The sequence below is a fragment of the Trachemys scripta genome, chromosome 12 (genome assembly GCF_013100865.1).
Source record: "Trachemys scripta elegans isolate TJP31775 chromosome 12, CAS_Tse_1.0, whole genome shotgun sequence".
Lineage (NCBI taxonomy): Eukaryota > Metazoa > Chordata > Testudines > Emydidae > Trachemys > Trachemys scripta.
The window spans coordinates 2,919,107-3,061,549 of NC_048309.1; the positions used below are offsets into that span (position 1 = coordinate 2,919,107).

Below are 142,443 nucleotides of genomic sequence, written 5' to 3' on the forward strand. Positions count from 1 at the left end.
GCCTCCATCTCATGATATAGGCAGAGGGGCTACGGAGGGTCCAGGGAGCGTGGGCCTGTCTCCCCTCCCGTCTTTTTGGGGTAGCAAAGCTGCCCTTTGGCTTCAGAACATTATTGCTCGGAAGCACTTGCCCTCCCACGTACGCTCAGCAGGTCCCAGGCTTCCCAACGAGCCGGAACTCGCCCAATCCATGGACTCAAAGGGGTGCAGACGAAAAGAAACCCTAGTGCCTTTCCGTGTCCCGTCCTCTCCCCACCCTGCCGGGGGGCTCGGGAGGGATGGAGCAGAGGCGGGAATAGGGTTGATCTGAGTCCTTACAGCTGCTTGATTAGAAATGACACTCCCTGAAAAGACACAGAGGCTGAAACAAAATAAACAGCCCTGGTAATGTAATAGTTGTAACCTTTAAAACTCAATTAGCCAAGGGGAGTGTTTGTGTGTGTGTGGGGGGGGAGGGTGAAGTGGAGGGGAAATGCCTTGATCGCTGAAATAGGACTGAGTTCGAGGGGACAAGCAAACTTGCTGCCTTCATCCCGTGGCTCACTCTGCTGACTGGGCTTGTTTAGGGCCAGATTTTGATGCCGGTGCTGCGGGTTTTCTCCTGGAAGGACCCTGCTGCAGTGGTTTGAAGAGCCCATTTCTTGCCCTTTCTCACTCTCCAGTTTCTTCCTTTTCTGACAGGAGGAATCATCTGAGAAGTCAAGGGCCAAATTTGCCACTGCAATCGCCCGAGCTGGGTCTGCAGAAAACGTACCTGCCGCTGTTGTGAGCACATGCCTGGCATTTGTTTGTGCAAATGGGAATTTGCTCAGGCAAACCAGGTAACTGTGAATAAGTCCCAGTGTTTCACGTGGAGGGTCCCAGGCTGCATGCACAGCTGTGAGGCTGGCAAGCCCAGATGGGTGCAGGAGCATATTTTATGGGGCATCTTAGTCCCTGGGTTTGAACATCTCAGCCCAAGAGTGGGCTTTGCACCCGTTTCTCAAGGGCAGTTTAAACGTCTGGCTCTGAAATGGGTCTGGCTAAACGGGGGGGAAATGAAACAACATCCACCAAAACATCCCCCAGAATCGGTACGTCGAGCTGGGGTGGGATTCCAGTTACCGGCCACTCTCCTCAAGACAACTGATGGAGCGGCATCCCTGGCGCCCTCTGGGAGAGTCACTTGCCATTGGAACTATTGTCATGGGGATTCAAATGGAGATTTTCAACGCCACCTCTGGGATTACTATACCAGTTTCCCATTTGCTCTAATGGGAATTAGGCGTCCAGTTCTCTTAGCAGCTTTGGAAAACAACCAGTCTAACAGGATCGGAGGGTCAGATGCCGGTTTAGCAAGAGACCACGTTTTCCTTATACCCACTTCATCCTTGGGATGGGATCCGCCTTCCTTGGAGTAAGATGGGATCTACTCATTCAACACGAAGCGTCTTCTTGCTGCTTCCTTGCTCAGACTGTAACTTCGAGCTTGGACCCAGATTAGTCTGAGCGGCGCGGGGAACTCAGCGACCATTCCGCTATCACCCACTTTTCCAGAGACCTGTCGGAGACATGGAGCCTCCTACGGAGGGATGGGGAGTAAGGGAATAAGCAGGGCTTGTACTGCTGCTGGAGACAACGCTGATCATAGTAAAACAGGACAACCGGGACAGTGGGTAATTCACCCAAAGAAGAGCAAGAGGGTTATTGATGGTTACTATAAAATCCTTTATGTGGCGTTCAAACATACTACGTGCATTAGAATCCAGAGGCAAACCACCTCTCCACTCGCATGTCAGCTCTTTAAACACCGTCAGCCCTTCGAATAAATCGGAATGTTACACCATGCTCTGGACTGCTCCCAAACCTTTTTTTTTTTTTTTTAATAACTTGTTAAACTGCTTATTGTATAATCAAAACCCGGATCTAAAAAGCCCAGCCCAGATACATGTACAAACTGTGCACTGCAACGGGCTGGCTGGAATGTCAGACCACTTGTCACCGGGGTGATTCAGCGGTCAGACTGAGACGGGGGACAGGGCTCGGGTGCTATTAATATGAGAATGTCTGCATGTGAACTCAAGGAATTCTGCTTGCCCAGAGCGAGAGGGCCTGGGGTGGATTCATCATCCATGCGGTGGGCTGGCGTCACGCTCAAGAGCAGCACAGCTTTCTGGGTTTAACACGCCGTGTGCAGAAAGCCAGGAAGCTTTTGATGCTTGTTGAACATCAAGATGCGTGGAAGGGGAGGGAGAGATCTGGGGCAGGGAGGAGTGGGGGGCACTGTGACTAACAGGGAAACTGCTTCTGGCTTTCGAATGGAAGAGGTTTCCCTGAAAACAGAGAGGGGAACAAAACCTTAGCTCTGAATAGCCCTGAACGCCGATGTGCGGCTTCGACCTGGCCCTGGTTGTGCAAACCCATCTGTGCCTGAAATCTTCCACGGCCCCTCTGTACCAGAAAGGGGCAGGCCAGGTCACAGGTCTCCTGTAGCGGCTGGGCAGGTAATCTAGGGACAACCTCCCTGCCTGGCTCCCTGTTAGCGCTGCAGCAGTGCTGGGGGAGCGGAGCTACTGCAAGCAGATGCAGAGACCGACCCTGGGCCACGCAGCTGCTAACCAGGCCAGGAGTGTGGGGGTCATGGGGGAGGGAGCGGGACGTGGCTGGAGGGGATTTTGTGATGGTTTGGGGCGGGGGAGGGGATGGGCCCTCCCGCACTCTGCGGCCGGCTGTGGGGAAGGAGTGCCGGGGGGGCTGTCCGTCCTGGCGGTGTCGAGCCCTGGGTGGCTGTCTCAGCCTGACAGAAACTCACACAGTGGGGCTTCCGAATGCCACATTTGTTAATAGAAAAAGACAGTGTTTCCATTCGAACCAGGGGGGAAAGATGCTTGTTAATGCCCCCTCCCCTTGGGTGAGCCAATAACCGCGCACAAGACAAGCCAGGCCTAGGGCAGCTTGTCACGCCAGCAGTGACCCCCTCCCCGGCCCAGCGCCCTCTGTTCCTCAGCATGGGAGGAGGGGAGCGAAGGGGTGGGCAGCGTCCCTGTGAGGCCAGGCTGCTGGTGTGAAATAACGCTGTAGCAAGACTTGGTTCTAAACAACGCAACGGGCCCCATGGGCAAATCCCCCAAAGGCGCCGTCAGTCATGGACGCCGAGAGTGAAACTGCTGGAGAGCTGTGGGTCCAGAGCTCTGCCAGCTAGTGCAGGGAATGGGCGAGATGCCTTGATAGGACTTGGCTGTCTCTGATTTGGGGATCCTGCTGCATTTCGGTCTGTTTTCCTTACGCTGGGTGAGCCGCTCTGTCCTGTCCTATTCCAGCCCTCCTGGGGAGCATGCTCCAGGTTTGACCTCTAACCTCTTGCTTTGTTTAAAAATGTATCATGGAATTTTTTGTTATTTTTCATCAAAACAATGTGGTGGTGTTCTGGGTTTCTTTAGAGAAAGGGGGGCAGCGATTAAAAGGAAAACGGAAAATGTTTTGTTTCAGTTTGGAACAGAACTCCGAATCTTCTCGCCAGCCCCACCCGCTCCCTCTTTCCTCAGTCACTTGCTCCACCCCTCCGTTCTCCCCATCACTCAGGCCCATAGCCGGGGTGTCATTGGTGTTGACTCTGGGCTCTCTCTAGATCCTCATAGGCAGGTTTGCTGATTCTTTCCACAGAGCATCTCTAGGATACGGCCTTTCCTAGCCATCCACACAACTGAAACCCTCGTCCAGGCTCTCGGCATCTCACCCGTCACTCACTGCAACGTCCTCCTCTCTGATACGGACAGATCCCAGCTTGCCCCGCTCATACCAGTTCTGAACACTTGGGCAAGGATCGCTTTCCTAGCCCTTCATTTCGCCCATGCCGTCCCTCTCCGTGAATCCTTCCGCTGGCTCCCCCTTCTCTAGCACATCAGACGCAAACTACTTGGCTTCACTTTCCAGGCCTTTCTCAGTCCAGCCCTACCCACCTGGCCTGTCTCACACACCACTGAGATGGCAGCTCCACCTCCGAATGGCCCCCGCCGCCACCCTCCAGCGGTACGTCTTCAAACAACCCCCCGGGTGCTTTCTCCGGTGCTGCCCCCAGCCGAGGAGCAGCTCTCGTAACCACCACCAAAGCTACCTCATCGTCCGCCTCTTCTGCCATGGTGCCTCAGGGTTGGAAGGGACCTCAGGAGGTCATCTAGTCCAACCCCTTGCTCAAAGCAGGACCAATTCCCAACTAAATCATCCCAGCCAGGGCTTTGTCAAGCCTGACCTTAAAAACCTCTAAGGAAGGAGATTCCACCACCTCCCTAGGGAACCCATTCCAGTGCTTCACCACCCTCCTAGTGACATAGTGTTTCCTAATATCCAGATGCTGACAGGGCTATCTCACCAGCCGGCTTTCTCCTTGTCAGCCAGCTTCTGCAGACAAGCGCCTGCCTTCAGGAGCCGGGTGGCCATGTGGCAGTTCAGAAGCAGGGGAAAACAAGGAAGGAAAAGGGTGGAGTGTTTCCTAGAAACATGCTAAAACCAATGAAAACCAGACCCCACTGCAATAACTCTGCATGCTCCGCACTATTCCCAGCTGCCGCTCGGAAGGTCCCACTGGCCCTGGGTGCAGCAGGCTCCCTTTGTGGTCTAGAGACGATTTCCCTGAAGATGATACAACATAGGAAAGAATCACACTGGTCCGGAACAAAAGCCCAATACTTGTAATTCACACCAATGGGACAGTTTAGTTTTTAGATTTTGTTTTTCTGATTGTTCTTTCTTCTCCTCCTCCTTGGAGGCCCAAGAGTCCAGGCCCAGAGTCATCTCTCCGCTTAGCTCCAGGTCTTCCTCCTTTCCCCTGCTCTGGAGCCCCAGGCATTGGGTTACAAGAGCCTGCTCCTGCTAGGATGTGTCCCTGTTCCTTTGCCATCTGTGGCTGGTCTAATGGTCCTACCAGTTCCATGATGGACTGTTGCCTGCCAGTTCGGAGGCCTGGAGCCTGGCTTGCCCTCTGCCCCACCACGCTCTGGGACGCTAGAAGTCTGAAGGTCTTATCATCATGCGTGTGCCTTTTAGAGAGTAGCTGGGTCCCTGGAAATAGTGCCACCTGATCCCGTTGAGCTTCCGGACATTGTGCTTGGCGGGATAATAGATGCCGTTCAGGTTCGACAGACCACAGGCATCAAACCACCAACCTGAGTGGGGGACATAGAAGAGAAAGGTTAGAGAACTCACCAGACCGAGTCTGGACTTCGGACAGAGCGTGAAACTTCTGGGCTCTGAGTTCAGATTGGTTCTAGCCAAAGGCTTGTTCTTGGGAGCGTGTCTGGTCGTCATTTCCCCGGTAGGCCTAGCCGCGAGGCATGAACAGTGTAAAACAAAATGCACAGGCTTCCGCCTGGTTAGAAATACACAGCCCTGGGGACTTTTCAAATTCAATTTGTCAAAAAGAACTGGGTGATTTTAGGAAAAAAATGTTTCTTGATATTGGACAGAGTTTTTCAAAAATCAAACCATAAGAAAGTGGAAAAAAAGAAACCCAGCCCTGAGTTCTCCTGCCTGCAGCCAAGCTATCTTTGCCATTCCTCAGGCCAGGTGATCGGCAACTCGACCCTTCTCACGCTGGTGTCAGTGGGGAAGGGGGAAGCGCTGTGTGAATTACAGCTGTGCTGAGAGGCCGTGGCTAAGATCACAACACCCTGGACGTAGGTGCTGTACACACACGGACAGCAGCAATGCAAATACGAGAACCCCAGGTATCAGGAGCTACTGTGCAAAAAGAAAGTCTTAGGCACTGGAAGGACAGGGTTGTCCCTGACAGTATCCTATCACTGGCAGAGTGTGGTAACCTCGCCCTGTGGATGCCAACCCCTGGGGTATCCCGGACCATGTTCCAGCCGTTAAAGGGTGTAGTAATCAGCACATTTTTCCTGGCCCGGGAAGGTTATGCCTCATGGTTGTGATTATGCATGTTCTTGCATCATAAGGGCAATGGCCTTCAGAGAACCGCCTGGCACCAGACAGTACAATCCTGGTGGGATTATTCTGGCTTTGAGATTGTCCAGACATGGGCTCTTCTCGTGCTGTCGCTGTGCCAGGGCAAGTCTGGTTGGAGTGGGTGGTCCGGGTTCTGGCCCATCTCCATCGTCCTCAGAGAATTCAGTGCCCGCACGAGAGAGCAGCGGGAGACAAAGGGCCAGATCTGCCGCTGCTGTAAGTCTAATGCAGCCAGTGGGGTTCTGCTGATTTACTCCAGCTCAGGATCTGGCCCATGGGGATTTTCAGTGCCTCTGCATCCCGCCTGGTGAGGATCCCAGGCTCTGCCATTGGACGGGTACGTACGTATCCATCCAAACGAATTCCTGGGGCTCATGTCAAGGGCCCCGGCTCTGCTCATGGCTTTAGTAACAGCCCCTGACAAACTAACCCAGATCAAGGCAATTGGACCCCTGGCTGAAACAATCGGAGCTCATTCCCTGATCCAGGATCCCCGCCCCGTCCCAGCACCGACGGCTGCCTTGAGCCCGGCACTCATTTGCTTGAAGAGTTGCCAGTTGGCCAGAAGTATCGGGCCCCTCTCTCTCCCGATTCCTAGTCCCAGAGTCGCCCTGGCATGTGTCTGATACACAGATCTGCTGGCCCAAGGCCACAGGGATTTGCCGCTGCAACGTGGGGGAGATCTGGTTGTACGGAGCGGGGGACCAGGTGGGACAGAAGGATGCAGATGAAGTTCCCAGCCCTTCTCAGACAGAGCCCTGGTGATCTGCAGCAAATGAACTTTCTTCAGGCTGTTTGGCTATTCCTCTCCCCCTGTCGTGTCATGCCCTCCTTGCTCGCCACCCTTCTGTCCCGGTCTCTCCCCGTTCTGATCTTTCCCCCCTTATTTCTCTCCCCTCTGCTTCCTCGCCATTTCTGCTCCTGAAAGCAATCTTGGGACAGGGCTGCCCTGGCACCTAGGGGGATGGCAGCATTTTGGAGGATAGTTGGGTGACAGGGAGTTTGTGGGTGTCTCTCTCCAAATGCGGGTGACTTGGCAGCCCTGCATAAAGCCAGGTGGGGAATGCTAACAACTACAGCCTTCGACTGCCTGCAGAAAGCACAAGCCCAAAGCTAGGGCTCCACTGCTGGGAGGGGAGAGAGACGGACACTAGTCACGTCTCGTAAGGCACCTCTGGAGGGTTCTCAGATACTACGGGGATGGCCCAGCGTAAGAACCTGACTAGAACAGAGCGTGACAACAATTCGACCCTTGGCTGCAGCAGGCGATCAGACTCTTGGGCTCTGTGCATGTCTAGGAAAATTGGGTGAAGAGTGACGAGGGAGAGATCTCACTCCGACGTCCGGCTGTCTGTCTACATCCCTCCCTCCCTCATCACTACGGTGTATTTCTGAGACACTGAATGAAGAGATTCAATAAGAATGGAGCATTCCCAAGAACCCAGCCTCAGTTGCTCCACACACTCTGCCCCCACCAGTCCTCCACAGCACACAGGGCACGTGGGGAAGGCTGGTCCCAGCCCCCCCCTGCACCCAGGGCCCGCTCACCTCCCGACAGCATCTGGGCGCACTTGCAGAGGCAGTTGTCATTATCCGAGTCGCGGGTGCTGAAGTTGGTTCCCTGGAGGACCAGGCCGCTCTGCTGCCCAGCGGTGCCGCTGTAGCCCTTCAGGGAGATCCTGGAGGACCAAAGCAGAGAGAGGGCGAGGCAGGAGGCAGAACGAGGAGAGGAGGCGGAAGAGGAGAAAACGAGGCAGAGGACGAGAATTACTTTTCAAACTCCTGTCAACGTTTCCTGGGATTTATTTAAGAAAACGGTCCCCTGTGTCCTTGCAAATAAAAACAAGCAGAGGCAGATACGGCAGCAGCTCCACCCCAGAGTTTATCAGCAGTGCGCAGCGGTCCAAATGTTCGAAACCCCCACAGGCTCCAGCCGGCTGCCAGATCGGGAGGTGCTGTCAGAGCTCACAAGCTAAGCGGGGGCGGGCTGGCTGGAACTTACGGCAAGGGTGCTGTCTGCAGCAGCGCTAAGGACTTGGTACCCAGCACTCGCCTTAGCGGGCATTGTGCCTCTGGAGGGGCTGGCACAGAGAGGGCCTCCCCACTTGTGGTCCTTCTGTCCTATACAGAGTCCCATGAGTTCTTCAGGGCTCAGTCCCACAAGGTATCACGTGCTCTGGCCCCAGGCCAGCCAAACACTGAAGCACAGGAGAGGCTCCAACGGGACCAGACACTTTTTAAAGTGAAGCGTGTATTTTAGTGTCTTGCTGGGGCAAGGCCAGAGAGCCAAGCGCCTGGCAGGACTGAGGCCTGAAGATACTATGATACTTTTAATGGTGCTTTTAATACTGGTCTCCTGGCCGAGGTTCAGCCTAGATTGTTGTGCTCTGCCTTGTGACTCCCTGCTCCGGCAGCTTCAGCTGGCTAGTTTGTACCTGTGATGCTAATGAACCATTGGAGCACTTGACCGAAGGGGTGGGGGGTGGAGGTGAGGATTCTCTGTCCCTGGCAGATTGGATGTTTTTCTGCAAGCTCTGCGATGGGAGCGATTGTGGGGACGTTGCCTGGCCTGTGTTATGCAGGAGGGCAGAGGAGATGATCACAGTGTCCCCTTCTGGCCTTGGATTTAGGAATCGTCGTCTTCACTCCCGGTCCTAACCTGCTGCGCAGGGTTTCAGGGGGTGGGGTTTGATGGTGGGCAAAGCAATCGCTCTGCATCCTACATCACTCAGCTGCCTTGCCACCTGCCTTTGACTCCCCTCTGGTGACAGGCGTTCCAGAATCGCAAAGTACTGCTGTTCTAATGGGCAAGCTCAGGTGAGTATTCTCTGCTGCTGCTGTTTGCAGAAGTGGAGACAGCGTCAGTCACAAGGGAAGAGAGCTGATGGGCACATACGATCCCCCCGAGCTGCCCCCCCCATTCTGTATCTTTAGTCGATTGTGTTTGGAATGCGCCTGCACTGTGATCCAGGTACCCCGATGGACCCACCCATGACCAGAGCTGCATAGCCCAGGGCAACCTCTATCCCTCATTGCAGCTGGGTAGTATTGGGACAATTAAAGGCTTAGGAGTTACGCTAGGTAGGGTCACATTTTGAGGGAGGTTAGGATCCAGTCAGCGCTCAGCTCTGAAGCAGGGATCCCCAGAAACAAACCACAGACCTGGAGACCCTCTTCAGCAGGGGCTGGGCTAGCTGGATTTGTGTCTCATCTTCACACTTACTAAAACTTTACTGTTCTGCTGGGGCCATTTTCATAATAGGGGGTTTGGAGAGAGGCAGCCAGGGGCTTGTCCTCAGTTTCCCCTAGACAGGGGGGGAACTATGAGACTCCCAGAGTTGGTCAGCTCCCCACCAGGACCGTCAAAGGGCACCTGCTCTCTTTCTCACTTTGCTTTCCCCACAACGCTTCAGTGAAAACCCACAAAGCCTCAGCACTGTATTGATTTATAAGCTGAGCGTTAAAGGTTGCCATTGTTCATGACTTGATAGTGGTTCTGGAGCAGCACGTCAGTTGTATTTGCTTTCTTGCTTTCGTTAGATTTTCTTGCAGTGAGGCTTTTATTTTCGCACACACATTTGTTCTCTTTTGCAAGCGCAGTTACAACAATTGTGTGCCCAAAACTGGCAGCTGCTTATGCAAACAGTCGCTTATTGCTTGATCCTGTGAGGTGCTCCGAGCACTTGGACTTCCGTTGAAGGCCCTGGGAGTTTCAGGTACTCAGCACCTTGCAGGATTGAACTCTAAAACGCAGCTGTGCGAGTAGTGACCACAATTACACCTGGAAAAGTACATGTGCAACTAACTGCACACGTGGCTCAGGCCTCGGGGTATGCAAATGTGGCTTTTTGCAAAAAAGCAAGAAAAAGAAATTTTTTCCTAATGCAATTTTATGCATTTTTTTTCCTTCAAGAAAATTTATTTTGTTTTTAAAAAGGAGAAAAAATGACAATGTAGCAACATTTCTGACCACAAAGTTCACACAGAAAAATCACTGCAAAATTGCCACAAACTGGCAAAATAACAGCGAATGCACAAAATTTCATTCTGCAGCCACTTCGATTCAGAGGCTATGGAGATGAACAGCTTGGTAAAGCAGGTGGAATACAAAACCCTAGAAACGTCACTCCCAATGTACTGGTTCCTTGCCCAGCTGTGCTCTCTAGCCCCGCCTCTTCCACGAACGTTGGGGGACCACCAGCTGGTGCTGTGATTTCGGCTTGAGTAGGATTCACATCGATCCCGGGATGGCACTGGGGGAGTTTCCTTGTCTAAGTGGGGTTTGAAGAGAGACCCAAGGGAACGTTTCATTGGTCAAGGTCCATATCCCACCTGTAAAGATGACGCTCGCTGCCCAGCTGGAACGTCTCATAATGGGCGTAGGCCTGGTTTCCTTCCCAGTCCAGGAGCTCCACTCTCAGCGAGTAGGAAGCCTGGCTTGTCAGGAGATGCACAGCTTCGTTCCCCAGCCAGTACTCCCCGGCAGGGTCTCCAAAGCCCTGGGGAAGAGGAGAGCCAACAGTGGGGAGGATTTAGACTGTGTCCCTGGGCTATGCAATGTCCGTTGTGGTCAGCAAAGGGAGGAGGCAAAACTCCATCAGCTTTAGAAATACCAGAGTAAATTCTGCCGTCAGTTACAGCCCTGCGTCCCCAGTGAAGTCACAGGGCTGCATGGGAGTAACTGGCCCGTTTATCGACCCTTGCTAATCCAGCATGGAGCTGGGAGAAATGTTTCAAACTTCAACGTTTTGATGAAATTTCCGAATTCAGGGGGGAAATGGGGAAATGTTGACATGTTTGCAAAATTCCCCTCTGTCATCCTGTCTAGAGCTGGTGTCTTCTCTCTCCTTTTACCCTGGCAGCCAGGTCTTTCCATTCACTTCTGCCCACCAGCTCTTCTCTGCCTGGCCCTGGGACTCCTATCTCCAAACCCGCCCCCCAGAGGTCTGTGGTCTTTTCCTGCTACAGCTCTCTGGACTCTAGATGGCAGAGCCGCGAGACCTGACGTGGGTCATGGAGCTTGCCCCCCTGCCACATCCGTCTCAACGACTGTCTTGTGTCCTCTCTTTGTGCCTGTGCTCAGGGGTGAGGCCGCCTTCCCGGGAGTTGATTGCATTGCCTATTGGTTACACGGTTAGGTTTTCTTCCCACTGGGTCTGTTCTTGCCTAAACGGAAGGGAGCTCTTTAGTTCCACCCAGTGCACGCCTGACGTCCAAGTGTCCCATCACTGCACGACCACCCCCTCCCTCGCCCCCGGGGTTGTCAGTGGGTCAGTGATTGAACAAGCCGGGGAGGTGGGGGGGGGGGCAGGATGAGGTCAGACCTGTTTGTATTCTTTCCACTTCCTCTGGAAATTCACGCTGCCATTGGCTCGGCGCTGTATCACCGTCCACCCGCCTCTGTCTGTCTCCATATCACAGAACACCTGCAAAGGACGCAAACCACCAGTGCTGCAGGGGAGGGAGCCTGGGGTGGAGCGGCACAGACGGGTTGTACTGTGCAGGGAGGGAGTCAGGCCAACACAGGTCTTGTGGCTACGGCGTGGTGGGGCCACGTTCCCGCTGACAGGGTGTTTTGCGAGTCAGGACTGAGATGCATTGAGCAGACTTCCCAAGGACCAAGAAGTGGCCTTGCTTTGGAGAGCCCCAGTACTGACACACGAGGGCTGGCGTGGGAGAGGACTGAGGAGCAATGGCATAGCGGCAGGTAGGGAAGATTGGCAGACTTGCCTTTGACAGGGCCCATCTCGCTCGTTCTTGGGCGCTAAGGTCCATTTCAGTGCAAGGCCTGAGCCTGTCAGTCACTCACCTTCCTGGGTTCCGTCATGTTGGCGACGTGGAGGGTGTAAACCCCGCTGGCGTTAAACCCGGCTCGGCGGGTCTGAGCACAGTCCTGAGACACCTGCTCTTCCTTCGCGAGTGGAGCTGGCAAGGCAAAGAAAAGCAGCAGCGAGTGAGCTGCAAGTGTCTGTGATGGGTTCTGATCTCCTGGGCTTAGGGAACAGAGCGAGAGGGATTCTCCGTCTATTTCATGCCCTGAGCACAAGCCCGGGAGCCAGGAACACCCCAGATTGTTCTTTTATTTGTATGTTAATAATTTGTCATCAATATTCTCTATCAATCGCCCCTTCAAAGCCTCCCGGGCCCCTCACAGTTGCAACCCAAACCTTCTTAGTCACCAAACAGCTGCTACAAGAGTAAAAACACCTTTAAAAGAACCAAGATCCGATACAGGGGAAGGACAGGGGCTAGGAGGGTGTCTGTATAATACACAAGGAGCCGATGGCTTCATCCCTCACAGCATTGTACCCCGGGGGCCATTTGCACTAGGAGAAAGATGCTTCCAAATCCGACTGGCGGCATTTGACATTCCACGTCACCTCCGTGTGCGTGACAGCGCAGGGGGCAATGGGGAATCAGGCCTCAGCCAGGTGCAGACTAAAAACCAGCTTCAGGAAGAACCATTCAAAGGTGCTGTCTACATGCAGGGAGGTCGAAGGTCAAGAGAATGACCCTCCGCCCTAGGTTCCATTGCAGCTAAGGTGCTATCCCCTGCTGCCCTACGATGCATCAGTGGGGTCTGGCTGGGTGGCATCTGAGCTACAAGCAGATGCTGCCTTCCTAGCGTCCGTCTCCGTGCTCGCAGCAGGCAGACTCCGAGCTGCGTTCCTCTGCCGCACTGACTCCCCGGCCAAGACAAGGGCTGGAGTCAGACTCGGTTCACTTAGAGCGTTAGGAGCCAACGATCCCTCCCGGGGGAGCCAAGATAACGTGAAGTTATTTCTTTTGTAATGACTGGAAAATAGAAAGTGTCGTTTGATTGCCTGGCTCCATCTCAGGAAAAGCCAGCGTGCTTCAAAAATAAATAGGATGAAATCTTAACAGCCCGTTCCCCATAAAACCATCTTATGGCATTAGCGTCTTGGCTGCGACTCTGTCAAAACACTGAAGCCCATTGGTGCAATTTTTACTGCCTCGCTGCAAAGGGGGCAGGAGCTACAAGCATCGATCCTGCAAGATGCAGAGTGCTCCCGCCCAGGGCAACGGGTGCTGAGTGCAGGCAGGATCTCCTGCATCGTGCAGGAGCAGGCTCTTGGAGACCAGATAAAAGAAGCATGAAAGCAAGTGTGTTAGAAGGAACGTTCATGGCCTTAACGTGCACATGCTTCCTTGAATGCCCCTTTGCACTGCCAGAGGGACTGGAGGGACAGGAGCCCCAGTGTAAGTGAGAATTGGGCCCCCTGTAGCACTGTGGATTTGCTCTGAATGGTTGGTTGTTGCTCTTTTCTCCTTGGGTTAGATGTTTGTGGGTCTAATTGAATCTCTTTCTTTCTTTCGTGTCTCTTTGTACATCTGGGGTCACAGATCCCCAGACTAAGCTTGAGGATTTAACGTGGGTGCGGAAAGGGACGACACAGAACAACGTGGATTAGTGCAAAAACTTTTCGCTGTTGGACTCTTGGGCACTGGATTGCTCTGTGCCACTTGTGGACATATTTAAAGCAAACCCTGATGGTTCAGAGCAGTTTTCTGTCTGTCCGATTGATCGATCGATTGATTGATTGAAATCTATGGCACTTCTAATATAACCCTACAGTAATTATTAGAAAGGGCCCCTAACTCCACAGAAGTTGGGATCTAGATTCAGGTTTAAATCTGAGCATCTCAGCTTGCTTGCCCTGCTGTCATGGGATGAGCCAAAACCTTGGTCCATCAGCCGCTGCCTGGGGTGCATTGTTCTGAGACCAGGCGGAAGGTGGTGCTGGACAGACAGAATGTCGAGCAAGGCAAGGGCAGGGGTAGCAGAGAGAGGACATTTTCCAGGTTTCTAACCCAGCTTCTCTGAACACCTACCGTCACTAAGCAGTTTGAATTGAGCGGTCTAGCCATCAGTTCTACTGGCACTGCTGTGGGGAAGCTCCCCCTGCTGCATGAACGGGGCGCTGGTCAGAGGAACATCACAGGGCGGGGTCCCAGCTAACACAGGACGCTAGTGTGGGGAAGTTTGCACTCCGTGTTCTAGCTCCTACTGACCGGGAACGGGGCCGGTATCAGCGGGGAGTTCCAAGGAGCGTTAGTTGCCCACAGAATCCGGGACGGGCTCTCTTCTCCAGCCAGTGACACCCTGGCTGAAGGCCAGGAGGTCTATGCCGCTCTGGCAAGCCCAGCGCACTCCTGTGGGATGAGCTCACCTTTGCTCTGCGAGACCAGCTGGACCAGGCTCTGGACTGACTCGAGGAGCTGCAGCTGCTGCCGCTGGAGCAGGCTGGTGTTGCTGTTGGCAGCGTGGAGGGACTTCTCCAGGTCCTCAATCGTGTGGCTCTGGTGGCTCACTAAGCGCTGCAGCTTCTCCTTCTCTGTGCGGATCCCTTCCAGCTCTGTCTGGTGCTTGGTCTCCATCTCCAGCACCCGCGTCTCTAGGACACTGCAAAGGGACAGGCCGAGAGAGGCAGGGTGAGGTGCTTGCCTGGGGGACCGCACGAGCCACACAACACCCAGGGTAATCGTCAGACAGCTGCTAGGGCCTGAGACGAAGCCCACTGACATTCATTGGAGGCTTTTTTCATTGACTTCAAATGGTTTTGGCTCAAGCTGTTACTGAGGTTCTCTGTGTGGTTTGTGGGGCACCCCAGAGGCTATGATGGTCTTTCATGAGCATGACCATGGGGGGGGGGGGGGGGCTTTTTCATGGGAGCTGGAGACAGTTCTTCATCCCACTAAACCATTCCCGATCTCCCGCTGAACTCAGCCAAGTGCCTCCCTCTTCCTAGAAACAAATCTTTCCCCTGTAAACCAGCGGAGAGAGGATATTGGGGGGGGAGGGATAGCTCAGTGGTTTGAGCATTGGCCTGCTAAACCCAGGGTTGTGAGTTCAATCCTTGAGGGGGCCACTTGGGGATCTGGGGCAAAATCAGTACTTGGTCCTGCTAGTGAAGGCAGGGGGCTGGACTTGATGACCTTTCAAGGTCCCTTCCAGTTCTAGGAGATGGGATATCTCCATTATTTGTTTGTTTTTGTTTTGTTTTGTTTTTGAGCTTGTGCTACTAAAGAGAACTCCCGATCTCCGTGGGTTGGGTGGACATGCAAATAGCTGCTGAACTTTCGGCTAGCCAAGGCAGAAGCTCCAAGGTTGCATTTGTAAAATAGTGCATCTGGGAGTTAGTGCTCTGGGTTCCCACAAACAGGTTGTCTGTGCAAATAGATACGTGCACCCTCCGAATGTGGTAGATGAGTGTCCAGCTAGCTAATATGCCTGGCTAGAGGTCCACTTGTGGGTGCATTTTTTGCTGGTCCTGTCAAAAAATGTGTCTCTAATCCTTGTTCATTAGCCTGTGCAGAGAACGATCACGCATCATCCGATCTCACATCATGTTACCTGACCTGAGCCGGCGTTGGAAAGGCACAAAGCGGCGGCAGGAAGTGAGCAGCCTTGAGAATGCCAGCGAGTGAAAGGGCTGATATTTGGCCTGGGAGTTGCTGCTGTAGCCCCAAATCATGGTCTTATTCCCAGGGCTCCCGCCCAGAAATCTCTGCCTCCTGCTTTGCCCATGGAAATGTACCACCGAGGAGTAGTGACCGGACTAGCTCACCTGGATTAATCAGTCTTGGTGACTCATTTCATTGATCTGGATTCAAACTATTCAGACCAACCTGCCAGAGGTGATGAACGAAGTACAAAAACCTGGCCCCCTAGGTCATTTTCCATGGGCTGTAATTTTCCGCAGGGTTTAAAACGGACAGCAGTACACCGAGGGAGCTGGCCAGCATTTGGCTTGTTTGATAACATGCGCAGTGGGTGCATTTAAAAAGTTCATTCCGGTTTTAAAGCTATTCCCCATCCCAGTGATATTTGCTGTCTTTAAAGCCGGGAATATGGCTAGAACCCACCCAGGCTGCCTCTGGGAATCTGTAGGGAGCTTCTGCCCTTCTGCCTGGCTTCGCCCCGCCCGCTCTGGGATAGCTGTTCTGCTGGGGGCAGGTTTTCAAAGGCCCAAAGGGCAGTGGGGCCCGATTCCCATTGGAAGTGCCTGGGAAATGGGTGCCTAATGCTCACGTAGCTTGCAAATCTCCCCTCTAGTGACCTTGTTAGTGCCACCAGCCCCCAGTTCTCACCCTTGTTCCTTGATGATTCGGGCTGCGGGGACAATAGGCCCACCGACCCACGGCTCCACAACAGGGCTAAAGTCCTGACAACAGCTGGGCCTTTCTCACACGGAAAGGAGACAGCAGAGAGCCCCAGCTCCGTTAGCATGAACCGACCCTCGCTCTGGAGCTCGGTGGTTCTGGCAGGGACTCGGCGGTGGCGGCAGCAGCAGATGAAGATGAGACGGCTCCACCAGCGACTGCAGCCCCCCTTCTGCAGCAGCCCTGGCGCCCAGCCCACCCTGAGAGACTGTCCGGGAGTGAGCCAAGAGCAAACAATCCAAAGCCGAGAGAAGGGAGCGAGGCACCTAACACGGGTAACCATTGCGGTTTCCAGCCCACCGTGTGCATCAGCTGGGCGCTCAGAGCCCCGGGGAAGCAAAGAAGCAGTGACATCAATCAGGAGTCAGCACCTGGGAGCATGTGGAGCACACAAGGGGCCATGGTGGGGCGTGACCCTGAGCAGGGGAAGAGAGAGACAAACCAACAGGAGCTGCATGAGGTACTGGGACACGGTAGCCGCCTGGGGCAGGTTCCCACACGGTCCTGAAAATAATTGTACCCTGACAGAGGTCACCATAAAAAGTCAGCGTTTACCCCTGGGGCCAGGAGAGCTGCTGCTGATTAAAAGACCCTCCCTCCTCACCGTCCTTTTAAACATCTTAAAGAGACAAGAATCAGGCAAGCGAACCAAAGGGACGCCTCAGCGGGGCCGAGGCTGAGCACCATACTTGTTCATGTTCTGCAGCTTGCGAATTTCAGTCGTCTGCAGCAGCAGCTGCTTCTCCAGCTTGTTGGTGGACAGGGAATTCTCCAGCAGTTGGATCTCGATGCGTGCGGTTTGGTTCAGAACCTGTCCGAGGAGCAGTTGGGAAGAATAATGAGTGGGCTCCCCCTTCGGTCTCCCAAATGCTCCCTCCTTCCCCCCCCTTTAACCTGCCCTGATTTTTCAGCAGCATTACCAGCCCCGGTATGATATTTCCCCACTGATGCACTACACCAGCTCCAAGGGAAACCAGTTTAGATGGAGCATCTATTCAAGCCAATAGAATGTCCTACCATCCATACTGGCCACACTGGAGGAGAGCGTATCCTGGTCTTTCCAACACAACAGGCCATAGGAGTAATAGGGAGCGGAGATTGATTGGACAAATTATGTGATCCCTGTTGGTCATGCTAGCCTAAAAACTTCGCACTCAAAATCCATGGTCTCTGCTTCTTTTACATGGACCACATCAACTCCATGAGTGAGACTGTCAGAACCCTGTGGGAGGCGTTGGGTGTCCCCTTCTCATTCATTTTCATAGGGATTGAGCAGCCAAATCCCTTCAGAAATCTCAGCCCACCCCTAAGGCATGTGAGCCAGGAGTTCTTTGCGACTGAGCTGCCCTGTTGGCCATTTGAGTCCTGCAGGCTGCAGCCATGCGAGCCACACGTCATGGCTTGCACTTCACCCCCACCCTTTATCTAAGCAGCCCAAAGCTCTTTACAAATGTGACTGAACTAAGACGGGAGAAATAGCACCTCCCTTTTACAAGTAGGGAAAGTGAGGCAGGAGGTGACGTGATCTGCCCAAGGCCAATCACGCAGGGAGTCAGTGGGAGAGCTGGATTAGAACCCAGGCCTCCTGGCTCCCAGCCCCGTGTCTCCCTCAGGGCAGCCATGTGTGTATCTATTATGAGCCATTTCCCAGAATGCTCCTGCTGTACCTGCGCTTCCACAACCGTCAGTTTCCTGCTCTGCTCCGCCGTTTGGTTCAAGAGGTTGGTACCAATCTCCAGCATGGTGGCTGTTTGGTTCTGAGCGACGTTCTGCTGGATCCGGACCATCTCCGACTTCACGTTCATCTGCACGTAGCTCTCCAGCTAGACCGGGGGCGTGGGGGGGAAGCAGTCTGTTATTATTACATGGTATCAGAGCTCTCCTTATCCCCAGCCCAGCTTGACACAGACACTCCCTCTCTTCATTCCATGGCAGCAACGTTTCCCTCCCTCTGGTGAAATCACTCCCAGGCCCGTGAAACACCTTCGACTCCCTGCCATCCAGCTGGTGTTAAGCCAGCCCTGGTGCTACCCGTCAGAATGGTGCCTTGGGGAGGAGAGAACATGGGGCTGTCACAAGCATTTCACCCTGGCATAAACTCGCTTTGCCCTGTGATGTTTATCAGGAGGACAGTGTGTCCTGGCCGCAGCCTGGCCTACTGGCATGAGGAGGTCCCCTTGGAAAAATTAATCTCACCAAGATACTTTGGCTCAGGAATTGTTGGAGACTTGCTGTGTCCTTAAGATCTCTCTCTCCCACGCTCCCCTCACTACTCTGAGTGATGAAGAACGGCCCCTTCTCTGTGCTAAGGAGGGAATGTGCACTTGTGATCACAGATCTACCCTCCCCCGTGCTCGCATTCTGCAATAGCCAGGTGACACACTGGAAGTCTCGGCTCTTCCATGACTTTGGAACATTGGTAACAGGTTTCGATGGATGCAGGATCAGACGTGCTGAGGGTCTGGGGCCGTCCTCGGCTTCAGCTGGCAGGGTGGGCACTCGGCACGTCTGTAGCTCAGGCCCCCACAAACCAACGTCAGGCGTGTGAAACTCACATAGGGCAGCCCCTCCGCAGCACAGCTCCACTGAAATCCATACAGCTTACGCTGATTTTCACTAGCTGAGGGCCCGGCCCAGGGCCGACCAGCCTGTGGAAAACTGGAAGCACAAGAGCGATGGCATTCTCCGGGAGATGTCAGATTCCCTGTGCTCGCCCTTGCCCCATCCAGGCCTCGCATGATGGTGGTGCAGAGTCCTGCCTCTACTGCGGCCTCACGCCATGTCAGCCCTGCTTCTCGGAGTGCAAGTTGGGCAATACGGAAACGTGAGTTGAAAACAAAAGTCCACTTATGCAAATGCATCCCCAGGGGTTCTTGGAAAGAAAGCTGGATACATGTTCACGAGGCGTTTAGACCCAGGCCTGGGTAGCCACCTACAGTGATTCCAGGCTCTCCGAAGCGGTTCATATTTGGCCTCCATGTAAATGGTAGGCTTGCTTGGCCATGCTGGAACCCTGAGAGAGAAGCTGGAAAACAGGAACCCTAGCGCCACAAAGCCCTGAAGACGGACAATGCTCGCAACATGGATTATGTTTTAACTCTCATGATTGGGGGCGGGGAGGGGCTGACTCACCATATTGGAACATTTGGGGTTGGCAATACGGAGCGACCACTTCACCAACCCTACCGAGGAAGGGCTGCTGTCTCTGTAGGGCTGGGTGGGGATTTCAGCCCTCAAAGCTCCCACGCTGCTCCATCAGCAGTCTCCACACCAGGATTGTCCAACACCGTGAATGTATGGCCTTACCCTACACAGGTCTTGTTTGTTTCATTATTTTATCTTTCCAACACGGCCACTGGGAGAAGGGTTTATTTCCAGGCTGTCTAACGATATTTCACTGGTTCCCCTTCCTGTCCCACCACCAAGTTTTTTAAAAAAATGCAGCGTGGGTGTGTGTGTGTGTGTGTGAGAGAGGGAGAGAAAAAAAAGAGAGAGATCCAATTTTAAAGCATTGCATCCGGCTGCATGGGAATGGGGCTGGCTCACAGCAGGACTGCACTGATCCCTCGGGAATAGCATGGACTGGCCTCCCGGCATGCCTCTGCGTGTGTGTGTTAAACGCAGCGTCTGCAGGTAGAGGGGGTTCCTGAAGAGAGCTGGGAAAACAGGGGGTCACCCAGCATACAAAGAAAAGGCCGGTTTCCCAGGGCACAGATGAGCAGAAGCTCTGGAATTTCACCCCCTCCCCCTTTTGTTTTTGTCTTTTGCTGACTGTGCCCAGCTCCGAGAGGACCAACTCTGCTGGCTTAGTTCTGCGGCGATGCCCCCGCCGGTGTTCACGTGTGTGGACAGAGAAGCAGCGTGGGCTAGTGGCTCCAGCACTGGCGTGGGACTCAGATCCCACTGGTCTATCCTGGTTGACCTTGGACAAGTCTCTTCCCCTGTAGGCAGGTCTACACAGCCAGCAGTAAGCCGGGCCGACAGGCTCGGGCGACTGCAGTAAAGACGGCGGTGTAGATGTTGCAGCTCAGGGCCTGGAGTCCCGCTCCCTCCCCGGGCTTCAGAGCCGTAACATTTACACAGCTGGTGGTAGTGCGGGAGCCCAGTCTGTCGACCCAGGCTCTGAGATTGTCACTTGCTGTGTAGACGTATTGAATGGGTCCCTGCTGCACCACCCACACGTTGTCCGTCTCGTGTATGCCGGGTCTGAGCTCTTTGCCGGCGAGGACTTCTCTTACTCTGTGTATGCACAGCACCAGGGCTTAAATTCTCACCGAGTATTTCCCGGCGTGTCGGGGCTTCAGCCCGCGGGAGGCGCCGGGACTCAGGCCTTCAGCCCCATGGGAGGCACCAGGGTTTGGGGTTTCAGCCCCGAGGGAGGCGCCGAGGCTCTGGGCTTCTGCCCCACAGGGCACGCGGGAGCTCCGCGGGTTTGAAAATATTTCCCGGGGCTCTGCTTCGGACAGCTCCGGCTGAATTTAAGCCCTAGACAGCACCTAGCAGAGTGGGGCGCAGATCTTGGCTGGGGCTGCGAGCCACTCCCGTGATACAAATGCTAATAATGGGGGAGGATCGGTGAGACGCCAGCCTAAGGGCTCCCTGTGGCTAACCTGGCACCCAAGGGCCTCAATGACCTTTGCTGAAACACGGCGCCTGGTAGACATGTGGAAGAGACGGGCTTACTGAGACATTGGCTTTTGCCCCCACTCTGGGCCCTGCTCCCTGGATCACCACGGTTTAAATTACCAGCAAACCAGGGCTGGACACACACTTTATTTAGCTGGGGCGAGGAGGTTGGTATATTTTATTTTTGTCTCCCTGCCAACGGAGCGTGGAATGTTTTGTTTATATTGCTCGTTCTCCTCCACTGACGGGCTGAGAACAAGAGAAGACAATTGTACAGCTGGAGCTCGGAGATGCGGTTCAGACTGTTCCCGCTGCCGTTCACCCTTTCGTTTCCAGTTTGAGCTGAAGTGCTGGATTTTGCCTTAAATAACCAAGGAGATTTTGGGGCTTTTTTCAAGGAGATTCTCTGTAGGTGTTTGGAAGTGCGAGGGAGTTACCCAGCTGGGCCACCTTGCACTTATTTACATTTGCAAGAGTGTAAGAAATGGGATTGACCCTCGGCTTTCCCATCTTCATAGCGCAATGTACCAGCCACCTCTTCCCTGATCACTCTGCTCTGGGCGATGAAGAAGAAGACAGGAGAAGAAGTGGAAATGAGAAAAGGACACCTATGAAATCAAAGTGCTGGGAGCTGAGCTGACAGGCAGGGGATGGTAGAATCTCTCCCTGTCTAGCGTTTAGTGATTCTTGGCTCTTAGATACCTGTGACGGGGTGGTGTTGGCAGCTATAAATAGACCCCTCTGGGGATCCTGCAGCCTGGTCCCTTATAACCCGCAGAACACAGGGGCTGGCTAGAGTCGAAGGGAGCTGGGCCGTCTGATTGGGGATCACTGTCACCAGCAGGGAGTTAAGGAGGTAATCAGCTCACCAGCTGGGATAAAAGGCTGAGCGGGGCCGGGGGGAGTGGGGGGGAGTGGGGGGAAGGCCCCTTCTAACTGCTGCACTGTGCTTGGATCACCAGGCAGGACATAATAGTAAAGACGCTTAGTGAGGGTGCCCTGGTGGAGTGTGTGCTGGGAAATCACCAGGGGGACCGACCAGGCAGGGTTTCCAGGGCTGGAGGGGAGTACTACACCCAGGGGTGCATTCGACATGCTGGTCACTGGGGGTTTCAAAGTCGTCTAAGGGGATTAGGTAGCCACGTTCCATTGAAATCCAATGAGATTTGGGGACCCAACTCCCTTGGGTTCCTTTAAAAATCCCACTGATGTAGATACAGCAGATGTGGGAGGTCAATAGATAATAGACCATTAGAACTGATCTAGGAGGTCAAGAGATAACGCACCGTTAGAACCAGCTGCTATGCAACAAGCGCCAGCACTATTAGGAATTATTTGTTATTTGTATTACGGTAGCATCTAGTGTCCTGAGTCAGGGATCAGGGCCCCATTTTGCTGGGTGCTGTTAAGTCTAAAGAGAGAAGCCAGACAAACCGATATAGACGGGCTCTAGAAATGACCAGGTGCAATCTGTGCTACATCTCAACGGGGAGAAGCTGCCGGTTACATTTCCCCAACCCACTTGTCCTGTTCTTTAATCAAGCCAGCCCCATTCTTCTCCTCCCTCCTCCCGGAGCATGTGCCCCAAGCAGGCCAAAGTGCCCTCCATTCACCCGCCCCCCAAGGCTGGAGTTTTTCTGTCCCCGGCTCCCCACCGTCTGTGCTCCGTGGGTTAAGCAGATGCAGAGTGGCAGACCCTCGCTATTGCACTCGGCTCCAGTGACACGCCCTAGCGAGCCAGACTGAGCCAAGTCCCCGATGGCGTCGCTGTTTTGCAGCGTGTACCCTGCAGCCCCGGTTCTGGTGCAGGGGGGAACAGCGACTCTCCAGGAGGGGAGCCGCTGTGCTTGCATCTCACTGGTGACTGATCTATTTGGGGAAAATCAAACAAACGGAAATCACTCTGGGAACAGCTGGGAAATGTCTCTTTTTAGCCACTCAAGATCAGGTGACACCAGCCCCGCAGGCATTGGATGGTCTTTGCCAATGTAAAATAAATATGTCGGTTCTCTAAAGGGACCCCTTGGCCTCACTGGATAGAAGATACTAAACACTTGCTGTGAAATCCTGGCCCCACTGAAGTCAATGGCAACCCTCCCCCACATTGAATCAATGGGGCCAGGGTTTCACCCAGGATGGTTTGCTTTGTGTCTCAGTGAGGTGGGAGCAGAGGCAGGATTCACAGTTGGCCGGGGGCTGGGAACATGGAAGGCAGAAATGGAAAAGCCCTGATTGGGCCAACGTCACAGAAGAGGACACTAAATCTGGGCACCTGAATCCTCACCGAACAATGGCAGCTGGGCGGAGAGACACAGAACTGAGCGGGCGGCCTCTGAGCCAAGTTCATTTATTATCTGCATATGCAAATCAAGCAGCTAGCCACCTCACACTCTGTTTTGGAAACACGAACTCCGGGCTGTTTTGTCAGCTATCTCACTTCTCGATAGTGCAGGACGTTCCCTACAGAATGTCTCCTCTTGCTTTTTCAAATCAACTTCCACCCCCTTCCCCGGGAGACCATTCTACGAGCCAAGGGCTTGTCTAGACCAGGGAAGTTGGCACTGGTGTTAACAGCGTTGTTATATTTGGGCCAACCCCTAATGGGGAGACCCTGCCCAGGGGCAATTGGAGCGTTTGCTGGTGTGACTTGTAACTAGATTGGTGTCCCTAGCCCAGTGTGAGTAAACCCAAGCTAGACAGGGCTAATGCACCTCATTCCAGTTCATTTCACTCTAGTTCAGTCCTGTATAAACCACTGGAGCTCGTCATACTAAGCACACACATGCGTATGTGTGTCATCCTATGAATGGATGAAATATACATGTCTCCATGCATGTTTGACGTGTTTCCATACATGTTCATTTCCATGTGAGTTTCGGAGTCATTCCCAGCTCTTTAGCTGGCTATGGGCCGAGGAAGGGAGTGTGGAAAATTCATATGCAGAATATTTGCCCTGCTGGCTGTCTGCTGGCCAGCACTGTCACAGATCTCTTAATCCCCTTGTAAAGAAGCTCATTTATCCTGAACAGCTGTACACGATCCAGCCAGGAACGAGGGTGCAGCCACATCTCTGATGCCTGCACAATTCCTTTGTGGGGATCTTTTTAAAGCTGGGAAGAAGCGTGGAGTTTGCGCTACAAATAAAAATCAGATGCTACTTCCTCTTTCCTAATCCATTGGGGAAATGCCTCTCCCGAATGCTTTCTATTCTTAGGAGGATTTCACATGAGGTTTCCGTTCAAATGAATTCCAGGGTGCACGTTTTGAGCAGGGACGTGATCAGAAACGGCACATCAAACATAAAGTTGCTAGGCCAAAGGGAAGGCGAAATCGGAAATGTGTTTGACCCAGCTGTGGTCACAGAGCTGGAAATTTTACCCTGGTGTGAAAGGAATCCAAGCTCATGAAAAAGGCAAAGGGAATTCTCTTGGGAGAGAGCCAGATTTGCAAAGTCACACAGACAGGATAGCCTGGGGGACTAGCAGGCTATGGGTATTGTGAAGGAATCTCCCATTGGTTCTGTAGAGCAGAGCTGCTGAAGACAGTCAAGGCTCTGGAAGGTGGGCTGGCCCTTTAGGTATCCTGAGCCCAGTCCCTGGATGGCTTTGAAAATCAGGCCCGAGCACTGAAACCTGACTTGGAATTTAATAGGGAACCAGCCGAGTGAGCCCCCTCCAAGGGTGAGAGAAGTTCCGGAGCCCAGTCGTATTGTCAAGGATACGACCAGCGGGGCACATTCTGCAGCAGATGCAGATCTGTCCGGGCGGCTGCTTTCAAGCCAAGTCGCACAGCATTGCAATACCTAAGCCTGGCGGTAATGAACATGTGTATGACTGAGACCCTGTCATCATCCCACAGGCCAGCGTGCAAGCTCCCAGCTAGCCACAGATGGCACAAAGCGCCTGGCAGCCAATGCTATGGGAGAGTCCTGAGCCTAAAGGGACCCCTACGCTGCAGGATTCTTTGAAAACTTGGGGACAGATGACCGAGGCTGGAGGAGATCTGGTGGCAGCAAACTCTTTGAAATATTCCCCTCTGCCTATTAGCATAAGCCTCCATCGTGCTTGGGTTTAGCTTCATCCAGCTCCTCCTCCTCCTCATCCATGGGGGATGTCTGCTGGGCATGGGGAAAACTGGGTGCTGGCGGATCAGCCCCACTTCCTCCTGTTCATGCGTCTCGTGGCAGAGCAAGGGCAGAGAGAAATTGAAAGTCGATGGGATTTATTTTGATCGTCAGCCCCGTGTTTGTGCAGCGCCTGGCGCCGCGGGCCCCAGAGCACTACGACAATGCAAACAATAAAGAAGAAGAATCCTGGGAGCTAGGTGCCAAACTCCCACCTGTGCTTTAGAAAATGTCCCCTGGACTCGTTGAATGGGAGTTTCCCCGGGACGCTGATCCTGCCTGGGTTGTTGCAGTTTGATGGGTGAAGCGCAGCATGTGTAGACCACAAGCCCTGCAGCGTAGTCAGCAGTCCCCTCCATCCTGGTGGAGTCTGAGCCAGGTTTTAGAACCGCTCCTCCCTGCTGACTCTTGGAGGCAAAGGCTATGTTAACTAGTTTTCCAGCTGGATAGCTAGGAAGAATAAAAGTAAAAACTATTTCCCCTACTGTTACTCACACCTTCTTGTCAACTACTACAAATCTTTTTTTTCTGCTGCTGATAATAGCCCACCTTAACTGATTAGTCTCGTTAGAGTTGGTATGGCAACACCCATTTCTTCATGTCCTCTGGGTATATCTATCTTCCTACTGTATTTTCCACTGCATGCAGCTATTGAAGTGGGCTGTAGCCCACGAAAGCTTATGCCCAAATAAATGTGTTAGTCTCTAAGGTGCCCCAAGGACTCCTCGTTGTTTTTGCTGATACAGACTCACACTTGCTGAAGAATACATGGTGAAGAATACATAACCGAGATCTGTCCTTTCTCTGCAGGGAGAGACTCCCTATGGTAGGTGGAGTTCAGGTGCTCAAATAAACTCTCTGGACTTCCTGAGTCCTCCAAACTGGCCTGGGAATGACCATGAGAACGGGCCCTGGTGAGTCGCCCGGCGCCAGTGAGAGAGTATCCTTCCTCGCAGTATTTCAACACTTCCACCTCTAGCCGTGGCTGCAACCCGGGAGTGAAATCCCAGAACTTTAATAGAGCGGGATTGTTTCTAGTTCAGGTCTGGAAATGGCCAAAATGTGGGTGGGAGAAGAGGGGGTCTTATTCCCCCGAATCAGCCCTCCTGTCCATACCACTGACTCATTGTGTGATCTTGGGCAAAGTCACCCGGCCATCTCCTGGCCCTGTCCACCCAGTGGGAAAAGGGAGGGATGCTAAGTGAACTCAGCTCTGCTGGGGAAGGATTACCCCAAAGGAATAGATGGGACTGGTAAGGAGTTGGTAACAGGCGCTACACTGGCGCTTGCTGGACGGGAGAGGACAGGGCAGCTGCAGTGAGGGGAATATTCCTCTGTTTTGAGCCCTCTGCACTTGTTTTTACGTGAAGAAATATTGCTGGCAGCCACTCCAGCTCTTGGCTTTGTGAGCTGATATATCCCTCTGCAGATATTCATGATGGGGCTTTGGAATCCCGGGGCGGGGAAGCCTGGGGACACGAGCAAAGGGGTGTTTTGTTTTTGCAAAGGCTATTGAAATCCCAGAGCAATGTTAACTCGGGCCACTGGGATGCCCTCTCGGACCACTGCTTTTGGACAGGCGTCCCCAGGCTGCATACGTGCTAAGGGGGAAGAAGCTTCCTATAGCCAGGAAGCAAAGAGAAGCCGGAGAGCCATGTCTGGAAAACATTTAATGAAACTGAATGATTTCTGGAGAGAGTCCCTTCAACCACATCGTTAATCTTGTTGCTTCACAGGGCTAGGGAGTTTTTGGTTTGGGGTTTTGAATAAACAGCTATCTTAGCTGAAGTACAATACGTCCACATGGGGAAAGCCAGTGGGGCAGAAACAATGGCCGATTTCAGAGTGGGAAGTTGCGGGAGACCCTTGGCGTCTGCCCCGGCGCGATTTTGGGGGAGATGGCAGCACACGTACTGGCTGGTGTCTATTTCAGGAATCTGGGGAACACTCACTCAGTGAAGAGCCAACCGCCCAGGGGGATAAACTCTGACCCTGGGCCCAGTTTGAAGCTTCGCTCCAGGGAGGAGCTGGGGAACCAGAAATGGGTGTATGCTACCACTCCAGGGAGGAGCTGGGGAACCAGAAATGGGTGTATGCCACCACTCCAGGGAGGAATGCCAACGTGCAGAACCAGCCCACATGCTTTGGCAGAGGATGGAAGCGACCCCTTGCTCTAAGCAGGCAGCGTAGCAGTGACTGGCTAACGCAGTACGAGGCTTGACTCAGTCTCATTCAGATCTGGCTAGCTGCAGTTTTTCCCCTACAAAGAAATCTCGAGTAAAACCACAGAAGCAACATGTTCCTGTCTGCCCCCACTTTGCTGCTGAGTGCCTGTTGCAAGGGGTGTGGGTGGTAGTCAGGAACTGCATGGTGCAATGCATGAAAAGGCTCTTCCGCGCACAGGCCAGAGGCGAGAAGACAGGAGAGAAACTGAGCGTGGAGAGTGACTGGCCCCACAGGCTGAGATCCCTGCCTTTGAAAGCAGCTGGGGCATGCTGGCGGGTCCATGCACCAAAGCTCAGGGTTTTACACCGAGTTCCTCTCTCCCCCAGTGGGAGGAGCTGGGCCCTTTAGCTCAGGGCTGAGGTCTGCCGGGGAGATGGTGTTAAGAAGGCGCGCACCGGGGTTCCCACAGCAACCAAACACTCTTGTGGTTTTTGTAAAGCAGTCTCTCTTGGAAGCAGAAATGTTATACCAATAGAATAAAAACCAGCAGGATCCAGTGGGCCGGGGAGGGAGGAAAACTGTTGGACACTAGAGGTTGTACCGAATGGACTCCTCAAAAGTGGGTGTGCCTCACCTGGGCAGTGTAATTCCTTCCGGAGAGAGACGGAGCGGCTGCCCTTGAGCACTGCCAAGCACTTCCCAAGCCACCGGAGCGGGAGAGGCTCAGCTGCATCAGAATTTCAGACCCTCTCACTGATTTACAGCTGGCTGGAGAGAAGCCAGGGAGAGTGCAAAAGCGTAGGAGTGCGTTATCAGAACCTCCCTGGAGGCTCTGTCCACCCGAGCCAAAAAGATCTACTGTGCTCTGCCTGGAAGTCAGGCACTGTTTGTGCTGAGCTGGGCAGCAAGAAATTCTCACCAAAATACTCTTTGATAAGTAGGAGAGACACGAACCCCTTCCCGTAATGCTGCCTGTCAACTGTGTGACTGCTCAAGAAGCAAGGCAGTGGCCCAGGAATTCATTTCAAAGGAATTACTTGTGGGGTAAGATGCAATTCAGTGTAAGAGGAGCTAGATCTGACCTATAGATGATATTGTACCAGTTCTGCTGGTCTTGGAAGAGGCCAGACGATGCGTGTGTGTATTGTCCATGACTGGCTACCTACCTTTCTATCACTTTCCACTCTAGGATAAGAAGCAATCTGTGGTCTCTAAGCTCCTTACTGCTAGTGGAACAATCACATTGCAAGAGCAGATTATAATGCACCTCTGTCCAAATGGTTGGACTTAGCCTGTGTGCATAAATCCCACCAACCGGGAACGCCTATCTGAACCCCCCCGCCCCCAAACAAGCCAATGGAGTTTGAGTTCTACTACGAGGGTCATCTAGTCATGTAGTCTAACCTTCTGATTGCATCAGAGCCTTCTCTTCTCTTCTCTTCTCTTCTCTTCTCTTCTCTTCTCTTCTCTTCTCTTCTCTTGCTCCAGCCTCACTTCGTTTAGGCTGCGGTGAGTTAACGCGCAGTGTCGTTGCCAATCACAGCTGGCTGAGGTGGGTGGGCACCAGCTGAAGAGTGCAGAGAAGTCTCATATGGCGAAGCTTCTGTCTATTTTCAGCAAGCTGCTCTGATGTGAGTAATGGCAGCTCTGCTGTCCCCAGTGCTCCATGTGGCATGGTTCCTGGCGCAGAGGGAATATTTCCTTCACTTTCCATAGATTCCCTGTAAGAGAATCTTTCATAGAAAATTCCCTTTTCCTGTGAAGGGCTCCCTTCCTTCCCGTAACACACCACAAATGGATCATGTGTTGGCATGTCAAACTGCTTTCCCTCTGCATGTGAGAAGGGTCAGAGGCAAGCTTAGTGACCAAGGGACCAGCAGTGATGGAGAAAGGAGCAGAGAAGAAAAAGGGAAAATAGTGAATGAATCCAAGAGTCTCATGTGCATGACAGCAGGATCTTTGTGTCTTAGGTCATCTCCTATTGATCCGTCCCAAGTGAGGTCATCACAGCTGGTTATGGTCGGAATAATTTTGATGTCACAAGCCAAGGGTTATGAATGTAGGATCTGAAGCCGATTCTGGAACATCACTATCACTCCCGGTGAAAGAGTAGAGCAAACGGTGTAACGGAACTGACCAGGGCGGAAGGAAACAATGTGTGCAGCAAATGGTCTAGATTGGAAAGGGAAGTAGCGTCCCAGACAACCTTAATGGCGTAGCTGCCTCAGATACAAGACCAAGTGGGTGGGCAAAGGAAATGATTCAAAGGGCCCAGATCCAGGCTGTTTTTCCCCAACCCAGGGTAAACATCAGCACGGAACTGCCATGCTATAACAATGAAACACACTGATCACAATGAGTTGGAAAAGCCAAAGGATGGAGCCCAAACTGCGAAGACCATCAGAAGGCAGGTCTGAGCATTACGATAACTGCAGGGTTTATGGTGCAAGCCAAACAACACGGGGGTGGGGGTGGGGCGCCACCCAGCTCAGGAAGGCTTCACAGAGGAAGTGGTCTTGCAGGTGGGGAGTGGAAGGGGAACGAAGATGGGTGCTTGGCAGGTGGGGAGTGGAAGGGGACGTTAGAGAAAACTGGCTTTTGATAACCACGATTATTACTTATCAATGCTATGAGTTAGGTTCATGGAGGGTAGGTCCATCAATAGCTATTAGCCAAGATGGTCAGGGATGAACCCTACCGCTCTGGGTGTCCCTAAACCTCCAAATGCCAGAAGTTGGGACTGGACAACAAGGGATAGATCACTTTTAGATTCACCTGGTCTGTTCATTCCCTTCGAAGCATTTGGCACTGGTCTATTGGGCTAGGTGGACAATTGGTTTGCCCCAGTGTGGCTGCTCTTATGTTTTTATGTTCTTGTGAACGTGCTTGGTGCTTAATTTTCCAGATTGCAACTTAGATGGATACTTCAGAAGTCGTGCCTGTGGCACCCAAAGAGTTACAGGAGTCGGGTTCATGTAGCTGAACAAAACAATCCCCACCACGAGAAAGTGTGACTCAGAGTTAGTTGTATGCTGGCAGGTTGCTGCGTGTGCACTGGGGACAGGACCTAGAAGTTGTTGTTTACTCTTTTTAGAGCTCGGATTGGCGCCACGGTTGCGGAAGCCGAGCTACTGGTTCCTCTAGCCCTTCTTGTGTAAATCAGGAGTAACTCCTCCCAACGTCCATGGGCGCACAGGACACCAGAATCTGCCCTTAGGCTTGAGGGTTGGGCTGCAGACAAGGCAGACTTTGGAGTCCAAGCACACACTCTGCCAAGATTCAGAACCTCAGAGAGAATTGCTGCTGGCCAGCCAAGAAACCAGACAATAAGCAGGGAAGGTCAAGCGGGAATGTGGGACAATGACGTTCTCCACCAGGATTCAGCGGAGCTGAAAGGGCTGAGGCAGCTGTGGGGTCAGAGACAGGGCACAGCCGAACTGGAAATGCCCAAAAGCTGCAAAGATGGGACAGGATGGCGCTGAGTGAGTTCCCTGGCTTGGCTGCTCTCGGGCCCCATTTTCCAGCCTGTTGCCTGAGTGGAGAACCAGGCACGGTTTGTTTTTCACTTGCCTTGAAGCAGCAAACGAGGCTGAGATGTTGTGGCTGGTGCCTCTGCAAATGCTCCCACGTCCTTTGCTGAAATGTACTTGGCCATTTTGTACAGCAAGTGACTGGAGCCCAGAGTACCAGGATGGTTCCCCTCCGCCAGGGTGAAATGACATTCGGGCTGTATTGGCCCTAAGGAGCCCAGTACTCAAGGCCTAACTGTGAGCTAGCAGGGGCGGGGGGTGCAGGGAAGAGCATCCATGCTGTAGCCTGGACCCTGAGTCTGAACCCAGGACTGTCCACAGTACAAGTGTGGGGCGGGGCAGGGGAGAACCGACTCTTCTGCACTGATGAACAGAGCTGGGGTAAGAAGAGGGAAGGAGGTGCTGGGAATCCCTGGCTTCTTGATTAAACTAGACTGTCCCCCCCCCACACACACACACTTCCTTTTCTTGTGCACTACATTGATCCTGTTTCTAGCAGAGAAATGGAAGAGGCAGAGGGGCTCATTCAATCCCCCTGGCAGGGCTGAGCCGGAGCGGTGCATAGAGGGCAAAAAGCTCTGTAGGACCATCAGTGTGTGTCCCGCAGGGCAGGGCAAGGCCTCGCTGTAGGAATTTCTCTCTTTCTTTCCCTTAAATTGCCTTTACACGGTGGCTGTTTCTCTCGGTCCTCTAAGAAGCAGCTGGAAATCGAGCCTGGTGCCAAGTCCCTTCTGTGAAGACACCAGATGTGCCTGGGCCCAGCACCTGGAAACGTTCTGCTGCTTCTTCCGCCCAGTGTGCCTGGGAGCTCCTGCCCGCTCCGGGCACCAGGCCAGGCTTTAGCCCCCAGGCTGCAAGGCTCCCGGTTCGAATCCCCCCCGTGGTATGACCCAGCACACTCACACAAGTCCAGCCGCTGAGTGAGCTAATCGGTTACATCTGCTCCAGTGTCTGGCCACCAACGGAGAGACGCAGCCGGTGGTGACCAGCCTGGGAGCGGCTCCCACGTGCTGTTCCCAGAAGGGGAGGAAATGAGAAGACAAGCAAAGTGTGGCTCCCACTGCACCAGGCCCAGTGCTGCTCCTCCAGGCCTAGCCAGCTCCGCAGTGGCCGGGAAGCAGCCCTGTGCCTCTGGCCATCACTCACGCGGTTGTGCTGAGGGGATGAGACAGCCCTCCACTGGCCAGTAGGGGACACCCAACAGCCCGGACATGGCTCTGGGCTGGGAGCTTTGCTTCTGAGTCGCTTCGGGCCTCGGTTCAGTGTCACGCTCCAGACCTAGCAGCTGAGAGGCCTGCTCTGAGCACCCTGCTGTTGCCGGCACAGAGGCCCGAGGACAGCAACAGTGGGGTTCGTTGCCCGGTGTGCTTCGTGTCAATAAACATACCGGGGTGGAGAAACAATCAAAGTTTAGTTGAGATCTCAAAGTGATGCAAGGAGACAGGCAAGTCTCAAATCAAGCACACCAGCAAAAACAGTTTCTCTCTTCTTTATACATTTTACAACTAAGCCCCCCCTCTCTACCACCCACCCCTCTATCTCTCCCTTTACTTCCCCTCCCCTCTTTACCGAAGGCATGTTTATACCTTTAAGCAATTAAATCATTCTAGGGCTATAAATCTAGCTTGTTAGTAACACTCCTCTAAACAGTTATTTGGTTCGGTTTACTCTTAGTTTATTACCCCTTCCCCAGCTAGAAACATGCAAACCTCATCATTATCGTTTGGTACCTGGGATGAGCAAGGTCGTAATTGCTAACTGGCTGTTTACCCATTCCAATTCCTGTCCTTGGCTTTTGAGGTCGATTAGAGTTTAAACATGGAAGAACTTTGGCTCAGGCAGGCCTAGTAACCCCAACACTGCTGCTGGCCCTGGAGCCCAGCCCTCTCCCACGAAAGCTAGTTATGCACCAGAGAAGCTCATTCTGGCCGAGTCCCCTTCCTGCTCCTCTCCCACCCACTCTGGCTGATGGACGCTGTGCAGGAACCGCATGCACCCAAGCTGGGCAAGCTGCAGGCTTTTCTCCCTGTCTCTGGGAATTGGCCCTGCTTTGAGCAGGGGGTTGGACTAGATGACCTCCTGAGGTCCCTTCCAACCCTGATATTCTATGATTCTGCGGTGCCCCAATAGCCATTAATCACTCAGCCTCCTGTTGGCGAGCACGCCCCGTCCTAGCCCCAATCCCCCCACTCGTTCCACGCACAGGCTCCACTACATGTTTTTGTTTGAACTAAAATTAATTTCTCCCGCACTGAAAATAGCCAGATGGGAAGGAGGGCCCAGCTGCTCCGACGGCAGATAAAGCAAGAATAACAAACCCAGCACATCCAGCACCGTTGAAAGAGCAGTGGTGTGTTATTCCTGGTGATGTCCAGCATTCCTGGGGATCTCAGAGCAGGGCCGGGACCCGGTGAAGTTAACCTTGCAGGAGAAGGTACGGTTGTTTAAAGGAGATGCTATAGCTAAATGCCCATGAAGAAGGATGCAGAGGCTCTAATGAGGAGACAGTGTCTGGGGTTTGATTCAAAAGAGAGAACAAGGGAGAAGGTAAATCCAGCAGTGGAAGAGAGGAAGGGGGATGGGCTTTCTCTCAGCCATCCATTCATTCCCAGGACCTCCTCCTCTCACCTGTTCTTGTCTCTTCCTATTTCCCCTTATCGTGGGCACCTGCACCATCCCTTTCTCCCTCCATTAGTAGCAGCCGTGGGACCGGACAACTTTCAGACGTGGCAAGAGCTGAGGTTTGCCCCAGTGTCCTTTGCCAAAATGGCCTCTTTCTGTGCTGTGGTGCTGTGTGCTGGCTGGCAATCTCCACCCCAGAGGTGGTCGCATGGCACTTAAGCATCTACGTAAAAAAGCCAAGAAAGATTATCAAAAATGGTAGGCTGCTGGGTCCTTGTTTAGGCATCTAAGTAGGTGCCCTGATTTGAAGCGTGCTGAGTGCACCCAGTAGCACCGCAGGACTCAGCACTTACGAAAATTACGCCTCAGTATGGACGGAGGAGTCTAATGTTAGACATTGATTTTTGAAAATCCTGCTCAAAATGTGAGGCACACACTTACGTGCCTAGGCTGAGATCTGCAAGGCTGACCAGAGTCCCACAAAACCCATTAATGTCCATGGGAGTTGTATGGCTGAAACTCTGAGTTTTGAAAATCTCACCCTTGGTCCCGCTACATGCAAGTGTTGTACGTGTACACGCAGTCAGGAAGTTGCACACGCATGTTTAGTTAGGTGTCTTTTCGTGTGCAATTCCCCAGTTGGTGCATACAGTCACAGTAACTGTGTATGTGCAGATTAGGTCACGTGCATGCATTCTGCACCTGCCTGCCGAACGTTTTTGAGAATCTGCACTTAAAATACAAAGAGCTCTGAAATCTCATTTTGCCTTTAGAAAATGTTGTGTCTTTTGCTTTTTACACACCACCACCACCACCGAGGTACTGCAAGGGGTCCCAATAACTGTGTTTACTAAATACACACAACACACAACTGCTGCTCTAGCTGGTCTTTGGCCTGCAGAACACAGTGAGCGCCACCAGAGGGGTGTCACACTAGTTAAAAGAACACAACTCTATTCCTACACACTGTAAATAACAAACAATAAATAAAGTGATCCTTCTTCCCATGCCGTGCACCGTTGAGTGTGTCTTGAATCTCGTGGTTTGGGCACTCCCTCATCCACACTAAGGGTATCCGTCACTAGTGCCTTTACACACAGTTGCAGGCACAGAGCGCCAGATCCCCCCTCCTGCGAACTGAGCCCTCGTGACAGCAGCTGAAGGGACCTACGAGCCAAAGCACGCCTTGAACTTTCTGGGTAACTGGCAGACGCAGTGTGTGTTTTGTTTTCAAAACCCAGTGCCGCCTTCTACCCCCAGTTTGTTTATTCAGGCCTCGGATCCAATCAAAACAGGTTCCAGTTAAATTAGAGAGGAAAAAAACAACCCCAAAACCCAGACCCTTTCCGGGAATTGCTGTGCTGGGACGAGGTTATACGGGCACCGGCCTTTGCAGTTCCTTGCTCAGGCCCTGCCACCCTCCCCTCCGTGGCTAGGTCATTTCTGCAAAGCGACCTGGGAGGTCACGGAGATCTGCAGGCCCCTCCCCTCTGTCCCCCACTACTATTAGCAGTTCTTAGCATTACACGAGAGCCAGAGACCCCGGCTAAGATCGAGGCTTGCTGTGCTAGATACCACGCAGCCGCGGAATGGGAGAGAATCCCCTGCCCCCAAAGCCTCTCAAAGACTGTCGTCTTATCTGCCCAGGGGATACTGAGGCACAGCGCGCATTCACCGCAAGCTCAGCTCTCTCCTCGCACGGGGCTGGGCAGCCTCTGATCCGGCGGCTAAGGTCTCAAGGAAGGGGGGAGGGTCTTTCCCTTTATCCTGTTGGGTTGGTGCCCCCCACCACCGATTGCATCCGGGTTCCCAGATGGGGTGCTTCTCCGCTGCCCAACAGCTGCCCAGATGTGCAGCTGCACCGTCCCCCCCGGGAATCTTCACCAAGGCTAATATTTTGGCCCTGCTCGTGGGCCAGATTCCAGCTGCACTGCCCCACCTGCCCCCGAGCTCCGGCTGCCCTGAGCTCGCCTCGGTTCTAGCGCTTTAGTTTTAGCTCTGCTGGGAGGAGCCCTGACTGATCCATTCACACGCGGTCAGGCACATGAGCAGTGCAGGCAGCAGTCCAGGGCCGGGCACGGAAATGTGACTCCAACCGGAGGACGGGGAGTTGCAGGGCGTGTCACACAGGCCAGCGTGCAGAAACCCCCGTGAGGTGGAGCGGAGTGGCTGGGGCAGCATCCAGTCACATGAGTTCTAAAGGATAATTGGACAATGGTATGTATCCATTGTACCACTATGTGTCCGCAAGGCTTTCCATGTGGCCATGCCAGCTGCTGCTGTGTGGATATATGAAGAGCAGGGCTAGAAACAAGGGGAGAGAGGTGTGCCTGCATGTCTCCAGAGGAAGAGGGGATTTCAGTTCCCAGCTAGGACGGTGGGTACCCTTCCAAGGATGGCTCTGAACAGGTTTGCAGCAGGATGGAGTTGTGGGGAGTGTGGGGCGGGGGAGAATTGGTTCACAGACCCCCTTCAGTTCAGAATAGCTCAGGTTTGAACTACAGCTGGGGGACCCACATCCAAACCTCTGGGATGCCTCCAAGTCCGGGAGTTTGGTTTGGCCAAGCCTAGAGCCAGGGGTCAGAGGCGACACTTGGCTTGTGATGACAGAAGAACAGCGTGACGGCACAGAAGCTGGGCCATGCTCACAAAGCAGCTGTGTCCTGAGTATCGAAGCAGCGTGATAATCTACCCCAGGGCATGTCAGCATCCTCAGTGCCGCAGCTGTGCTAAAGGGTCGGCTTGATCGGAGCTGCCCACATGCTAAGGGCCCCTCTGCTTCTGATCAACGGGAAACTTTCAGGCAAGGCTGGAAATTCAGAGACAAGCCACGGCCTGGAATATGCTGGGGCATCTATAGGGCTTCTTGTCCAGGTCCAGTGGTGCCACTTCACACTCGATGGGTTGCGGCATCGCTTCCTACTCCGGGAGGGAAGGTGTAGCCAAAGAAAGCGGGAGACGCGGCCCCTGGGAACCAGGATCTCGGTAAGAACCGTGTCCCCCCAAGAACCCAACACGATCTTGCTGGAGTACTTTAGAACATGCGTTGCCTGCAGCAAAGATGCGGCTATGGAATAACAGCTCCCAACAAACGTCAGCCGTCTCACCTCACTGGCAACGGGCAAACACCACGCGGCGCCAATGTAAACAGGAAAGAAAGAGGCCAGTCTCTGCTCCTTACCCAGATCCCTTGCAAGCTAGCAGTGTGCCAGGATGTTCTGTGCCCCATGAGTCTCTGACCATGCGCAGGGGGAAGGAAAAGTCTGAAAAAAAGCCTTTTAATAACACAACTTTCTGAAACAGTGCTTCCTAATTTCCCTGGATGTGGCTTCGTGTTAGGACACCCAAATTAGGGTGCANGGATCCCAGTCCCCATCTCTGACCATGCGCAGGGGGAAGGAAAAGTCTGAAAAAAAGCCTTTTAATAACACAACTTTCTGAAACAGTGCTTCCTAATTTCCCTGGATGTGGCTTCGTGTTAGGACACCCAAATTAGGGTGCAGCAGTCAGAGCTGGGGACTGGGATCCAGGACTCCTGGGTTCAATCCCTGCCACAGCTGCACTCCATGGTCCTGGGCAAGTTGCTTAACCTCTGTCTGACTCAGGCTTCTTTGGCCTAAGGGTGCTGGGAGATATCCTATCTCCTAGAACTGGAAGGGACCTTGAAGGTCATCGAGTCCAGCCCCCTGCCTTCACTAGCAGGACCAATTTTTTGCCCTAGATCCCTAAGTGGCCCCCTCAAGGTTTGAACTCACAACCCTGGGTTTAGGGAGGATTGGTTAAGCGATAGGAAAAGGGCTTTCAAATGCAGGGCTGGAAAGAGCTGGAGAAAGGCCAAACCTTTGGAAGCCTGAAGGAATTTCACAGGTGATTGGAAGGAAGTTTAGTAAAAGCCCCGTCTGCCTGACACCTGCCATGGGTGGGTGCTACTGAAATCTCAACCCCAGGTCTCTTCCTGTCTTGGGCATAGACCAGAACCCGAAATCTGAGTCCCAGTACTGTGATCCCTTCACAGTAGCAAATGTAGAATCCCATTGTATGGTGGTTCTCCAGAGCTTTTCATTTGCCTTAGATGACAGTAGCATGTAAACAGGGCTAACGCCTGCCTCATTTACCTAGATACTAAATGTAAAGAATACCTAGAGAATACTGGAAGTGCTGAGGCACTGATACCTAGTTATCCACCTACATTTTTTGAAGAGATGATCCCCTGACATGCACCTAATCTTGGACTGTCTGGCTCCAAATGTCCAGTGCACAGTGCTTCAGGGAGAGCAGTGCACCTCACCCTGCTGAATGATCACCATTCTCTTCATCATCGAATCAGGGAGACATTCCTAGCGTGTAGCACCATATGCACCCTGAGCATGCACCCTAGTGCCAAGCCTGAATCAAAATCCTACGTCCACACGCCCACTAATGCTGGGAAATGTCAGACCCGGGTCCTAACTGTGCAGCTCAAGCAAACGCGAAGCAAAGGAATCGTTCCATTGAGAGTGCATATTCTTTTCTGGTTTAACACTCTGGAGTATTTTCTCTGCCCCGGGTTCTTAGACTCCATCCCGTAGTTTTGTCTGGGCTGGCTAACTGCTGGGGGAATGTCTTCCAGGAAAATAAGAAAACAAATGTGCCACATCTTGAAAGGATGCTCCCGAATTCAGCAACTCACGTAAATCCAGAGAGCACGTGGCGCACGATGCTTTCCGAGGAAAAGCTTTTTTTTTTCTTCCAGAAAAATTATTAATAACTTTCCAACCTTCTGGAATGAAGGGCCATGTTTGCTGTGTAGTTGGCTTGCTTGAATGGGGTGGGAGGGAAGGTTGGGAACTCTGGCTTTACGACACAGGGAGGAAAACAAGTGAATTTTGTGAACAACCTTAAAGTGTAAGAAGATCAAAGCTCTGTGCGTGTTGTCTGGAAGCAGAAATTTCCCTCTGACTGGGCAGTCTGGCAGAGGCAACTGCAGAGGACGTGCAGGTATTTTTATTGAACCTGACTGGAGCACTCCGGGCAGTCATTTCAGATTTAGCTGGAGAAAGGCTCTGGACGCAGAGACGGCCTCCGTCCCCTCTTCCTCTTCTCACCAGAAGATCCCCCACCTTGTTCGCTGTTCCCTTGCTGCAGCTCAATATTTACAGCTCTTTAGGGACCTGTCCCTCCCCCTGGGCCAAGAAGGGCTGGAGCTATTTTTGGGTCTGACGCAGGCAGCCGTTTGCACTGCTGACAGATGTGGGGGTCAGATGGCTCTTTGGAGAAACCGTTGAAAGGAAAAGTCTCTTCTTTGCTGGGTCGCTCTTTCCTGTCACCCACTTTCGGGTCTCTCTGGGACCCGAGCTGCAAAATTCAGATCCACACAGAGATTTCACCCCCTCCCCAGCCACCTGGAGCGGAGATTTTGGTTTGACCCATGATAGGAACTAGGCTTGAAACTCAGATGTGGAAGGATCTGAGGCTGGATTCTCATGCCCCCAGCCAAAGTCTGAGGGTGTCCAGATGTGTGTGTGTGTGTGGGGGTGGTGGTGCGGGAGGGGGGGTTGGTGTAGGCCCATCCCTAGTGGTGGGAAGGGGGGGCTGTAATTTAATCTTTGGGGTCGCTGTTCCTATCTCACCTTCCTCCTCTCATTCTCTCCCTCCATCCACACGCATCTGCGCTGAGTACACCCAAACTGCTTCCAAACGCCAGAGGCAAGCAGCACTACGCAATGGGAACTCAAGAGAGACCACGGGCCTGATCTCCCCCACGCCCATGTGAATCTAGAGTAGCAGAGCTGCCTGTTTCCTGGGGTACATCTGCCTTGTCCCCTCCCTCTGCCTCCGGCTCATTCCTTCCTGCTTCTGGAGGGCTTGAGTTCGGTCTGCACTTGCTGGCTCAGCAGGCACAAGTGAACGAGGGCGTCTGTTGGTGATTTTACCTGGGTGCTGCCACTGGTTGGGAGTGAGATCGGCTGCAGTGGTTCTTGCTCCCGTGGGTGCTGCCCTGGAGGTAAGTGGGAACTGAGTGTGCACACGGGGGGTTCGTCTGTACGGGGCGCTGCATGGAATCTCGTCTCCTTTTCCCAGGAGGCGGCACAGATGCCTACCAGGCCTCTGAGAGGGCCTGCTTTTCACAGTGCTTTTCCAGGCACGGTCCGATGCCTTGCTGGGGTGGGGCTTTGCAGGTGGAGTGTAGTCACCCGTCCCTTCTGAAACTGCACAGTCTGGGCCTGGATTTAGGGGCAGGCCTAGGGTGACCAGATGTCCCGATTTTATAGGGACAGTCCCGATTTTGGGGGCTTTTTCTTATATAGGCTCCTATTACCCCCCACCCCCTGTCCCGATTTTTTACTGTTGCTATCTGGTCACCCTAGGCAGACCCTGGATGACGCTGAGGCTCAAGTCAGTGACAGGGGCCAGCCACAGGTGGTTTAGTGCCTGCAGACATAGCCCTAGGGCCTGGGAATCTCGGGCGGGGTGGGGGAGAGGGAAGGCACTCTGCTAGCGGGACTGAGGTTTCATCCCTGCTGCTGAAATCTCATCGGTGACATCAGAATGGCCATACTGGATCAGACCAATGGTCCATGGAACTCCGTAGCCTGTCTCTGAGACTGGCCAGTGCCAGGTGCTTCAGAGGGAATGAACACAACAGGGCAATCATCAAGTGATCCAGCCCCTGTCAGCCAGGCCCAGCTTCTGGCTGTTGGAGGCTTAGGGATACCCAGAGCACGGGGTTGCATTCCTGCCCATCTTGTCTAATAGCCAGTGGTGGATCTATCCTCCAAGAACGTAGCTAATTCTTTTTTGAACTCAGTTATACTTTTGGCCTTCACTAGATCCCCTGGGAACAAGTTCTGCAGGTTGTCCGTGCATTATGTGAAGAAATACTTCCTTATGTTTGTTTTAAACTCGCTGCCCCTTTTAATTTCATCAGGTGACCCTGGTCCTTGTGTTATGGGAAGGGTAAATATCACTGGCCTACTCACTTTCTCCACACCAGTCCTGATTTTATAGATTTCTATCATATCCCCCCTTAGTCGTCTCTTCTCTGAACAGTTCCCAGTCTTTTTAATCTTTCTTTGTATGGAAGCTGTTCCATCCCCCTAATCATTTTAGTTGCCCTTCTCTGCGCTTTTCCAATTCTAATATATCTTTTTTGAGATAAGGTGACCAGAAGTACGCACAGTATTCAAGATGTGAGCATAGCATGGATTTATATAACGGCACTGTGATATTTTCTGTCTTCTTATCTATCCCTTTCCTAATGGTTCCTAACATTCTGTTAGCATTTGACTGCCACTGCACATTAGGAAGATATTTTCAGAGAACTATCCATGAGGACTCCAAGATCTCTTTCCTGAGAGGTAACAGCTAATTTAGACCCCATCGTTTTGGATGTATCATTGGGATTATGTGTTCCAATGTGGGTTACTTTTATCAACACTGAATTTCATCTATCATTTTGTCACCCAGTTTAGTGAAATCCCTTTGTAACTCTTTGCAGTCAGCTTTGGACTTAACTATCTTTAAGTAATTTTGTATCTGTAATTTTTGCCACCTTACTGTTCCCTCCTTTTTTCAGATCATTTATGAATATGTTGAACAGCACAGATCCCAGTACAGATCCTGGGGGGTCCCTGCTATTTACCTCTCTCCATTGTGAAATATTATATTTATTCCTATCTTTTGTTTCCTATCTTTTAACCAGTTACTGATCCATGAGAGGACCTTCCCTCTTATCCCATGTCTGCTTACTAAGAGCCTTTGGTGAAGAACTTTGTCAAAGGCTTTCTGAAAGTCCATGTATATTATATCTACAGGATCGCCCTTGTCCACATGCTTGTTGACTTCCCAAAGAATTCTAATAGATTGGTGAGGCGTGATTTCTCTCTACAAAAGCCATGTTGACTCTTCCCCGACATATTGTGTTTATCTTTGCTTCTGATAATTTTATTCTTTACTATCATTTCAACCAGTTTGCCTGGGGCTGGAGCTAGATTCACCGGCCTGTAATTGCCGGGATCAGCTCTGGAGCCTGGCGCCATGAGGGAGCCTGTCTCAGCCGTATGAAGGGCTGCAGTGACTCAGAGCTGGGGTTTGCTGCTTTGGAGACTTTACTGACAGTTCTGCTTAGACAAACCGAGTTCTGACAGGGTCAAGAGAACCGTCACTGTCTGACGGCTGGGGAAAGGGCATCAAACAAGTGAGCATCTTGAACCTCTGCCCATTTCCCAGGCAAGCATTCCCACGTGACGAGGTATGTGGATTTCACAGCATTCTCATATGCTATTCCAAGGGTGGATCCTCCCACCCTGAGGGTCAGAGTCAACATGAAACTGCAGCAAGTTTCCTGTGGACAGATTTTGTTGTGTGCCAGGGCTAATCCTGGTCCCATGGAGATCAATGCGAGCTTTGGCATTGACTTGAATGGGAGGAGGAGGAAACCAGAGTCAGCTTTCTGGGGTGAGGGTGGCTCAGAGCTCTCCTTTGCTAACCAGGGAGGATCTTGTTCTGGGCTTGGCTTTTGCTCTGGGATTCCAGCCATCTTGCCACCCACATTGAGCCTAAGTACAGCCTTCAGTCCCCTCACGTCACCCTGGGGGGGTTAAGCAGTAACGGGTCGATAGAGGCTCTCACTACAGAGCTCTCCTCTGGAGCCAGATCTCAAACACCCAGAAGTTTGCTGTTTGAGACCTTGGGTTTGGGTTTGGCCTAGTAGAAAGATTTGGGGCCATTTGGATCCAGTTCTGTTTTCAAATATCCTCCCCATCGAAGCTGAGATCTGGAGTGAAGTGTCCAGGCTGCTGTCCATCGTCCTCTGGAGATCCTGTCCTGCTCTGAATGGGCAGGAGGGTTTGAGGGATCCCATGGCACGCACCTCTTCTCTGATGCGCGGTGACACCCCCAGGGCTGATCCGGCACAGAGCAGGTGTGGAGTACTGGCCACCCTGGGCACAGAGAGGAGTGTTCATGAAGTGTCCCGTCAGCATGAGGCGGGCGCGTATCTCCATGGACACGCCTGCACTCAGTCACTTCTTTCCCCAGCCTGCCTGTGAGTACGGCAGCGGGGCTATGGGGACAGGAGGCGCCCCGCCCCTCCGGGCAGAGGACCAAGCCTCTAGTTTAGCCTTAGTCATGTCCTCCTCTTGCGCTTTCCCCAGAGCCCAGTACACCCACACCACACACAGCTGCACTTGCAGTATCCATGCCAGAGTGTGAGCATTTCCCATCCTGCCTGGCTTCGGTCACGCGAGCCCGTTTCCACTTTGTGACAGGCTCTCTGCTCATCCCCCAGTGGCTGTCTGGACTAATTGGAGTGGGGAACTCCCCTGGGCTGAGTGACAGCGGTGTGAGGAGGGGAAGCCCTAAACTGGAATCAGAACCGGGTTTATCGCTCCTCTGAGCAGGGCCGGCTCCGGGCACCAGCTGAGCAAGCTGGTGCTTGGGGCGGCAGATGGTTGGAGGCGGCATTCTGCCCAATCCTAGGGCGGCACGGCCGCTTTGTTGTTGTTGTTGTTCCGCTCCGGCCGCCCTGTAGGGGGTGGCGGGCGGAGAACCAGAGCGCCCTGCAGGGCAGTCCTCTTCCTTCCCGGAGCGGAGCCCTCGCGGCAGGCGGCAGGAGCGGCGCAGCGGGAGGGGCCGCGTGGCAGCGCCCCTGCTGTAGCCCTGGCCGCCCCCTTCTCTCTGTCTCCTGCCCGCTCCCTCCCTCTCCCTCCCCAGCCGGTCCCCTTGCACCTGCGCTCTGCAGGTTTTTTTTTGCTTTGCCGTTCTGCTGTCCGTTTTTTTTTTTTTTTTTTTGCTTGGGGCGGCCAAAAAGCCAGAGCCGGCCCTGCCTCTGAGCTAAGAGTTGGTGGGTGGGGAAAAAAATCTCAGTTCTGACCCCCACTCCAAACCCGGTGGGTTCTAGAGATCCAGAAAGAGCTCCAGCCTCTAGCGATTCTAGTTCCACCTGTTTCTGGCAAAACACGGGTTCTGGGCGGGTCGATGTCATTCCCCGGGCAGGAGGGACTGTCAAGCACAACCCTTTGGCTGTGATTTGCAATGCCTCTTCGGGCAGGAATGTTAGTGGGAAATTGGTGTCCACGTTGACCAGGTGGCTTTGACAGTTGCAGCCTTTATTGTTTGCCTGACACAAGCATCTATTGGGCTAGACCCACGTTTATTGCACTGGCTGTTCTCACAAAAAGCAAAGCTTCACGGAGCTCCACAACGTTTTGCAAAACCTCGCGTTTAAAAAAATGAGACGTTCCAGAGGTCTGACCCAGCCCCCGTCCCTCGCTCTGCCAGAATTCCCCAGGTGTTTTACAATAAACCAAATAGACTCGGTGCCAGATCCTGCATGAAATCAATAGGTGAGCCGAGGGTACGATGAACGCATGGCAGGGCTACAGGCGACGGAAATCATGTGAGAATACAGCACCAGTCAACATCAAGATGAAACATTAAACAAGTACTAAAGCACTAAACAAGCCTTCTGGACTCAAGGGGGCCCGATTCTGATCGGAGTGCTCCCCCGTGAGACCCCACTACGCTCAGTGAAATTGCACAAGAGATGAACCTGGCCAGAGGGATGGCAAGGGGCATAAGCCAGTGCAGAATTCAACCCAGTGTTTCCAACCTGCCTTGAAAGGGGCTAACTTGGGGGTCAAACCAGGAGCTATCCCATAGCTCTGGTGGTGCCCAGGTAGCGACAGTCCTATCCCGCCGAGGTTCAGGGCATGGGCTAGAATTCATGGGGGCAGAAGCTCAGGAAGATGATTGGGAGCCAGATCATTAAAGGGCTTGGAAGTTGGACCCAAACCTGTGCCCACTGACTCATCAAATTCCCTCTGCCCATCATCCCTCCATTCACCATTCCACTCCATGCCCATCACCAGAGCGTCAGGGCGCCTGCCCTGAGGGCAACGAGACGAGGGGCATGGCAGTAGTGGTGAGAACTGTCTCCCCACTGTGGCCCCTCCACCCCCCTGGCCAGGTGCGCCCCTTACCTTCAGCAGCCACTGGGTGTTGTTCTCTAGGACCCTCTCCAGCTGCTGCACGCGCTGTGCGGACCAGTTGTGGGTCTGCAGCGTGGCGGCGGGCGAGTCCCCCTGCAGCGTGTTGGCGCGGAGAGTCGCCCTCGTCGGCGGGCAGGGCTGCGGCTCGGCCTCGGGCAGGACGAAGGTGTAACTGCACTGCCCCTGCTGGACCCGGTGGGATCGCCGCCTGCTCCCGCCACCTGTCGCCCTCCGCTGGCCGCCCTCCGCCCAGAAAGCCACCGTCACGCAGGCAAAGGCCACCAGCTTGAGATTTACACAGTGCATGGTGCTCCGAGACCTCTGCTCCAGCTGCTCCACACCCTGCCCTGGCGAGACCCCACACTCCCTGGTCCTCGCCGAAAGCTGCGGAGCGGGAGGGGCCAGTGCTCTGCCGGCTGCAGTTTTCAAGCCACTGTTTGCACAGAACAAGTTATTGGGCTCTTTAAACGAAGTCTAAATAATGTAATTTTGGCACTTCCTCCGTCCTCGCCCCTCGAAGCAGCCCCAGCCCTCCCAGCCCTTTTATCGTTCTCCTGGCTAGGCAGCAGCCTTGGCCCTCTTGCGGGAAAAAACAGGGTTTGAAAACAATACTTCTGTCTTTTTTCTTTCTTAGCCCACTGCAGGGAGCTCAAGTTTCACATGTAATCATCAATGTTCACACACACACACACACACACACACACACACACTGCCTCTGTCCCTCCCTGGGCTGCCCCCCCCTTCCCCTCTGCCTGGACCCTGGCTATCTGCCTGCTCCTCTGAGGACCCGTGGAGTGACCCCAGCAAGAAATGAGAAGAGAAACTCTCCGATCCTGCAGGCAGGGATGAGGTCTCTGCTCAGCTCAAGACCCAAATCCCACCCCACCAGCCCCCACTTCAGATTCTCCCCCATGGTCCCAGCACAGCCGCATTTCCCAGTCTGTCCCTCCCTGATCAGCACCAGCTGTGACCCTGCAGGGTGCAGGGAAGTGACATTGAGGCAAATATATTTCCCTGCTTGTTTCTATTTATACTATCTGAGGAGGCTGGGGCCTGTATTTAACTGAATCCGCTGCAAGGAAAGTCCGCTGGGAATACATCCCGGCCAGAGCTCGCCCTAGAGCTTAGGGGAACACGGACTCCAGCGAGGGCACTTCACCAGTGATTTAGGGTCCCTTAGAGATGTCGTTCAGGTCATCCCCGGGGCTGCCAAATCCTCTTTAGAAGTAAAACTCCTGTCCTGGAGGAACCAACGAGAAAGGAGCAACTCGTCCCTGTGGCATGAGCAAGAGAACTCAGAACGCTCAGCCGTGCGATTCAGGCAGGGCCACACATTTTGAGTGCCTAGGGCAAAACCAGGCCCCGAGCTCTGAGGGGATGTCCTGGGGGGCAGAGCAAGCCCGCCCTGGACTCACCCTGCAGCGGGAGTCCTGTCCCTGCTCTGAGTATCGCGAGGGTCACAAAGCCACACAGATTTGGTCTATCATGGAGGGGCAGCCAGGCCAAACCTGGGTGGCGCCACAGCCCATGCAGCAGGTCATAACATCACTTGGTGTGGGGCCCTCTCAAATGGGGGGGAACGAGGCAAACTATCCCTTTGCCCTGCCACCACATAGCCCTGGATTCAGGGGGCCCAGGACTCCTCCTAGCCCCATGTCTAGAGTGACCCAGTTCTTCTGCCAGCTGTTTTCCCCGCAATGACTCTGCTTATTTGCATGGGGCAGCAGTTTGATCCCTCTGTTTGATATTGTTTGTCTCCTTTTGCTTTGGGGACTTTGAGGGCACTTTGTAATCCAGGATGTTTAGAAGGATTCCTGCTTTATCTCGGCTGGGAGCGAGGAGCCGGCGTGGTGGCTGGGGAAGGAGGTTTCTCTGAAAACATCCACTCAATGTGCAGGGCAGTCAAAAAAGTCAACAGAATGTTGGGACTCATTAAGAAAGGGATAGATAATAAGACAGACAATATGATGTTGCCTCTATATAAATCCATGGTACGCCCACATCTTGAACACTGCGTGCATCTCAAAAAAGATAGATTGGAATTGGACAAGGTTCAGAAAAGGGCAAAAAAATGATGAGAGGTATGGAATGGCTTCTGTATGAAGAGAGATTAATAAGACTGGGACTTTTCGGCTTGGAAAAGAGACGACTAAGGGGGGATATGATTGAGGTCTAGAAAATCATGACTGGTGTGGAAAAAGTAAATAAGGAAGTGTTATTTACTCCTTCTCATAACACAAGAACTAGGGGTCACCAAATTAAATGAATAGGCAGCAGGTTTAAAACAAACAAAGGAAGTATTTTTTTCACACAATGCAGAGTCAACCTGTGGAACTCCTTGCCAGAGGATGTTGTTAAGGCCAAGACTGTAACAGGGTTCCAAAAAGAACTAGATCAGTTCATGGAGGATAGGTCCATCAATGGCTATGAACCAGGCTGGTCAGGGATGGTGTCCCAGCCTCTGTTTGCAAGAAGCTGGGAATGGGCGACAGGGATTGGATCACTTGACGATTCCCTGTTCTGTCCATTCCCTCTGGGGCACCTGGCACTGGCCACTGTTGGAAGACAGGACACTGGGCTAGATGGACCCTTGGTCTGACCCAGTGTGGCCGTTCTTATGTTGCTGAAGTCTTGTACTAACCACTCCAGCCCGTGTGCTTGGTCTTGTACTAAACATCCATTGTCAGCACCAGGCCGAGGTATTCTGGTGTTTTGCTGCCCAGGGCACACCCGCTCCCTCCTCCGAGCAGCAGCTGGGAAATTCACCCCCTCCCCATCTTGATTTGCCATCTCTGGAAGCTGGCAACAAGAGTGACCGCTCTGTTCGCCCGCCCCTAAAGCTGGCTCTGCCCATATTCAGGCTCCATTAGTACTGACACCGGGCGTTTGCAGGGGGTGCGTCAGCCCTGCTCTTCGCTCACTCCCTTAAACGCCTGGCAATCCTGCTGCAAGCTTGGTGGCCTCAGTTCCCTGTCTGTGAAATGGGAATATGACAAAGGAAGGGGTGCTGTCTTTGCAGACTGTAAGCTCTTTGGGGCAGGGGTTTTTCTCTCCCTGGGTGTGTACAGCATCCAGCTCCGCCCTGGCACTCTGCATGATCAGCAGGAAGAATGACCGTAACAGTTGCAGTGGGGTGGGGCTGGCCCACTGCGCTGCGGAGAGCAGGGGGGAGCGGTTTCCAATGCTGGTTTAACCCCTGAGGAAGGGATGCCGGTCTTGCCAGAGAGAGAGGGTCCATCTACCCTGCAGTCAGGAGGTGTGATTGCAGTTCAGGCAGTTCAGAGCTGGCTTTGCTCTAGCTAGGGGTGGCGGCAGGGGCCAGACCCGCCCGGGACCCTGACGTGTCTCTCCCACTAGCTTTCGATCAGACCTCCCCTCACTCTCGCCCCCTCCCTCCTCTCCAAGGTCCACTCGTCCCCCTTCTCCCCCCGCCGGTTTTTCAAACCACTCCTTAAACAAACACGGGGTGGCAGGGCCGGGGGCCCAAATTCCTCTCGTTAGCACCCTGTTTGCATTACTGCTGGGAAAATTACCCAGGGCACCTAACGGGCAGTATCTGATGGGCGGCGGGGGAGGGGGGAACTGGTGGTGACGCTCCCTGGTAATTAGCTATAGCACCAGGCCAGAGAAGGGGGGACAGATCCCTGACAAGCGCCGTCTGTGCGGCCGTCTGCCACAATCCCCTCTGTCCTGCACCGAGACGGGTCTGTGCCTCGTTACATGCGGCTGCTTGCTCACTGCTCCCTCCCGCCTGCCCCGCACCATCGCTGCATTCATCCCCTCCCTGCTTGTCAGACGACGATGGGCGTATTTCCTGAGCCCTGGCCCAGGAGGGCACAAGGCTCGGCCTGGGTATTAAATACACCTGCCCTGGCACAACTCTGCCACACCGGATTGTGTCAAAGCAATCACAAACCGTGTGCCAGACCCAGCCGGGGTGTGAGAAGAAGCCGCGCCAGCGACGTGAGTGGATTTACACCAGGGGAGCTTGGTCCATGCACGCCTTGTGGAAGACTAACGAGCCATGCCGTCGAGGGCCCAGGCCTGGGGTGATGGCAGAGTGCCCCGTACGCCCAGCTGCCCTCGCTCAGGGATGGGCATGGCAGGCAGAAACAGTAGCCCAAGTGGCATGAAGCCCCTTTGTTCACCAGGCCAGCCCTCGCCTCCTTTCTCGCTGAGCTTATGAGGGTGTTTTTGGCCCCTGCCCACTGCCATCAGACCCTGACCTCTGCTAACGGGAGATGTCTTCACAGTGGCCCTTCGAGCAGGCCAGGCTCTCCGTGTCTGGAAGGAGAACAAGCTGAGCTGTCGTTTGATGGTGTTTGTGTAGCGGGGACCCCAGGCTGCCTTGGGGAGCAGTGACCTCAGCTCCCCCCCAGCCCCCTGGCTCAGATCATAAGATGAGAACGGCCATCGTGGGCAGCAGGTAAGGGAGGCTGGGGGAGGCTGTGCCTCCCCAAACAGCCAGGTGTGGCCCCACCCACACTCCACCCCCACCCCCAGGTGGTGCTGCTGGGCTCCAGGGCCTGGGGCCACGTTGCCTGCCTTCCCGGGCTGGGGGGGGCTGTGGCAGCTGTGGGCACTAGCCAGCCTGGGGTGGGGGTGGCAGCCGCAGTGGGGTGACTCTGGGTTCTGGGGAGCGTGGAAGGGGTGGGGCGGGGCTGGGGGGCTAGCCTCCCCCAGCCAGCGGTTCATGCACCGCTCATGACGGCCAGACTGGGTCAGACCAAGGGTCCATCTAGCCCAGTACCTTGTCTCCCGACAGTGGCCGGTGCCAGGTGCCCCAGAGGGAATGAACCGAACAGGGAATCCTCAAGTGACCATCCCCTGCCGCCCACTCTCGCTAGCCCTGCCCTGAGCTCTGCAGCCACAGAGGACCCAGCGCACTGAAAGGTGCAGTGGATCATTCCAGGAGGCTGCGGCCTGCCCGCCAGCCCGTGACCGGGGCTCTGCCTCCTACAGACTCTGCTAGGCCTCCGGGCTCGGCTTTCGGCTCCCTGTTGGCTTTGTTGGTCCGGGAGCCACGGCCAAATCCACCCGGCGAGATCTGGGCTCCGTGCAGCAATTGCACTGTCCGGCAGCTGCTCTGTACTGGGGAGGCTGGATTTCATGTCCCTCAGATCCCAGCCCTAGCTCTCTCTGGGGCACGAGAAAAGCCCACCAAAAATGCAAACACAAATATTTGAATTGCAAACGCTTGACCTCCCCTGTGCTGGGAGCAGCTAGACTCATCCCTCCTTCACTGGCTCTGCAACTGGGACATAACCCTCCACCACTGCCATTGCTGGGGGGGAGGGGGCGTCTCTCCTCTGCTGCAGGGCCCCTGCCCCCCTCCCGCCCGCTAACCCATAAGGAGCAATCTCTTCCTCCCCTCTGCTGCCTAGAGACAGGCCCCAGCTGCAAAGTTTGGATCTGGATCCAGGCGTGAATTTCCCCAAAGTCCCGGGAGGCTCAGAGCCAGGGGTTTGGTTCGGCTCGTTGCAGAGCTGGGGGTGGGGGTGGGAGGGCGTAGCTGTGATATGTGGATCTGCGTTCGGATCACAGCTCCCCGAGGCTCACGCAGGGGTGTCTGGGCTGCCGGGGTCCGGTTCAGCTCGCTCTAGCCACAGAGTTCACACCCTGGTGGGAATTTCTCCCAAGCCGAAGGATTTCCAGCTCTGGGGTTTGGTTCAGCCCCGGGGGCTCACCCACTGCCCCCCACGAAGGGCTTGGAGCTCCTGTGCGAAGGGTGCTGTGCTGGAGCAACCCCTTGCTTCCCCGTCCCGGCCTTACTCTGCTGAGCAGACGAGCAGATCGTGCCGAGAGGGAGATGAAACCCCATGTTCGCACCACCCCCTACCCCAGCCCTCGCACCCTCCGAGATGCTCGGCACAGCGGTTCCTTCTTGCAGCCGGCAGTTTCGTGGGGTTTGCTGCCCTCCTCTGTGCATTGTGCTGAATCTTCCCCTTTCTTTCTGGCCAGCCCAGCGGGGTGAGTGTCACCCACCCAGCCACACTAAGAGCAGGTCGCCCGCCTGCAGCATGAGGCGTGGTGCTAGCTTGGGCCCCGAGAACCTGCTAGACCGGAGCCTGCTCCTTTGCACCCTTTGCAACCAGCCGACCCCTCGTCACAGCTCCCCGACCACGCCTGAGATCAGCCCTGGAGTTAAAATAGCCCCAGCCTTGGCGCCTGCCTCGCCCCAGGCCTGGCAGTGGAGTCCAGCGTGTGATTAATGACACCTGCTGTGGTCAGCGCCAGGTTATTTTTAAACCACGTCCCCCCGGGGCGAAAGGGCCCCTTACAGTGCCAAGCTGTCAGAGACCAATGGACTGAGCCCTCCCAGTCGAGGGAGAGGGGCATTAATCTCCGTCTGTCTTTTCATCTGACACCCCTGGCCAGGTTTTCAGTGAGGCTAACCCTGCAGAAACCTGTGAGATTGCACGCCCAGTCTGCATGTGCTGGCTCTGCCCTTATGCACAGATGTCGGGGCATGGCGCAGTAGAATGGGCAGTGCTGGTAATTTGCACACACAGCGACCCAGCTTGTGTGTACAGCACTGTGCACCTAACCTGCATCTGGCCCCCGGTTTCCCTCTGGTCGCAGGACCCTGTCAATGCCGCCAGGGGAGGGGGGGGGGGCGATTTATAAACCAGCCTCAGTTCTCAGTGCTTGGCCGTTTCTGTGGATTCTTGTCATTTCACTCAGACCCTGATCTGCCTTTTCTCAGGCAAAACGCCCACTGATGTCATTGGGCCAAATGAATCCCCACTGATGTTTCCCAGGGGATGAATTTGGACCAGGGAATTTTGCCAGAGTAAGGAGTGCAGGATTGGGTCCTCGTCAGCCCAGACTTTCTCTTTATGCCTGGCCTACTTCTGCACCCCTTCCCTAAACACCTTTCTCTCTCCCTATAGTCTGTTGTAAACAGAGGCGCCTTGGGCCTCTCTGAACTACTTGTGTTCAGACACTCTTTCAGACCCATCTAAAATTAGTGTCTATGTCTCACAAGCTCATGCACCCAATTGCATGGCAGTAGGGGCACGCGACGCATGGACTAACGCACTAGATGTGTAAATAGCCATGAAAATCCAGGATGCGCCTGCGGTCGTCATGGTAATTGCACACCCAAATGAGGCACATAGGGGCATATGCATTTTTGTACCTAGCGGGGATCGGCCCGGGGTGGTGCTGGATAACAGCGTCCTCCGTTTCCTGGGTGTTCCTCAAAGCAGCTGAGGGTTGGAATTCTCCCCCCGTCCCAAACTGTCTCGGGTTGGGCTGGACAGCAGGTCTGGTTCTGACCTTACATCCCCTCATTTTACACCTCCGGGGAGTCAGGCCTTGTTTACCCTGCTGTAAGTGAGGTCGGGATCTGGCTCCAGATCTTGTAATAACCGTTTCACAATCTGTCAAGAATCAGCTGCAGCGCAGGCATGTCACTGATTTATTGGGCAAGTCTGTGCCGCTTATAAACCTATGACGACCTCGTTTCGGGGGGCAGCCAAGGGCGGAGCGCCCACCCTGCCTTAAAGCCTACTGGTTTTGCCTCCTTCCTGCCTGTGTTTCAGAATGACGTGCTGAAAAGAAGAGCTAACAGAGACTGGCTGAAGGAGCCACTCACACCGGCGAGAGAAATCGGAATCAGATGGGAACAGCTGGGTCACAGACCTGCAGAATCAAGTGATTCTGCTTTGTATGGAGACAACTCGATGGGGATGGCCACTCGCCTAAGGACGCACGGGGACAAATTCTGCTCTCCGTGATCAGCCAGCCTGGAACTCTCCGCTAACCACAGCAAAGAAGCTCAGGAGAGAAGCGGCACCTAGTACACCCCAACCCCGCAGCAAAGCTGGGAAGTGACCCAGAGTCAGAAGTGATCCGCAGGAGAAGGAAAGGCATGGAGGCCAGGGGATGAGGGTGGAATGCTGGCAAAAACGATACTGCTCTCCAGCATCCGCCTGCAATCCCCAGGGAGGGTCCAGCTAGCCAAGTAGGGGGGCGGCTGTTTGGGGTGGAGTAACTGGTATGAACCTGACAGTAAACATTCCCCTGGTGAGACCCAGGATGGCTGCACTCGATCATTCAAAACAGCCCCAGTCACTGCCTCATGTCTGGGGTCCAGCGGCTTAGGGAAGCACTGGACCTTAGCAGCCCCTGAGCTCCTCCCCAGTCTAGATCAGGAGAGTGCATGTGCCCCATGGGGCAGCACAGCTTGCTCCCCGTGGCACAGCCAGCTCCGCTGGGCTTCCCCCCATGTCAGGGTGCAAGGAAGGAGCTGTTTCTATGCTCCCCTGTTCACAGGGATTGCACTGGGCCCCTCCCTGAGTGGGGTGCAAGCAGGGGGCTGTCTCTGCCCCCAGCAAACCTGGGGCAAGTTGCACAAGGGCCGGAATGGACCAGTAAATAAAATCCGGAGCCCCCTGAAATGTTCAGCAATGCAAACAATTGCCGGATTCATCCCAAGCCCGGCAGACACAGGTGTGAGGAAAATGCTGCTCATTGAGGGGTCCGGACGCCTTGGCCATGCAGGGTCTGAGGGGTATCACGCCACTGGAAGCTCTGCATGCACTAGGCAGCAGCAGGGATTCTGCTTCCAAACTGGGGGCAATGTGAAAACTAGCCCCTTCCACCATGCCCAGCTATGCCTCAGTTTCCCCATCTGTCACATGTGGATAATGTCTACCTCATGATGCTGTTGTTTGGCTTCTAACCTTAACCATGCAGGTCTCTGCAATCTGCCACTGGGAAGCACTGGAGCATATTATCCAAAGCAACCCCCAGACTCCCACGTCGTCTATAAGAACTTAGTTTCAATCGGAGAAAGAAAACACACAGTGTTAATAGGGTGACCAGACAGCAAGTGTGAAAAAGCGGGATGGGAGTGGGGGTAAGAGGCACCTTTGTAAGACAAAGACCCAAATATTGGGACTGTCCCTATAAAACCGGGACATCTGGTCACCCTAAGTGTTATTAATTCAAGATCTTTAAGGCAAAATCCAATTTGGCTCCATTTGGCCTCTCTGCTGGGTTGACGTGCTCAGTAATTGTGACATCCGATGAGTTGGATTATTCATCCTGGAAACTGCTGGGCCTGATGAGCTATGCCTGAGTTATACAACAGAGTTTCACGTCAGTTATTAATCAGGCCACGCAGCCATTTTTAGTGCTTCCCAGGCTACAAAGCGAGAGAGACGATCCTTTAAATACTACCCAAGCCATCTGCTATTCGCAATAAAAATATGCTGCTCGGGACCAGGAAGTAGGTGGGGATCCATTTGCTGGGGAATGATGGATCAGTTCTGTACTGGAAAGGGGCATAATGCTGGGGACACGGCATAGCAAAAGCAGAACCGATAGCATCCTTTGGTGGGATTAGAACCGGTACGATGGCTTAACTGTGGACACCGATGGCTTTTATTGGCTGAAAATAGGCAGAGGCTTGGCATGTGCATGAAACCATCCATTCCCAAATTAAACAATCTGGAGGCCAAGCAATCCATGGGGTAATCCAAACCATGCCAAATGTACAGCTCCCAGCAGATCCAGGCTGTCACATGGTCTGAACCCCGAAACACATTACCCGCTGGGCTGCCTCCAGCTCCCATTTCAGTCAACAGCGAAACTCCCATCGACTTTGAGGAGAACAGAATGGGGACCGGCACCGGCTGCTGCCTCCGTTCCGAGGGTCAGACTGGGACAACAAAAGTGAAGGCGGGTGCATTTTGTGGAAGGAGGCACAGCAAAGATCAGGGTTAGTCTCAAAATGGTGCCCTGCAGGTCTGTAGGGTCTGACAACGCCTGGGCTTGACGTCACATGTTTGACTTCAGAGAGACTGTTCACAGCCATGGCTGTTTGCAGGACCGTGGCCCTAGAGATGACTGTGATGAGGTGCCTAGTCACAGGTCACCGCAGGATGAACTTGACCTGAGCTTCCTTCTGCCCCTGCAGTTAGTGAGGAGCAGGGGAAAAGAGGGCCTGTTGGAGAGGCCTGGGGGGAATGGCTTTGGGAAGGTCAGGCTCTGTCCACAGGGCTGGGTGACCCCCAAGCCGGGGAGTTTTCTGTTGACTTGCCGGTTGTGTTGACTTATTTGACTTTCTTTTCATGAAAATTAGCCCACGAGGCTAAGAGCGTGCGGGCTACCACTCCTCGTTCTAGAGTCGCTCCCTCAGCTCACGGGGAAATTCCTGCCTTCAAAAGGGAGGTGACGCTTAGAAAGCTCAAGGGCAGGAAAAGTTTTTAACGGTTGCTCCGGTTTGGACACGTTGAGCCAAATGCTGCAGCATCACCCCCCACCCCCCGGACTTCAATTCTTCTCCCAGCTGCACCTGAACTGCACCGGGGGCTCCAGCAAGGATGTGTGGGAAACGGAGCAGACTTGGCCCTAGGCATCTAATCTGTCAACAGAGATTGCAACAGAAGTGAGAAAAAAATGCTGGAGTCAAAGATTTCCCGTTACATGGCCTATGTTAGCAGCAGGGGTTGTTCAGGGCTCAAATGCTACCAGGAATATTTCCAGAAATGTGTCAAGACAAGACACTGCCTGCCCCCATCCTGTCGGCCCTGCACAGTTCAGCTGGCTAGCAGAGATCCTCACCAGCTTCATTCATCTGCCCCGTGGGGGATATTTGGGTTGGCTGCTCCTCTCGGCTCTGCATTGGGAGCTGTAGGAAGAGAAAACTCTCTTGCTTTCCGCAGCAAATTCTCCAGGAAAGCGCATGGAAAACAGCCTGAAGGAATCTGCGGGGTTATAGTAGCAGATAGGAATTTGGAGAAAAGATTTGCACTCAGAGGTCAGGCCCACAAGGGACAGTCAGGATGATTTAGAAGCTGCACATCAAACACGCTCTCACACACAGAGGTTGTTGGCTGTCGGGCTTTTCCTACCTGAACCGGGGATAAAATGCAAAGGGGCGCAATATGGAGAAAGCCTAATTTGCATATTACTCTACAAGCATGAAGTAATTCAGCATCATCTGCAGCAAGGGAGCGGTAGGGGAGATATTAGGAAAATCTCTCTTACTCTAAGGGTGGTGAAGCTCTGGAATAGGTTTCCAAGGGAGGTTGTGGAATCCCCGTCATTGGAGGTTTTTCAGAACAGTTTGGACAAACTCCTATCGGGGATGGTCTAGGTTTGCTCGGTCCTGCCTTGGTCCTGGGGGAAGGACTCAGCGACGTTTTGAGGTCCCTTCCAGCCCGACCCTTCTAGAATTCTCTAATCCCAGGACGCACGGTGGCACGGGCTTATGACTGAGTGTAGGCCGAGTGCCCCACTGGCTAGGATGCAAGGCTTTCTAAGGGGAGAGTCGAGCACAAAGGGCGAGGGGGATTCGCATCATTATTGCTCGCACAAGTGACCCTTCTGTTGTCCATTCCCTTTTGATGCCCTGGAAACTTCCTCACTGGTGTAAACTTTGGCCCACGTTGTGTGACTTCCCTGCACCTTTTGGCAGGTCTAGTTGCAAGCCCAGAAGGGTGACTCCTTTCCCAGAGCTCAGGGATTCCTTCCAGTGGTCCCACTGAATGCAGTTATGTGTATCCTTGTTCTAGGTTAACCACTGCCTCTGCTCTCACACCCAGAGGCCGGATTAGCAGGCTGCCTCGGGAGAGACGGAAGGGCTCCGCAAAACATCAAAGCAAAGCAAACATAATCCTTTCCCACCGCTCTGTGGGGACCATTCATCCTGGATGCTGATGGGGCAACCTTCCTACTTCTCTGGCTGTAGCTAGCCAGACCTGGGCACCCTCCCCCGCACTTCCTTGGGCTCTGAAGTTAGTCTGTGGAACAGATCACACCTTGCAGCAAGGAGGGAGAATGTCTCCAGGTCCCTTACTGAAACTTCCCAGGCAGGAAAGACCAGAAAGGAACATTTAGGCATAAAGAATAGTCTTAAATCAGAGACGCTTCCAAAAGCCAGGGCCCCGACTGGAGCAGAGGGAGAAGTTCCAGCCACTCTTCTTTAGCCTCACATAAGCACCTTGCCTTTACCGCTGTTTATTTCCTTTTGGGTCACCTGAGACACCCTCCCTCCCCCCATTGTGGTGCCCAGGAGATTGGCTGATACAGGTGGGACAGCTGCAGTCCACGTAGCGACACCGATCTACACCCTCCAGCTCAGGACCTGACCCTCGGGATCAGAGCCCTGGGGTGACAACGCGCCCATTGTATTGCCAGAGCTGCATTTAGCCCTCAGAGCCCAGTTTTCAAACGCAGGCTGCTAAATAGGGTGTCCAACTCCCACCCATACCAGCAATTAAGGTGGTTAATGTGTGGCACCTTCCAACCAAGGATCATACTTTAATGTCCTTAGTAAACTCAGCGTCACAGTCCCTCTGGGAGAGTTTTTGATTTAGCAGCATTCGTCACTGGAGGGGAATGGCAATCTCGCCGCTAGCATAGCTTTCCTCCAGCAGGGGGTGCTCTGAATGGCTTTTGGCAGATCATACTACAGTAGGGTTGGAAGAGAGTTAATTTTACACCAACATTTTGCGAGGAAAAGTCATTTCCAGCTAAAAAAACAACCTCAACTTTTCATTTTGAAACAGTCAAAACGAGACTTTGCAGCAATTAAAAAAAAATTTCCAAAGTGTTTTGGATTCAGGTGACAGGTCGAAACTGACCCTTTCAGAAAATTCCTGACTTGCTTTACCTGGAGCTTCGCTGCCTGCTGAGGGCCTGGGGCCTGCACAGGGTTCTGGGTGGCTGCGGGGGGAACAAAAGGGAGCAGGCCCTGACCCTGGCACAGAGCGTGAAACAACCAACTAGGATGAGCTCTGTGGCTCAAAAGCTTGTCTCCCCAACAGCAGTTGGTCGAATAAAAGTCCCTGCCCCACCTGGTCTCCCAAATAACAAAACAGGCCGCAGTTAAAAGGGGACAGCAGCACTGAGCGTGGAGGAGGAATCCCCAGGGAACTGGCCACCGAGCGTAAAGCCAGGCTCGACCCACATCATTCTTCTGCTCCAGATCTGAACTTCCGGAAAGTTTGGGGTGGGGGGCGGATCAGGGGGTTGCTTCAGCCCCCTGCAGCAATGTATCAGGCCCCTGATGCTGCAGAGGAAGGGAAAACGGCTTCTGATGTGACTAGCCATGCTCAAGTCGCTATGTGAGGGGCAAATGTGATCAGTGCTCACAATGGGACCGCAGTGATCAGCTGGTGCCTTGATGCATGAGATTTCATGCCTCTTAACTACAGAGGTTGTTATTGCTGATCAAATTACCCACCCAGACACAGTATTTGTTTCCCTGACCTCCAGCTGCTGTGAACTGTGCGCTGGGTGAAAAGGGATTCCCTTTACGGGCCATTGCTTTCATCGAGGGCTCGCTCGTTCCCGTGTCCTGGGGCAATGTAGAAATGAGGGACCGATCAGGCTCCATGAGGCCCAGCGTCAGCTCAAATATATCAGCCTGAGTGCCCTCTACCTCTTCTCCTTGCCAGGCTTAGCCACCCTGGTCTTTGCAACCCTTGTCTGGTGCCTCTCGTACACCAAACCACTGGTTTCCATGCTCCTCTCTGGAGCTATTCCATTTCAGGATCTCTCTCTCCCATGGAGGCAGCCAAGGCGGGACACTGCGGGACTGTAGGGTGACCAGACAGCAAATGTGAAAAATCGGGACAGGGGTGGGGGGTAACAGGCGCCTATATAAGAAAAAGACCCCAAAATCAGAACTGTCCCTATAAAATCGGGACATCTGGTCACCCTCTGGGACTGCCAACCCCAAGTGCTCAAAAATCTCGAGTTAGCCCCAGGGCCGCCCAGAGCGGGGGAGCAAGTGGGGCAATTTGCCCCAGGCCCCGGGTCCCACAGGGGCCCCCATGAGAATATAGCATTCTATGGTATTGCAACTTTTTTTAATGGAAGGGGCCCCCAAAATTGCTTTGCCCCAGGCCCCCTGAATCCTCTGGGCGGCCCTGGTTAGCCCCCTCCCCTGTCACGAGAGCGGCTTAAAGGGCAAGAGCTTGCAGAGAAATGAACGCTGGGTTCTTTTCCTTTGCCTCCCGGTTTCGGAGCTGTTGAGTCACGTTTGGGAGGACACGTTTTCACACTTGTCCTGCAGCTGGCCTGTCTGTCACAGGGGCAGGCCTTGTCTGGGCTGCAGAGTAATGTGGGACTAACATGGCAGCCGGAGCTGAGAGATTGGGAAACCCAGAGCTGCTAAGTCCATCCTCTGACACAAACCGGTGTAGGCACCGCGCAGCAATGGCAGAACTTCCCAGCTGCTCCTGAAAGGGGTCTAGTGTCTTTCTGCAAATGTGGGGCTAGCAATGTGGGTGGGGGATCCCACAGCTACGCAAGGCCCTTTCCTCCCAGGGATTCCTGTAGCCGCACTGGCTGCTGGGGTTAGCGCTTGGGGCGGGAGCTTGCATCTCCGGCTATCCCTCTCTCTGCAGGCAGGCCTGACAGTGGAGTTTCAGAACTGCTCACAAGAGCTGCAGTTGTCATCAGAACTACAGTAGTGAGCCTTCCTGCCATCAATTGACTCCGAATGAAGACCTGTGCGCACAGCTGGCCTGGGTTACAATAGCCGATTGTTTCTGTTAGCCAGCCGTCATTCCATCCCGCCCTCTGCCCCTTGTGCTGGCATTGACTACGTTTGTACAGCACCTAGCACATTAGGGACCCAACCTGGGCTCTACCTCAATGTAAATATTCACTATTCTTATAGGATGACACATTTATATTGACCTTTTCATCCAATGATCTCATAGGATTTTACATAGGACCATCATGTCTCAGTTAAACACCCTGCTGCCAGTTCTCGTGATTTTATTGCAAGTCTCGCAATCGACGTCGATTCCAAGGCCAAAGGGGACCAATGTGATCATCGAGTCTGACCTTCTGTACAACACAGACCAGGGGCCTGCCCTGAAAACTTGCCCAGAGCAGATCTCTTTGACAAACACCCAAGCTAGATTGAACAATTGCTGGCGACGGAGAATCCACCGCGGCCCTTAGAAAACTGTATTTGTTGTTTTTCTTCAAACCCCAACTCCTAGAATCAGGTGACTATGTGTGGCCCTCAGCTTGCTTTTCCTTCCTTTTTGAAGTGTCTAGCCCTTGTGGCTGCAGAGAAAGGCCTGAGATTTAAGGCTGAAAATCCAGAAGCCAAATGAAAAGGATCCAAAATGTATATTTAAAAAAAAAATCCTGATTTTGAAGCCACTCTCATGATTTTTGCTTGTTTGGGGTTGCGATACTGTGCATAATTTGGCCAAGCAAATTAGTGGCAGAGCCAGGAGTGGACCCCCATCTCTGCTCAGCCCACTGCCCTTGGCCCCACTGCCCCCGTAGGGAATGGGGTGCATGCACCCGTGATGTGAAGCAAACCACCTGCAATATAAAAATGGATTCTCGAAGTCCTGATGGGTGTCAGTGAGCAAAGACACGACGCACACGCTGGAGGGTTTAATATATTTATTTACTAGTAAACAAACCAACCAGCTGCCCTTTCGGATGCAATGCAGGGTGATACATAAACCCAAGTTATTAGAATCCTTGATGCCTTTGAATGTTGCTTCCTCGTGGGACGGTAACTGTTAAATCTCAAGAATATCTATATTTATGTATAAGTAAGTAGGAAATAGTACTAGCCATTCCTTACTTGACAGCGACACCTCGTGGTCACTAGTAAAAATGACACACGAGGCACTCCCTATAGGAAAGGGTTGGCATTGTTTAGCTAACCTTTTGTATGACAAAAAACTAGCAACGTGTTGCCAGTGCCCTAAACACATGGCTATTACAACCCCATCATCATCAAAGTTTGAACCACAAATTGCTATGTACAAGACTTTTATTTAAAACCAAAATTCTTATTTTAAACTAGCATAAGAAAATATATATATAGTGAGAGACATTTTAAATACATTGAATTTCTAGAAATAAATTTCTATATTTCATATATATAATATATATATTTATTTATGTAGACAATAAAACCTAATTTGCCAGAATCACAGAACTGAGTTAGAATGCTAGAAGACATCTGATGCTGCTAGAAGTTTAGGGTGAGGGGACTTAGGGTGACCAGATGTCCCAGTTTTATAGGGACAATCTTGATATTCGGGACTATATCTTATATATGAGCCAATTACCCACCACTCCCATCCCCATTTTTCACACTTGCAATTCTTTCTTAGCTGAAATGCTATAATGTTCCCCCATGTAATGTCCTCTTCCCACCATAGATCTTAATCTGGTACTGATGGGCAGGACTCTCAGGAAAGTCTGCTTTGAAACATCCTGAGCTCTCTGTTGACAAAGGGTGCACGGAGATCTGGCATTAGAAAACGAGAGCGGCCTTTTCTTTAAATATGGAGATATCCTATCTCCTAAAACTGGAAGGGACCTTGAAAGGTCATCAAGTCTAGCCCCCTGCCTTCACTAGGAGTCCCAAGTCCTGATTTTGTCCCAAATCCCTAAGTGGCCCCCTCAAGGATTGAACTCACAACCCTGGGTTTAACAGGCCAATGCTCCAACCACGGAGCTATTCCCCCCAGCTTGTCTTGGTTAAGTTTTGTAACGCCACAAATCTCTGTGAGAGTGACACACATATTTGAGGAATTTGCAGATACTGTCTAACCCCTTCTGCACACCAACACAACAGTCCCCAGATCTCCACGGGGCGTGTCCTGGGCGAGGGCTGGGCTGGCCACTAAAGGGGCAGAATTTGCCTTTGGTGCAGTGAAGGATCCAGAAGTTCAGCTCCTTCTCGGACACTTGGATAAACTCTCCAGAGGGGGTGGACTGGGAAGCTCAAGAGAAAGTTCTTTTATCTCTGGTGGTCGCTCAGGCTTGCCTCCTAGTCCCGCATGGTAATAGGACAAGAGATTTACTGACAGAATTTCAACTCTCCAGACTCTCAGTCCAGTAAAAACGAGGGACAGTTCGGGCTGTTGCAGGGGTGTAGGATTCTTCTATTGCCCCGGTTTGTCCGGGGGAGGAAATCCCCCAGCCCTTATGCAGGCAATGGGAGTGGTACCTGAGTCAGGCCTGCGGGATTGGATGCTGGCGCTCTGTACTTTGAGTCTGGTCCGATCCTGTGCCGAGTGCCAGGGCAGCTGAGGGCATTCACCACCTGGCAGGATCACAGCCCGGGGGAGGAAGATGGAGCGTGGCCAGGGCCCGGTACAATTCTGAGATTTCCTGCCCGGGGAATGTCCCCGTTTTTCAGTCACTTGGCTCTCCCACGTGGACGCTTTCATTTCTCACACAGACAAGATGGACAGCTGGCCCCAGGAGAGAACCAAAGCGTCTGCCCCCCACTCACCCCCGAGCAGGGGTCTGTGGGAGCAGCGGGCATGGAAAGAGTTGGAGGGGAAAGGCTGGGAGGCTTGGCACGGGGGCCGTTCAGACCGCTGCGCGCCCACGTAATTGGGCTGAAGGTGCTGGGTGGGAGTTGGAGGCATGGCCAGCTGTGCTGTAACGTAGCAACGATGGGCTCTCCAAGAGAGGCCGCTTCCCACCTCCTGGTTACAGCGCGGTCCATTGCCGGCATTCTGCTCCGGTTCCATTGGGTGGGTGGGGAACCCGCCACAGAAATCCAGTCTGGAGGCAGGGGACGAGCCTGCCAGGGAAAGGGGAACCTCCCACCCGTCAGCTCCGGAAGAGCTGGTGAAGGCCCTGGGTCCGTCGAATGTCCTGCTGGACATTTTTGCAGCGTAGCCGTGCTGGGTGATGGCGCCGCGCGGGATAACTTGCCCCTCTGCTCTCAAGACATTCCCCATCTGTAAAGGAGGAGGAGGAGGAGGCCATCCCATGCCAGACTCGAAGCTCCTCTTCCCCCTGGCAGTGCCGGCCACGCTCAGCGCTGTTCTGCAACTCTTCTCACTGGGCAGGTAGCTGAAACAGGGGTGCAAACCCACCACGGCCCAGCCAGCGTCACCTGGCTCCCTACGGCAGCTGGCTCTGGTTGCACCAGAGAAGGAGCCGAACTGTGAGGGTGCATCGGGGGAGGGGAGAAAACAGAGCTTTGCTTTCGCAGTCGGGCTGCAAGAGGAAATGTTTCACAGGCCGTAAACGGCCTCCAAAGAAGCATGTAGGGATGTGTGTATGTGTGGTGGTGGTGGGGAATTGTGCAATATTCTCTGGCTGGAAAAGGTGGAAAACCAAACGTGGAAAAGGAAATGTTGCTGAGACCTCAGGGTGAAGACCTCCTTTGTGCCCCTCGGCACTCCCATGGGGCTGCCCCCAGTGCTGCCTCCCGGAGTCCCACCTGTGAGGATGCTGGTTAGGTGCATGCCAGCGAATCTGCCTTCTGCTTCTTTTGTTTCTTTTCCCTTTTTGTTTTCTTGATGGTCTCGGGCTTCTCTGAAACACAGAAAGGTTCGCTCGTTGGCTTGGGAACCGGGAACGCTTGGGAGCCCCACCCCTCCATCCAGCCCAGCAGGACTCCTGGGTTCGCCTCCCCAAGTCTGACACTGACTTGCTTTGTGCCCTTGGGGTCGTTATTTAATCGCTCTGTTTAGACCTCAGTTTCCCCATCTGTGAAGTGGGGATAATACTATTGACCTCCCAGGGGTGTTATACTGAGCTAACAAAGGATGGCCTGAGCTGGAACTCAGGAGACCTAGGTTCAAAGCCCTGCTCTGTCCCAGACTCCCCGGGTGACCGTAGGCAGATCACTTAATCTCTCTGTGCCTCGGTTCCCATCTGTACAATGGGAGGATAGATCCCATCCCCCACCTGGTGAACCCTTGAGTTCCCATTCAGTTCAATGGGGACAGGATGTGCCCCTCGGCTGCAGTTCTGACCACACTACCCTCCTCCCTTACTTTATAGCCAGGGTATGCACAGGCTGCAGCCAGGTCCAGCACATTGGCAGGCAAAGTTCCTACCCAGGCTCTTTGGGCCAAAAGCGCCAGGGAAGTCAGAGGGGTTCCCCAGCAGAGCAGACTGGCCAGGAGGTAGAAAGGAGCCAAAGGTGGCCCCAGAACCCCCAGCTCATGCCAGGGCTGTTTCTTGGGGGTCCGGGGTAGGGGGAAGAAAAAGCAAAAAGACAAAAGGGGGAGGGCAGCGGAGGCATAAAAGCAGAGACGGGCCCACCTCTGGGATTTGGGCACTGCCTCTGGGATTCGGGCACCCCAGCATTTCTGTGTTGGGAATGGGGGGCCTCCCTTCGGACCCATCTCTGCCATAGAGACGAACATGAGAGCAGCACAATTGAGACCCCCACCCTCTTTCTAGCAGGGGGCTGGGCACTCAGGAGCAGACTTAGGCTGTGTGGTTAACGGAGAGAGACCCCCCCCCCCCGACCCAAAGCCCACTGGATTCGGTGGCTAGACGCCCAGCTGCTTCAGCGGGCTTTGGGTCAGGATCAAACGTTCCTCTCAGCTCTGCCCAGCAAGCCTCTGTGCCAATGTGCTGTTGTCCCTGCTCCGGCGGATTTCCCCCGTGCTGGGAGAGAAGGGGATCAAACCAGGCTCCGTCCTGGGCCTGGAGAGGAGGGTGTGTCCCTCCCAGACAGCCTGTGGAGGGGGCTCTGTGCAACAGCCCCCAGCATAGTAGGGAAAAGAGCCCTTTCCCCACCCCTGCCGTGCAGACCCAGGGTCAATGGGGGCTGGAAAGAGGAACATGGGAAAGCTGGAGGGAGGGATATTAAAGAAGAGAAACATAAAACGCCAGGAGGACCCTGGCGCCCTGTCAGATTCCTCACATCCCTGGAACTTTCGCTGACGGTGAAAGCATCTGACGCACCCCGGGGCGATTGGGAACACATGAGAAGAGTTTGCTTGGTGCTCCTCCTCGCCGCAGCTGCTCCCAGTTCCACTCCGCTGCGAGGAGCCCGGCTGCCGGGGCTTCCCATGTAGCAGAAGATTCGTTCTGCATTTTTCTTCTCATTTGTGGTACCAGCCACGCGGCCAAGCCCCAAGCGAGTTGGCTCCCGGATTGTCCGCCCCAGCAGTAGCTCCTGTCTCTGCTGGCGTGCGCCACGAAGGGGAAGTTCACACCGGGGGGGAATCGTCAAAGCCCCCTAAGCAATACGAGTTTCTACACACACAAATGCATGTTCACCCAGAACAATCCCACCCATTCCTGGAGAGGACAGTCTACCTAGGGCCTGAACCAGAACAGGGAAGATTCCCATTGATTTCAATGGGCTTTGGATCAAGCCCCTGTGTATTTCCTGTCATTGTAAAGCCTTTTTCAAACTCCACAAGCCTATATATAAAAACTATCCCTGGGGGCCCGTTCATTGATCACACAGAAGCAGTGACCTCTACAGGCCCATTGAGAGAAATTTGGGGCCCCAACACATCATGTTGGCTGGGGTCCAACCTCTCCCATTTCACCCCAGGTACCAAGGTTTTGGGGGGACCCTAGTACCCTTGTCCCCCCTTTCCTCCCCTCTTGTCAGCCCTGCCCATCTGGGATTTAACAGCCATGTCGCGGGACAGTTTAGGACAGGAAGTGAAGAACACTGCGTTCAGTCGCAGGGGGAAGGGGTTCAGAAGGTGAAGTGGAAATGCCTCTTGGGAATTTGGTCACGACATCAGGGTTGACACCCCTGATCTTGCAAAGGGATCACAGAATTTTTATAGGCACCAGTGGTCAGGCGCCAGGTTTTAGGCTTCATCTGAAGGGTGCCCAGCGTCTCCAAGCCCCACTGTGCACCACTAATTCAGAGAGAACAGCGTCACCTCTGAAATGACATAGCCCTTGGTCACAGCACTAGCCTCGGCCTCTGCGTGGCTTGCACAGGCCGGGGAGGGGAAGCTCCCGCAGCACCTCGACTGTGCCATCAAAGCCACACTGCTTGGTGTGCGGGATCTAAAGAGATGGCCACAGAAGGCACGGGCGGTGACACACACACAAACCTCCTGGCTGGTCTCTTCAGACATGTACCTTTCTTCCTCTGTCTGGCTCACCTACGCCTCTGGGCAGAAAACTAGCTAGGGGCCTATGCATTGTTGAAATACTCCCCAGAGCTGAAATTTGGTGGGCTCAAGGCCCAGTGTCCAGGGTGAGTTCACTCTCTGAACCAAGGTGTGAGCTTGTGACTGTGTCTGGAGCTTTGACAAGATGGACCCATTGCTTGGGCGTTTGTTCCCGTGGGGTTTCTGATCCAGGGACTGCGCAGGATTGTTCCCAACTCTCTGCCTTTCCTCTCCCTACATCTGCTTTCCTTGCTGGGTGTCTGTTTTCTTTTCCCCTTCTCCGTCTTACCCCGGCAGTGTTCCGGCAGCGTTGATCACGGCCCATCCTCTCCGTTTTGTTTCATGTCAGTTCCCAGGGTGGAATCCAGCCGATGATGTCACCTTGAGCTGTCAAGGCCCAGGAGGACAACAAGCTAAAGCCTTTCCTAGCTTCCCCCAAACAGCGTTTGTAAATCAGATTCACTGACGGCCTTGGAAAGATCTGATGCTCCAGCGACTGCCCCGTAGGGAGGCAGAATCCCCATTCCAACGTCTCCGTTTGAAAGGAGCCCTCGCCTTTAAAACTCCCCCAGCTCTGCTCTGGTAGCTTCAAAGGGCTGCTCCAGCTCCATGCTTTGTGATCCACGGGGGGATACACTGAGCCATCAAAGGAAACTTTGACTCATCGGTGGCTCGGATGGGAAGGCTGCTCCTCCCGCGAAGTGGAGAGAAGTCACCCGAGGTATTTGATGCCGCCGCAACATCTCGTTCCTTTCATTAGCCCTTGCCTCTTGCCCCGGAGTCGGGGAGGGCCTTAGTTATTCTGTCCTCTTTTGGATCCATGTTAACCCCTGAGGCCAGACGCCTTTCTACAACAGAGACTGAGGGAGGCCTTGGGAACATGCCTGACGTGGTGGCTCTGAAGCAACAGCTACGATGACCCATCAATGATCCTCTTCAGCATCACAGCCCCCGGGATCTTGTGTGCCAACACTCTACGGATGGTGGCAAGGAGGCCCAGGGCCGAGTCAAGATTGTTGACAGAGGCTCCCTCCAAGCCGACACATGGATTGTCCTGCCTGGATCTGTTATTCGGCACAGTAGGAGACGGAGGGGTTTGTTGTTATGGAGCAGCACATTGTTTTGAAAGGTCAATGACTAATAAACATGCAATTGCGCACGCGGCAGGGAGGAGCAGCCAAAGCAAAACACACAACACAACACAAGACACACACACACACACACACACACCAGCTTGGCTCAGTGCCAGTGGAACGTCCCGCTTCAGGAGCAGTGCGCACAGGAGCAGGGGCACCCAGTTGTCACCAGTTTTCAGAGCTTGGGTGAGGAGGAGAAAGCAACATTTCCCCTAAATTCATGCCACCTGGCTCCCATTATGCTCCCCAATGCTCTGAGTTATCCGGAATGATGAGCCAGTGGAAGATCGCTGCTCATAGGCATCGTTATTAGCGGAAAATATTTGTGACTTATTATCCTAATACAAGCTGAAAGGGCCAAGAAGGAGGAGGAGGAGGAATTTCTCTATGCTCAGTCTCCAGATCTCTATTTACTTCAGCCCTTCACTCCTCCTTTCCCCACTCTATCAGTCCTGTCTCCCTTTCTTTTCCCCCTTTCCTCGCATTCGTTCCCCACGTCTTTTACGAGCTATCGATCAATCGATTGATCGTTCGTTTGCTGTCTCTCCCCTTTGGCTTTTGTAACTTGAAGCAATGTGCTCTTCACTCAGCGAGCCCCGGCTCCGAGCCGTAAATCACTCAAACGCTGGGGCCAGGAACTGGGATCTCGTTCCAAGGGCGACAGACCAGTACTCCTTACAAGCCAGTTCTTAAGAACACTCACAGCCCGGCCAATCACATCCAAGAGTGAGCTCAGCTACCTTCTGGTTTCTATTGGGCCCAAAGATCCACAACCAGGATTTTAGATTTGATTCCTAAGCAGAGAATCCCTTGCACTTGTCTGGGAAACTCGAAAGTGGTGACGGCTGGATACAGGTCGATGGTGGCAAGAGAAGGGTCTATGTTTCAGCAGCAGGCTGTCCTTGAAGCTGGAGACTCCCCAGTTTGGATAACGGGACTGGATAAGTTGGGAATTAGGGGGCAGGATGGATTTCATGGCCTGTCAAGGGACCATTAGAGTGGTAAAACCCAATTTAGCCAAAACCTCCTGGGGTCAATTCTCCTGGCAGGGGTCATTTTGCAAGCCACGGATCAGAAATCACCTTTCGAATACTCCATGTTAATTTAGCAAATATGCATGTGTATAATACTCTGCAGCTCTCTAGAGCCTTTTATCCAAGGACCTCAAAACAGTGATGTCTCACTCCACCTCTCCGAGCCAGGAATTTGGCAGATGGAGAAACTGAGGCCGACAGCAGAGTCACGTGAGGCAGTAGTGGCGTCTGGCCTAGAACCCAGGGGCTCATTTGTCAGGCTCCAGCCTTTAGTCATGCAGGCACAGTCTGACCCGTATGGATTAGTGCCTTAAGCCACATGCCCACAAGTGAGCCAGTTGGCGCGCTCAGCGCTGTGTAACGCCGTTGTCTTTATTCTGATGTTTAACAAAACACCCTGAACGCAACCCCTGAGCTTTGCAAATGACTAAACAGAGCAAGTGGCTGCTCCCTTCCTCTGGTTTGGCCTCCTCCCGTATCGGGGGAGAGGAAGGCCTTGTGGCTCTGGCATAGGCCTGAGGACAAAGGGTACGGCTACAGCTATTTTTAGCGCAGCTAGCATGCGCCCGCAGCTGTTGGCCTAGGCCGGCAGCTCGCTGCAGCGGGCTGTGCCGGCGTCCCCAGCGGGACCTGCACTCGATTCCTGGTTCTACCCCAGCGAAGTCTGATCGGTTATAGACACTTCCTGGCTCTCTCTGCTTGACCTTCGAGCCACAGCCAGGTGTTCACAGCACAGCGGTGGGCTAGACTGGCAGAGCAACCCCCCAGGAAATGGGAGTGTAAGGGGCTGGATTGCAGGGCCAGCTCCAGGCAGGGCTGGCTCCAGGCACCAGCCCACCAAGATTGTGCTTGGGGCGGCACCTGGAGGGGGGCGGCGCGGCGCGGTGCTCCAGCTCCGGCCGCTGGGGAGAGTGGAGCCACGGCCGGGCTCGCCGCCCTCCCCCCGGCGCTCCGGCCAGTCGGGGAGAGCAGCCTGTGGTGCCCTCCCCTGCCGCGCTGGGGGGGTGGGGGGGAGCGGTGGGAGGCTTTTTTGCCTTGGGCGGCAAAAAAGCCAGAGCTGGCCCTGGCTCCAGGATTGCTTCACACATGTGGATGCTTGTGTGAGCGCAATTTTCTTCATAGCCAGATGGATTATGGACATGGGCCTGGGCTGATTTCCAAGATGCGATCAAGGCTTCCCGGTCACGATAGGTATGCTGCTATGGGGAAATCATATTAACTCAGCACCCTTCTCTTTGGTTGTTTAGGGACATAAACAAGGTTTGAATTTCCCCCCAGTGGCTCTAAATATAAGGACTACATCCAGTCGCCTTGGCCGGCCTGCTTGGGCATCATCTCCTTCCACACCCCATTCCTCACCTCCAGGGCAATGCTTCCTCATTCTGCACTTCCTGGATTCCAGCAGGGCCGGGCAGGTCAGCACCTCCTCTTTGGTACTCCTGACGACTTCGCGCGTCCTGGTCTTCGATCCCCACTTGCAGCCACATGTTCTCCCCTCGTTGCTGCAGGGGCTCCATTCGCTCCAGGGTCCCATCTCACACATCTCTGGCAGGGGCAGGAAAGAGCAGTGATGCAACAGTGGCCTTTCTGCCTCCTGCAGACACACTTTGCTCGGCCAAGTTTTCGCATGCTCAGAATTTCAGATTTATGTGCACAAAACCCCAGGCAGCCAGATGCGTGCGAGCACAGCTTGAGGGCGGGGCCAGAGCTTGGCTAAGAAACGCTGTGGACGGACTTGTAGAGACTGCAGCCTGCGGCTGTGGGAAAACATGCCCTTCCCCTTTAATCCAGAGCCAAAGCTCACTGAAGCCCATAGGAGCCTTGCCTTTGATTTCAGTGGGTTTTGCATCAGGCCTGGAACCTGAGTTGCTCTGGACTGAAATCCTGTATCTGGTGCTGGGGGATCCCAGGCCCATGCGGGATTGTTCAGGAATCAGCTGAGATGGGAAAGGGCAGAGGGAGGAGCGTCCCAAGGGAGAAGGGGCAGAGATTACCCGAGACTTACCCTGGCACTCCCTGGTGCTGGGCTGGGCCGTGGTGTTCGGCGGGCACGTGCTGAAACACTTCCCTTTGTGCAAATAAAACTTCTCTTTGCATTTCATGCAGAAATCTTTGCTGAAGCAGCTCTCGCAGTTCGGCGACCTGCACTCTGCAGGGAGGCACAGGGCAGCAGTCAGTGAAGCCGCCCCTCGGCTGGCAAGAGGAGTGTTAGGGCAACAGGGACGACAGAGCAGGGCACCTCTAGTCACCCGGGGATCTCAAAGCCCATTGAAAAATCCCACCCCCATTTTAGTGACACAGAAAGGTGAGGTGGCTTACCCCAGTCACACAGCAGAGCAGTGATGGAGCAAGGAATAGATCCCAGGCGTCCTAGCGCGCAGCCTGCTGTTCTAACCACTAGACCGCCCTGCTCCCCATGCAATGTAAAGCTGACTGGAGGGGCAGCGTTCTTAGGCGGGAAAGAAGAGGAGAAATCCGGACTTCTCCCTTTCCGAAAGGCCCGCGCCTTGTTTGTCATAAGGTGGGACATGGCGGGGGAGCTGAGCGCCCCCCTCTGGACGGCAGGGGAGCGCTGCAGCTGGTAGGAGAGCTACGTACTTGTGCATCTGTTGACCTCTTGGCCTCGCAGCCCGAAGTAGCCAGGTGGGCAGGCGTGGACGCACGCCCCATACTGGCGGATCCCATCTCTCCAGATCAGCAGGAAGAGACGCTGCTGGCAGGCAATGCACCCGTTATCCTCCGAGCACATGACGCAGCCCGTGCAGTTCTCAAACAAGCCAGCGCTCGCTGCAAGAGAAAAAAGGCAGAGAAGAGAGGCTGTTGCCATCAGCTGGTGCATTGAGCGAGCCGGGAGCAGGGGGAGGGGGAATAGGAAGGAACAAACTGCCCCAGGCTTTCTTGTCCTACATAATCCCCAGCTCCCAAGGCTGGGCTGACCATCGCTCCAGCTAGTGCAGGGATGGCTGAGAATGCCGGGGAGAAGCCAGGGAAGGAGGGAGTGGAGCTAACTAATAGGCTGGTGGAGGGCTGCTTAGGTGCTGGTTTGAATGAAGAGTCTGGGCTAACCCTGCAGCCTGCTCCCTCGCTTCAGCCAAAAGGCACCAAACTCAGCATCCAGCCCCACTGTCCCCCTTAGCTGGAAACCGAGGGGCTCTCAACTGCGCTCATCCCCATAGCATCTGCTAGCGAGGTGCGGAATTAGGGGCTGTGCCTTTAAGGGCTGAACTTCCCAGACAGAGTCCAGGTGGGGGGCTGTGGAGCTCTGCGGGGGGTTGTTCTAGGCACAGCCCGTTGGAACTGGACACAGAATAAAGCAGAGAGCTCTTGCAAGCACCTTAAGTACTGAGTGATCCCCAAGTGTCACGCTGGGGCTGGGGACTCCTCCTGAAGCTAGCCAGGAGCATGCAGTGTCGGAGGGGAGTGGGAGGGTCCCATGTGACTGCTGCCAGTGGGAGCTGAACATCGGGACGCTTCAAGGGCCGGAGAGAGGCCCCCAGCCTGAGAGAAACTCAGCTGGACAGTCCACGTGTTCATGGGCTCCTTCCCGTGTCCACGTGTTCACCTTGATACGGCAGAACACCCGGCCCCGAGCTTGTGCTCTCGCACCTACGTTTCTGCAGCGCTGTCTGGATCAGATCCAGGGCCCACTGTAGCCAAGGAAGGCGCCTGTGGGTGTTGGATGGCAGTGTAGAAATGACCAGGCCGGGTCAGTGCAGAGGCCCACCTAGAGCAGTTGCCTGGCACTAGCCATGGTCCGTCCAGCTGCATCACAGGAAGGTACAAGAATCCCTGCAGCAGGCAGTGAGGGGATCAAACCTTTCCTCAGCCACTCCAAGCAGGCCACGCCCAGGTGCTAGGGTTGCCAGGTGTCCGGAACGCCCGGCCGAAAAGGGACCCTGGCGGCTCCGGTCGGCACCACCGACCGGGCTGTTAAAAGTCCAGTCGGCGGCGCAGTGGGGCCCGGGGCTAAGGGAGGCTCCCTGCCTGCACTCGCTCCATGCAGCTCCTGGAAGCGGCCGCCAGGTCCTTGCGGCCCATAGGTACATGGGCGGCGAGGGAGGCTCTGTGCTTTGCCTGTACCCTGAGTGCCGGCTCAGCAGCTCCCATTGGCTGGGAACCGTGACCAATGGGAGCTGCAGGGGCGGTGCCTGCGGGCGTGAGGGCAGTGCGCGGAGTCTCACTGGCTGCCCATGCGCCTAGGGGCCCCAGGGACCTGGCGGCCACTTCCTGGGAGCCGCGGTAAGTGCCGCTGGGACCCCGCACCCCGAACCCCAACCCCCTGCCCCAATCCTGAGTCCCCTCCCTCACCCAACCTCCATCCTGGAGCCTGCACCCCTGCCCCAGCCCTGAGCCCGCTCCTGACCTAGGGGGGAAAAGTGGGCATGCGGTGCGCTCAGGGGAGGAGGTGGAGGTGAGCTGGGGCGGGGAGCCGCCGGTGGGTGCTGAGCACCCACCAATTTTTCCCCGTGGCTGCTCCAGCCCCAGAGCACCCACAGAGTCGGCACCTATGCCAGGCGGTAACTCTCAGCTTTGCCTCTCCAGTCACACTTCTCTTGTCTACACAGCACTGGCCTCCTCCCCTCTGCTCTGTCCCTTTAAAATTCTCACTCCTAAGCCCCACTTCCCAGCACCGGGCCTGGGCGATGGCGTACAACGTGCCTGCGTGTGCCACTCTGCTGGGGCCTGGAGACTGAACGCTGCAGACAGAACACCAGGAAAAGGATGTGTCAGTCCCACAGCCCCCACCAGTGATACTCCATCCGTAGGCAGAGCCAGCCGCCCGCTGCTCGGGGAACCACGTCCACCGCAGGACAGGTGCCAGCCTCCATCTCCGTCCAGGGCTTGGCCTCTGTCGAGGCTGTCTGCTGTCCTGGTGGGTGGGCGGGCGGGAATTAGGACACCCTTTGGTTTCACACAGGCTGAGAAATGGGGACTGACTTTTGGACCTCACCGATCGGTATTTGAACGAGTGTCCTAGAAGAGATGGGCTCCGTTCTCCTTAGCTCCTGGCGTCTGTCTGCCTGTAATGATGTCTCTGAATCACTCACCAACCATCACTCAGCCCTCCCTTTGTGTGTCCAACATTCCTGTTTGTTTTTCATTGGCCAGTTCTACAATAACATCGGCTTTTCCAGAACACCAATCACCCAAGGATCTCAAAGCACTACGCAGACATTAACTAACCTCGCGAGCTGAGACAGAGATCAGTCTCGTCCTTCACTTACATGCACATGGGGGCTGAAGGGTCACACACAAATATACACGCCCACAAAACCACTGGTGTCAACCCTGGGACATTTCAGACATCCCTGGACTGTTGTTAGAACCCTTTGGAACTGTGGCTCCGTGTGACCAGTCACCAGCTGCTCTGTAAAATCAAAGGCCTGAGACACACAAGTTACTTAACTATGAACTTTACTGACCACCTCTGTACCGCAGGAGTAAAGCTCCATAAATTCTGGTGCAGCAAACATGCCAGGCAGGGCTCTACGGGGAAGATTTCCAGGACATTCCATGGAGAGACGGGTGATAAATACAAAATGAAATTTACAGCACAGGCCAAACCTTGCAGTCCTTGCCTAGCCCATAGGCAGCCAAATTCCCATGGAGTTCGGTGAGTTCTGGGGTTGATAGGAGTGCTGCTTAAGTAAAATACAGACTCAGGCCCAAATTCTGCAACCCGTTTAAGCCCATGCTTAACTTCGAGGCTTCAGAGGGACTTAAGCACAGGCTGAAGTGCTTAGCTGAATTGTGGGCTTCGCAAAGATTGCAAGATTTGTCCCTCTGTGAATGAATAACCTTATCTAATTAGTGCCCATAATGCAGTACATGTGGGAGGCATCTTTAACCAATTAAATAACAGTTGCACATATCCTAAAGCATGTTAAATCAAGGATCAGTTAGTGGTTAAAAATATTCCCTGACCTGAAACAATTAGCCAAGGCCTGTTAAATGTCAAAGGAAAGGGTAGAGCCAGGCATCGTCTTATTGCCCAATCCTACAACCAGGGTCGTCCCTAGGGAGGTGCAGGGCCCGGGACCTGTATGGGGCCCCCCGCTTATCATTTTTTATACAGGTGAAATCTGGTGTAGGGAGGGGACACCAGTGCTGGGGGGCGAGGGACGATGGAGAGTCACAGGATGGCACCTGTGTTAGGGGCGAGGGGGCCCCCTGTGCTGGGGGCTCCCAGAAAAGGGAGGGGCTGGGGCAGAAGGGCAATGGATGGGGTCAGCCTGGCGCTGGCATGTTCCGGTGGCGCTAGGACGCTGGCAGTAGCGGGCGAGCAAGAAAAAGAAATACAACGCACGCTTCCTGCCGGTGAGTGCAGACCTGGCGCCAGGCCCCCTGTTAACTCCCCGGGCGGGCCTGGCCCTACCAGGCACTCCTAACCCCACCCCCAGGCTGGCCTGGCCCCCCCCAGGCATCCCTAACCTCACCCCCAGGCTGGCCTGGCCCCCCCTAGGCATCCCTAACCCCACCCCCAGGCCGGCCTGGCCCAGCCCCCCAGGCACCCCTAGCCCCATCCCCAGGCCAGCATGGCCCGCCAGGCACCCCTAACCCCACCCCCAGGCCGGCCTGGCCCCCCAGGCATCCCTAACCCCACCCCCAGGCTGGCCTGGCCCCCCAGGCACCCCTAACCCCCCAATGCGCGCGGCCCGGAGCAGTCACCCCGATTCGCCATATCCAAGGGACAGCTCTGATTTCAATAACATCTGCTTTTCCGTAACACCATTCATCCAAGGATCTCAAAGCGCCACAGAGATATTAACTAACCCTTGGAGCGAGGTGGTATTATCTCCAGCATGGATGTAAGTAAGCTGAGGTACAGAGATGTTAAACAATATAACCAATCTCATGCCACAAAGCAGAGGCAGGAAAAGAACCCAGGAGTCCTGAATCCTTTTCCTCTGCTCTAACCGTTACATCCCCTTCTCCCATTGGAGAAACACTGGCAGCAGCTGGTGTCACACTTGTTAAAAGGGAAGGGAATGGAAGGGGAGGGGCCTTAGAGTTACTGGAGGTGATGTTTGCCCTCTATGAATCCATCCCCGTTAGCCCAGGTGCTGGCACCGGCCAGGCGAGGGCGTTGACACGAACATGAGAGAGGCCAAAGCCGGTTTGAAGAGAAAAACGGGCTAGTAAAAATACACTGCACTACTACTGGAACCTTAAAGATATGAACACCAGAGTTACGGACTGACTGGTCAACCGGACACCACGTGAAACGGGAAGTAACCAATCCGGCAGTAGGGGAGACAAAAAAGAAAACACCCCCCCCATCCCCGCCAAAACCAAGTACAGTACTGTGCCTGTATTGCATCTGAAAGGTAGGCACATCTGGGCTGCTTGTCCCCACCCCACGTGCTGGGCCGCCCCAGAGATGGGGACGCTGAGATTCGCAGGCGAAGCTGGGAGACCCCACGGCCAGCCAAGACAGATGGCGCAGGAGCAGCAGTGGGGTCTGTGCAGCTTTCCTGGAAGACATGGCTGCTGTTTTTGCCTCCCTCTCCTGGCTGGGGTAGGGGGGTGCTGTTTTCACACCCCCGCCCCCACTGGGAGGACTCCCCTCCCACCCCTGCCGGCCATAAAGCTGCCTACAAGGAAGTCGCCTTGCTGCCCCTGGAACCTGGCCCAGGCCCGGAGTGTGAACTGCTGGAGCCAGAGTTAGGAACATTTCAGAGTTACAGACAATTTCCCTTCCCAAGGTGTCTGTAACTCTGAGGTTCTCCTGTATGTGTGTACACACACACACACACATGCACACGCACACATGCGTGTACACACACACACACACGCACACGCACACATGCGTGTACACACACACACACGCACACGCACACATGCGTACACACACACACACATGCAGAGTGCGGCTGATTTGTACCTGGACCCCAAAACTTTATTTCCTGCTCCCAGCAGAACGTGGGCTCCCACTCACCCCAGAGCAGAGTCCAAGCGGCTTGGTTTTGTCTTCGCACCGTGCCTCAGCCCCTCAGCCCGACCTGCCTCGATTCAGGAACTCAGGCTGCCTGCCTCAGGCACCTTGGCAGGGCAGCCCCTGCCTCTGACTTCGCAGCCCCCCTTTGGCTCATGGATCCGACTGGGACCTCAGAAGGGACCCTGCGTCCATTTGCCACATGTGGATCCCCGGCTTGCACCCACAACTTGCTATCTGGCCACCCAGCTGCCTGAGTTACATGTGCAAAATGGGCATGTGTCCATATTTGTGGGTGTAACGAAATGTGGGCACAAGTGGGTGTGAAAACGTGCAGCCTGGCTAAAATCCCTGTGGCCCTGAAGCTCTTTAGGACACAAATGATCCCAAGGCCCGTGAGTATCTTCTATAGGACCCAGACTGGGATGGGGATAAAGCTGAGTTTATTCTGCTCATGCTCCACCCACAACCCCAGAGTCACTGGATGGCTCTGCTGAAACCACCAGCAATGGGATCGTTAAACCATATTCAAAGGGAGGCCCCCGTCCAGGTACAAAAATGCACTCCTACTTCGTCATCTAAAGGCACCGCAGATGCACACACAAACAGTTGCGTCTAGTCACACTGAGAAGGGTTTGGGGACATTTGTTCAAAGGGCTAGACATTTAATATTTGTAATGAGATCTTATGTTCTGCAATAACTGCACCAGAAGCGCTGGTGTGCCCCCAAGCGCTGATTCAATCGGTGATGGATCTTATTGCGTTAAGCCAGGTTTTTCACATAGCCAAAGCTTAATAAAAACAAAATGGGCAAAATAAAAATCCCAGGGGCTGAGAGAGTCTCTATAGTGATACCTCTGGGGCTTGATCCAAAGCCCACTGGGAGACTTCCCTTTCCCTTCAAAGAGGTTTGGATCAGGCCCTTGATTCTCTGGGCACTTTTGTTGCATCTGCCACTTAAACTGCCCTGCAGCTGCATGTGTTTGCATGCAGTAACCGTACATACAGCTGCAACAGAGTGTACGGAACGTGCATGTCGTAAAGAACCATAAAAGGGTCATCAGCAACTTTAACAATGGTATCGGTTCTTAAACAAAATGTAGGTTCCAGCTGTCCTGGTTGCCCTGCCTAAGGCTCTGATGTGTCCCAGCAAAATAGAGTTTAAAGCCAATTAAATCGACGGTGAAAGTCATGTTAAGTGACCCAAGGAACCAGTGAAAAGGAGGCTTTGCTACACGTGCCAGGGAATGTTAGTTGACAAGAATCTCAGAGAAGATGGAGCCACACTTGATACCAAAACCTAACCAGTTAAAATACGAACATCCAGATTCTGATCTCACTGCTCGCCGGCAGGACGCTACTGACTTCCGAGGAGCTACTCCTGATTTACCAATGTAAGCAGGATCAGCATCCCACCCGTAAACTCTTTTCTTCCTATAAAGCATTTGAAAGGCACATGTGTTATCAACACAGATTTTTCATGTTGCCAAGACATTGATTTGCCTGCCAGCTTCCCCAGTCATAAGTGAGACCAAAATGTGACGCTGATTAGAATCATAGAATCATAGAACTGGAAGGGACCTTGAGAGGTCATCTAGTCCAGTCCCCTGTGCTCACGGCAGGACTAAGTATTATCTAGACCATTCCTGACAGGTGCTTGTCCAACCTGCTCTTAAAAATCCCCAATGATGGAGATTCCACAACCTCCCTAGGCAATTTATTCCAGTGCTTAGCCATTCTGACAGTTAGGAAGTTTTTCCTAATGTCCAACCTAAACCGCCCTTGCTGCAATTTAAGCCCTTTGCTTCTTGTCCTATCCTCAGAGATTAAGAAGAACAATTTTTCTCCCTCCTCCTTTTAACAACCTTTTATGTACGTGAAAACTGTTATCATGTCCCCCCTCAGTCTTCTCTTCTCCAGACTATACAAACCCCAATTTTTCAATCTTCCCTCATAGGTCATGTTTTCTAGACCTTTAATCATTTTTGTTGCTCTTCTCTGGACTTTCTCCAATTTGTCCACATGTTTCCTTAAATGTGGCGCCCAGAACTGGACACAATACTCCAGCTGAGGCCTAATCAGCGCGGAGTAGAGCGGAAGAATTACTTCTCATGTCTTGCTTATAACACTCCTGCTAATACATCCCAGAACTATGTTCTCTTTTTTTGCAACTGCATTACACTGTTGACTCATATTTAGCTTGTGATCCACTATGACCCCCAGATCCCGTTCCGCAGTACTCCTTCCTAGGCAGCCATTTCCCATTTTGTGTGTGCGCAACTGATTGTTCCTTCCTAAGTGGAGTACTTTGCATTTGTCCTTATTGAATTTCATCCTGTTTACTTCAGACATTTCTCCAGTTTGTCCAGATCATTTTGAATTTTAATCCTATCCTCCAAAGCACTCTCAACCCCTCCCAGCTTGGTATTGTCCGCAAATTTTATAAGTATACTCTCTATGCCATTATCTAAATCATTGATGAAGATACTGAACAGAATCGGACCTAGGACCACTCCTGCGGGACCCCACTCATTATGCCCTTCCAGCATGACTGTGAACCACTGATAACTACTCTCTGGGAACAATTTTCCAACCCGTTATTCATCCACCTTATAGTAGCTATATCTAGGTTGTATTTCCCTAGTTTGTTTTTGAGAAGGTCATGCGAGGCAGTATCAAAAGCCTTACTAAAATCAAGATATACCAGGTCTACCACTTCCCCCCTAACCACAAGGCTTGTTACCCTGTCAAAGAAAGCTTTCAGGTTGGTTTGACATGATTTGCTCTTGACAAATCCATCCTGACTGTTATTTATCACCTTATTATCTTCTAGGTATTTGCAAATTGATTGCTTATTATGATCTACACGTTGCCTGGGATTTTACGTAAGCAGTACCTAGCGTTGTGCAATGGGCAGAGTATTGTGCTCAGATTGTGGGTGTGTCCTGTCTGTGCAGTAAGGCGGGGGTCCAGAATGCCCCAGCAGCTCTCCTGGGAGAGGATGCTGCTCTACCCGGGCCCAGTCTGTTGTGGTTTTACATTGTGGAGAGCCTGAGCCGCTGTGAGGGGTCGTTTAAGGCAGGGGCTGCGCCCCCCAAGGGCGGGTCTTTGATACGGGTTTCCCAGCGGTCTGTAATGTTGCTTACAGCACATCCCAGTTAAGGGAGAAAGGAATCCTCCTCCAGAACAACTTCATAGGGGCTTTGCACACGCAGAGTGGGGCTGGCAGCTTGAGCCGATCACCATTATTATCTATTACCCGGATTTCGGTCAGGATGCAGGCCTCAGTGTCCAGGCACTATAGGAAGATACAGTGTGATCTGGTCACTACCCCGAAGAACTTACAGTCGAATAGCCGCGCACCCCTGGTGCTTCCATCTCCATCTCCCCCTCCCACCCCTCGCACACCAGTGTGTGACTGTCCTTTCCAACATCCCCTTCCCCCCTGCAGCCAGCTGGCATTCCAGAGCTGGTTCCGTTTCCTGGGCAGTAGCCGGTTCAGAATAACAGCACAGGCATCTGCTCCAAAGCAGTTATACTGCAGCCCCCGTGCTTCCCGTCGTCAGTCCGTCGTCACGCAGGGCCGCGTCCAAACCCCACTGAGATCAGTGACTCCCACGGACTCTGGATCAAGCCCTCAGTGGAGCGTCCCTGGCAGGGGCATCACTACAGAGGGGAATCATGCAGGTTCCCCCGCCCCCAGCAGCTCCAAATGCGAGGAGTGGGGCACTAACCAGGTGGACAGTGTATCAGGAAAGCAAAAGCAGGTGGGGGTGGGAGGGGGGTGATGTCCTTCATTAACCAGGTTCACTACGGCTAGCTACTGTACCACCACAAGGGAGTCCCCAGCCCGTGCCCCAAAGAGCTTACAGTCCAAACAGACGAGCCCGGCGCTACAGCTTCCAGAAGCGCTGCTGGGCTTGGGCAACGAGGGATGCCGGTTGGCTGCCCCCTCCCAGGAGCCATGTCCACTCTCAGACACGTTCCCAGTGGCCAGGGCAGAGGGGCTGCTGTAAGTGGCTCCTTTAGAGAGTCCCTTCTCAGTTTACCCCTTGGTGGAGAGATTTCAGAGGGGTTGCCATGTTAGTCTGTATCAGCAAAAACAAGGAGGAGTCCTTGTGGCACCTTAGAGACTGACACATTTATTTGGGCCTAAGCTTTCATGGGCTAAAACCCACTTCATCCGATGCATGGAGTGGAAAATACAGGAACAGCTATAAATACCTGAAAGGATGGGAGTTGCCTTCCCAAGGGTGAGGTCAGTCTCACGAGACAAATCTCAAGCCAACCCACGATGCTGAATGAATGGCACTGCTGCCAATCATTGCATGGGGCAAGCTGAGGCCTGGAAGAGGAAGAGGTGTGGGTCTCGTCACTACCCCTCTCTGCAGCTCGGCTCCCCATCGGTAACAGGAGGGTCCCAGCTCTTCCATGCCATGCGTTGATTCGTCAATGGTTCTGGGGCACCTTGAAAATGTCAAGGGCTCTGTAGGTGCGCAGTGGCCACAGGCCTTTCATGCCAAAGCCCCAGCACCCACTGAGACGTGAGGACCACCGAACAGAGCCGAAGAATGCTAGCCACTGCTTACTGGCCGCTTGCTGGCGACACTCCCATGAAAGGAGCCCTAAGGTTCTCCTCTCCCTTACACTAGGGTATCACCACTAACTGAAGTAGATTGACTCCTGATTTATGCCAGTGTCACTGAGATGGAATTGGGCCCTGTTGCATTTGGAGGGAGTGGGGGTCTGGGAGAAACTTCTGAAGACAAAAGAGAAACCCCAGGTACAGGTAACAATTTAGCAATTCCTGTTGCTCAGTGAGAGGAGGAGGGAGATGAAACCTCAGCTGCTCCCTTCAGCACAAACACCTCCGTGCGCTGCCTGACAGCGAGGGACGCAGCCCCCGGGAGAACCCGGCAGCTTCCTTGGGGGCGAGGGCCCCGGTGCCACATTCCAGCTGACTGCCCCAAAGCAGCATCTGTCCTGGCTCCCGGGCCTGGTTCTTTTACACAGAGGCATTTGCCGCGGCTGCTGTCTCCCCCAGCCCCATTTTCAGATCCCAGGGACTCAAACTGGCACCACGCTGTGCTGGGAGGAGGCTCATTGTGGCCACGAGGATTCGCTATGGCTTGGCTTTCCCCTCCAGTTAATAATGCACCTTGGACCCATTAAGTTGTTATGGTCGACATTACATATTTGCTAAATGCCTGCAACATTTGTGTTCCTAGCTGCAGCTGGAGGGACTTCACTGAAATGCCGAGGGATTTACGAGTGTCTATTGCGCTTTTAGGTTTTTATGATATTTTTTGCATTCCCTGTCGACAATTTGCTTGGGAGCTGGGAGCGGAGCAGCTGAAAGAAGTTTGTAGTTCCCAGCCTAGCTTGGGATGGCACCAGCTGAAACAGACAACGTCTATGCTACGAACCATGGGCATGTGACAGAGCGCTGAGAACCAGAAGCTGAGCCAGCACTGGTTACTGTAAATCCAATTAGTTCCCCCGAAGAGGGCCTGATTGAGGGGAGGGGTGGCTAATTACTAGGTCAGCCTGAGCGGGGCAGAGCTAAGGGGATAATTAGCCCGTTAATTGCCAGACTTGGAAAGGAGCACCGGAAGGAAGTGGCAGGAGAGCCGAGCCGAGTCATGCCGGGGTACAGGTAGATCTCGGCATGGAGCAATCTCTCCCCTCTCTGATGATTGTATAACACTAGAATTGCTGCCCAGGGCTGTGCGAGGGTGAGGGCTGATAAAGCACAACTCCAGTGCTCTGTGGTGTTACAGACTGGGGGGGATCAAAGCCATTTCTAGAAGAAGGCAGGAGTGCAGGGCCATGCCTGTCCCAGGGGCTCATGCCCGGCGTGTACCCATGCTCACACTAGCTCTCAGCGGGCTAGCACGAGTATAGACAGCCGTGTAGCAGCAGCACAGGGAGCGTCGTGGAGGCAGGGCCCAGCTGCGCCGTATAGAAACCGGCCTGAAACCAGTGGGTTTGTGCTCAGCCCCGCTCAGCCGGGCCCCCGCTGCTGCTCTCTGGGCTATTTATACTCACGCTGGTTCCATGAGAGCGACACGAGGGGGGCCAATCACACCCTTCGCCTGTAGCATAGACCTAGCCATGGAGAAGTCATCAACAAAACGGTTTCCTTTCCCGAGTTCTAGCTGCTCTAAAGCGCATCCCCCCCATGCAGCCCACACAGGCTGTTTGCAAGCCCTCTGCCTTCTGGGCACCAGCCCACTCTGCTTGGTGAGTTTGGCCACGTCCCGTAAAGTCACATGAAGGGCGAGAAAACACGAGTGTTGGTGCTGATCCTGGCCTCGTTTGCACCAGCGTAGCTCTGCTGGTTTCAGTGGAATTCCTCCTGATGTACACCGGACACCTGATTCGTGCAGACTCCAAACTGGTGTGGGGAAAGTTTTGGAGTGCATTGACCAGGCAGAGGGAGCTATGCCTAAGCCGGGGCTGCAGGGCTGGGCGGGCCCACCCCTTGGGTCTCAGCAGGGATGGGCTGAGGAAAGTGCGTTTTGATTTTGCAGCCCCCATCGGGAAGGTGTGGGTTTCACACAGTCGTCCCTTGAACCAAGAGTGGTTGGGAGTCAGGTTCCATTTCACCCAATCCTCCGGAGCTGAGGAGAGGGGCGTGTACATTTTTGGGAGAGGGAAGGGAATGGAGCAGCAAACTCAAGGCCCAGACTGGTAACTTCAACAGCGAGCAGGAGAACAAGTGAGATGCACTGGTTAGCACTGTCCCTTCCAAGCACCGAGGTGGGGAGAGGGAGGTATGCACCAGCCCTGACAACATGAATGGGAACCAGGCATATAACGATGGGAGGAAGCCTTAGAAAAAATTCAAGAAAGAACTAGATAAATTCATGGAGGGTGGGTCCATCAATGGCTATTAGCCAGGCTGGTCAGGGATGGTGTCCCTAGCCTCTGTTTGCCAGAAGCTGGGAATGGGCGACAGGGGATGGATCACTTGATAATTCCCTGTTCTGTTCATTCCCTCTGGGGCACTCGGCATTGGCCACTGTTGGAAGACAGGATACTGGGCTGGATGGACCTTTGGTCTGACCCAATATGACCGCTCTTATGTTCTTAGACATAACCCCCAGCATGTGAGCATGTGAAACAGGATTAGTTTTGTGGAAGAAAGGAGAGCGAGAGTGAGGCCAGCAAAGAAATAACTGATGCCAAAAGGAGAGATTGTAACTAGAAACGTTCTTTCAAGTATTGATTTTATGTTGAACGCCTCTCACCTGCCTTGGATATGGGTGGGTGGGTGTGGCGTCATTAGAGATGGTCCCAATCCAACCCCCCCAGACACAAGCACTCCCAAGCTGTGCATGGAGTTTATAGGTCCCATCATGAGAGCCCCAGGCTCCAATCCCTCAGATCCACATTTTGCAGGGGGGGCGTAGCTCTGTTATTGATGATGCTGATGCTAGGAGAAAAAGGGACGCCAGAATCCCACGGTAGCCCTTGGTTATGCACGTGAGGTCTTTGGTCTGATTGACTCGCAGACTGTGGGTGCATCGGGGATTCTGGCTCCCATCCAGCACACCACTCCTCACATGCTGAAAGCTAAGCAGAAGCAAAGGTGCTTCGCTGGGGCGGAGCCCTAGTTGGTACACGAGCTGGCTGAGAGAGCAAAGGGAAGTTTTGCGTGGCTAACGCACCAATTCGTACAAGCCTAAAAGTCTTTCTTGGCTCTTCTCTCTCGGTCGGGTCTCAGTCAGATCCCAGCAGCTGGGGCTGGCCTATTCCCACAGACACTTCAGGCTCTGTATTAACATCCAGCAGCCAGGTCATGCTGCTACACCTCCTCTGCTCGGCTCTGTGCTACTGGGGAACTGTCCAGCAAAAGAGCCCCTAGGGAGAAGAGCAGAAAGGATCTCAGTGACTCCGTCAAGCAGAGGGAGCCAATGATACAGCCGAGCACGAGCTACACCCAGCTGATGACTCACTCTCTCACCTGTAAAGATCAGAGTGGGAGGGATGGAAAGGAAACTTGACCCAGCTACCATCAGAGGAGTGAAGTTCTGGAACAGCCTTCCGAGGGGAGCAGAGGGGGCAAAAAACCTCACTGGCTTCAAGACTGAGCTTGGTATGTTTATGGAGGGGATGGTGTGATGAGATTGCCGACAGTGGCATGGACCTGAACTGTGACGGGAGATGGGACGCTAGGTGGAGAGGGCTCTAAGTTACGACAGAGAATTCTTTCCCAGGTGTCTGACTGCTGGGTCTTGCTCACATGCTTAGGGTCCAACTGAGGGCCATATTTCAGGTCAGGAAGGAATTTTCCCCAGGTCTGATGGGCAGAGACCCTGGGGGTTTTTACCTTCCTCTGCTGCGTGGGGCCCCGGTCATTTGCAGGTTTAAACTCGTGTAAATGGTGGATTCTCTGTATCTTGAAGTCTTTAAACCATGATTTGAGGCCTTCAGTGCCTCAGCCAGAGGTTAGGGGTCTGTGACAGGAGTGGGTGGGTGAGGTGCTGTGGTCTGTGATGTGCAGGAGGTCAGACTAGATGATCACGATTGTCCCGTCTGGCCTGAAAGTCTAGGAGTCTAGGAGATACAAGATGGGGTGTGCAGGTAAAGTCTGATCTGAAGCCAACTGAGCTCAATGGGAATCTTTTCATTGGCCACAAAGGGCTTTGGATCAGGCCCTTAGTGTTTGAGGTTGAGAGTTCTGGCCTCATGTGAGGGAAGCGGTGCCTAAGGGCTGTCCCATGCTATGCTACTCTGCCAATGGACTTCAGTCCTGACCCTCGATAGCCCTGCTGCTCTGGTCGTGGGCAGCTGTTCCGCAGAATCTATTCATTGCTCAGTTTATGCCCCCCAGAATCATTTGTACCAACCACTGTGAAGCATCCTACGATCTACTAGAACCTGAATAGGGAACATATCTGAGCCTTGTGGTAGCTTGAAGTTGAGCTATAAATAGCCAATGTGCCTTCGAAGGAGGAATTAGGCATCCTGGGTAAAGAACTCCCCTTGTCCCCCAGGATATTTCCTTTTGATGTGTTCCCCAAATTCCCTTTGCTGGACCACTGTACAGCTACTGGCTGGCGCGATCACTCTTTGATGGATCTGTGAAGGTTTAAATCTACAGTGTGGACAATAACCGAGAATTGTTTGAAGGTCAAATCCCTGGGACCATAAGGGGGACCCTGGGCCCATGAGCAATCGCAGGCATCTGAATCATCAGTGATCGTTTTTAAATATTTCTTTCACTCCCTACTGTTTCACTATATCAGGTCTAGCTATTTCTAAGTTGGCTGGAGCCAAGGCACCTGTGTTTGCTAAGCCACGGCTCTGATTTCCCTTGCAGTGGCTTGGCATTGCCGGAACTCCATTCACATGTAGAGAGTAATTCCTGATTGACACCCATGTAAGTGAAATCTGAATCAGACCCAGAGGAGGGTAGGTGACTTGCCCACAGGAGGCAGATAGTCAGTGGCAGAGTCAGAACAGAACCCAGGAGTCCAGACTCCTTTCAGCATTACGAAAACCATCCCTCCCACAATCACGGACAATGAGCCGGATTCTAACCTCAGTTATGCTGGTGTACGTTTGAAGTTTCTCTGTAGAATTTAAGGGGGTTTCTCCAGACTTACACTAGTGTAACTGAGGTCAGAATCTGGCTCCATATTTTGCCCCTCTTGATTAAAGCAAATTCTCTTTACAGGCTCGCTCCTCACAAGCCCCCTGTAACAGACTTCATGCAGAATCCCAGAGGCGTGCTTGCCTGCCTCACTGCTGCTCTCAGAGGAAACGTTTGGCATCTGGTTAGTCTCTGCAGCCAGAGACAATCCCAAAGGTATTGTTTGGCTCTCAGAACGCGCTTCACACAACACCAGCTGAAGGATGAAAGAAAATGGTAATTGGAGAGACTAAGAATGGACCAGACTCCAGGATCCCTATCCCCCCGTTGCAGGATGAGAGCAGCCAGTGGCAATTACTGGACCCTGCAGCAAAAGCCTTGGACTCCCTGTGTTTCTCCCATGAGCAGTGCAGCGAACTTTGCTTGGCTACGCAGCCTTGGGGCCATTTGTCTTAGACATATTGTGTTCGTCCGTTGTGCAATATTTTAAATTCGAGATGAACTGACGCCATTTGTTTATCTACACCGCAGAGTCAGTGGGCCAGTTCCTCAGCTGACGTAAATGAGCACAACCCCATTGATTGCCATGGAACCCCATGGATTTACACCAGCTGAGGATCTGGCCTTTTGTATTGAATCTTCAGAACATGAAGAACATTGGCATATGCCTCCAGCATGGTTGGCACATACCATGTGCGATCACAGGGCTTTGCAATGGATCTGTCTTGCACAACACATAATGAACACCCGCCCGTCAACTCAACACCTTTTACAAAAGCACACAATAAAAACAGAGAACATTGATTTGACTCCCATGAGACAACTCAGTCGCCCTTTTCCCATTAACACTGGTCACTTCTCCAGCAGGCTGTGATTACAAAAGGGAGTTGCTCAGGACACAGGGCAAGGTATAAAAACAGGGGCAATCCTGATGGCTGCAGAATTCAGACGGATCTGTCTGACGCCCTTTTGCTACCTATGTGCAGGTGAGAGGCGCTTCCTGCCCTGCTTCGAGCCAGATCTTCACCCAGTGCTGGGCATTGGCTCTGACCATACGTAAGTGCTAGACATCAGCAGAGGCAGAAAGGAGATGCCAAAGGAGGCCACTCCTCAGCCAGGTGGTGCAGAGAGGGCTGCGGCCAGGAATGGTCTCTCTGGGCAGGTTTGTTCTTTCGTGGGGGGAATCTATCTGCAACAGCAGCTGGGAAGAGCAAAGCCCGAGCCTTCAGACAGCAGTCGGCTCGCGGTCCCCAAAGCTAGGCTCAAAACGTCTGTTTCACCCAATGAATCCCAGCTAGCGGAACGGACTAGGGAAGTTCACCAAAGTAGAACTTACCTCAAAGAGCCAAACTTCCCCTTGGTGCAGTTGACTCAGAGATGACACCCGGGATGAATTTGGACCAAAATGTTTGAATCTGTTTAGTGAGGAGCCGTGGCCCTGACTTTCCCACCCTCCCCACCCAAACAGAAATATCGACACTGGAAAGGCTGGGCAGCCAATCTGCTGTACGCGGGATTTCAGTGCTCTGTAATGGCATAGCCACTCGCCTGGGGCCCCACTCGCCATGGTAGGTATTGCTCCCCTACTCTTGAGACGAGGTATTGCACAAAACATTGAATCGCCATGAAAACCAGCCAGTTCTGCACTATCGCAAAGCCATTGCTTTTCCCTCCGATCCCTCGCACAAGCTCTCCAAGTGACAGTCAGCTAAATTATCCATCCCCCCTTCCCCAGAACAACCCGCTCGATAATCTACAGACCTCTCCCATTGGGCTTTGCCTCTTCCGGGCACTTCTATAAACCCCAGCTGAGCTGGCCCCACAGCAGCGCGCGCAGCAGGGAAGTATTCGCCCCACCGTACGGACGAGAGCGAGCTAACGACGAGGGGGACACCAAGGGATCGAACGGCAACGTTTGTGTCTGCTGTCGCGAATTAGCCCCGGCCTCTCGGTTTGCACTGCTCCGTGCCCCGTCCCCTATAACTTAACCATCTGGCTCAGCTCCAGGTACAATTAAAATGCCCCCCGCATGCCTCCCTCGTCCTATGGCGATAATGTTGGCAGCTGATTATTCTTTTGCCCCACTTGCCAATTGTTCCAGTTGCTCAGTCTCTCTCTGAGCCCAGGCTGCCCTCCCCGAGCACAGCTCTGCCTGTTGCTGTCAAGCTAGAAAGGCGAACTGCAGTGTGCACTGTACCTTGTTTCTTCCTTCTGTTCTGCATGAGCATTTCCATGGAGTTGATGAATAACAGCAACATGAAAAGTATCCACTGCATCTGGGCAGGAGTAATTTAGGGCAGGAAAGGAATCAGATCATCCAAGCGGCTGGCGTGCCTCCTGTCGGATACAGACCGAGCGAGGGCGGTGGAGGGAGAGAAAGTGGCTCTTGCAAAAGCAGAGCTCACAACATCCCACGAGTGGCTCGAGCAGTCACACAGCAAAGCTGGAAGGTGGCATGAATGGAGCATCGAAGACCCGGGCAGTGCTCAGTCCACTGCTGGGATCATGGTGCCGCAGAAGTGATGGCCGGTCCAGGGAGCTCGTCCTTTATATGCAGATCCCAACCTCCCACCCTCACACCCCTCCAAAAAATCCCACAACAACAAACCAACTTGCAAACAAATTGGCTGGAGTTTACCACTCAGAAACACTTCAGGCTCCACCTCAGCTGGGAAGTGACCCACTCTGCATCTGCACGGCACTTGTACCTCTGCCAGGCCTGAGAAGTCAGGTTCAACGCGGAGTCCACTGCTCAGAAACTCTGGGTGGAGTCAAGCAAATTAACCCTGGCTGTGCCGGCAAGCTTTGTTTCATCCCGTTCCCTGAATCCCGGTGCTCCCCTCACGAGGTGGGCCAGCCCGTGTGAATTAGTCAGACTTAGCTTTGGTCTTTCCAGCCTTTCTTCTAGGAAGGGGGAAATTAATCATTTGAATTTACTAAACCACACTCCACATGACAGATCTGCTGTGAATTCGGGGCAAAGGCAAACGGGTACAATACCTAAAAGCCAGATCCGGAGCTGGAGTAAACCTCTGTCACTCCACTGACTGCAACGGAGCCGGGCCAATTTACACCCCTAGAGGATCTGCGCCCCGTCCTCTTGAGAGCTGCTGCTGCACCTCGTTTTCCAAGCTGCTAATAAATGTTTCTCTGAGAGCCGTAGAACCTGAGACTTGTCTCTTCGAACCTTGTCTCTGAACTGGAGTTTGCCAGCACTAACCCTTTCGCAGCCAGTCCCGCTCGCTCTGGGCCTTGCACACTGTTTGGCTGCATTGTTTAGACAGCAATGGCGGTTTAAATGCTGACAGCCAGATTGGTGGGACGGCTCTGTGAGCTAACCACTAGGACTGATGTCTGGCTCGCTTTTACTATGGCCTGGCTGTACTGGGGACAGTGACAGGGTGCTGTTAACAGGCTCAAATTGGTCTCTAGAGAAGTCAGCACCCTGGTCACTTAGGACACCCAGGGCACTGGATGTGGAGGAAGATGGGAACACTTACACTTGCAGGTAGCCGGATGAGTTAACGAGGTAATTAGCTCACCACCCGGAGAACCCAGGAAGGGAAGCAGGCAATGTAAACGGCTAATGCAGGGAGCAGGAGGGAGCGCCTCAGAACTGCTGCTATAGGGTTGTGTTGTAGCCGGAGCTTATGGAGACAAACAATAAGTACCTGTGGTGAAGTTACCTTGGTGGATCTGTGTGCTGCTTCATTCACCAAGAGGGCTTCCAAGCCAGGGTTTTCCTGGAGAGGAAGTGGGAGCCCGTTCACAAGTGGGGGCTTGTCTGGGAACCATTTGTTAGCCAGAACCAGAAAGGCCTGAGAGACGGCATGTGGGAGGCCGAGTTGGAAAAGACCAAGGTGCTGATGTGGCAGCTGGTAGAGCAACAAGGAGATGCAGAGGACACTTCCGGCATTCCAGCAAACCCAGCAGGCCAAGCAACAAGTTCTGCTGGGACGGCAGGTGGAGCAACAGCCGGTGCTTCAGGAATTCATGAAGGAGCAGACCCAGGTGCAGCAGCAGTTAATACAAAATGTGACAAGTCCTGCCGGGGGGAATGGAAGTCAGGAGGGCTGGGACTCTGTAAAATGGGCCCCGGGGCTGGTCCTGACCCATTCCTACTGACCTTGGGGAGAATTGCTGCTTGTGCGAGGTGGGATACACGATTATGGCTAGCCCTTTGTCTGGTGAGAGAAGCACAAGCCACTTACACTGAGTGACGAGCAGGTCAATATTAGACCGTGTAGGCTTGTCAGCGGAGAGGTACAGAGAGAAATTTAGGGCAGCCAGGTAGACTTAGGGGGTCAGGCCCAGAGCTGTTGTGCAGAAGTTGAAGGATTGAGCCAACTGATGGCTGAGGCCAAGTGGGCAGCATGTGGAAGAGATCATGTATACCATGATATTAGAACAATGTATGCAGATCCTCCCAGACACCTCTAAAGTCTGGGTGAGGAGATGTCAACCAGTGACGGTGGAGGCCGTGGAAAAGTGGGGTGAGGAGTGTGCTGGAAGCAGGTTTTCCCAGGAAAGCAGCTTGTCCCACACACCAGGGGAAGCGGGGGGCGGGGGGAAGATGGGATCCCTCAAGACAAGAGGCAAAATAGGCCACTTCGACCAGCCAGGATATTACCTGCTACCAGGGTAGAGGAAAAGGCCACGTTAAGCGGGACTACCCGTATACAGAATGCAGACTGGGGGAATATTGCAGCTGGATTGTGGTGATGGAGACATCTAGGAAGGGTGTGAAAACAATCCCTGGAAGGGTGGGATATAGGCCAGAGGTGAGGGTTATTGAATCGGTGGCTGGTTGTTCGCTCTTGCAGAGCAGACTGGTAGAATTGCAGTGATTGCAGGATGGGGGAAACCCTGTGCGTGGAGTGTGTACACAGGGAGGAAAAAAAAATTATCCAGTGACAATAGTCCTGTTGGAGGTACGTGGGAGGCTCCAATGCCAAAGGGTCAGGGGAGTGGAAACCTTGCCCCATCCTGTGGTCTTGGGGACTGATTGCAACCCATTCCCTTTACGAAGAAGAAAGGCCCGGGTGGGGGAAGGAACCTCAATAGGGGGTGAGAAAAAGAGGGGCTGGGATTAAGCCTGGGACCCAGAGCCCACAAGGGTAGATACCAGAAAACTAGGGTTACCAGATAGCAACTGTGAAAAAAACGGGACAGATGGTGGTGGGGGTGGGGGGGTGTAATAAGCACCTATATAAGAAAAAGTCCCAAAAAATGGGACATCTGGTCACCCTACAGAAAACCCTAAATAGAAAACAACAAGCCAAAGAAAGTGGGGCCCAGGTGGAGAATACTAGGGCAGAAGAGAAACTGGGGGTGAAGGAGCCGGGATCACTCACACAAGGGCAACCCAAAGAAAGGGCAGAAGGTGAACCCCCCATACTCCCGTAAGGGGGCCTGGAGGAGGGACTGACCTCAAAGGCCTCACTGCTAAAGGGGATCAGAGACCGTCAGCATGTGAGGGGCTGATTGGAGAGGAAACCCCCATGGGCTCTACAAGGGATGGGGTAGATTCTGAGCCAGAGTTGTAGGTTGTGATGACCTATGGGACAAAACTGAGTTGGGGGGGTAGACCCCCACCTAAGGAGTACTTCTTCTGTGGATGGAGGATGGCCTGCAGAAAGGCAGACAAAGGGACATGGGACAGCAAGGGATCACCGCCTCCATAAGGGAGAAAACTGAGCCTTAGTGGAAAGGGGGACCCCAAGCTGAGCTGAGAAACACAGAAGGGGGAGGTCGGTGACAGGGTGCTGTTAAACGCTTCGAACTGGGCACTATGGAAGCCAGCATGCTGATCACTGAACACCCAGGGCAGTAGGCGTGGTTAAGGTAGGATGGGGCATGTAACCGGGTACTTGGAGAGCCAGGTGGCTTAGTGGTTGATGCACCTGACTTCCTGCCCCCCCTTGTTTCCCTGGCCAAGGTGCCTCAGTCTTTCAGGCAGGGGGTAGGGGGACCTGGGCCCTCCCACTCTACCAAGTCCCAGCCCAGGGCCCCGTGTGAGTTGACCCCTGAACAGGGGGCACTTGGAGCTGGGAGTGTAAAGCCATGGCCCTGGGATACTTCCTACCAGAGCCCTTTCAGTTTGGAGTAGGGCCCCCATAGTCCCATTCTCTGGGTGGCTTCTTGTGGTGCCCTCTCATGGATTGTGGGTGGTACCTGGCCACAGTCCCAGGCTCCTTCGGGCGGGGTAGCCATGAGTTTGGTGCAGCTGAACCCCACAATGTCTCTGGGCCGCAGTCACCCCGTTACTAGTGGCTCCCAGGTCTCCTCCGCAGTCTCCCTTGACTGGGAGTCAGAACGTGCTCCCTGGTGGCTGGCTTGGCTGGCAAGCTAATGATTCTTCCTTGCAGCTCCTGCCTCTTCACCAGTCAGCCCCAACCTGGGCCCCGCTCTCTCCTTTTCTACCCCCTCCCGGCCTGGCTGCAGGTATAATGGGGGCGGGGCTAGCTAGGCCCAAACGCTCTCTTTAACCCCTGCCATGCTGGCGGCCAGTTTCTCCGCTTCATCACAGGGCACTTACACCTGCTGGTTGCCTGGTGAATCAATGAGGTAATAAGCTCATGTCCATTACATCCAGGACAAACACATTTCTTTCTTTCTTTCGTTTATAAAATTAAAAAGTTTATAGGATTTTCAAATGGAAGAGAATGTGTCCATTCAGACTTTGCAAACGAAGGAAATACAAGGGAGGTAACAGTTAATAATCCCTCCAAGAAACCAGGCGATGCTGGATCTGCACATAGTAGCATATGTTATGACTGAGTGCAAAACTGGGATCCAGATGTGGATTCTGTGCCCCACAAATGTCTTGGGTGTTCAGCTCCAGAGCTTTGTTTTGTACTCATCTCTTATAGTTTTCCATCTGCAGATAATGGGGTGACTGCGAAGGGCATGTTGGAGAATATTTTGCGCTCCTCCAGCACCCTGTACCTAAAGCTCTCAGAGCATTGTGCAAAGCTGCACAAGGCCGCAGGAGATCGGTAAGGAGCGTTTTACCCATTTCAAAGGTTGGGCAAACTGAGGCACAAAGCGGCAACTTCTCTCTCTGACGTTGATAAGAGAGAAGCCATCTTAAAACACACGAGAGAGCGACTAGTGAGGAAGATGTTAGCCAAACCTATTGGAAGTTCAGTTGCAATAGTCTCTTGTCTTAACATGATTTTGCTTGGCATTTAAGGCCTGAGCCTGCAATTCTTGCTCATGTGAGTCATCCTCCCTGAATGACATCAATGGAACTAGTTAATCATGTCGGAATAGGTGAAAAGTTGCAGGATCCAGCCTGTAAAGCTTCCCCAAAATAATGAAACAGCTACTTTGAATGCAACATAAAATTCTTTCCTGTGGTTGCCATTAATGTGACATTTATTGAGACCCTTCCAGATGTTCAAGCCAGCAAGTCCCTCAGGAGGAACTCATGACTAGCAAGGCTTTCGTAAGGATATAGCCATGTGACTTCCCAGGAATGGGGACACTCTTGGCCAAACTATCCCAGCAGAACCCAAACCAAGGGCAGTGGCTGATGCTTAATGCACTTCCCCATTCTCTGTTCTTCAGGTGGCCCAAAGAAGCCTGGTTCCTGAAACTGTCTGGCATTTTCAGGTCAGTCTTCAAAGTGACTCAGGGAAGGGTAAGGTTGTGTTACAGAGCAAGGGAGCCGAAGCCAGCCTGAAACTGGAGCCAGGAGGTTTAATAGCAGCAGTCCCCATGGCTCTTGAGAAAGAGACAGTGGCAACACAGTAAACTCAACTGCAGCCATGAATGAAATTCAACAAATAGGAAAACTTCTCTCTTCATTGAGTAAATCCATCCCCTCCAGCACGGTGTGTGAGTCAGGGGACTTACTGCGCTTACCATCCATGTTCTCATTTCTTACCGTAGAGGGTTCCCGTTTCAAGATGCTCTAATCTTTCTTTGGGCCAGTCCTCAACAATTCTGTGAAACCTATAAAACCAGGCGCATGGAAAATTCAGAATAGATTGAGAAGGACCAAGAATCCCCCATCATAGGGGAAAATACAACCATCTCTCAAAAGGGAAAATCTGTGATAAGTCCTTAAATACATTTCCATTCTGCGTTCACATTCACGTAGGCTTTTAGCGCCTGTTACACTTTAACGCATGTCGGCCCATCTACTAAAACTCCTCTGATACTTCCTGAAAGAACAAAGTGCAGAACCTGATGGAGAATCTACACTTATGCCACTTTATGCTGCCATCCTGTTAGTTCTTTCGAACTAAGCGGATTTGGGCTTGGCTAGTACTTCGATGGGAGACCACTGAGGAATATCTACCATGTACGCTTTGGGAAGCGGTTCTAGTGATTCAGCTGGGACCATTCTATAGTCCAGACCCAGTGCATTGCTAGCAGCGCTGTATGGCTGAAGGTGCCTCTTTCGCAGGAGATGTACCCTTGTGAGGACTAAAGAACCAACCCATGGTACGCTACAGAAGAGTAAGTGTGTTAACCTCAGGTCCTGGCAAAATTCCAGCATGAGCAGCCGTGTTCTGTGTCCCCAAATTCCATCTGGCTTAGGTCACATGCTCTCTAACGTGCTCAGTGACCAAGCTCCTGATCTCAAATCCTGCCCCAAGTGGCCCCGATACACAAAGAGCAAAGTCTCACTTCCTTTTGTATAAGATTAAGAGAAAACAATGAAACAAGAAAGAACAATAGCGGAGTCTCCATAGGAGAGAGCACCGGGTGTGCAACTCCTCTGCAAGAGGAGGCAGCACTTCTGAGAAGAAAATGGCTGCTATGTCCCACACAGGCAGAGTTATCAGCCATGTAAAGGAGTAAAGCAAAGGAGTGACTGTTTCATGCCGCAGACGCCCCAGCCCATGCTGCGGAAGGTCTGTGAGTGTGAACAGCATGGGCCTTGGGGACACTTCTCCACCTCATTTTCCTCATAGGCGTATGCAGAACTAGCAGCCTGAATTTGGGCTCTGGCTGTGGTTGCATGGGAGAACTTGAGATGCAAAGTGGGGTGTGTGCCATACAGCTTGTTTGGCCGTCAGTATACCCAGCATTCCCCGACAGCTCACAGCTGTCTCCAAAGCCACGCTAGGAACGCTCGGAACAGCGACCCTGGGCCTGCGTCTCTATACAGACTGGTGTCCTGTGTCCCACGTCTCGTTTTCCCAGTAGCATTGTCCTTTCCAGCCAGTGTTCAGGAGGAAGCTGCTGGCTTGGAACCTAAATACAGACACACTTTGCCCTTTATATTGGCTTCCAGTCAATGGAAGGAGATGTTGGCCTTATCCACCCCCTCAATGGATGGATACAGTGAGTTTAATGGAAGTTACTCATATCCTGCAAGGGAAGCACAGGGCATCTGGAACGGGTTAATTCTTCATTGGAACAGACGGGAATGGACACCGAATATTCTGCGTCTATTTGATGCACAAGCATTTACTCTCAGACTGGGATTGTGATGGCAATGCTTCCAGCTCGCAAGCGTTAAACCTCTCCCAAATGCCCCCCTCCAGGTTCAAGTCCCCAACCAAACCTACCTCGCCCCTGCAGCCCCTAGGGACTCTCAGGTCAGCTGGGGGTGACTCTGGAGGCCTGATTCTCCTCTCCTTTGCACTGCTCTATGTCGGGAGGTGAGAGATGAGTGCCTCCTAACCCTGCCCCAGGGAAGCCCTTTTGCGTGTGGCCTGTAATGCAGGAGGTGCATTGCTCTAGAGGCAGGTATCCGGCAAAATCCATGCTTCAGCTCAGGCTGTAAGCAACCGAGGACAGGACCCATCTCTTCACTCTATGTGAGTGCTTACTACTACTAGGTGCTACCACAAGACTAATAATAAATACTAATCTGGGGGGCTCTGGCCAGGTAAAGGGTTATTCTATCCCACCCATCACCTACGGACGGGCCACAGGCTTTAAAGAAGTAGCAATGAATCTGTAAGGAAGTGCCCCCGCCCAAGTCCCTGTTAAAGAGGCTGGGTTGGGTGTTGCTCCAGAAAACAAGGCTAAGCCAGGTGCTTGTTGCCAAGAGCAGTTATTAGCTTCAGTTCTCTGCAGCCTGTGCCGTGGCAATAGGAACTCACGCCCTTCCCCAGCAGTGCCAGTTTGGTGGCCTGGACAGCGAGCCCTGCCTGCCTTCACTGGGCAATGAAAACGTAAAGGGTTGGAAATGCTAGAACTGGGGCGATTTGGAAACAGCCCTGAGTCCACGCCTGACCCCCTCTGCAAGCGCAGTGGGGATCGGATCCATGGCTCAGTGACCCCAAGCTGCTAGGCGCTCAGCAATGGCTCCCGGCATCCAGGGGTGTGTCTACACTGCAGCTGGGCATGAGTCTTCACAGCCTTGTGTTAGTGGGGCTTGTGCTCCGGTGCTCACAGAGCTGTGCAGACAGGCTCTGAACACTGGGGCCCAGGCTCCAGCCCGAGCCATAACGGCCACTCCTCTCTCTTGAGTGCACTAGCGTGAGTCCCGCTGGCACAAAAGTTAGCCTGTCCCTCCGGTTCAGCTCCCTTTAGACTGGTGAGTTCGGAGAGCTCTTCCTTCGCAGGCAGGGATGTCCCGCTCATCCCTGGGCTCACTGCTCGAACCAACCGGATTAAACAGGAATCCCATGATCGGGGCTTTGACTACAGCAGACTGAGATGTCTGTCCACTTTAATGCCTTCCTTTCTTCCCATCCGTTCCACTGTCTCTGGGCAAAATGTCACCCTCCGGATACATGCAGTCAGCTGCCAATGAAATCAACGGGATGTGTGTGAGGGCAGGATCTCCCTCTCTCCTGTCTTCATTCCTTCTCTTGGATTTCTCCCCTGCTCCCCCCTTCCTACCACTTATAGTCATTCCCTCTGCCCCAGCCCCACCACGCTCATCAGACACACACAAATCCTTTCCCAAAGAGTTAAAGATTCCGATGACAAAGAGACCATTTGAGAACCTTCGGCCCTTGCCATCGGAAAGCAAAAGTAATAAGGTTGGATTTTTTTTGTAATGCCAGTGTGAAATAAATTGAAAAATTACCCATAAAACGCAGGTTTTCAGCAGCTGGCTTGGCTTTTCTTTCCATAAACAAACAAGCTGAAAGTAATGCCTTAGAGTGATTCAATTCCCATATCTCTCGAGAGCGTGCGTGTGTGTGTGGTGCAGGAGAGGGCACCCCGAGTGTGTATGGGTACGTGTAAGGGAAGGCGCAGATCATTCCAGGAGTGTGTCAGCTTCGCGGTGTATATGTGTAAGGGTGAAGCGGGACATTCCAAGTGTGCGTGTGTGACCATGCGTGTCTGCGTTTACTGGCTGGAGCTGGGTGAGCAGGGACGGTTGTGGCGATGCACGTTTGTGGGGTTTGTGCCTCAATACACAGCTGCTGCTGGAAATGTGTGTCTGCTGAGGTTGCTTTTGCTATGCTGCGGAAAATCCTTTCCAGACATATGGCATGCCCCAACCCCACAGCTGTCTAGATTCGGTACCCTCCAGATTTATTGAAACATCAAGACAAAGAGGTCTTCATGGCCAATTATTCAGTCAGCTTAATTGTACCTTTCTGAGCTCATCTAATTTGTACGCACACAACACACAAAAACCAATGGGGACCCGTGGGTGCAGATCCCCATTTTGCTTGCGTGACTGCACGCTGTGCACATGTGAGATGGACGTACTCGTGCAAATTCACGGGTGCAGTTAGGAAGGCCTGCTGAAAATCTAGCCCTAAACAGGCAAAAGAAGAGCTCTCTGCCCTGCATTTAATCTCTGGGTTAAGCACAAAGTACAGTAGGTCAGACAGCTGGTTAATGTTACGGAGAGAGGCTACTCTCTGATGGTAAGAGAGATCGGGGCAGGAAAACACTTGCTCTACTTGTTAAGAACAAATACTTTTTAGCTGGTGCCCCGCATAATTGCCCCTTTGCCCTCCCTGTAGGACGGAGGGACCTGTGTAATACAGTGGCGTAATGGGAGGAGCTGCTAGGGTTGGTCTCTGAAACATGGAAAACTTTCTGGAGGTGACATCAGCTACCACCATGGCAACTGCCCATCATGCGCCCTCTTTGTCTGGAGGTGGAGGGGATAGAGAATGTTTAGATCATGAGTTGAGGATGAGTTGGTGCAAAGCAGGTCAATGTCTCTGCAACTGCTCAGAACGTGCTCAAGGGAGCAGGAATGAAGACTAGGTGACCCTGGGCTTCCCAAGAGGCCCTCTGGCACACAATTATACTGCAGCAGGTCACTTTTGAAGGGTCTAGTGGCTCAGCTGGTGCTGGGGGAGGAAGTTACTGAGCATGTTCGTTAGAGAAAAGTTTTACTCCTTTGAGGATTCAGGGTTGTGGCTCCTGGAAAATGCAAATTTGTTATTGAGGTTTTTGAAGATTTGCTTGTGTGATGTTTCCATGTCTTTCATAGAATCATAGAATATCAAAGTTGGAAGGGACCTCTGGAGGTCATCTGGTCCCACCCCCTGCTTTGTCCTAGTCTGTGCTTGTGGAGTACTGGTATGAATAAATCGTCCTTTCTAGTGTCATTCAGAGAGTTCATCACTCAAGGGGGAAAGGCTCAGAATTCTAAACCTAGCTTATTTTGATCCACCTTTGGGTCATGCTCAAGTATGGGATGGATATCAGGGTGCACTTTTTGCCAGATTTCCATGATGATTAGTTGTGCAGTTGCATGCACAAAATGCTCCCACAGTTGTGTGTGTAAAATGAATGCAAAATTGTATGCCTACCTGTGCGTACCACCCCACTGCCATGATGGCACTCACACATCCAGCAATTCCACGGTAAATTGGCAATTTGTGCAAGGAGTAACCCAAGTGGTGTGAGCAATGCTGGTTGGTGTACACACAAATTGTACATGCAGTTTGCACGTGCAACTGTATACCTAACCCTCTGTCTGTAGAAGCTGATAAACGTGGGTGCTGGGGCAACAGAAATATGACGACTCTCCAAACACCTGAGGCAGACAGTTGAGCTGGTACGTGTGTGTCATGTCTGATACACACAATGGGACAATTTGTCGTGGATGTAAACCTGTTACAGTCAGTAGAGTAATCCCAGCATTATTCATTCATTTTACCATCCTGCTGACGCTCACATCATCTCAGGTCTTTAAGCACCAGCTTCCGATGAGCTGATTCTCACATTAATATCGGTCACATCTGTAGTTTCATTTCCTCGGCTCCTCATGGAAATAGTTTGAGTAAATGGAAATCTAATGTGCTGTCCTGGGGACTGACCATAAAACAACATGAAGAGGGCATAGAGGTGCCCCCTTCCTGCCCATTATTCCAACATTGGCACAAGTGAATTAAATCCCAGGCAAGCTGTTTCTCCCTTATTAAAACTTCCCTCGTGCCTGGCTAGTACTGAGATGAAGCCCCCTTGTAAATCAAACCATTTGTGAGACATCGAAGCAGTGCTTCTCTGACGAGTCATAATGTTATTCAGTACATAACATACAGCTGACATACTTAAGCTCAGCAAAATTCTCCTTCAAACCCCAGCCTTTATCTTCCCATTTTTCCCAGATCTGTGTCTTTTGTATCTTTAATTGAAACTGACAACAAATTCCTGAAAAACAGCCCCAAAGTCAGATCTATTAAAAAAGTGAGATGAAATTTCATGAGTCTCAGAGTTGGGTTTTTTCAGACATGTGCTGTTTTCTAAGACGAGTAGAAGCCCTAGAGCAGAATCTATGTCCTGCCCTCAGTTTGTTGACAAGATTTCCCTGTATTATAAGGAACACAAATTTCAGAATGAATACCACCAGCTTCCATTATCTTCTCTTTGATGGCCAGCCGCTTGCTTCTCACACAGAAACATTTGGGGTTTAGTGGAAGTAGAGGGAATTCTTTAGCAATGATCCCGAGCTAAGGAGTTGTTATTTGTGACTGAAATCAGGGCCCGATTGTGCTAGGTGCAGTACAAACACATAGTCTCTACCCCAAAGTTTACAATCAAAACAAACAAAAGAAAGGCAGTATTATTATCTATGGTAGAGCCAGAAACGGAATCTAGAACTCCAGTCCTGTGCCTTAACCACAAGACCACCTTCCTCATGTTCTTACTGTAAGCCAATGTCACTCATCGGATACAAAGATTGTGGCCCAGGTCCTAGCCACTTACTCACAGAAGATGGTCCACTTCAGGAAAGCCCCCGATCAGCTGGATTGCATTAGCATTCTGCCCTCGGGTAATAACACCCAGCAAGTCCTTCAGCGCCTCACTTGAGCTGGTTGAATAGTACAAGGAGAGCTTTTCAAATAAAAGCAGAGAGTTAAGTTTGCTGCTCTGGGTGATGTGGAGTACTTGTTACTAGTGAGTATTCGGGTGGGTTCTGAGTACTGGTGACACTGCGGATGAATATTGACATTTTCACAAATGTTCATGGGTGTGACTGCTCCCTGGAAAACTTGTTCTGGGAATGAACGATTTGTTATTTGCTATTTAAGCGCTCACTCGGTTTTGGTTCTTCTGTTTCAAAAGTTTTAGTTCCCCTGTCAGGGAATGCAAATGATACCATGTGACATAGGCAACCAGTCACACACCTCATATACCAAGTGACCCGTTCATGAACATTCCATAGGCTGAAGTTTGTTTGCATAAACCCATCCGGCAAATATGTACGAATAAGGATTGCACTGAAGAAGTTCAGGAATGATTTGCAAATAGAACAAAGGGCTAAATATACCTGAGTATTATTCCCAATGAGTAATTCCATCATCTCTCCTCATCTCACCCGCTCAGAAGGGAATGGAACACTTCCATTTTTTTCACTTAATTTTTGGAAGAGGCCCTCCAAAATAATTAATGGTCGAAGACACCCAAGCAACAGTCCTGTCTAACATATGTTGCTGGGGCTGTGGGGGAGTCCATTATTTTTTGTCAAGGTCCAAATTTATTGGTTAAGATACAATCAAAATCCAGACTCCAGAGAAAATAATTTAAAAAACTAACAATAATGATAATAATAATAATAAATCAAAAGATTTCAGGATCATTTCAAAAGCATCTGGCAATCCAGATTTGGACCATGGCCCACCTATTGACTATCCCTGCTGTAGGATCTCAAGGATTTTCACATATAAGCTTGTGCTGGATGAAGGAGGGACCATTTGATATTATTATGGAATTGTTCGTCGCCAAACTTGGTAAGAAAACAGAGAAGAAATGCATGCAATGGGGTATTTGGCTTAGGACAGTGCAGTGAAATGAGAGAAAGAGATTTCTGGAGCTCGTTGAAAATAGAGGGATGGATGTAATGATGGAAGAAAAGAAGAAGGAGAAATTCTGATGGAGCCGCCAAGAATGAAACAGACAATTTCACCCTAGATACACTCAACATTTTTATGGACGTATTTGTGTTGGAGTAAACATTGGAAGAGAGAAAGGAGAAACTCAAGTGCATCCAAAACGATGAATATGGGTTTGATCAGTGAAGGATTTGAATGGATGGCCGTGGATAAGGATGAAAAATAGTCAGCATTCTTCTTCCATCATAACAACCCCAGATGGTTGGATGGTAGCAGGCCATTCCCCACAAGAATGGAAATTCACAGCAGCTCGCATACCAGTGTTTCAAAAGCAGTTTCTCTAGTAAGTGTGTATGGATAAAGCACATTTCAAAGGAAATACTGGAGCTCTCTCCCTCCGCTTCTCAGCCCTGCAGCTGATGCATCGAACAGCACGGCAACTTTGGGTTCTTCAAAGAGCGCCACCTTCCTTCATGACACTGAGATGAGCTTTGTGTCATTAAAGCTTAGTTGAGTAGAAGGTGAGCCACTTTGTCTTGCATCCTCACTGCTGCTAGGGAGCTGGGCCAATGAATTCCACTGGTGCAAGTGAGAGGAGAATCAAGTCCTTAGTCTGGTTAAGTAAACTCCATCTACCGTTAGTCACAGTTCCTGAGGTGACGTCCCCTCTCACCCTTTGTGAGTGCCCCACTCAGGTCTCAGGCCTCTAGCTGTCCCCATTTCTCTGAGAGGAGACCCAAGATCTCTCCCTCCATGCCTGGACTGTAGGCTGCAGACTCCTGAAGTTCACTGGGAGTATCTTAGCAGGTCTGACTTGAGTTCAGCACCTGCAGTCCTGTTCTCCCGAAAGCAAAGACAGCAAGTGGCCAGCTCTCATGCAGCAAGGTTCTAGTTATAGAAAACATAATGAAAACAATACACGGCTTATATGGATGTCCAGTATGCCAGGCACTTCCCCTTCTTCCACATGGAGCCCCGATAGCGCTAAACCACTTCAGGCCCTTGACACAGCACCTGTCTCTCCTGGTCATGGCTTCATGTCAGTTCCTGGAGCGAGTGAGAGCGACCTTCTCCCAGATCAGGGCTGTCTCTATATACAGCGTTTTGTTCCTTGCCTGCCAGGCCTCTTGAATCAGGTCAGACCAATCCATGCTATTCCGGAAGGGCTGTAACTTCCCCAGACTTGTTCCCTACATTAGGGATTTGCATTAATTACCCTCCCCCTGTGATTTCAGTTCCTGCAGAAACATCGTTTAACTGCCCTACTGAGCCAGGAACACAGTCACTGGCCGGCCCCTAAGGACACAGAACATTTTGGAAGTAGATACAATAGCCTCAGAATAGTCCATATGTCCGTGGCATATGTCCCAGCTCAATATAATAATCTCTGGTGAGTCATGCTTCCAAAGCATCGCGCTTGTCCTTAGCCGTCAGTTCACAGAGTCCTAGATTTTAAGGCTAGATGGTATCGTTGTAATAATCTAGGCTGACCTCCTACGTAACATGAGCTACCGAATTTCAGACAGATACTCCTGACTTGAGCCCAATAACTTGTTCAATAACAGTTCAGCTGGCAGCGTCTATAAGCTTCCTTTATACTAGGGTGACCAGATGTCCTGATTTTATAGGGACAGTCCCGATTTTTGGGTCTTTTTCGTATATAGGCTCCTATTACCCCCCTCCCACCCCTTGTCCCAGTTTTTCCCATTTGCTGTCTGGTCACCCTACTTTATACACTTAAACAGGGCAGAGAGACAGGAACAAGAACCCACTGTGGGGTTAGGATCTTCACCCCACAAGCCCTTGACTGTACGTCCTATCCAGAAAATGCTGTGCTCCCAGCAAGAAGCCCCACCCCTGGCACCATTCTCTGGCGTGGACCGACCTGGAATAAGGCAGCAGTGAGCCACTCCTGGGGAGGCACTGGGCTACCAAGTCCAAGAGGGGAGATGGAGACAGTGTTGGGCCAGTCAGGTTTCTGCTGCAAAAGAGCAGCACCGGTCCTGGCTGACCCACCCACGATCGCTCGGCCCAAACCTGAAGCCTCACAGGGCTGCCAGGTCATTTGATTTGCATCATGTTACCCAGAGTGCTTTGCACTAGAGCACTGAAATTGCCCTCTCCATTCAGGGATGTTCGCTGTTTTTAATCTGGCTTGAACCTCTGAGTCAGTGTCTAATGGGGTACCTGGGCCCTTTAACACCGATGAGGGAGTCTCCAGGGCCATGCTACCCCATGGCAGGGGTTTCTCTGCGGAGACCCAGGGCACGCAGGAGGCAGGGCTGAGAGAGAGGAAGTGGTCCCAGTGGTGGAACCCAGGCTGCTAACCTTGTCTGGGGTGTGGGACTGACGCTTTGAAATGTGGGTGAGGCCAGGTTCTCCTCTCCCTCAGCCAGCCAGAGGGGCGGAGATTTGTGAGCCTTCTCAGTGGGGCATGCTGGGAAAGGGGTCAGGCTATAAACAGCTTCCTTCCCTCACAGCCGGGGTGACTCTGGAGGGAACTAGTCTCTGCCTCCCCCGAGACAGGGCGAGCTCTGCTTGGGTTTGATGACTGGATCTCCAGCGAGGGTCTGGTCAGAAGTGCCTGAGAGGAAGAAACCCCAGGAAAGGGCTGTGCTGTTGGGTTAACTCCATGGGTGTGGCTTGCTGCGAAAGTTTGGCCTGCACTTACAGCGCCGTAAATCTGAGCAAGTCCCCACCTCCTCTTCTCAAGCAAGAATCGTCTGCCATTGACGTGAGCAGCTTAGAAGACGTTGATCCAGCCCCATGGCTGCGGCCCAGCAGAATTCGAGGGTAATCAGAAGCAGATCCTGTCTGCAGCCACACCTGGGCTGCATCCATAGGCAGAGATTAATTCCTCTCATGGCACCGGCTTCTTTCGGCTGGAAGGGATGCCCGCCCCGCCCCGCCCCATCTCACGTGATTTTGCAAAACAAGCTACAGCAGAAGCCAGGCAGCTTTTCCGTCTCTGGGTCCTGACACCCTCCCGGGTCAGAAAGGATGTGGTGAAACTGACACTGTAACTATCATTCCATCGCCCAGCCAAACAGATCAGCGCAGCTCCTTTGCTTCCAGTAGCCCAGCGTTGGCGTCTGCTCTTCACACCGGAGATGAGGGGAGGCAAGAAGCTTAAATCAGAGCTTCCAGGAGGGGCTCGCCTCTACTTTGCTCCCCGCCAAGAAGGCAGAGCCAATTTTCTGATGCTTGTGGGACCCCACTTCCTGGATGGGGCCCAAAGATGCCACTGGGTATTGAGCATGGACAGAAACTGAACATCTTAAAATAAAATCCTGCGGCACCCTTGATCCAGCTGTGGTGTGAGCCCGGCTGTCAAAGTACTCTATGATTGCGAAGGAATTTTGGTGCCAGAACAGAAGCAAATATGAAAAATGGAATGTGTATTTAGCAGTGACAGAGGAAAGGAGATAGGGGAGGAGAAGAGAAACAGATGGGGAGAAGAGGGGAAAGGGGAAAAGGGAAGGTGTTGAAACGGCATTCCTCCTTCCTGCAAGCTGGGCAGATTCCCCGGGTTTATTGTATCTCTTTACTTTCGTCCCTTTGAGGTAGAATATATTAAATAGCATGACTTTATATAATGGAAATAATTGAAACAATACTTTTATTTTACAGCCGCTACTTGCCATGATTGCAGCCAGCAGAGGCCTGACTCCTATAGGTGGCCAGGACAGAAACCGCCCTCGGCACTAGCTCCCTGGTTATTGCTGACACATGTAGACAGCATCTTCCAATTTTCTTACAGCTGTCAAAATAGAATACAGGGCAGCAGTTCCCGGAGGCCAGGACTCCATGTCTGGGTGGCACTGGACCATGTTCAATCTGCTTGGCATACAACACCGCCTGTGCAGAGCTGCGTGCCAGCAAAGGGACCCCAGTTCCTCTGCCATCAGGGAGAGAGACTTCAGGGGCTGGAGCTGGCTCAGGCATTGACCCCAGGGTCAAAGTGCTCTCCAGAGAGCATAGAAGGGGAAGGAAGGATGGCCTAGTGGTTGGGAGGTGGAGGCTAACCTAGGCCTTGTGAGACCTGAGTTCAGTTCCCTCCTCAGTTACTGGCTTCCTGTGTGACTTGGGTAAGTCACTTACTCTCTCTCTGGGCCTCAGTTCCCAACCATCAAATGGAGAAAACAGCCCCGCCCTGCTGTATGGGGATGTGTGAAAATCAGTTAACGCTTGACAGAATCTCAGCAACGTATGTGGGGCCAGCTGCAGTCAGGCATGTTAGGCCATATCCAGTGCCAGACGAAGGCAGAGGCCTAGAGCCCCCAGCTCCTGAGATCAGAATCTCACCTTTTACTTCAAAAGGAAAAAGTTACCAGCCCTTCTGGAGGCCAAGAAAAGCTTGGAACTGTGACCCGAGTGGAACGGTTGCCTTCCTGAATCTGCAGCCAGCCTGAAATAATCACTCCACGGGGTGTGACCTGCCCTGTTCATCCTAACTCTGAAACCTGCTGCCATCCCAAACAGGGGCAGGGTGTGCCAGGCGGGGTGTGCTTATACCCGTGTTAATCCCACCCAGACCAGCCCCTGTTCCTAGACTGGACTCGATGCAATCCCACCCCTTGTCCATCCAACGGCATTAGGAGGAGCGGTGAGAAACCGCACTGAGACGGAGGCGAGGACTGGGGAGCAGCCTCCCATCCCCATTTCCTGATCACCTTCCCTGCAGGACGCTGGAGACCTCAGGCTCTGGCCAGGGCACCATCTTTGTGCCGCAAAAGCTGCCCTCCCATTAGCAGAGCTTCCCCCCAAACTCACTCCTCAGAGGCCTGGCTGCTGGGGACACAGAAGCTGGGCTGTGTCCATCAGCATGAGGCAGGGAAGGTGGGAGGGAAACGGGACAGGGTTCTGAGGCAGCTCCCATTGGCACCCAGGAGGTGCTCCTACACCTTGGATCAGAGCATGAGCCAGCGAAAATGGGGATGGGAGGAGACAAAGGAAAGCCACGGGAGGGACAACAGAGTCCTTTCTGCACTCTACTTGTCTGTGAGTGTTTTAGACCCAGATGCCGATAGGATTAGGTGATAAGAGAGAGTGAGCTCTGAATAACGCCTCACCTCCCAGAGATGAGGAATCTCTTCCCCCTTCCTGGGATCTGGGCCATTTGGCTGGGAATCATGGGAAGGATCACACCTCCCTCATCCTAATCAGAACCAGGAGAGCCTCACCCCATGGCCAGTGCTGGCAGCTCCCCAGGGAGGGGGGCCGAATGAGGTCAGTGGTTATCTCTTCCCATTGACAGAAAGTCTGGTAGAAGAGAGATTGATGCCCCTAGCGCGGCTGAGTAGAGGCCAGGCCATGAACCTTTATGGAAAGGAAAGTATGCTTTTATCTTGCGTTCGCTCCCCACCGCCAAAAGAAAATTAAAAAAACACCTTCGGGCAGTAGCTCAAATCTTCTTGCAGTTACCCGGCCCTGGCTGCTGTGATGTCAATGGACTTTCTGTGCCCATTTCATATGATTTAGGCTTTTTTATTCATTTCAAAGTATCCAGGAGCACGGCCCACATAACAACCACGTACGGCCTGACCCTGCAGACACTTCTGCACGTGCTCGTCCCACGGGCTTTAGCAGGACACATGCTGAAGCGCGTGTGGAAGGGTTTGCAGGATTAGGGGCTTATGACATATGTGCTTTTTTATCTGTATTGTCTGCTCTGTTTCTAGTCGCTTTTCACTGTTCATTTGCTTTTATTTACGTTTCTCCAGAGAGTGAAAAATCCTCCGTTTCGCCCCGTGCGGCCAGCCAGTTCGGGGAGCTGACTAGCTTGGGTTGCCAGTTTAGCTGGGGAATGGCTCATTTGTTTACAAACATTTTCCATTAGAAATTGTACAGGAAAATCAGCATAAACATTTCACTCGACCTTCGGGGCTTGGAAATCGATTGGTTTTACAAAATCTCAATTTGGGGGTCAGAAATGGCGTTGGTTAATATAGTTCATGGGTGACACGCAGCCTCGGGAGAGGGGAAGCCAAGGTGGATTTGAACCAACTTTGCACCCCGCTGATCCGGAGCTGGCGAGGCTCCTGGAATAACTGAGCCAGCCCTGGGGGGTAACCATAGACCCTGGGCTGTAGAACTGCCTGGAATCTCTGCAGCCCTGGGGGCTTTGGCCCCACACCCAACACGCCCTACCATGCCAGGCTACGGGCGCCGGGCAGTGCTGGGAACAAGCTGGCCCAGGAATCCGGAAGCCCTGGGGTCCCTGGCTTTGGGGCAGATCACATGGCAGGGCTATCCCAGAGCTGCGGTCCCTGGAAGGCCTGGCAGACTTGCTTTTGAAACGCTGCATGTGTTCCAAATTTCTAAGTAGCTCTATCACCCTTAACGGGAAAGATGACAGCCAGCCCTGCTGCTTGTTCTTTGAAAATCAGAACTGTCACAGCCAAAACAATTGCAAAAAAACCCTCATTTTTCCAAGAAAAAATAAATGGCTGGATTTCCCAGCCGCTTGGAAATCCTCCAAAATGTGGGACTTTTCCAAAACCCTGAGCCACTTCTCTGACTAGACTCCGAGCACCACGAGGTTCTGAAATGAAGACAACAGACTGGCAAAGATGCCACACTTTGAACTTTGTTGCCATGGGACACAAGTGTAAATGCTGGAACTGGAGCAGACTCGTTGCTGAAAGAAGGCAGGTTTGCAAGCCCTGGCAAGAGCTAAGCATGCTGGGTAAAACGATGTGCTGGGCAGTGGCAGGTTAGAAGGCTCCTGTAAATGCAAGGCACGTCTCATGCATACTGGGACGGAGCTTGGGTTCTTCTTTACACAAGGGGCAGCCAGTGCACCCCTGCTGATGTGTGGCATTGGGGCAGGCCCTGGTCTGTCTGGCTGAGGTACTTCTATGGCCCCCAGAACCAAAATATCTGAGCACCTCACAATGTTTTTAATCCTCTTTTAACCCTTATTTGTCCTCACAAATACGTGTGAAGTAGAGAACTGCTATTATTCTCTCTTCGCAGCTGGAGAACTGAGGCAAAGAGACTCAGTGACATGCCCCAGGTCACACAGGAAGGATGTGCCCTACTACTGATGCCCTGCCCCTCCCAGACCCCCCGGAGTCACTAGCGCGGTCAGTAGGGCTAGCACTTCCTACCCAGCATGCCCCAGCTCCCTGTCACTGTGTTCCGGCTGCCCTGGGGGAGATGGGGCGGGAAGGCTCTTTCACCTGCTCAGGGGCCAGCCAGAGCTTGGTCCGGAGTGTGCAGTCTCCAATGACTCCTCTACCTCCAATAAAAGAAAGAAAGGGCTCTAAGCTGCACACGGCAGGTTACTCGCTTCTAGCGCACCCCGGTTTGAACCTCTCTCTCCTCTCCTGCCGTCCGTCTGTAGCCGTGAGATGTCTCTGGGTTTTCTTGCCGTGCAGCTCCTGTGTTTATTATTGATCTCAGTGAATCAAGGGTGTTTTTGTAGCCAGAATTCCCTTGGTCGCTTTGGAATTCGGTATGCCCAGCATCACCATATCATGCCGTTTGGAGGGACAGATGGGAGCGTCAATTGACCGATCCAGCCCAGTGTCAGCGCCTGACTCCACAGAAATCAGCAGACCCAGGAGTTCTATTCCTTTTCAGATAGTTCAAAGCGGGTCGATGGTTTGATCCTGCAAGTGAATCAACCCTGTGGCTCCAATGGGAGAAAGCTCATGAGTATGAACTATTCCTGTGAGAAAGGGGCCAGGCCCAGAGCCAAGGGGAGTGAAATCCTCTCTCTGCCCCAGAACAGAAAGCAGAGCGCACAGGCAGCGTCATATGGCCTGGTGCCATATCTCAGCCCTGGTCTGGAGGTGCCACCTATAGAAGCAGGTGCCACTTCTAGTTGCCAATTGGAACGGGGGCATTTGTGAGATGGACACGGCTGGGTAATGGATTGAGACTCACCAGATTACTCAAATGGGCCCAGGACATCCATCAGTCTGTTATGACTTTTTGTTCCGATCAACCTGGATTGGAGTTGAACCAGTAATGTGGAGAGGAAGGGTCCCTCATTACCATTACCAAGCCTTTTGAGCCATCCGATTCCCCTAGCCTTAGTGAGTCCTCTAGCCCTGTGAGACAAGAGAAGACTATTTTGTGTCCAGCAGCGTGCGAGTCCATTACCTACTGACACCCAACACTTACCACCAGCGTTGGTCACGGAGTGGATTTTTACACCCAGCAAGAATGGATTCAGACTGTTCCACCAATTCATTTCCATAGTCCTCGTCGGGATCATGGATGTAAAAAGCAACAGAGCAATAATAGCCAGACTAAAGAGCAAGTCCCCAGCAAAAAACCTACTTGCACAAAGATCACGTTTCATTCTGCAGCCAGCACTTTCCGAAACCACAGAGGATGTTTATTTCCTTGTACGCATTCCCCTACCATATAGATACATCTTAAGTCGGGTGGTTGAATGGCTGCATTAACAGTAAACATAGCCCGTTTCAGATCCCTGCTGTGACTATGGTATTATCCAGCCGGCACAACTAATAAGGCTGGTGCTTTGTAATCTCCTCTCTAGTTGAATTCCCTTACCAGAAGCTAAACAGATTACCCAGGTTTTGTACAGCAAGTCATAAGGAAAAAGAACATATACTCACTGGCCATCTATATGTAAGATCTTTGCTCAAATGTGTTTCATAAACATAAAGATGTAAAACATATGTTACAACATCTAGGGTCTATTGGAAAGGCTTACAATATAGCTAACCATAGTAAATACACGTGGTATGATCCGATATATCTTAAAGATCATGAAACCCATCAGCTTTCCTACCATTCTAAATCCATTGCCTTATTCTTATGCATCACTGGAACCCTCAAGTCAACCCCAACACCCTGGCTACCAGTGCTGTTACACACTGCTCCCCCATCTATTGGCCGCGATGCTGCAACCCTTTGGGAATTCCAGCAGATACTGGAAAATGAACCTCTTCCCACCCACCGGGACCTTAACAATGTCCCTCAACACTGCTTGAAGTTGCATAAGTCCATTTGGACCCACACATTTAACTTTCAACAACGTAACTTCAACCCTGATGAAGCTTGGAAAGCTGAATGGAATTCACAAGTCACAAATAAACACCTCGTGAAAGACCTGATGCAGAAGATCCTTTCTTCCATCTTCCATGAAGCTCATGGGCAACCCTAGACCGTATCCACACAAACCATGGAAGATGTGGATTCTTGCTGCACAAATGGAAAATTAAAGACCCTCCAGTGAGTGACTGGTCACCCAGAACAGACCATGGAACGTATAGCAACTCAGTGCCCGATTCACAAATACGAAGGAGGCATCACAGCAATACGCTCTGCTACTCCAGACGCAATGATCCGGCTTAACCATGTAAATGTAAAATTATAGCCGGTGCTCTACATTTACATCAGCCATATGAAGAAGAAGAAGATTCTTAAGCACGTTGGTTGAAGAAATGGATGAAGCAACAGAGGGTCCTGTGGCACCTTTGAGACTAACAGAAGTACTGGGAGCATATGCCTCCAGCTTCCACCCCGGTCACACCACACGATCCATCGTCTACAGCCAAGCACTGAGGTACAATCGCATCTGCTCCAACCCCTCAGACAGAGACCAACACCTACAAGATCTTCACCAAGCATTCTCAAAACTACGATACCCACACAAGGAAATAAAGAAACAAATCAACAGAGCCAGACGTGTACCCAGAAGCCTCCTGCTACAAGACAGGCCCAGAAGAGAAACCAACAGAACTCCACTGGCCATCACCTACAGTCCTCAGCTTAAACCTCTCCAACGCATCATCAGTGATCTACAACCCATCCTGGACAATGATCCCTCACTTTCACAGACCTTGGGAGGCAGGCCAGTCCTCGCCCACAGACAACCTGCCAACCTTAAGCATATTCTCACCAGCAACCACGCACCGCACCATAACAACTCTAACTCAGGAACCAACCCATGCAACAAACCTCGATGCCAACTCTGCCCACATATCTACACCAGCAACACCATCACTGGACCTAACCAGATCAGCTACAACATCACCGGCTCATTCACCTGCACGTCCACTAATGTTATATATGCCATCATATGCCAGCAATGCCCCTCTGCTATGTACATTGGCCAAACTGGACAGTCACTACGCAAGAGGATAAATGGACACAAGTCAGATATCAGGAATGGCAATATACAAAAACCTGTAGGAGAACACTTCAACCTCCCTGGACACACAATAGCAGATGTAAAGGTAGCCATCTTACAGCAAAAAAACTTCAGGACCAGACTCCAAAGAGAAACTGCTGAGCTCCAGTTCATTTGCAAATTTGACACCATCAGATCAGGATTAAACAAAGACTGTGAATGGCTATCCAACTACAGAAACAGTTTCTCCTCCCTTGGTGTTCACACCTCAACTGCTAGCAGAGCACCTCACCCTCCCTGACTGAACTAACCTCATTATCTCCACACTGATATATACCTGCCTCTAGAGATTTCCATTACTTGCATCTGAAGAAGTGAGGTTCTTACCCACGGAAGCTTATGCTCCCAGTACTTCTGTTAGTCTCAAAGGTGCCACAGGACCCTCTGTTGCTTTTTACAGATTCAGACTAACACGGCTACCCCTCTGAAGAAATGGATGTGCATTTCCTGGGGTGACTCGCTCAACTTGTTTTAAAGAAGGCGTGGCAGACATCTTTTTTTTTGTATCATTTCAATGGCTAAGACCAGTGTATGTTTGTAAGCATTTTATTTGTATTGATTTAAATTTTCAGTCACAGGAAATTTTGGGGGTAGGTTAGACAAAATGGGAGGTCAGAAAAGATTTAATGCCAGTAGACATTGAGATTCAAAAAGTTAAAGCTTTGTAACCATTAAAACACCAATTGTCAACATGGCGTGCCAAAAAATACAAAGTCAATATCCTTAGAATAAGTTCTCAAGCAGTAAAAAGAACAGGAGTACTTGTGGCACCTTAGAGCTAACAAATTTATTAGAGCAGTAGCCCACGAAAGTTTATGCTCTAATAAATTTGTTAGTCTCTAAGGTGCCAGAAGTACTCCTGTTCTTTTTGCGAATACAGACTGACACGGCTGCTACTCTGAAACTTCTCAAGCAGTGTTATTCTCACCCGGCCTATCTGTACATTTCTAGTGTTTGTGTGTACAGCGAATCCACATTTACTGACATTGACCGATACCAATCTCATCCTTCCGAGCCCAGTTCAAAGTATCCCCGGGTCCTGAGCTCCTGATCAGGACCCTTTCCAGCAAAGGGCTTAAGCATGTGCATAATTCCACTGACACCTGTGCTTTAACTTGGGCACCTGCTGAAGCGCTTTGCAGAGCCGGGGGCTCAGGCTAGCTTCTAGGGCTGTTGTAGTGAATGTGCCTGGGCAGAAGCCTAAGCCCCCAGTTCTGCAATGTGCCCCTCCAGTGAAGGCCTTTTCACCACACAGAGTCCCACCGCAGGCAGGAAGGCAATGCACGGTCCAAAGGGTTTGCTCACACAGATCACCGGCAGGGCAGGGCCTGAGGGCTGAATCCTGCTAGGTGCTGGCTCCCTAAGCAGGCTGGAGGGACGAGTCCTAAGAGTGAAGGCCAGGTGAGCCTGCATTTCCATGCAGTCCTTGATACCACAGCTGAGACCAACCCAACAAGGGGGCCAATTGCAACAGTTATTTTATATCCAGATGATTTGTTTCCCCCTAATAGTTGTACATCTATTTTACCTCTATACAGAACCTTATTTTTGGCACCAAGCACTTTCCCTCCAAGGATCTCAAAGCTCCTGATTTCTTTTGTGGCTTAAACCCAGCTTCCACATGTGCAATTTGCACACATTTCGTTCCGCTAATGCCCGCCTGTGCACTTGGAAGATTCTAACACGGCATGTGCAGGGGATGGAATTCTCTCCCACAAAACACCTGTCTCCAGGTGGCAGAACCTAGCCCCTGCAGGCGCTAGTATTTGTCCCCTGTAGAGCATGCACCAGTGGAGGCCAAAGTGCAAAAAACAGGCCCATGTCAACGCGAGTCACAGTATCCACCCTGATGTCTTTTATGGAGCAGAAAGCCAATGGCTGGACCATATTGCGTGTGCTGTGAACAGACGGCACATTTACAAGAGTGCCCAGGCAGACAGATAGGCCTATATTTCCAACTGAGAAGAGGCCCACCAGCCCCTTTGCACCCATCAAATGTGCACCTATGTTGGCCTGATTTGGGTGGTAGTTACATGCACATGTGATGCAAACACTGGTGCGGAATCACCGGAAGGGAGGCCACACCTCAGAAAATGTGTCCCGGGATCCCTAAACCGTCTTGACATCTCGAAGCAATGCTCCATTGCCACACAGAACGACAACCCCGGGCCAGCCTTTTAAAAGAGGGGGCACGCCGCAGATGCAGCAACTGACAAAACTTTTTTTTTACCGCTTGACTTTTAATTTGACACACGTCCCTTCGAGATGGGGTATGCTGGTGTTCACAACATGGGCTTTGATTTAATGTCTTAATAACGTGAAAACATATTGTTCCTTTGTAATTCAACGAGGGCCCAGTCATGCAAAACCCTTCCCAGCCAGCTTGAGCGGACAGGGCCTTTTTTCATTCATTGCATTTTATTATTAATTAAAAGTTCATGTCTCCACATCTGGAGCCTCTGCAGTGGGCTGCCCAGTTCTCGCCTGCATGTGTTGCTTTTATTGGGACGCTCCAAGTCTCTTGAAAAGGTTGAGTATTGTGATGTTGTCTTCCTGTTTCCATATGCACAGTGGCGACTCCAGTGCACTGGTAAAACAGAGAGACAGATTGATGATAAAATCCACTCCCATCATATCTCCTTCCCCCATCCCGGCCTTTAGTTGATTGGATTTTTCCCATTTATTATTTTTCAGTTCCAATTTTTTATGAAAGTCAGAAAACATTCCAGCCCTGAGACCAGCCACACCAGCTCAGCTGTATGGTACCCTACTGCGGCCTGTCCTAGCCCAGTAATCTGTAGCAACTGCCAGATGACGGGAACTATAATCTGGGGCACCTTGTAGGTTCTGGATTTGGGGGAAATGGACATGTCCCCTAGGGAATAGGCCTTTGAGGGTCATCCTTATCTGTCTGCTTACTCATTGGAAATCGTATTTTCCTAAGAGCCGGATCAGGATGACACACACACCACAAAATAGCTCATGGGCTGTGGTTCTCAGAAGGAACTTTGTTTTTTCAGCTCAGTCTGCTGGGGACTAGCACATCATGTAGGTTTCCCATTGGGAAGTCAGCCCCACCCCCCAAAACTCCATTCCATCTCTCCCGGAATAATCAACTTGGCCCCCAATCAAATCAATAAATTCTGCCTTCCAATCAGTTCCCTTCCCCAATAAATTCTGCCCTTCCCAAATAAATAAGTCACCGCTGGTGCTTCTAACTATCTCGCCAGCTATCCTATCTGTTCTAGTAGGACCACAGGAGATCTTTGGTTTCTCAGCCACTCCTCTCCATCTAGGACCCTATTTACCTTGGAGATCTCCTGCCGAAGCGCTAACTGGATTCTGCTTTTCCTAGCTTGTGAGTGCTAAACAGATCATAGCCGGGGAACAGCTCGTCACCAGACAGACATCAGCTCTTTGAAGTGTCTGAGTAAGTCGGATTCTTGGTAAAACAGTGCAGGGAAGAGAGAGAGTCTGTGTGCATGTGTTAAGGTGACCTACAAATGCTTTTCTCAGAATTAATAAAACCAGAGGGAAAAAAACCTTCAATATTTCTGGAATGGAATGAGAGCAGTAATTATATCTTTTTGGTCAAAATTTGAGAAAATCATTTCCCCTGAGAAGCTGCAGTCATCGCTGATGTCAGAAAGCACCACAAACCTATGTGAATTTCGGAAAATCTGGCGAAAAATAAAAATAAAAAGCGGAAATGGTGAGGGGAAGATGCTTGCTTTAATAAAAAAATAACTGGTAATAGTTCTAATGGCAGGAACTGGAAGAAGCCAGTTCAAATGACCTGCCAAATCACAGGACTTTTGTTTATTTGACTGAAAAGTTTTCATTTTAGATGAGAGGAACGGCTGGGACCGCAGGGCTTAATAGAGCTGCCCTGCAGGGGTGGGCTGCTCCGGAACACCCCTCTCAGCGTCTTGGGGCTTGGCTCACATTTTAACAATTGCAAACCTAACAAGAAAACTTTCCCAGGAAATCTTCCCTGGCAGAGCACACAGTGCTATCTCAACCCACTGCCGTCTGGTTGCTTTGGAGGTAGTAGGGTGGAGGACCAGAGATGAGAGATGCATGAGAGTAGCAGTAGTAGGGATCCAGAGGTTAGAGCCAGGGACTGGAGTTAGGACTCCTGGGTATGGCCACAAAGCTTGGATCTCAGCCTGAACTTCCCTCTAGCTTAGTGTTGTTTCAAGGTGGGGTTTTAAGAATGCAGGATTGGTAGGGATCTCATGGGTCACTGATTCCAACCCCTGCTGTCGAAGGCAATCACCTCAGCCCTTTATACAGCTAGGGCTCGATCAGAGAGTTCACGTCTAGATTCACGGCCAGGAGAGAGGAAGGAGCCTGGGGTGGGCTCACCTCCAAGCTCCAGCGCTGCCACTGATTCTTGGTGTGGCCTAAAGTCAGTTAGCTGCTCCTCATCTCACTTTCTCTGTCTTTAAAATGGGCATATTAAACCTCGCCAGCCACACGGCTGCTTACATGACGTCGCCAGCGGTACATTTGCTGGGGCAGAGTTGCTGCATTGCACATGGAGATTTCAACCTTCTCTCCTCAGCCAATGCAGCACCACAGCTCACGTAAGCCCCACCTCAAAGAGAAGCTGCGAGTGCAACTAGCGTGAAAAGTTTGACTCAAACTCAGCCTCACTCTCAGCTCCGCCTCCTCTCTGCACCCAACAAGTAATGTGCCTCAGGAGGACTTGGTGTTTTTTATTAGTAGGTTAGCACCGTGCGGCGGCTGAATCATTGAATATTTCACTCTCTTAATAGCAAATTCCTCAGAGGAACATTAGTCTACTATGGAATTTGCTGTTAACAGAGTGAAATATTCAATGATTCAGCAGCCGCACAATTCTTACTTACTAATATCCCATCTCCTAGAACTAGAAGGGACCTTGAAAGGTCATTGAGTCCAGCCTCCTGCCTTCACTAGCAGGGCCAAGTACTGATTTTGCCCCAGACCCCCAAGTGGCCCCCTCAAGGATTGAACTCACAACCTTGGGTTTAGCAGGCCAATGCTCAAACCACTGAGCTATCCCTCCCCCCAATATATAGAACGATAAACCCCTGGATTATAATAAACACCAACTACTGTCACCAGATGGTGGATTAGTGTTCTACCAGGCAAGGCCCCAGTCATGCAAAGATTCACACGTGTGTAATTCCGTTTATGTGAGTGGCCCCCGCTGACTTAAAGGTGCACATGGATACGTTTTTGTGGGATCATGGTCTAAACGAACGTCAGCCCCTGGGGGCTCCTCTACAAACCAGCCAAGGCAGAGCCATGTGGGCAAACTGCTCTGTGAGAGTTTATAACAGAATCTCCTGGTGGTAAACTTACAGGGCCCAATTCTTATTTACACGCCAGACTGTTTCACACCGCTCTGGCAGAGGTGTAAAATGGCCTTGGTGCATCTGAGAATCATTCCCATTGGCTCCCTTTTCACTGCGTGGTGGAGCTAAGCAGCTTGCCATCCAGTCCCTTTGGAGAAAGGTGACTTTTGGTTCAAACCTTTCATTATATCATTGACCCTCTTAGGTGTTAGGGGCTCTCAAGTCAGGATTGAACCAATTCATCGACATGATATGATGCGGCATTGTGTGCTGGAGATGCCATTAAACCGCGGCAGAAAACTGAAGTCCTACCACAAACAGGCTAAGGCCGATGGTCCAGAAATCAGGAGATTTTACGCAAATGATGCAATGACGGTGTGATTAGTTGACGACTGTGCGTTACTTTGTTTGCGTGTGATGTGTTTTTATTTGTAATTAAAGGTTGTTTTTGTTTTCTTCTCTTGATCTCCCACCACGGCGTCGGGCGGTCTGCCAAAACGCCAGGCAAGCTGTAAAAATAAATCGAGTTAGAGGTGGTTGAAAAATGGAAACATTGGTTGCAAAGAACATGTTCCTGTTTTCGTCAGAAAAATTCTAAATTCAAACATTTTCCATCAGCTCTAATGCAAAGAACTAGTTGTACTGGACATCTAGGGGCCTTTAAGTCCTAGTGAAACTGAAGCATAAACAGAAGCTGAAGTTGACCACTCGGGTTTATGATTTAAATTAACCTCAGCAGGACTCTCAAATCAGAAGCTCCCTCTGCCACTAAAGGAGTCGGGGGTGCAGTGCCCAGACACCACGGTGAGGGTCAGGAGATGGGAGCAAGGAGCCTAGAAAAGTGACGACACAAGGGGGTCTGTGCCCATTGTGACGGGTTTGATCACAGAAACCCCCTTGGAAACTGCTAACTGATGTGCCAAGAAGCTGACCAAATGCTTTACTAAGACTACTTAGAAATCAAACAAGTATACAGCTGATAGTCCTAACTTCAAGTACAAAAATGATACATGCATACAAATAGGAGGAATGTATTCAATAGATCATAACCTTTACATAGATATGTTACATGGCATATGTAGCATAAAAAATATTCCAGTTATACCATATATACATTCATAAGCATATTCCCATGAAGCCTTATGGGGTACACCGTCACACCCAGCACAAGGGGGCCCCTGATCTTGATTACGTCTGTGCATTGCTTTGCATAATGGGGTTTTGATCTTGGAGCTGGGGGCCTCTCGATACAACTATAATACAGAGCATGACTATTAATGAATTGTGGTCATTAAAGAACTCATGTCTAGTAGAGGCGTGGCGCTCACCCTTGCGGTTTTACCAAGTGCTGTCTGAAGTCAGGACTTTCTCGTCCAGATGTGATCGTCTTCTTCGCTTCCTGCCTCCCACTGTTCCAAGGGGGCTAAAGAGCAGCGGAATCCCACCCTCCAGGTGTCACTGCTGTCCCTCAACTACCACAAGCTGATAGACTCAGTTACTGAATGTTTGTGAATGTGCTTTGAGATCCTCTGATGAAAGGTGCTATTAGAAATGTAAGTAATTGTCCTTAATAAATAATATCTCCACAATGGTTTATGCTCTGTTAGCTGCATTGTCCAGCTGTTCCCACTCTAGGGTTTGGGACTTTATGAACTTGCTTTCTCAGGCCCAGGGAACAAAGAACACCCTAGGTCCGCTCAGACTCTGGCCATAATTAAAGGAGCAGAAAATCTTCTCAGACTGTGTGTTAAAAACAGACTCGTCATTCTGGTTTCACTCACTCGATTTTATTTCATCCCCATTTATTTTGGGGCCTCACAAAAAGATTTTTTCTAATTACAGAGATACACCCAATTAAGAAATGAAACACTCAGACAATAAAGGTTTCATGAAAAAGCAATATGACAATGAGAGTTTTTTTAAAGGAGACGCTTTACAAGCCTCCTTTGATGGAAGCAGTTGTCAAGGGCCATAGAATGGTACTGCTGAATCAAGCGGCTTTAAATCCTTCATCCCCTTTTAAGATAGCAGGCTTTAGCTCCCATCAGAACTGTGCTGGCTGCAGTGTTTTCAGAGGTCTCATTTCACAGTCCTGTCTCTTTGCCATCCCACATTCTGTCTCCCGTTTTCAAGCGATGTCCCTTCACCCCTCACCCCCATCATTTCTCCCCCCATCTTTATCCATCCACGTGAGAATTAAACAAAACATCTGATTCTGCGGAAACTCTCATTGGCCTGTTATTTTCCCACAACGCCCAACGTTCTGATCAGCTTGCTGGTGGCACGTAGATGAAACTGAACGGATGTCAATTTTCTCGGACGATATTTAAAAAGAATGGAGTAAAGGGAAGCGGATCTGGTTGTGATTAGCTGTTGGGTTTTTAATATTGTATAGGAATGCCATGTGATGTGATCCCCACAGGTTGCTTCCTCTCTTTCAGGGTGAGCGAGGGAGAAAAATATTCCTCTCTGAGCCCTTTTTTTTGCAGCACTTTATATCCTGTTTATACCACCACCAAATTTAATTTTCAGGAGTTGGACTAAAAACAAAGTTAGCTTTAATATGTTTGAGTTGTTTCAAATGTTATGTCTTTGTGGGAAGCGCGTCGGTTCGAGTGCACAGATGAAGTTCCATTTACGATCCTTTCAAAAAATGCTGAACCGCAAAATGGAGAGGAAAAGGGAACAGACTCGGAGAGAGAGAGACAAAGCAAGAGCATTTGGCGAAAGGCCTCGGCAAGTTGGTGGGGTGGGAACTGGGAATCAGATGAAAATGGCCCAGTATTAAAGGCAAGGATGGAGTAGTGAGGTGATGGAATGAAAAATCTTCTGACACATCAAGGACAGATTTCCAGGAGACACCGTGCAGCTGTCTAACTGCTGGACAATCCTTCCTCTCTGCCTAGATGGTCCTGTTTTGGCTCACGCAACTTTCCTTTGCCAATACAGCTCTAATTCTGTTTACTGATCAAATTAATAAGGATAGTAGAAAATGCCCATCTCCTGCCTTCCACTCCAGGAAAGCTTCTCCCAGCTGCTGATGCCCATGAATAGCTCAGTGTGGGAAAACCTGGAAGGAAGAGGATGAACTATTTCCCTCAAACTCCATCAGTGAAATGTGAATAAAGGCACATTTCCCTCATGACCGAAAGGCGAATAATTCCTCCAGGATGAAACTGAGGCCCTATTCCACTGTGGGAAATGTCGGTTTGTAATAACCGGTTTTCCTCCTCTTTGCAGAAGACAGCAGGGCAGTTGCTGCAGGAAAAGAATCTGTGGCCCCGCTTGAGACATCTTAAAGGGCCTGATTTTTAGGGAGCAGGCGCTGTGAAAATGTGGCCCCTTTAAGGCTTCTCATCGCCTTCCTCCCCAAATTGAGACCCCTGAAATCACTAGTCACTTTGGAAAACGTTGGCCTATGTTCTTTGCTCATTGCAGATCTATGTACAGCAAAGACAAAGGCAGCACCGTGGCGATGTACAACCGCTCTGTTTCCAACTGCTGGCCTTTTGCAGAAAATATCTTAATACCGTATCATAATGAAGTAGCGGAGAGTGGCACAACCCCCCTTCCCCAATGTAGAATGCCTCCTCTAATGGGAAAGGGGGGATCATTAGAAGCAATGGCGTGCTGTGCTTTTTAATTATGTTGTTTTGCTATTTTGAGGCTCTCTCTGAAGACCACACAATGAACGGTCACTTTCTTGGCTAGAAACCCTCTCATGTGCTTTTTCCATTGAGAAATCTCTCTCTGGTGCTTACTGAGGAGTAACCATGTTAATCCTTTGATTCCATCAGTTACTTGCCTTGGGTCCAAAAAAGATCCACCTAAAAGCAATACGGTCCTAGAGATGATTGTCCATGGAAGCAGAAGACTTCAAAGAGAGAGAGAGGTGAATCCAATGTATTCCAGGAGCTATAAACTGAATTTGAATTTGACTTATTCTTGTTGTTTTTGATTCTGGCAACCACAAAATAGCAGAATAAATGAAAATGGATTTTGCTATTCTTCCTTCTTTCCCCTAGACGCCATTCTTTTTAAACTCGTGAATTCTCTCTTCACTGCTTGGAAGGTGTGTCCCTTAGGTCAGTGATCTAGCTACCTGGACCCTGCAAACGCATAATTAAGGGAAAGCAATCGCTTGATGTCCCATGAGTTGTCCCATTGCCTTCAAACACAATGGGGCCAATTCTGCTCTCAGATCGTTTGGAGCAACTCCATTGAAGTGCAAGAGGTCGTACGTGTGAAACAGAGCAGAATTTGGCCTTGTATACTTGAATGCATCCAGGTTTACAGTGCTGGTGGTTTGGGGGTATGTGGAGGCTATAGATATCCGAACAGCAACTCATTTAGCTCCAGACTAAAACAAACACAACTGGAGACCACTGAGACCACAAACAAATAAATACCATTTAAAAAAAAAAAGAACTTGCATTTCTCATTCAGGCAAAAGGCATTCGACAGTTGCCTGGCTAAGGGAATAATGCTTGGTATCTCCCTGATTCCAGATTAATGGAAGCCAATCCATCCATGACAGGAGCCAGTGGAGACTCCATGGTGGGGAACATGCTGTGTGATTTAGAAACCGTCAGACTAACAACCCGGAGGTAACAAAGCCGCCTTCAGCACAACTGCTGCTCTCTGCCCATTCCCTAACCAGAAGACATCACAATGTGAACCCCAAACCCAGACAGTCTTCCCTTGGCTTGGGGCATCTTCACAACAGAAGGAAGGTTTCATTGTCCCAGCACGTCCAATGAGCAGAAAAGACCTAGGCAGGGGATTGAACAGAAGATTGTCAATCTGGCCTGGAGGGGGAATTCCCTGTGGACACATGGGCGAGATCTAAAAAGGGGAGTAGAAGAAAGGAGCACCCTGGTAGCCCACCCCTCCAGAGAGCATGCAGCACATCTCTCTAGATTGCATGCAGTACGTCTGTCTAGAGCTCATGTAACGTGCCCCTTCACAGTGCATGCATCCTTTCCGAGTGCATGCAGCACGCTCCCCGCAGTGCACATGCAGCACATCCTTTCCGAGCGCATGCAGCACGCTCCCTGCAGTGCACATGCAGCACATCCTTTCCGAGCGCATGCAGCACGCTCCCCACAGTGCACACGCAGCACATCCTTTCCGAGCGCATGCAGCACGCTCCCTGCAGAAGCCCATGGCTTTGTTCTACATTGTGTTCGTTTTTATTCTCACCTTTCATTGATTCTGTAAAAAAGCCCTCAGAGCATTCCCAGTTTAAGAAATCCAGACTTTGTTAAGATGGGGTTAGCAGTAAATCATATCAGTGACTTAAAAGGAAATCAAACCTTGACAGAACATTGTGCTTCCCCATCAACCAAGGTCAAGATTTAAAAAACGAGGACCTCACGTTTGTTGCTGAAACCTATATTTAGGCTCCTAGATAATTGGCCTTATTTTCAAACATGCTGAGCCCCCAGCAGCCCCCATTAAAGCCAATGGGATTACTCATCTTCTAAAAGACACATGTCCTGACCGGGCCTGGCTGGATCGGAGCGCAGCACTCGGCAGCACTTTGCAGGGTCAAGCCCATTGTGACGAGCACCTAGTCTTTATATAATCTGGGGGTGTCATGTAAATGAGGCATAAAATTTGGTATTGGGGGAGCCTGCAGTTAGCACACAGAGAAGCGCTATTAGTCTATTTATTTACCATAGGCCCTAAATTAACAGAATGGGATTAAACACAATTCAACAAAAACCTGAGCAGGGCTGGGCTGGTGATCCGGGTCCCTACAAGGGATGGTCACTTGGCTACACTTCGGATCTCCTCTGTATTTTGGATGCTTTTCTCACATGAATGCAGGCAGCCTGGCCTATGCCTCTTCACAGCTGTAATCTGTACCAGATGAACGCGGGCGAGACGTCAGAACAATTGCCCCTCTGTAGTACCGTTTGCAGAACGGTTCTTATAAGCAGAGATGACTTTCCTTGGACCTACTGAATGTAGATCCGCTGAGCAATGACTGCTGGGTGTTGTGCAGCTGGCGCTTTGGGCTAGATGAGTGAAAACATTTTTAATTGGGAAAAAAAAGGATCATTGCTGGAAATACAAGAAGCAAACCAATATTTGGCAAATAGCAAGGAAGGCAAAGCCATTTCATTTCAAGCCTCTGTGGAGGTTTGATAAAGGGAGTGAAAAGGTATTTTTAAATTCTAGGGGTCTCGCTTTCCTTAGAAATACTTTATTTTGAGTGAAATTACCTAAAAGCCCTTTTTGAAATGTGTCCCACCTATAAACATAGAATTGCGGGTCTTCAGTTCTTTCAGGTGATTTTAATTTGATAACCGCTGAAATAATTCTGCACTGCTTTGTGATCTGAAGCGGGATCGAGCCGCTTGTATTCAGCGCTTCCTGCAGTCGGGCTTAGCCACCAGAACAGAGCAGCTGTTGGCAAAGAGGTGCAATGTAGCCTACAAAGCATTGTGGGCTTATTGAAGAGTCAGAGACAGACAGACATTATAAAACATTTATAGAGCAACAAAAAGTGTCAAGAAATGCACTTTAAAACCCTGCAACGTCAATATCATGAGAGATTTCCGATTACCAGCTGGGTTGCGCACATGATCTATTCCCCAGTCACTCTGTACTGTGGGAGCTGAGGGATTTGGTGAATCATTCTGTACTTTTAATCTTAGGATACTTTCCTGTTATAGGATTGGCCAGACCAGATTGGCTCCGAGGTCCATCTAGCCCATTGTCTTTGAAACAAGGTACTTTGAAGCAAGGTACAAGAAACCACATACTGACCTATTAGAGAAAACCTACCCATGGTTACCTGACACTTCCAGTCTCACACTAGTATAAGTAAGACATGAATCAAGCCAATTAGCTAGACTATCTGCAGAAAGAGAACAAAGTCCAGCTGATATGTTCAGAAAGCCAAACAGACTGCATTCACCTAGTTCTATTCCCACTAATGATGTCCTGGTGTCTTTTGATTCAAAAACTGAGTCTCCTGCAGCCAGTAACTTCAAAGGCAGCTGAGTTTCTGTAAAGCTCTTTAAGGAATTCTTCAGAGGATCTGCCTGTCCTTACGTTCAGGAAAAATAATGCCTTCGTCCCTCTGCAGCGCCATCAGTAGCACGGAATCTACCCACATGTGCACTTTCAGATCACTAGGGAGTTGCTTGAGAAGAAAGCGCTCGAGATGTTTCAATATATTGTAGCTGGACCTAAGGGTATTTTTAATGCAGCTTAAAAGGTGATGTGGGAAACTTTTTCAAGGTTAAAGAATCTGCATCTGCTTTACCAACATCATCTTGTGCCTCACTATCGTTATCTTCATCTGCCTCACTGGCATCCTCTTTAGTGGCACTGGCCGCTGATCTCAAGGCCCACGTCAAACATCCTGTCACTGACCCCGGTGTGGAACCAATTAGATAAAACCAAGGGTCATTTCTCCAGCAGCTCCACTAGTCTCTGTCATGTCCTGGGTGCTAAGTTCCACCCCCAAGGTTTTGGTCTGAAGAGAAGCCCTCTGATAGGGGCTTGTGTCCTCTGTTCAGACTGATGCAAGTCCACCCGTCGTTCCACATGGACTGCGGTCAAAACACAGGGGTTGCCACAGTCACACCGGCCGGATATAACCGCCACCTTCAAAAAGAATGAAGAAAATCACAGTGACGGAAACTCTGAGCCAAACGTGCAAGTCATTGGCCTTGGCTGCAGACAACCATGAGCAGCGAGACTGTATCAGTCAGCTGATCATGTAACAATCTGTCTTTAGACGGGAGAATGAAATGTAATGTTTTGTAGTGGAAATAAAAAACAGAATGATTAGGGATAGGCTTCCATGCCCAGGACTCCTGGGTCCATCCCCAGCTACGTCCTTGGGACCCTTCAGCCCAGCGTCAATTCCTGCCCTCCTGATTCTTGCTGTGTTGGAATCCTAGGAGCTCAGACCCCTCCACCAAGAAATAACTAAAATTTGATGAACCCCAAGAGCAGAGGCTGAATCTGTTATTCTGTGTCAAATTTCTGCCAACCCCTTGGCAGGAAAACGGTCAGCCACCCCTCATCCTCATCCTCATGGCAAAGGGGCATGGTGAGCTACCGAGATAAGGTCAAACAGATGCTACAGTGGAGCAGGGACAGAACCTGGAATGGCAGCATCTGGGGCAGGAGGAGAGAGAGCAGAGACATGTGAAAGACAGAGGCCACTGTGGATAGCGGAGAGACAGACAGCAGCGTGGTGGACAGTGAAATGGCAAAGGCATAGCAGATAGGGATGTGGCAGGACAGATGCAGAGACAGCTGAGGAAGGAATGATGAAGACCCAGCAGGGGCAGAGCCGTTGGTGCCAGGGGACAGTTGTGGTGAGATCTGCAATGGGTCTGATAAACAGAAGACGGAGCATTTGTGTGCTGTGATGGTCACCGTCCTGCCCTGCATTGAGTGTCTCCTGGCTCAGCCACAGAGCACACAGAGTCCCTAGTCTGGGGATCATTTTGAGTTTGTTTCTGCTCAGTTCATTTCTTTGGTTCACTTCCCTTGTAATAACGTACAAGTGTGATGTTGCAATGACTCCTGCTCCCACCTACCATGCTGGCTGCAAATGCACTTGGTTACTGGGCATATGGTTCCATATTGGGTGGGAATGGGATCCCGTGCCTTTTATAGTGCTTGCCTTGAAGTAATTGGCACAGAATGAAGCCACAACCATCTTCCCTGCTGCAGGGCCATACTGTATGGTGGTTACATTCCCATTAGGAGTTGGTTTCCTCTTTCTCCCTATGGGAGGTCGTCCAGGAGGGCTGGTATGTTCCCAGGTCATTTTAAAACCCTCAGGCATTCCCCTGGTTGGGCCATGTCTCTGGGATTCCAATCGCACCCTACACATCTAAATGACCTGGTTATGGAGGTTCCTAGTATATTTTTGTCCTCCTTCCACAGTCAGACTCACTCTAATTTCTTCCCCTTCCTTGTTATTAATAGAAAAATCCAGCCATTTAATTATTTTCCATATTAGCAGTTGGCCCATGCCCATATGGTTGGGATTGCTATGCATGCCTCTTTGCTTTACCGCCACGAAAAAAAAAAAAAGAAAACAGAAAACACTCCCCGTTGTTTGGAAATTCAAACCTGCTGTCAAGAACTAGAGCAATTCCTTTCTCGTCTGAAGCTTTTCTTCAGAGTCTTAGGTGAGATAGATGTCTCCCAGCAGGGCAAGCAGGCTAGCTGGCATGGCCTGGGAATGAAGAAGGATGAAGATCCCGTCTCACTCAGGAGAAAGTGGTCTGTGCAGGTCAGAGTCATGTTTCCACAGTGGAGCAGTGTGGAGGGATAAGATAGATAGATAAGATAGATAAGACATAGTGCCCAACTTTCCTCCCACCCAGTCAATGGCTATTCTCCCAGGAGATAACATAACGCTTTCACAGTGGGATCTAGGCAACCAATTCATCTGCTCAGTTTGTGTAAACTCCTCAGAAATCTGTTTTCTCAGAGCATCCCGGATGTATCTTCAATCGAGATACTACAATGATGGGTGCCTTAAAAATTGGATGGATGGATGGATGGATGGATGGAAAGAGAAGATGAAGACAAAGATACGTTTCACAATGCGAGTGTCTCTAGGAATTGATGGTGCCTCTGTAGGGGTCTCTCATGCTCGAGCAGGAAGGGAGGCCACTCTGCCTGCCTACTGGCAGACCGCAAGTAACAGTCTTATAGGACAGAGCCCCAGCCCTCTGGGCGGGGCAGAGCCACAAACAGTCTTTGGCCCACAGCCACCTGGCTAGGGCAGACAGTAATTAACAGCCTGTAATTAGCAGTCTGTCACTGAGCTCTGGCCCTCTGGGCAGGGCAGAACCACAAACAGTTAGGGCTCTGGCCTGTATTCAAGGCAGAGCTGTAGCAGTCTATAAGACCAGGCCCTAAAGCAGGGCAGGCTGGCAAACAGTTAGGGCTCTTGCAGGGGTGAGCATCAAAGCAGTCTCGGGGCTCAGGCAGGGGGTGAATGCCAACACAGGCCTTCTGGCCTATGGTGGAGTGGCAGGGGGTAGGGGGACGCGGTCCCACCCAACTCCACTACGTCCCCGCCCAGGGCCCTAACAGTGACAGGGTGATCTGGAACTGGGTCAGTGGGGATTCCCGCCGCAATACACCAACTCACACTCCGGCAGCAGCACCGGACTAGAGTCTGGTCCCCCTGGGCTACTTCCTACCACAGTCTGGGTGAAGGTCCCGTGGTCCAAAGATCCCCTGTCTCCTCGGGGTACACTGGTCGCTCCGGCAGCTCCTCAGGGTCCTCGTCTGCCTCCCCTGACAGCAAGACGTCGGTTCGCTCTGGGGCTGGGCTGGGCTCTTGCAGAGGGGTCTGCTCCCAAGAAGAGACGTCCGGTCTGTCCTGTGGTTCAGCAGCCACTGAGCTCCAGGGCTCAGCTTTTCTACTTCCTGGTACTTCCAGAGAGGGGGCGGGGCGGGTTTGGCTCCGCCCACCCAGGGGAGTGTAGTGGTCCCTCCCTCACACTCCAGTTCGGAGAGAGGCCACTCAGCCTCACAACAGCCTCCTTTACCCCTCCTCTTACTGAAATCTTCTATCGTGTTTTTCTGTCGTTCTCCCATATGGGGACTTCCAGGGATGCTTTGTTCCTATTGTCCAGTTGAGACAATAGCACCCTTCCTTGGCTGAATGATCCCAGTTCCACCACATTACTTCTCTCTTTCCACCTCCTGCAGCTCAGGCATTTATTTAATGGCCTAAGAGTGCAGTATGTAGCAGCCATGTCTTCCCAGCTTGCTCTCATAAAGGAACCCATTCATCCTCTTGGCCAATTTTGCATTTTGTTCCCTCGTTCCACCCCATTTAAATGTCACTGTTTCTCATTAAAGGGCTGCTGGTCATTTTCATCTCTGTGAGCATCACATTCCACTGCCCGCTAATAGGTTCCAGTAGGAAAACGATGTCCACAATGAAACTGGAACGTCGAAGACGGACATCAGAAGGGCGGGAGCTCAGGGTTTGTCTCCTTTCAAGGTGTCTGTGATGTTTTTTGTCAAAGAGTCCTGCTGCCAGGTGTGAGCCAGTTTTCCCTAGCTCTCATCTCCTCTGCATAGTCATTTGTGAGGGGTGAGGCTGGGTAGCAGGGGCAGATGGGGGGTCAGGAAGCCTATAACCGAAGTGCTGAGCTAACAGGAAATATGACGACTGTGGACCTTTCAGAGTGATTGAGGACTGTGGTTTTATCCCTGGCCCAAAGGGTTCAAAGCCTCCTTGAGTTCAGCTGCCGTGCCAGGGATGTCCCCTTCCCACACACACACCTTTCCCAGGGAGTTTTGAGAGGGTTGATCTGTCTTGACCTGGATGCCCAGAGGCAGTCGTTCTAGAAACATGCAGTGCTGGGAATCAGCGACCTGTGGACGTGCTGGGCACCGCGTGGCGGGTACTTACCGGCTGATGCTCCTTGTGCCCGACACTCAGTCACAAAAGCCCAGCAAGCTTCTGCGCCACACTGCCTTCCTCCCACTCCTGATTTTGTCCACTTACAAATTTTCCGCCAGAAGAGATAAAGGGACTCAACATCCGTCCCCTGCCTAGCACCACTGGCAAGCGAATCCCAGACTTTCCAGAGAGAAACGGGCAAGTGGGACATATTCCTGGAGCACGAGGTGTGTCAGTAGTTCATGGTTTATGCCCAGAGGGTTTTCCTGTCATTAAAAAAGAAACCTCGATTACTACAGAACTAACGTCCCTGCACGTGTTGCTGTTTAATGTGCGTCAGATTTACAAGGTGGTAACGGGCTCTGGAATCTGTTGCTGCTGGGATACAACGCCCCAGGTGTCGCGAATCACCCAAACTGGAACCAAATGTGAACGGAGCACAAGTAGAGAGATTTTCTTGAAGGGGTGATGGGATGTTGGAGGGGAGCGAGAGCTTCCCTCGTCCTAGGGGGCTGCTGGGTGAGAAATTTGACCGCCGTATCATCTCGCTTGGTTCCAAGTTTCAGAAAAAGGCGATGGGATAAATGGGGGTTGCCAACAGCGTTCAGAGAGAGAAGAAAATGTCGGTGCATCAAAGAAATTTGAAATCATTGGTGTGGTGCGTCCTTGGATATTGCAATAGAAGGGGGATGAAGGCTGAACCTGTGTGCCATATCCAGACTCCCAAAGTCCTTAACCGCCCTTTTCTTGACTTTAAATTGCACCAACTAACTGGATGGGTTTCCTAAGAAACTTCTTTGCAGCCACAAAGCATTGGTCCAAGTTGGAACCCATGGCTAGGTCTACATTGCCCTTTTGTCCTCAAAATTTCCCACTGTCGCCAGTTCAGGTTCACCAGTTACAGCAATGGGGGAGGTGCTTGGGTAGACAAGACTGCCATGGCCACCACCATTTTCACCATGGTGCTGCCTACCCCATTCTGAGCATGGGGGAATGACACAGTGATGAAAACACTAGCAGCCACAGGTGTCTCTTCTACACCAGGGCTCCCCATCCTCGGATTGGTGGAATCAAGTTGGTGGTAGCAACATTGGGAAGTTAGAGAGTAGGATGGGAAAGAATAGTGTAGATAAGACCTGAAGGCTTGGTTCTTCTCTCCTGTGAATCAGGAGTCACACAACTGAGTCAATGGGGTTACATTGGTGTGAATCTGGGGTGAGAGAGGAGTGTCAGGAGGCTCTCCAGTCCCTTCCCTCAATCACTTTCACCTCCAGTTGCCCAAGGGGTTAGCATGTGGCAGCGGCATGTGTCAATGAGGGCAGAGCCTGCTAGTGTCATCGTGCCCAGGAACACAAAGAAAATGAGGTGTCAGACTCTAAACTGTAGAGTGGCGGCTCCTATACCAGTGCTGCAAGGGGGAGGCAGGGTAGAGCAAACCAGACCCAGAGCTGTACAACAACAGGTTAAAGTAATAGATCAAGTTCCCTATGCAGAAGCACCAGCACTGGTGAAGTTCCATTGATCAAACCAAAGGAAAAGTTTAAGGGTCAGGGAATAGTCTTCCTGCTTTCACCGACTGGGGGTCACTAAACTCCACCTTTGCATTGGACCTCTGCCAGTTCTCACGCCAGACCTTCAAGCCAGTTTCTTAGGGCCAGTGATTAAATCATAACATTGATTTATTTTTCCCATAGTGAAACAACCAAACAAAAGGAGACAAACTCAAAGACAGCAGGAAAATTGCTGAGAGGCCACTTGGAATTGAAACTCTCTTTTACTGGGAACCTGGAGACACTATACGCAGTTGTGTGTGAACATGGAAGTGATCTTGCCCTGGTCTGAGGTCTTATTTCATAGATCTGGCTCTTGCTACGTGCATTGTTACATGCTCTGTTTCAGAAGCAAATCTCAACACCTTGACATTGAGATTTTTTTGCCTATTATTTGAATGTGCAAAAATTGCCAGTTTGTACAAAATGAGGCAAAATTTCACAGACATTTATGCTCAGGTTTGTGTGAAAATGGGTCCGTTGCATTCCAAATGTTTCCTAATGTCAATCAAGAAACACTCCATAGTTTAAATACAAAATGTCAAGATAGGGCAAACATCTACTTGCATAGAAAACATGCAAAATTTCAAACTGTCCATGTTGTCAATGTAAAAAGGGCCATTTCCCAGAATCATCGTGGAAAACCTCAAATGCCGAGTTGCAAAATAGCCCTGACCAACAATAGCCAAAAATGGTCATGTGTAATTTCACAGGAAAAACTATCGTCACTGTCACTCGGGGTCTCCCATGTTGCACTCAGCTGAGGGCCCGATGACGATACAGTGTGGCTTTGATGCAACGCACAGAGTTCTGCACGTCTGGAGATAATCCAGAGACAATTTTCCAGGGCACAAAGGGAAGCAAAGCCCCTAACTGCCCTTTGTGCCTTAGAAAATTCCCCCTGAAGTCTTGCTTCTAGATCTCTTGGGCTGAAACTCTGGCCCCACTGAGTCTATGGGAATTGTGCCATTGACATCAGGGTGGCAGGCGTTCACTCCTCGAGTCTGTACATTTTTCAGTAGACTGAACTGAGCTTAGAGGCTCAGGGGAAGGAGTTTCACACACCCGACTACCCTTCCAAAGGAGATTTTGAATATACACCAGCCCTCAACATCCTTACCGCAAATGATACTCTATGGCTCCATCTCTTTATCTAGAGAGAGCTTTTAGGTGGAGCGGCAGAGGTGCCTAGTGACCAGGTTGCCTAACACTTTCCATTGTAACTCTCTGTTTTCAGATGTGTAACGCGCTTTGGACAGACTTTCACCTGTCGGGCTGAAATTTCCCATGCCGGGTGTGTGCCTCAGTTTGACATTTGTGTGTGTGTGTGTCTGTGCATGCACCTGTGTGTTTGTGTGAAGAGAGAGAGAGAGAAAGTTTAAGCAAAAATGGTTCAACCACTTCGGAAATCAAGGTGAATGGAAAATACGTAACTTTTGCTAATTTTAAAACTTAGCAGTAGTGTCTCCGCGGCTTATCGTAGGAACCTGCTAGAGATACATAATATCAGCAAAGACAGGGCTCTGGGCAGGTGTGGGGAAGGGTGGGGGATGTTCAGGAGCAAGAATTTGGTTTGATGTTGTTGCTGGGGGGGAAGGATAGTGAAGGGGGTGGAATGAAATCTTCTCTCAGTCACACTCACGATAGGGCCAGGTGATGTCCCCCTTACTTACATTGAGTAACCCCACACTCCACACATAGTCCCATGCAAATCAGTGGGACTGTTCACACAGGGTCAGACGGTGAACCCCTATTGTCATTGGTGAGCAGTTACTCACATGAGTAATCATGTTGATTTCAATGAGTACCTGTTCACCAGTATAGGGGGGTTATAATCCAGGCCATGGTGCAGTATTTCTCAGAGATAAGGTGGCAGACTAGAGCCATATATGTAAGGAACGCTGGCAGTTCTGGGCAGGCATTTGAGGCGTGTAAACAGAGTATTATCCTCCAAAGGATTAATTACCGTACAGTCATGCGGAGAATTCATTCATGGTAACTCCTTATCCTGAGTAGGTGATGAAATTCAGGGGGGCAATAGAACAGATGAATGTAGCCTGGGAGCTGGCTCTGGATTGGATCTGTGTTGCAGCTAATCTGTCAGCCTCAATCTAACTTGAACTTCCAGGAAGTTTCCCAATAACTATTACCGGAGAGAGACCTTTTCGAAAGAGAGCCTTTTCTACGTCTATTCCGTCAGGTTTGTGCTTTGTTAATGAAATAGCAGACTGGCTAGGGAGCATTTTTTCAAAGCCACTTGTTTCCTTCCTCTGTTCTCTGGCACTTGATGGACTCGCCATTCACGGTGGGGCATTTTTGGTTCACTTGGGAAGAACTGATGGCTCCAAGCGTTTCACCCTGATTTTAGACGCTGAGAGGGGAGCATCGGGATGCTGGTGGAAACAAGATGGATGGATGTCCTTGAGATTTTCCTGGTAAAATAAGTTCCAAATAAACGTGGAGGCTGGGTATTTCTCAGCCGTTTTTTTGCTAATTTGGCCATTGCTGAACCAGATGGGAAGGAAATTCCCTTATGGTTTATAGATGGAATAAGAATTATTGACAGGAGTGGCTAAAAAAAAGGAAAGCTTTTCTTAAAGGGGAGGTTTTCACACTGAGCAAACAAATGTGCGATTCATGAATCAATTTCCCTTTCAAATCTTTTTGATATTCCTCTACCCTGTGCATGGTAATGATCAACAACAAGAACTGCACTTACAGTATGATTCCCGTGTGAGAATCCTATCGCTAAGGGCTTGACTTCAATGGGTCTACACCGAATTACACCACGCAAGGCTCTGGCTCTAAGAATTCTAAGCAATTCGCCCACCTTTGGTCTGGCACCAGTCCAGCTCCCCTGCTGCAATCCGTGGGGGAAGTGGTATATACAGATATCAACTTTACCAAAATAAATAGACACAAGAGATAAATATTTTGATGGTGAAACATCTCCCTTAGAGGTGAGGATCTGAGCGTCTCAAAGGGCTTGTCCTGATTCTCTACGGACTCGTGCCTTGAGTAGTGAGTCATTGGCTCTTGGAAAATGCTAGCAAATCCGGTAATATTTCACACTTGCACGCAGGGGGCTAAGTGATGACACAAGACACAGGGGTGAATCAGACCCAGAAGGTGAAACGATGATGATAACAGTAAAAAAAATGTAAGAGATGAAAAATGTGTCTGAACATCAGTGAGGTGGGAAAGGCCAACCTGGAGGATGGGGCCGAGGGAGGGCTGCTCCTAGCAGGTGGGTGCTAGAATGCCAGGCACGCTGCCATAGGAGGTAGGACACTATTTAAGATGTAGCAGCTCTTCAAGGGGATGAGCTCAATTTTGTGCAGCGGTTTCAGCTTGGAAGGATAATTTGAACGATTATCACCAGGAAATTGTTTACAGGTATCCGATATTCCGGCCAATGGCTTTTATTTACCACATCACCTTCGTGTCAGCAAAAGAAAACTGCTCTGTGTATGAGCATGTGTGCACATGTGTTTCTGTGAGGGGTCTGCCACCGTGTATCTGAATAGTTTGCTTACAAGGATCCCTGTGCATTGCACACCTCCCCAGGCTCAAAAGTCAAGAGCTGCACAAATGGAGCAACTAGAAAAATAAAGAGGAAATGCATAAGAGCCCAGAAAATAATCAATGTTGGGCTCTTTTTGCCTTTGCTTTTTGAGTCTTTAGGGTTCCTATTTTCAAAGTTCTCTCAGCAACCACAAGGTCTAGAAGAAAGCTGAGATTCTCCCATAATCACCTGACTCCAGGAGCTGGGGCCTTAAGGAAAACAGCAAATAACATGAGGGTTGCAAGCAGGGCTGGCTCTAGGTTTTTTGCCATCCCAAGCAAAAAAAATTTTGGCTGCCCCCCACCCCAGCCCTGGGCTCCCCCTGCACCCTCCTGCCGCCCCAGCCCTGGGCTCTCCCCCCCACCCCACCCGCACCCCCCGCTGCCCCAACTCTGGGCTCTCCCCCTCACCCCACCCGCACTCCCTGCTGCCCCAGCCCTGGGCTCTCCCCCCCCCCATCTGCACCCTCCTGCCGCCCCAGAGCTGGGCTCTCCCCCCACCCGCACTCCCTGCCGCCCCAGAGCTGGGCTCTGCCCCCCACCCGCACCCCCTGCCACCCCAACTCTGGGCTTCCCCCACCAGTGCTGACTCTGCCCGCTTCCCCCTCACCTCCAGCCGGTCTGGCACTGGCAGGGTTGGGGTAAGCAGCGGGGCTCCCGGGCCGTGCCTCAGCCCAGGGTCCCTCCAGCCCGGGCTCCCGCCTCCAGGACCTGCCGGGACCGGGCAGCCCCAAAGGGAGCAGAGCTTCTACGCGAGCCCCGCACGGCAGCGCCCCGGGCACTGGTCCCCACTATGGCCCCGCTGCTGCTGCTGCTCCTGTCCGCCCTGCCGCAGTCCCTGGGTGGCTCGGGCCGCTTTGCCCAGCCCTGGCTGCGGAGCTGGGGGGTGGCCGCCCTGAGCACCTGCAGGCGGCTCCGTGTGCCCCGCGGGGCGGCCCCCAGGCCGAATGTTCCTGCACTCGGAGTCTGCCCATCCAAGGTGCGGGCGCTGCTCCCCGACGCGAACCGCAGCGGCCACAGGGCGCCTCCTATGTGGGACGCGCTGCTGCTGCCAGGGCCGGCTCTAGGCTTTTGCCGCCCCAAGTAAAAAAAAAAAAAAAAAAAGATGGCCGGTGTGACGTTGTGCAGTGGTTTTGTTTGTTATGGTTTTATAAAAACTTGATAATAAGTCAATATAATATAACTGAGATAGTTTTAGAGAAAATACGGTAATAAGTGAATGTAACATAACTGGGATATGCTTCATGCAAAAGGTCTCTTGTAAGGTATCATTACAAAGCTTATAATCTACTGAGTATGATCATCTGATTTGTATAAATGTACCACTCTTGTATCTAAAACTAGAAATATAAAATGTAACTCTGAGGGCCTATTGTAATTGTGTAAAGTGTGGACCATTAATGATGGTTTGGAATCTTGATGACTCCCATTGTCTGCAGATGGCTGTATTTACCTGTGAGTCTTCCTGTATATGTGTGTGCTGGCAAGTGAGTAATGAAGTCTTGCAGTGACATGTGATCATGTCACCTGAACTGGAATCCATCTTTAACCTGGTGCTTTTCCAGTGAGGGGGGATGGAAACCCAGAGGGACAAAGGGTTCCCGCCTTATGCAAAAGATATATAAAGGGGTGGAAGAGAACAGAGAGGGAGAGGAGCCACCATGAAGAATCCCCTAGCTACCACCTGAGCTGCAACAAGAGCTGTACCAGGGGAAAGAATTGTGCCCAGGCCTGGAAGGTGTCCAGTCTGAGAAAAACTTACTGAAGCATCTCTGAGGGTGAGATTATCTGTATTTAGTTTGATTAGACATAGATTTGCGCATTTTATTTTATTTTGCTTGTGACTTACTTTGTTCTGTCTGTTACTACTTGGAACCACTTAAATTCTACTGTCTGTATTTAATAAAATCACTTTTTATTTAGTAATTTACTCAGAGTATGTATTAATACCTGGAGGAGCAAACAACTGTGCATACCTCTCTATCAGTGTTATAGAGGGCGAACAATTTATCAGTTTACTCTGCATAAGCTTTATACAGGGCAAAACGGATTTATCTGGGTTTAGACCCCACTGGGAGTTGGGCATCTGAGTGCTAAAGACAGGGACACTACTGTGAGCTGTTTTCAGGTAAACTTGCAGCTTTGGGACAAGTGATTCAGACCCTGGATCTGTGTCTGGAGCCAGACGGGAGTGTCTGGCTCAGCAAGACAGGGTGCTGGAGTCCTGAGCTGGCAGGGAAAACAGAAGCAGGGGTAATCTTTGCACATCGGGTGGCAGCTCCCAAGGGGGTTTCTGTGATCCAACCCGTCACAGCCGGAATGCCACCCCTGAAAATGTGCCGCCCCAAGCACGTGCTTGGTTTGCTGGTGCCTGGAGCCGGCCCTGGTTGCAAGAGTTGGAAACATAGCAACTGACAGAGAGAGGAAGGGTGGTCAGGGCACGAGTCTAGGATTGGGACACCTGGCTTCGAGTCCCTGTCCTACCACAGATTTTCTGTATGACCTTTGGGCAGGTCACTTAGCCTCTCTGTGCCTCCAATCCCAATCTGTATAGTGGGGATAACAGCCCTGCCCCGCCTCCCACACTGTGTGTCCAGAGAATTACCTATGAACAAATGCCACCCGCTGAGATCAATACCCCTATGTAATGGATGGGGAAAGTGACACAGACACATCCAAGATGCCAATGGCAGCCTGGATCTAGACGCTTCTCTTTTCCAATCTCCATTAAGTCACCTTCCCCCACCCACACACACACACCTTCCTTCCTTCTTTGTATTTTGTCCTCTCTTTTTTTTTGTCCTTTCATTTTAAGCGTTGTAAATCTTTACAACAAAGGAAATTAAAAAGCCCAAAGGAACTATTTTCAAAATAATTGCACAATCAAAATGTATCCCTCAGTAAATTTAATTTGTAGGAAATAAAGAACCAAGTATTGCAATAAAGGGCTTCTAAACAAACCCTAATGCCTTACATGTGTAAATGCCTCAGCTGTATTTAAGCACCACATTTAGGTTGCTAACTGTTGGAAGAGGCGCTTGCATATTTAAATTGCACGTCCCCGGCCTGCCCATTTATTTTCATGCTCTGGGTTAGGCACTCTCCTTTTTTTAGCCTTTTATTTGTGGTGCTCGGTAGATTTGTATCCTCGTAAGCCCTGCCCGTGGAAAATGTCAAATAGGGTGCAAATGCAACTGCATTTAGACTTGTGATGGTTGCGCAGATCTGGCACATCTCTGGGGAAATGCAGCCCAAGGGCCAAATCCTGCTTCAGTTCCATGTGTGTAAATCCAGGGCAACTCCACTATCGTCAGAGGGATCACTCTACGCAAAGGAGAGCGGAATGGGTCCCTAAGAGATAGCTTGCACCTCCCCAAGTTAGGGTAGCTACAAGAACATAAGAACGGCCACACTGGGTCAGACTAAAGGTCCATCCAGCCCCGTATCCTGTCTACTGACAGTGGCCCATGCCAAGTGCCCCAGAGGGAATGACTAGAACAGGGAATCATCAAGTGATCCATCCCGTCGCCCATTCCCAGCTTCTGGCAAATATAGATGCACATATATAGCACTCTGTCTGTCCCTTCGTACATATCCCTGAACTCCCAGCACCTTCCTAGTTAGGGCCAAATACAGGGAGTAACTAAGAACCAAATCATGCTCCATATGTGTGAGACTAGCCACTGTTCTGGGACCTCAGAGGCCCCCACACCCATCGGTGCAGCTAGGGAGTGAGTTTCAGCCTCAGCTTAGAATTCTTTACTCATGAGGGTTTGAGCTGCGCATATTTCCAAAGGAACACAGGAATTGCCACCTCCGATCACTTCAGGGGTCTCTCAAAGTCATCCTGACAGCTGGCAAGTAACAGCTCCTAAAGGCCTGGATGTTCTGTAGCTAAATCCCCTCTAGCTCGCTTTGGTTTTGATGGAGAGTGGCTGACACCCCCTTGCCTCCCCCTGCAGCCCTTTGAACAATCCGTTCATGCCACCCCGCTGCATTCCGGGGGATCTAACGTCTTTGTCTCCAGCAGCACCCTGCTTTTGGACTGGCAAATGGCTACAATTGGGTGGTTGCCATTCCTGGAGTCAGAGCCTCTTTCTGGAGTCAGAATCCGCTCCGCTCACCCACTGAAACGCAGGGTAAGTTACCGCGTGACGTGGAGTATTCTCACCATGCTTTGCGTGGTGTGGATCCATTATATTAAATACAAGATCAAACGGCTTCTGGAAAGTCATGACCATGTTCGGGCAACCGACGCTGTGCGGTTCAGTATCTCAGCTGTTGGAAACTCTCTGCTTTTGAGGCATATTTATTTTTCCATATATTCCTTTTCCAGCTTGTGGCTACACCTCTCTCTTCCTCTCTTAATAATACCTGGCTCCCACAGGAGAATTTTCCCTTGAAATATCCAGCACTACTTTTTTATGACTTTTATTCTGTATCTTAATTAGTGAACTGGAAAAAACGTCGTCTGTTACATACCATATGTGAGCCTGTACCTCAAATTGCAATGGAAGGAGGCTTATTCCTAAAGGGTTTCAAATACCCGTTATTGTACCATTAGGCAGAGATAAATACCCTGTGGTATAGGCTGGTAATATCACCCTGCAGTCACAGCAACCGAGCCGGTTTTAAATTAAATGATAAAGCCCCCACCCCCATGATCTGATTTCCGCTACTCAGTGTCTCCTATGTAAAGAGATCGGGCTGCATGGTGCACATGGAATAGCTGGTCCATGGTGCACATGGAATAGCTGCGCTTACCTCCAATACCAACCCGGGTGCAGTGTTTGCACCGCACGTGAGGTTTCCTGGTTTAGAAGACATGCGGTTACTTAGCAATCTGCTGATTGAGCTAACTGCAAAGTGTTGCCACCGTTAAATAAACCGATCTTCTGCATGCGGCTTGCATTAGGGACGACTCTGATGGACAGTCCTGAGCGTTCCTGTCCTATCCGGTTCTCGAGCTGCCATCGTCAGCTGCATCTACACACATTTCGGGAGTCGCTGGGGAAGCCTCTTTGCTTATCTTTTCTATCTATTTTCTTCCCAAATCGTTAAAGCAAGAAATAACTCTTTAGCCCACCTCATTTCCCTCCTCCAACCCCTCCTTGAAACTCTGCTGTGCTGCTGACAACATCATGCTGCCCAGTACTGTCTCATTGTTTCCCCCCAATTGGTCTGTATCCATCTGTTGTCTCATGTCTTATACTTAGATTGTCAGCTCCATGGGGTTGGGCCCGTCTTTGTTCTCTGTTTGTACAGAACCTAGCACCGTGGGCTCCTGGTCCATAAGTGAGGCTCCTACGTGCTACAGTAATAATAATAAATCATAATGACAAGACAATATTAATAAAAGATGCTGCCCCCGATGTTTAATGGTGCCTGAATGACAAGCACACAAACAGGCAGTGGCCTGGAGAGCCAGGTCCAACCACCCCTTGTGGTTTTTTGATCCAGATTCAGACCCAAGCTTTCCGGTCCCCATAGAACAGGTCTGAACCAGAACACACATCCATCTGAAACCCCTCCACCTCTGGGGAACCAGATCCAGGCCTGGGGTCATCTCACGATTGAATTGTCCGTATGACCAGCCGGTACATCCAGTCAGGCCAATTCAGCTTTCGTAGTGTGTACTTGCGTGGGTATAGCATCCTTTCAGCCCATAAGAGCTCAAAGTGCGTCACAAACAATACAGCACCACTGCAATCAACACAACCACCGGGGAGATGCCGAGTGGCCACCAGGATAAAAGAAACAGAACAACAACAATGCAGGGGGCAGAGGTGAAATCTTGGCAAAGGCTCCTGAGACAAACCCTTGTTCGCGTGAAAAGTCCCAGCGGATCAGTGATGTTCACTCCAGCCAGACAGGGCCAGACTCAGTTATAAAGGTTTCACCCAAGAGATCTGAACCTGGAGATTGATCCTGGCCCCGATCCAGCACAGCAGACGTGCTGAAATGTGTTGCTGGATGAAGGCCAGAGAATTCGGCACCTGGCAGCATCCAGCCCCCGGTAAACTGCATGGAGGCCTCTTTTTGTTGATGAGTATTTTCTGTGGCTATCAATTGCCAACAACAAAGACTATTAATTACTCAACAGCTCTGACAGCAGAAGCAGATACTTCCAGAGAACATTGCCTGACAATACCCAGGCTGCTTGGGATGGGGAGGGATGCTAGCTGGCTGAAGATGCCATTCAAAAATGAATGTACTGTCCTCAGCCTTGACTGTCTGGACAGCACTCCGGAGAAATGAGCATTGTGGCGAATGGGAGAAAATCTCTTCCTTCTTCATTGGCCTTTTTTGAGTTTTGCCCACTACTGGGTGTGGTTTGTATCTTTCCCGAAGGGTTTGCGGAGGAAAGGTCTATGGAGCCATGAGCCAGCACCGAGGATTTTTTTTTTCATTTATTCTTTATCTGCTCCCAACCAAAGCGTAGGGAAGTTGTTCTGAATGACGTGCGGCCCAAGCAGTGCCGAGGTAACGCTCAACTCAATCAGCCTTTATTGGCAGGACAAGCGGGACGGGCATTGCCAAAGCGTAAGAAAAGGTCAGACCCCCTTGGTTCTCTGTCACAGGCTGGCATGCCCCACCCAGAATGGGTCATTGGCCATTTTTTTCCCCGGGGGGCAGGTGGCTAAGCCATGCGGGGCCCTCTTCACCATCGCTTGCTTCCTCCCAGGCTCTCAGACACAGCCTAACCATATCGCTTTAAACCAGACGCCTTTAATATGCTGATTGGCCCCTTCCCCAGGCCTAGACAAGCCGGTGCAGAGGTGAGAGCTCCTGGGCTCCAGCAGCCAACTGGTCTGTGCACAAGACAGCCCCAAGGAGCAGTGGCTTTCATGTGAAAGTGGTTTTCACTCTATGAAGTAAAATGATGCCCAACCTCCTTGCTTCACAGCTGGAGCATTGCCAGTCAGATCATTTCTTTAAGGGATCAGCTGAGCCGGTAGGAGACACACCGAAGATCCCTGGAGAGTAGTAGAAAGTGAGTCGCCTCCATGGTGGGGAGGGGCAGAGGGCAGGAGTGTGTCCAAAATGTGTTGTCATTAGCTAGCAGGCTAGCCAGGGATTTCTGGTGGCTCAGCCTGCCCGTTAGTGGGTCGTAGCCCCATAATGAACTGGATAAGGATCCTTGCACTTACATGCTACAGCATTTGCAACGTGAGGATCTCAGTGGACTTGAGGGGACATTCATTAATGTCACCTCCCATCCTCCCTAGGAGGTAGCTGACTATTATCCCTATTTCATAGATGGGGAAACTGAGGCACGGAGTGATGATGTGATCTGCCCCAGGTCACATGGCGGGTCAGTGGCAGAGGAGGGAATAGATCCCAAGAAGCCTGGCTCTCAGTCCCTGCTCACACTGTGTTCCTGGCCAGAATTGCCCTCACCCCACTGTCCTGCAACCAGCCCATTTCCTAGCAAACAGCTCAATAAAGGAAAGAGAAAGAAACCCTTCAGTGCCAAGCTAAATGGAACAATTCTTGCCTGAATTACACAGAAGCCAATGGGGCTGTGCAGGATGTAATTCAGAGGAGAACCTGTCCCCATCCTTTAGGACGGTGCCTAATATTCTATGACCTTTATCTGATATGGGGCTACTGAGATGTGTTTGGTGCAAGTAAAAAGGTTTCCAAGCAAAGGATCACATGCTGTGATACAAACGTGTGATCTTGTATCAAGAGGCTAAACATTGTGGGGTTGTTTCTCTTAAAAATAAGCATTGCTTATTGTGTTATTAAAGGGTTCCCCTTTATTTCCTTAAGAACATAAAACCAGCCCTACTGGGTCAGAGCAAACGTGCATCTAGCCCAGTATCCTGTCTGCCGACAGTGGCCAATGCCAGTTGCTTCAGAGGGAATGAACAGAACAGGCAATCCTCAACCCTGTCCTCCACTCCTAGCTTTTGGCAAACAGAGGCTAGGGACACTCAGAGCATGGGGCTACATGCCTGACCACCCTGGCTAATAGCCACTGATGGACCTATTTCCTTGAAATGGGGGTGGTTACTGCCACAACATTTGCCTCATCTGTTAATTTCTCCCAAATTGCATTCCCCTGGAACAATGAAACCGTAATACACATGGAAAGAGAGAGGGGATTTTCCTACAGGGAAGAGATTGAAACCACATGCTGGGGGAGTGAGCAGCAGTAGCACTAGAAGGAACCAGACAGTAAAAGAACACTTAGACAGAGCAATATATCTATCAACAGTGATGTTAAATGTTACATAAATTAGTTTAGCTTTTAAAACAGACACAACTAGGTCTGACGAATGCTGCCAAAAGGGTTTAAAAACAATGAGAACAAGCCCGATCTTCTGTGCTCTCAGAACAGCCTGTTAAAGCGGTGATGAAAGTTCTGCTTGTAGAGGGTGTATCACACTAACAGATTTGTGACTCATCCGCTGGCCGCGTTTGACAACGCTCTGGTTTTAAGAGAGTAAAGGGTTTCAGTCCGAATTTGCCTTCCCTGCAATGTATACTGATGCCCCATATTTCATCTGAGGTTAATAATCCGTGGCACGTACAGCATTGCCAATATTAAAGCATGGGGCGGTTTGGAGGCTGCTTTTCATCCAAGGAGCTCAAAGCACTTTACAAAGGTGGAGCAGTATTAGCAATATTTTTAACAGATGGTCAAACTGAGGCACAGGGCAATGGTGTCAATTCACCCAAAGTGACAGAGTGAATCGGGTGGGAGTACAGCCAGCCGGTGCCCTCTGCACTCGACCAGACTGTGGCTGCTCCCATACGACACAATTATTCTAAGGCTACAGGTGGAAATGTAAAACAAACCAGGAGGGAAGTGCTCTGAGTTTGGATTGTACAGTCGCATGTGTCTCGAGCTCTCTTTGCTCTGTCAGAATAAGAAGGCTGTAAGGGAGGGGATAGTGCAAGTCAGTACAGGAAGAAAGACAGCGGGAAAGCCATCTATATGCGCCTGGTCTGCACAGGAGGGCAGCTACTGGGCCACCCTCTGCCACCTCGTGGTCAGTATAGGAAGGGAGCCATGGGGAGCCCCAAACTGCTCGTGTCCTTCAGTGAAGTCAGACCCCCGCTTTCTCATAAGAACATAAGAACGGCCCTATTGGGTCAGACCAAAGGTCCATCTAGCCCAGTGTCCTGTCTTCCGACAGTGGCCAATGCCAGGTGCCCCAGAGGGAATGACCAGAACAGGGAATCATCAAGTGATCCATCCCCTGTCGCCCATTCCCAGCTTCTGGCAAACAGAAGCTAGGGACACCATTCCTGCCCATCCTGGCTAATATCCATTGATGGACCTATACTCCATGAATTTATCTAGTCCTTTTTTGAACCCTGTTATTTTGTCTTGGCCTTCACAACATCCTCTGGCAAGGAGTTCCACAGGTTGACTGTGCGTTGTGTGAAAAAATACTTCCTTTTGTTTGTTTTAAACCTGCTGCCTATTAATTTCATTTGGTGACCCCTAGTTCTTGTGTTATGAGAAGTAGTAAACAACACTTCCTTATCTACTTTCTCTACACCAGTCGTGATTTTATAGACCTCTATCATATCTCCCCTTAGCCATCTCTTTTCCAAGCTGAAAAATCCCAGTCTTTTTACTCTCTCCTCCTCGCAGTGCATGTCTGCATCCTGCCCTGTGCCAAAGTCTCCTGCACAAGGATGTGACCTGGACTTGGACAGAACGATCCACTCCTTTAAAGCAGCTCTAACCTGGGCGGGGCCCCCATGCTACCGGCACCAACAATCAAGCAGAACTGAGCCAGGCCCTGGGAGGCAGACCAGGGAGGGAGGGCTTGCAGGCCGCACAGCCTGGTAAAAGCTGTGGCACTGCCCTGCTCCAGAACTTCAGTACGTGCTAACTCCCAGCACCCCCCAGCTGCCAGGGAGAGGAGGTTTGAACACTCGTACCTGAGCTGAAGCCTCCGTGGGCTCCATTTCACCCCCTCTCCTTCCAAAGTGGACTCAGCCCTTCACCAGCAAAGTATCACAAGGACCTCTGTGACTTCCTCCAGTGGGCACATCCTCCACTAACCTCTGCTGGCAACTGGCTACCCAGAGGAAAAGCCATTCACCCAAACAGCCAGCAAACTACAAGTCATTCAGGCACCAGGACCAGCTCTGTTCTCCCTAACAGAAGGCTTCCCATATAACCGCAACGGGTATGGGTGCCGAAGCGCCCGACTCCAGGGATATCCGATTGGCTCTGCTTAAGAACTGACCAGCAGCAGATGCCCATTAGCATAACCTCAACCACAGACACCTCCAGGAGGACGTGCGCCAACAGCCTCTCTCAGCTGCCCAGTGCCAGGAACTACAGGTCCTTGGCAATGAGAAAGCAGCTGAAAAGCCAAGTCCCAGGATTATTAGTTGAGAGAGTTGCAGTGAAGAGATGCTCCACAGCCAGTGCGTCTACTTAATTTATTCCTACCACGCTACGGCTGCTCTGTG

General features: G+C 51.7%; 2 protein-coding genes across 2 annotated transcripts; both read right to left on the reverse strand.

Moving 5' to 3' along the window:
- Window positions 1-3,339: 3,339 nt before the first annotated feature.
- On the reverse strand, window positions 3,340-44,858 carry ANGPT4 (angiopoietin 4). Its single transcript, XM_034787366.1, has 9 exons — window positions 44,157-44,858; window positions 17,796-17,951; window positions 16,818-16,939; window positions 14,136-14,368; window positions 11,753-11,868; window positions 11,268-11,369; window positions 10,276-10,442; window positions 7,492-7,622; window positions 3,340-5,141 (listed from the first exon to the last, which is right to left on the reverse strand). The coding sequence occupies exons 1-9, from the start codon at window positions 44,469-44,471 to the stop codon at window positions 4,981-4,983; spliced, it is 1,503 nt and encodes a 500-aa protein (XP_034643257.1). The 5' UTR covers window positions 44,472-44,858; the 3' UTR covers window positions 3,340-4,980.
- A 17,515-nt stretch (window positions 44,859-62,373) lies between these two features.
- On the reverse strand, window positions 62,374-87,003 carry RSPO4 (R-spondin 4). Its single transcript, XM_034787904.1, has 5 exons — window positions 86,925-87,003; window positions 69,789-69,977; window positions 69,196-69,339; window positions 68,550-68,735; window positions 62,374-62,453 (listed from the first exon to the last, which is right to left on the reverse strand). The coding sequence occupies exons 1-5, from the start codon at window positions 87,001-87,003 to the stop codon at window positions 62,374-62,376; spliced, it is 678 nt and encodes a 225-aa protein (XP_034643795.1).
- Window positions 87,004-142,443: the final 55,440 nt, after the last annotated feature.

Bases quoted from the DNA above. Each gene is read 5' to 3' on its own strand.
- ANGPT4 (XM_034787366.1), bottom strand. From the start codon at position 44,471: ATGCACTGTGTAAATCTCAAGCTGGTGGCCTTTGCCTGCGTGACGGTG. The intron at 16,940-17,795 runs GTACAGCAGGAG...CTCCTCGGACAG, and splicing joins TGACGGTTGTGGAAGCGCAG to GTTCTGAACCAAACCGCACG. The intron at 11,370-11,752 runs GTGAGTGACTGA...CGTCCTTTGCAG, and splicing joins ACATGACGGAACCCAGGAAG to GTGTTCTGTGATATGGAGAC.
- RSPO4 (XM_034787904.1), bottom strand. From the start codon at position 87,003: ATGCAGTGGATACTTTTCATGTTGCTGTTATTCATCAACTCCATGGAA. The intron at 69,978-86,924 runs GTACAGTGCACA...TTTCTCTTGCAG, and splicing joins GAACAGAAGGAAGAAACAAG to CGAGCGCTGGCTTGTTTGAG. The intron at 69,340-69,788 runs GTACGTAGCTCT...GCCTCCCTGCAG, and splicing joins AGAGGTCAACAGATGCACAA to AGTGCAGGTCGCCGAACTGC.